Source organism: Micropterus salmoides, unplaced genomic scaffold (genome assembly GCF_014851395.1).
Source record: "Micropterus salmoides isolate LMB-PRFRI ecotype aquatic unplaced genomic scaffold, ASM1485139v1 Ms_hic_scaffold_21, whole genome shotgun sequence".
Lineage (NCBI taxonomy): Eukaryota > Metazoa > Chordata > Actinopteri > Centrarchiformes > Centrarchidae > Micropterus > Micropterus salmoides.
The window spans coordinates 1,417,780-1,553,562 of NW_024041262.1; the positions used below are offsets into that span (position 1 = coordinate 1,417,780).

At 41.0% G+C, this 135,783-nt stretch overlaps 4 protein-coding genes across 6 annotated transcripts; 2 read left to right on the top strand and 2 right to left on the bottom strand.

Moving 5' to 3' along the window:
- The first annotated feature begins 30,998 nt into the window (after window positions 1-30,998).
- On the top strand, window positions 30,999-42,416 carry zgc:171971 (uncharacterized protein LOC569690 homolog). Its single transcript, XM_038735827.1, has 8 exons — window positions 30,999-31,970; window positions 32,438-32,484; window positions 32,587-32,741; window positions 32,847-32,971; window positions 33,940-34,051; window positions 35,283-35,566; window positions 39,612-39,764; window positions 41,265-42,416. Exons 1-8 carry the CDS (start codon window positions 31,779-31,781, stop codon window positions 41,403-41,405), a joined length of 1,209 nt encoding a protein of 402 aa, XP_038591755.1. The 5' UTR covers window positions 30,999-31,778; the 3' UTR covers window positions 41,406-42,416.
- Window positions 42,417-46,165: 3,749 nt separating this feature from the next.
- Window positions 46,166-54,438, bottom strand: tfam (transcription factor A, mitochondrial). The gene is made up of 7 exons (XM_038735968.1): window positions 54,166-54,438; window positions 53,145-53,287; window positions 52,833-52,903; window positions 50,697-50,846; window positions 50,365-50,460; window positions 47,986-48,042; window positions 46,166-47,874 (listed from the first exon to the last, which is right to left on the bottom strand). The coding sequence occupies exons 1-7, from the start codon at window positions 54,249-54,251 to the stop codon at window positions 47,608-47,610; spliced, it is 870 nt and encodes a 289-aa protein (XP_038591896.1). The 5' UTR covers window positions 54,252-54,438; the 3' UTR covers window positions 46,166-47,607.
- Window positions 54,439-63,789: 9,351 nt separating this feature from the next.
- On the bottom strand, window positions 63,790-77,795 carry ube2d1b (ubiquitin-conjugating enzyme E2D 1b). 2 transcript variants are annotated; one of them, XM_038735828.1, is made up of 7 exons: window positions 77,608-77,795; window positions 76,029-76,092; window positions 74,065-74,096; window positions 71,122-71,199; window positions 68,716-68,821; window positions 65,097-65,190; window positions 63,790-64,944 (listed from the first exon to the last, which is right to left on the bottom strand). In XM_038735828.1, the coding sequence occupies exons 1-7, from the start codon at window positions 77,629-77,631 to the stop codon at window positions 64,899-64,901; spliced, it is 444 nt and encodes a 147-aa protein (XP_038591756.1). In that variant the 5' UTR covers window positions 77,632-77,795; the 3' UTR covers window positions 63,790-64,898. The 2 variants fall into 2 exon arrangements, with proteins under 2 accessions (XP_038591756.1, XP_038591757.1); XM_038735829.1 differs by lacking the exons at window positions 74,065-74,096; window positions 77,608-77,795.
- Window positions 77,796-83,195: 5,400 nt separating this feature from the next.
- Window positions 83,196-119,399, top strand: ipmkb (inositol polyphosphate multikinase b). 2 transcript variants are annotated; one of them, XM_038735201.1, is made up of 7 exons: window positions 83,196-84,155; window positions 84,279-84,501; window positions 94,093-94,178; window positions 96,293-96,389; window positions 97,221-97,393; window positions 110,352-110,433; window positions 111,698-119,399. In XM_038735201.1, the coding sequence occupies exons 2-7, from the start codon at window positions 84,288-84,290 to the stop codon at window positions 112,507-112,509; spliced, it is 1,464 nt and encodes a 487-aa protein (XP_038591129.1). In that variant the 5' UTR covers window positions 83,196-84,155; window positions 84,279-84,287; the 3' UTR covers window positions 112,510-119,399. The 2 variants fall into 2 exon arrangements, with proteins under 2 accessions (XP_038591129.1, XP_038591128.1); XM_038735200.1 differs by having other exon boundaries at window positions 83,196-84,501.
- Window positions 119,400-135,783: the final 16,384 nt, after the last annotated feature.

Sequence of the window (135,783 nt, forward strand, 5' to 3'; positions counted from 1 at the left end):
ACCAGACACAACAACGCAAATCGACACAGAATAAAGTGCAACAGATGTGGAGGTTATGGGCACATATCACGACTGTGTCCCACCCATGAGTTCAGCCAACAAGAAGAACAAAGTACAGAGGAATCCTGGTCACACACATCACCTGGAGCCTCACTGTCCAGTCTCCAGGGTTTCCAGTCAGCAAAAGACATAGGATGAAGTGGAGGCAGGTCAGAGCAGTGAGCAGCATATTCACAAGTACACCACTGATGAGAGGGATAAACCAGTATTTACTGGTTTCTCCCTAAAGACCCTAGTCTGATTTCAGGAGAAGAAGGCCCATTGATCAAATCCAAGTATTCCATAATGCTCCTAGAACATATATTTTTCATTCCTGTCACATTTTGAAATAGCCATCAAACCTATTTACAACCTATTTTTGTTTGTTTATGTTTTCTTAGTGATGGTGATTTCTGTACCCTAACCAGGGACAGGGGTTGCAAATTAGCTTCAGCTAGAAACCCTATATGAAACACATTTGTCCAAGATATTTTAACCTGTTACAATGTGTCTCTACTGCATTGTCCCTGACAAATAAACAATAAAATAAAATATTTGTCACCAGTCTTTATATACATAACAGGCACAGTTCTAGCACCCTGAGCCGTCATACATCTCACTTGGACATTCATTGGCCACCCATGAACCCCAACAGTCTTTGTATTATTTACTGTACTTGTATGCACTTTTGAAACCAGAGGGACACTGAAGTCACAGCTGGTGAAGCTTTTGTAGCAATTGATGAACTATAAACAAAGAACGTTATTAGAATCTACAGTGGGCCATGCCGCAAGAACTCATGTCACTCAAGTCACCATACCTGATACCTTTCATATTCCCGCAGCAACATCCACTCAATTCCAGGATCAGGCTCCATCCCCCAGCCGCATACCAGCCCACCTGAGGGTCCCACTCGGTTTCTGCACCTAGAGAGCAAGAGAAGCAAGATCAACTGAAGTGCTGACGTAAACTGGCAGGTATGAGAGCCTGACATAACAATCCGAACTAACCAACACATATATGGGCTTCTCAGTCTCGAGATCTTCAACGTCCGAGGCGGCAGAAGGCAGCCGCAAGATCCTATTGAACCCATTTGACTACAAGGGCATGGTGTCCCTCCCTGTGGGGGAGGGTACGCATTGTGGTCCAAACAACTGTAAGTTTAAAGGATCAGTGATAAGGCAAACCCAGGCCACACATCCTCAGTTTCAGATCCCAGAGGCTGTTATGGGTACAGGAGGTAGAGGCCAGATCCCTACGGCCCCCAAACCAACGCGCCCCGGAAAGTTCCTCCACCCGGGCAGGTAGTGGGTACCTGTTAGCACTGTCATAAACCGCCAGACATCAAGTCTCACCTCCACTGATCTGATCATAAACCGGTCAAATGTCTTGGTGAAGTCTATAAAGTTGACCGCAAGTGTCTTTTTCTCTCTTTTGCTCATCTTGATCATGCCTTCTAACAGCATGAGGTTTTCTGAGCAGCCTGGGGATTCTATGAAATCTTTTTGGCGTTGGTGAGGCCAACAGTCGTCGTTGAGTGTCCTGCACAACACACCGGAGATGGCCCTGATAATGGCAGAACCGATGGAGATTGGTCTCCACTGGCTTATGTCTTTAAGTTTGGCTTTCTCAGAGGTTTTGGAAATAAGTTTGGTGGCACTGCCCTTGAGACAGTCAGGTGTCCTGCCACTGAGTAACATGGCATTAAAGGCATTGGCAAGCTGGAGTCCTTGGGGGTCCCAATGCAGAAGCTGATGCCGGGTAATCCCAAGAACCAGGTCGGGTCGAGCCTCTCCTGATATGGCATATAGCAGCTATGACTTCTTCTGGGGAGATCGGGCAACAGAAGTCCGCTTTGGAGGTTGAGGCAAACTGACCCATATCATTAAACAAGAAGTCTATGCCTCCCCACACAGTCTCATATGTCTGTTTAATTTCTTGGGGCTCACATTGAACCTTGGCGTTACCATCAATAATTAGTTGCGCTGCCTCAGCCGGGCTGCTCTTACACAATGTCTGCAGTTATTTGAACTGGGGTCTTTTACAGAGCTTGCTAGTGACTAGTTTTGGGTTCCTTCTAAGAGAGGCCATGGCCCTAAACCTGGCTAACCTTGATCCCCTAAGGAATCAGATTATCTTTCTGAAGTATTGACCAATAGCTGCAGGGTCACTTGTTGTAGGGGAAATACAATGCACTGATGGCCCCTAAGCTGGTACTTAACCCCTTCAACATCAGGCTGTAGAGGAAGGGGGGAGCGTAGTTTATCTACTATAGCCCTAGTGGAAAAGTCTGAGCTATCAGCTTGACTCCAAACCTGGTGGACACCATTACTTCCACCAGAAACATCATGGTAAGCCGTTGCATTCTTGGCCCGCATATGTTGCGAGAGCCCTTTCGGTATTAACAGAGGCTTTCAGAGCACCACATTTGGGGAATTGACATTGGACTCTTCTCAGCGTAATGTGGGTATTCACACATTTCTTGCATAGGAAGGACATCTTGCACGGTTGTCCCAGTTATATATATATATAAGGGTTATGCCTGGCTTGACTAGTATGTTGGGAAAGAGAACTTTCCTGGCCTTTCCAGTTTTGGTAGGTCGTAATCGGGTGGAAGTAACATCCTCACTAGCCCTGCCTTCTTGGCCATAGAAGCAAACCTGGCCGTAAGAACTGTCCACCTGAACACCTGCGCTAGGCTGGCCAGCAGGACCCTCCAATGGCGGGTCACGGATGCCAGTCGGTCAGTGTGCGGCTCTTTGACTCAGTGGAGAACACAGTTGGGTGGAAGAGGCATTGAGTGTCACGCAACAGGTCTTGGGGGTGCGGGGGGGCTTTTCTTCAGAGTTTTCAAAAACTGGGTATCCAAAATCGTGCCGATGGTAGCTCTATAGATTCGGCATTATTCATTCATTTAAAAAACTTAGTCAAAAATCGCCCTGGTAATCCCTGGTAGACCACTTGGTGGCTCTGGTACACCTCCTCGTGGCCCTGGTACTCTGCCTGTCGTTCAGGACTCAGTGACGGATGACTCTCAGGGTCAGATAAACTAGTGCCCAGGAATCCCTGTCAACCCTGTAGCTCACTCTCTAGAGGTGGAGATCAATACGGTTGCGGGGGGCCCATATACTCCTCGCCCTGGGAAGAGCCACCCTGTGTAACCTAACCACCCAGGACTAGACCCGAAGATACCCTGAGGAGCGCCCACAGAGATGCCCACAGAGGAGCGCCTTTCTTCGGTCACTATCCATGCGCCTTCATCCTCTTCTGGAGGCGTGGACATATTTTTCATAATTTCTTTGCGCCCCTTGGTAGTCTGCAGGACAACTAGGGCAGAGAGGGGAGGTCTGTGGGCAGGTTGCTCACAGCAACGCCTGTCCTTGGGCCTGGAGGTGTGGACTTACCATATTTTTCAGGGGTTGATTTACGCCCCCGGTACTCTGAAGGAGAACCAGGGGTATTGGTGGGGCCAGTGCCCATGCACAATGCCCATGCACAAAAGCTTTAATCAAGGAATAACTTTCAATAGATCACAGCGAGGGAGGTGCTCTGCTACGTATGAAATCCTGACCCAGAATCAGGTCATCTGCAAGTGATTTAGCACCAGGTTCTCCACAAACACGCATTGCAAGGTAGGAGAGGGGCGACCATCATCCGGCCGCACCCAAGCCCTGTCACGAACAGCTCTACTTACGCTTGGTGAATTCTGCTTCACAGTGATAGGAAGAGCTGACAATGAAGGATCAAAAAGCGATATCACTATGAATGCTTGGTTGACACAAGCCAGTGATCCCTGTGGTAACTTTTCTGACACCTCCTGCTTAAAACCCAAAAAGTCAGAAGGATTGTGAGGACCCGCTTTCACGGTCTGTATTCATACTGAAAACCAAGATGAAGCGAGCTTTTGCCTTTCTGCTTCACAGGAGGTTTCTGTCCTCTCTGAGCTCACCTTAGGACACCTGCGTTACCGTTTGACAGATGTACCGCTCCAGTCAGAACCCAGGATATCGATATGCGTCACCGGTGGCCCCAGAGACAGCTGGCGTCCCTAACTCGGATTCGACCTTGGTTCGGGGCTGGCCTTAAAGGGCACAAGCCAGAAGCCCCGTGACCACAAGAGCACTCCATGTAGCTGGTCCGTAAGACCCCCAACGCACCAAGCTTCATACTCCTTCATGCACTACCTCATTTGCTTTCCTCACATTGGTCTTGTTGTCCAAGACCTCGTGCCTTGTTGTCCTTCAGAGTGACTCCAGTCAGCTTCTCCAAGCATTTTTCCGGGTATATCCTTGTTACAACTTAGTTAAGGCCTTGATGGTTTCTAAGCAGTAGCTAGCTAACTAGCCCTTCCGGTCTGTACAGGATGTCTCACACAGAAGGTACCCTTAAGCGTCAAATAACTACGTTTTGTCACTTTTTCTGAAAGCACTGGTAGTGGACGCCCTAAGAGAAAACGGGCTGTTTTTCCCCCTGAGTTAAAGTATGTTGAATGAAGATGTTTTTGGTGTTGATGATGACTTCAAGACAGGGATATGTTCGAGTTTGTGTAAAGAGGTGTTGTTGTTTTGGTTGCAGGCTCCATTTATTTGGTTTATTTCATCTAATAATACACTTGGTATTTAATTTTCTAAGCGTTCAAGTTCAACTAGAGCTTGGTTTATGGCATGCAACGGGTCTAAGACCTGATTGGAGGAGGTCTGGTTTTCAATTACACTGTTTTCAATTACACCATTTTGAAATTTTGACTCACCTGAAAATTTTGATCTACCCAATCTGATAATCTTAGCCTAAGCCCTATTGGTTTGTTCTCATCCATAACCCATAAAAAATCAGAACACAGTTAAACCTAAAAATCCTATAAACCCTTAAAATATCAACATCACGAATGAATCACAGTTTTATCTGACTTATGCAAAGTGACAAATCAACACTAAAAACAATTACTAAAATTTAGCCGCAAGCAGATCCAAGCAAGTCGTGAAAAACATTTGATATTTTCACATGAGAAGAACAGATGAAGACGAATTAAGAGATCAAATTGATGAAAGAATTTGGACTTTGAGATAATTGGGGAAACGCAAACTTGATTTTTACAGCATCACCTTGAGATCAGAGTGTCATTATACTGTATGTACCTGACTACTGGGTGAAATGTTCAACCCGCCTGCAACGTTTTGTGTTTCCAAGTTTTAAAGTTTAAGCTGCACAAACACTTTTAAGCAGAGAAAAATAAGAAGGAAGTGTCACAGGATCCAAATAAAATAGAGAACTTAGAGAACACCTATTGTCAGCAAGTCTAACTTGTTCACCTGGAACTTCAGATCTCCAGAGTAGTCTTTCCATACACCTTCTCATAAGTTGAGGTAGTGACGTCACATGTGCCAGACCCGGATAGTTTTGTCAGTTTAAACTTAAAACGCAAGATTTTGGTGAGAAAATTCTGTAAGAAATCACACATCATTCTTCTGTTTTTGGGTGTGTTGTCAATTATTTTGATGGCATTTGATCCAAAACTGAGCAAAAAAGAAAATGTGCATACTGTACAAGTATGCAAGTATACAAGATACTGAAGACTCACCGTTTGACCGATTTAAATGATGTGATAGATGACAAATGTGGTTCCTGACTATTTCTATCTAATGTGAAATCTATAGTACAGTTCCAGTCCCCTGCTATTATAAAATGCTCCCTGCTATCTTGATTTCCTAGTATGAACACCCGTTCTGTGCTGTGATTCGGTGAATAGATGCTAAGAAAACAAAATATTTCCGGCATAGCGCCAACCTCAGCACCGATCCGCCAGTGCGGTCTGCTCAGCGCCGAGCCCAGCACTCACTGTCTCCCCGCAATCATGTTGCCTATACGGGCAGGCGTGGTGTTTGTGCCCCACGTCTCCACATTCAAAACATTTTAAACTCCCCGAGCTGCCATAAACCATATCTGTACTTCCTTGTACTTTGCTTTGCGTCAGTGAGTTCTTCTTCTTAGGACTGGACATGTTTTAATTTGTCACTTTTACAGCCCAGCCCGATGTTTTTAGTGGTGCTTGCTATCTTGCAGAATCGTGTAAGTTCCTTCACAAAGGCTTCATTTGGAACGTACGGGGAAACACCTTATATTTCCACCTGTGTGGAGGGGACAGCTAGGGAGGAGACCTAAACAAACATGAAGTTCAAAATAACACCATTCTCTAAGATGACCGACAAAACGTTCCTGCTTTAAAAAACTACTACTGCCTTATTCATACATGAGGAAATTGCAATGTGTTCATGGCCAACTTGCTCTCTTACGGCAAGGAGTACTACCTCACTCCATGTTGGGGGCAAAAATAAGGCAATACAGTGAATATTACATTACATTTATTTAGCTTTTATCTAATTCATGCATCAAATTGCTGAACTGCTTTAAGTGCTACAATAAGAAGGAAACAAAAAGAAATAGAGAAGTTTTTTTTAGGGCTGCAGCTAACGATGAATTTGGTACTCGAAGCTTCTATAGATTATTTCAACGATTAATCGATGCGTCGTTTAAGAAGTACTTTTGCTTCGCGGTGGCGCCTCCCCAGTAACGGACTCAGCTGTGCATGATAGATATTTATTGGTCCTTTCGGAAATTCCTAGTGTGTCATACAGCAAACATCAGACGTACATTAACAGACCAACAACATCAACAGACCAACAACCAGACAGCTGCTTTACAAACACAAACATCACCCGAGTGCTATACAAGTTAAACTAAAGGCTCGTGCAGACTACACAACTTTCAGCGTCAGCTGACCGCTGTGCTGTTCACACTACACAACTTGCCGTCTTGTGACGGGAGTCTTGAAGTCGTTGTGGCGTTCACACTATGTGACTGATCGGTAACAGGGGGTCACACACTACACGAGCTGACACGATGCTGGTCTCCAAACCACGTTTTGTTAAGAAAACACACGTGAAATTTGAAACGGGAAATGAGCGATCCTGCACACAAAACATGTTTGTTATTATGAACATAGCAATTATAAAGATAAAGAATCTGGGTGAAAGAATGGATTAGCACATGCAGTTAGCAGGGATTGTCTGAGCTACAGAGAGAGCTGGAGGTGAGTTAAAAGGTGCAGCTCCCCGACACCCAGTTTACTCAAGACTGTGAGGTTACAACAAAAGGGCCAAAAAAGAGAACAACAAACGCACATGTGTACATTTTCAGCTGAGGACGGCGGCTTACTTTGGCTAGCATTCAACTAGCCTTTCTGATCAGGTGCCGTCGTGCTGTTGCCGAGGCAACATAAGTTTCGTGTTACGGTGGATGGACTGTAACATTACAGAGTTGTTGTTTTCTTTAGCTTGAAATAATCCCATACTTTGGACACTTTCTTCTTCATCCCTCGCTATTTTCTCTCTCTTCCTCCACTTTGCAAACAGCACCATCATAATCACGTTGTGTTCACAGTGTGCGACAGTAATAAATGTCCGTGCAAAACAGTGTTAGTTATAAGGATAAAACAAAGAATGCAAAGAATTTGCATCGATGATTAATTGAGCTTTAGGTGGTGAGCAGACAGCCACTGAGAGATTCAATTAATTCAATTCAATTTTATTTATATAGCGCCAAATCACAACAGTTATCTCACAGCGCTTTTCATAAAAGAGCAGGTCTAGACCATACTCTGTGATGTTATTTACAGAAGCCCAACAGTTCCCACCAAGAGCAAGCACTAGGCGACAGAGGCAAGGAAAAACTTCCTTTTAAGAGGCAGAAACCTCGAGCAGAACCATGGCTCAGGGTGGGCAGCCATCTGCCTCGACCGGTTGGGGGTGAAGGAGAGAGAGAGAGAGGGCAAGAGAGGAACAGAGAGAGAGGGATGGAAGGAGAGAGAGGGGAGGGAGGCAGCCTACACAATATACACACAGAGGTACAGACAGTAAAGGTGATGTTGCTATAGACTAAATGAAAAATGGAACAGATAAATACAGTAATGCCTGTGATAATAATTGTAATGTTAATGATTATAATAACAATAATAACAATAGGACTAGTAACAATAGTTGTTGTAGCAGAGGGTGTCGAGCAGGAACACGGGGGCAGCAGGTGACCCGCAGCCACAGATCCAGACTCCACAGCTCCAGAGCCACAAAACCTGCAGGAAGTGATAGGAGGAGAGAGGAGAGGGACGAGAAAGCACAAGACTACCGGAAAGGGGAGAAGTTGTGTTAGTAACATGCAATAATGGGATGAGGTTGCATACAGAGGGAGAGAAAGTAGAGGAGAGAGGAGCTAAGCTAGGCCTACTCTTAAATGTGGAGATGGTGTCTGCCTCCTGAACCCAAACTGGAACCTGGTTCCACAGGAGAGGAGCTTGATAGCTGAACGCTCTGGCTCCTAGTCTACTTTTGGAGACTCTAGGAACTATAAGTAACCCTGCATTCTGGGAGCGCAGTGCTCTGGTGGGGTAGTAAGGTACTATGAGCTCTTTAAGATAAGATGGTGCCTGACCATTAAGAGCTTTGTAGGTAAGAAGAATGATTTTAAATTCTATTCTGGATTTTACTGGAAGCCAATGCAAAGAAGCTAAAACAGGAGAAATATGATCTCTTTTCCTGGTTCCTGTCAGAACACGTGCTGCAGCATTCTGAATCAGCTGAAGAGTCTTAATGGACTTTTTCGAGCAGCCTGATAATAAGGAATTGCAGTAATCCAGCCTAGAAGTAACAGATGCATGAACTAGTTTTTCTGCATCATTTTTAGACAGGATATTCCTGATTTTCGCAATATTACGTAGGTGAAAAAGGCGGTCCTTGAAATTTGCTTAATGTGAGACTTAAACGACATGTCCTGATCAAAGATAACTCCAAGATTCCTCACAGTGGTGCTGGAGGCCAGGGCGATGCCATCAAGGGAAACTATATCTTTAGATAATGCATCACGGAGGTGCTTGGGCCCCAGATCAATAACTTCAGTTTTATCTGAGTTTAACATTAGAAAATTACAGATCATCCAGGTTTTAACATCCTGAAGGCACATTTGAAGTTTAGCTAACTGATGAGTTTCATTTGGTTTGATCGATAGATATAACTGAGTATCATCTGCATAACAATGAAAGCTTATGGAATATTTCCTGATAATATTGCCTAAAGGAAGCATATATAAAGTGAAGAGGATTGGTCTGAGGTCAGATCCTTGAGGAACTCCATGACTAACTTTGGCGTGCATGAAGGACTCATCGTTAACTCATCGTAAATCGATCTGATAAGTAGAACTTAAACCAGCTTAGAGCGGTTCCTTTAATGCGAATGAAATGTTCCAGTCTCTGCAATAGGATCTGATGGTCAATGGTATCAAATGCAGCACTAAGATCTAATAAAACCAGAGACAAGTCCTTTGTCTGATGCAATAAGGAGGTCGTTAGTAATTTTCACCAGTGCTGTCTCTGTGCTATGATGAGCTCTGAATCCTGACTGAAAATCCTCAAATAAACTATTGCTCTGTAGAATGTCACACAGCTGTTTAGCAACTGCTTTCTCCAGGACCTTAGAGAGAAATGGAAGGTTAGATACAGGTCTATAGTTGGCTAAAACATCCGGATCAAGTTTGGGCTTTTTCAGAAGAGGTTTAATTACAGCTACTATAAAGTACTGTGGTACATAGCCTGTTGATAGCGATAGATTGATCATATATAGTATAGAAGTGCTGACTAAGGTTAAAACATCTTTAAGCAACCTAGTCGAGATGGGGTCTAAGAGGCAGGTTGATGGTTAGTTAGGTTGGAAGTTAGTTGGTAAAGGTTGAGGGAGGCAAAACAGTCTAAACATATATCTGGTTCTACAGCTGTTTCTAAGGTTCCTGAGTTTAGAGATAAGTTGGTGCCAGTTAAGGGCAGGTCTTGGTGAATTTTGTTTCTAATAGTTAGAATTTTATCATTAAAGAAGTTCATGAAGTCGTAACTACTGAGAGCTATGGGAATACTTGGCTCAATAGAGCTGTGACTCTCTGTCAGCCTGGCTACAGTGCTGAAAAGAATCCTGGGGTTGTTCCTATTTTCCTCTATTAATGACGTGTGTGTGGTTAAAACAGTGAGTCGGTTCATGAACACTCTGAGAGAAGCCAATGGAATCTAACAGAGAGATAAACGCAGTACTGAAGCTGTCATTCTCAACGTCCACATGAATATTAAAATCCCCTACAATAATAACTTTGTCTGTTTTAAGGACTAAAGTTGACAAAAACTCTGCAAATTCAGATAAGAATAAGAAGTAACTTCTGAAATGGAGGAGCAGAGAAGTGTGTTAGACTTGTTCCTATTTTCCTCTATTAATGACGAGTAGTACGCTGCTCTGGCATTACGGAGGACCTTCCTATAAGTTTTAAGATTATCTTGCCAAATTAAACAAGAATTTTTCCAGTTTGGTGGAACGCCAATTCCTCTCAAGTTTCCACGATATTTGCTTTAATTTGCGAGTTTCAGTATTATACCATGGAGCTAACCGTCTTTGTTTTATTATTGTCTTTTTTAGAGGGGCTACAGAGTCAAGTGTCATTTGCAGCGAGCCTGCAGCACTATCAACAAGATGATCGATTTGGGAGGGACTGAAATTAGCATAGGAGTCCTCCATTACTTTGTGACTTGATAATGAATTTAGAGCTGATGGAATCGCATCCTTAAATTTAGCGACAGCACTATCAGACATCTTGTATAGAAATTTTTTCCCAATGGCGTGTAGTTCAGCAATACAAACTCAAAAGTTAGATGTCAGCCAGACACACAGAGATTTGTGCTGCCACCTGGGTTTCATACCGAGGAAAATTATTAGTTGTGTGTCATCTGCAAAGATGTGAAAGGAAAAGCCATGAGTGAATAACAGAGCATGTTGTAAAGAGAGAAGATGAGGGGACCCAGAACAGAAGTGAGGCAACAATATTCAGAAACAGTTTCTCTCCAAGTTACCCTGTAAGTGCGGCCCTTGAGGTAGGATGTAAACAGGGAGAGTGCAGACCCTGGAGGGTGAAGAGGAGGATCTGGTGGTTCCCTATGCAAGTTGCTACTTAAAAAGGTCCAGCATAGGACAGAGTAACGGTGAGTGAGCGGGAGCATTTATGTGGTGTCAGAATAATCAGAATCTTTTTTTCCCCTTTAATCTTAATTACAAAAAGAGAAATAAAGTTTACATGGGACAAAAAGACATATACAGAACTTTAATTCATGCAAAATCATGTACTGCATATACATATTTTGCTAAAATGTAACACTGCAAAAAGTGAGCTCTCAAAAACAAGGGAAAAAAACATTAAAATGGGGGAAACATTACTTAAAATAAGCAAAATTATCTACATAACAAGTATATTTCACTTGCTACTTAAGGACAAAAAAACTTGAAACAAGTGAAATTCTCTTACATAAAAGCCGCTTGGTAAGAATAAATATCTTGTCAGACAAAAAACAAGTATGTTTTGCCTTCAATTAAGATAATTAATCTTACTTAGATTTTAGTTTTTGCAGTGTAGTTTGCTGTCCATTTAGAGTGAACTAGATGTCTGCATGTTGTATATATGCTCTGATAATGCTAATCCAACAAATCTTTGTAGTAGCGTCCATGCTGATTCCACATTCCGAATTAAGAGCACATGAACACACACTGAAGTTGTAAGAAATGGGAAATGGGATCATCTGAGGAGCATGTGAATGCACCGTGAACCTTTGGTTGCAATTCGCAACCTTCATCACTAGATGCTACTAAAACTTACACACTGAACCTTTTAAGCTCTGCTGATCAAGCCTGCTAATGGACAGCAATCAGTCCATTTCAACCAGTCTATTATTAATCGAAGCACCTACAGGATTTTTCTTTTCTATTACTGTAACCAACAGACAGCCAGCCTTCCTCTCCCTCGCTCTCGTTCTTCCTCTTGCTCTGGCACACATACACACACAAAGCTGTCAGCCTAGTCCCCCACCCTCAAACTGCAGTGTGTGGGTTAGCTGTTGCTTGTAAATTAAATTAGACTTAACCATGCGTTGGCCCCTCATCAGTTTGCCCGGGCTGGCTTGGCTGCTCCCTCCTGATTCATGGACAGACACCTTTACAGGCCCTACAGAGCTTCCACACTATGACTGAGGACTATCAATCTCAAACACACAAGTTCACACACCAAATCCCTTTTTCACACACAGTGTCATGCAAATAGCTACCCTCCATTTTACAACACAGCTGCTGCTAGTTATCTGCAGCTCCTACCTAGCTATTAACAGTTATTATTTCTGCAAATTGGGAGCAGATATAATTAATAATTAGTTATTGGTTAAGTAAAATGCCAAAGTATCTACACTAATGGTCAGTGGTTTTGGTCTTCTTCAATTCTAGCTGTTTATATTTACCTTTGATCCCCTGTGATAGCTGTGTACATAAACCAATAAATACAAAATTTCCTCTCACCATTAATGAGCAGTAGCAGGTAACACATAACACAAGGGAAAATTATACTGATGATCTGTACAATCTTCTTCACACTTTAGACAAATGTGTTATATTAATATAAAAAATATATTGAAGTCAAACAACATTTAAATGCATACGTAGCGCAATCCCTATAATTTCAAGTCTTCTTCAACACAACATGATGTTTATTTAGTAAAGTATGGCCCCATTTAGAGGAAAATAGACAAAGGTATGCTATAGGGTGTGGCTACCTTGTGATTGACAAGTCGCTAACACTGCAACCTGTCAATCAGAAAAGAGGTGAATTATATCCACTGCACTTTGTACATTTGACCAGCGCTGTAGAAAAAAGAGTATGTAACAGCGCTATATTTCACTAGCTGTTTCAGTTCATGAAAGTTACATTCTGGTCCTAAAAGGCTCTTCATTTTTATCCAATAAGTACATTTTATCTTTTTTGCTAGCCAAAATTAGCATCCCAATTAATTACTATAATAGTTAATGTGAATTAAGGATGCACCTCACTAACCAAGCTAGCTAGCTAGGACCCTCTCATCCAAATATAGTACATTTTGGTTCCAAAGAACCAAAATTCCAAACTCAAGGCTTCAAAATGGAAGTCCACAAACCAGTGGGTGACGACAGAGTGAACATGTCCAATTCTTACACCCCCAACTGGTCAAGGCAGATGGCTGCCCACCCTGAGCCATGGTTCCGCTCAAGGTTTCTGCCTCTTAAAAGGAAGTTTTTCTTTGCCTCTGTCGCCTAGTGCTTGCTCTTGGTGGGAATTGCTGGGGTTCTGTAAATAACATCACAAAGTACAGTCTAGACCTGCTCTTTTATGAAAAGCGCTCCGAGATAACTGTTGTTGTGATTTTTATATATGTGTGTATATATATATATATATATATATATATATACATAAATAACACTATAAATGAAATTGAATTGAATTGAATTATTTTATACAGTCTATGGGCTGGTGTGAGAGGTGTCCCTGACAATGCTGCATGTCCTCTGTGGAAATGCTGAACACACTGAACAGCCTCAGAGGTGGGGAGTGGAGAACTGCTGATGTGTTGGGCAGGTGAAAGATTTCAGTCAAGACCTCAGTCAGCAGTCCAGCACAGGTGTGGCCCCGATGGCATCCCTGGATGCTGCTATTTAGTCAATTCTGTGTTTTTTGTGTATTAACATGCCAGGGGGTTTTCAACTGTTTATAATATAGCTTGTTGAAATCTATATTATAAAGAATAACACTAGAAAGAAAGTAAAATAAAATAAATATGTATTAAATTAAAGTTCATTTGCAGAATTCAATCACGCAATGTCCATAAGTCTCAGATATGAGGTGATGGAGGTCAGGTCAGTTCTATTTTCTTAAAGGCTTTATGGATTGGACCAATAAGCAACAACCTTTTTTGACATAGTTCTAGAATTCTGCAGGTGAATCCAATGCATAAATCCTAGTTTATAACCAGGCTTGTTGGTAAAGTTAATACTTTTAGTAAGCATTTACTTTAGAAATTGTTTCCATATTACTGATTAATTTATTCAGCACAGTGGTAAAACATTGTGTATGTTGTCATTCCACCAGTAGGACTCAGTTCTGGATTGATCTCTTCGGTGACCTGAGAGAGAGTGCAGCCTTTTCCATGAGCGCAAGTGTCTTGGTAAGGTATATGGTTATGTCTTTTTGGGTGTCTTGTAGATAGAGGTTGACGAGGATAGACAACTCTGGAAAACCCACACTCCGACCTGGGGCCTGTATCACGAACCAAGTTCAACATACAGAACAGCCTATCTTTTTGTTATCTGGCTTTACTAACCCTAACAATGGGGATCAGGATAAGGTCCCACAAAGGTGGTAATTTATTCGGTAAGTCAATCCAGGATTTCCCAATCCAGATATGAGCGCATTCACATAAACTAACTTAATAAAGCTACGTAAAATGTGCTCAAATAGTGGTAAAAAGACTGAATCTCAACATTTAGGCTCCTGAAAACTCACCTCATTACCTGTGCCCACATCGCAAAAGGTGGGGCAGTACATGACCAGTCTCTGTAATACAAGATAGCTACTAACCTCAAATAAACACATTCATATTAAACTTAATTTCAATAAGCCTACCTAACTATATTCTCATAATATTCAGATTCACATAAGAAAAATTAAACCCATTTCTCCACATCACCGCAGCAAACAGAAAAGCAGCCTATAAAACAGTCTGTGGGATCTCCTACAGATGGTGATGTCATTTTACAAGAGAGCTGATTGGTCAGCAGGTGGCTGGCCATTTTTATAGAGTTGATCTCTTATCTGGAACATAATAGCCGTTTAGCATTAGTTACCATGGCGATCTAAGAAGTGAACCACCATCGTGGTGCTGAAAACCCAGGGTTAACTATGAAGTTATCCGGATAAGCTCAAATCCTGCTTTGTGGTACAGGTCCCTGTTCATCAATCTTGTTGTCCTTCTGGTAAGCCAGAAGACATGTACCACCTGTCTCACAGGTTCCTGGTGAATCCATGCAATGTGTGACCATGTTAAGTGAATATCAGTGAGTGAGTATTGTCACTTTTCAGTTTAATAATGTGTGTGATTGCCTAAAGCAGAACAAATTGTATATTGGAATGACTGAGTAATTTCTTGTGGGTCTGCAATGGAGCTTTACTCATGCCATTTGTACTGTATCTTGTAATGTACCCAGTATGTAGTAGTAGTAGTATGTGGGTTTTTTTCAGTGTTAGAGGCCTCTTGTTTTTGCTTATCTGAGTAAAGGAGAATCCAGTGGAAGAATCAAATCTGGATGTATAATGGAAGACTGGCTGTTCTGTTGCCGAAACTGTCCCTGTCTGGCTTGTGCTTGCATGCATGTGTTTCTCTCTTTCAAATCGAAGTAACAAAAAAAACAACAACCTGCATACCGCATGGCAAAGGCTTAGTTAATCTCTAAATACTCTACTTTCAACTTATCTTTCACATAATATACACAGTAAATACAATTTACAGCATAACATAAAGCTGCAACACACCATTGTTGTTACGGGGTGTGGTGTGTGGACAGAGAGGACCCAAACGCAACACTCAGAGGGAAGGAGGTTTTATTGAGGGTTCACGGAGGGGGCTAGGGAAGAGGTGAGGGAGGAGAGGTGGACGCCAGGGGATGCGGGCACGGAGGACCGAGGAGCAGGCGAGGAGCAGGGAGGATGCCGTGGAGGAAGCCCGAGAAGTGAGGACCGGAGGATGAGCCCAGCCGACTGAACAGACGACGAGGGTGAGTGAACCTGGGAGGGAAAACAGACAGAAAGACAGGGTTAGTGACTGGAGCGACAGAATGCAGGGAAAATGAGAAAAAAACAAGGAACATGAGAGCCTGGACGTAGAGGTGACACCGGGTAAGGAGCAACGACGATCAAGCGAGGATGGTGTGGAGAACCAGGGTTGAAATACAGGCAGTCATGAGGTGATTACTGGCAGGTGTGGCAGGCTGACGAGGTGGCTGATGAGATGCAGGTGCAGGTAGTTGGCTGGGCTCAGGAGCAGAGGGAGAGAGAGAGCACACAGGGGAGAAAACACATGGAGGCAGGCAGGGAACAGAAAACCAAGGAAAAAACTGAAAAACTGAAAAAAAGGAGAAAAAAACAGGACACTCACCGTCAGCCGGGCTGCCACCACAACAAATGTCACACTGTTACATTAAAAGATTGGGTTTTTTTATTCTTTCTCGTATAAAGTAAAAATAGACAGTAAAATCAGTGTTGTGAGTTAACTCTCCCCTCTCCTCACGTAGCAATGTGCTAACGGTAGAAAGCTAACACCATTACTTAGCTAGCAAACAACACAGAAATAATTCACTGGGGAATCTTCAAAACAACAAAAAACGATCCTCCCAGTGAATTGGCTAACTCAAAGTCTGTTAATCTCTGCACAACAAATTAACTCTTCATGTTCTGATTTTGGGGATCAGTAAATAATATTTTGTGAAAGTAATTGATAACTGGGTAGATGACTGTTCCTTAGCAGAAAACTGTATTTTTTTATATTATAGTTAGTTTATTTAAATTAAGTCATCAGAACATCGAGCAGCTTCATGCATTTAGAAGTAATAATTTATTTGTTTTCTAGATTTGTTTACACCAGTGTTTGTACGCACAGTTAAAGCTCTGCGGATAACTCAAACTCTTACGTTGTGAAGAAGAATATACCATACGTGTGTGCTGATAAAAACTTTTGTTTCTTAAGGAATATGTCACTTTTCAAACTAAAGCTGTGACATTGTTCCTCAGAATTGTATCATTGTGTCAGTATTACTATCAAAAACTATTAACCTGAATGTGCCTTATTAACCAGTTACGATCCCAGCAACGCACCAAACGCAAAAAGAAATATTGTAATGGTAGAGTTTGACTCAAAATGTACTCGCAATCCATTCAAATGGACAATTTGAAAGTGAGAAACCACCTAATAATGACAATAAATAAAACTTAAACCATGCTTTTAAACATTTAACTCATATCAGTGTTTTAAAACACACTACACTTGTATGATGGTACGTTATTGATAAAAAACAATGGGTCAGTCTAGATTAGATTGTTCTGAATACAGATTTAGAATCAAAACAGTATTTCTAATAGTATTTTAATTATGAATTGAATTTAAGTAAAAGCTACAAATATTTCACATGACATTTTGACTTAAGTACAAGTAATATAACATCTTGTGTTTATTTTGAACCATTACCAATACATTAAAATGTGCTTTCACTTGCTAAAAAAAGGGTGTGTGGCCCTACTCCAGTGATCTTTGGATAATGTGAAACACTGTGATTTGCTCTACCTCTACTCAAGGTTTAAAATAAATAAGTATTTTATTTTAAAGGGCTCAACTAGTCTTTGCAACAAGGAAAATAAGTAGGCTACCTAACTGAATTGTGTGTAAAATTAGCGAGTTAAAAGAGTTGTAAAGAGCTTACTGCATAGCTGGCGCTATGCCACAACATTTCCTCAAAACTCAATAAACATGCAGGCAATGTAGCACCACACACACAACTAGCAGCATTAGCTTCGTCCTGCTACCTTACTGGAGATAGATGGAGGAGGACAATGGGACTTTAAGTGATAAGTGTACATTAATGTACTGTCTGCGCTGTGCTTTACTGTAATGTCAACCATAAGCGGGTGTAGTGGTAACCATAAGTGTAGGCTGGTGCATAAACAGATAAAGAATGACAATACAGTAAACATTGTAAACACATTTTATGATAGTAATGTTTTCATGGGAATTGTTTACAAATACAGTATAATAAGCCCTTAAAATGTCCTGTCTGTACATGTACAACTATATTATAGTGTATTATAAACCATTTATTAAGTGTTTATAAAATGCTTAGAAATGGTAAATAGGAGGGAAGCTAAAGTAGGGTGTGACCAGAAATGAACATATTTACTGGAAGGCAGGGGCATCCACAGAACTTTCAATAAACATTAGTTCATTTCCTATTTTCCAGCACTTGCCATAAAAAGATGCCTAAAAGTTCATAAAAGATAAACTAAAACTAAATTAGCAGCTAAAGAATGATATTATAATTGTTGCAGCTGTCATCAGTGTTGTTCATATTATTATATATTATATTATAACTGCAACCCTGACCAGACCTGGTTCAGCAGTTTAGTAAGGTGCTTTTCTTTGAGTGTATGTAATGAAGACATCATTCCTTGTGAAAGCCCAAGAAAGATCTAAAAAGAACTTTTAATTAATACTAATATTTCAAAATGTGCTAACTGTTAACAGAATAGACAGAATATGTTATACCTCTGGATGGAAAGATGACTTGGTAGATGAAATACCACTGAATGTCATTATCTATTACTTTCTCATCCTTCAGTGTCCTCATGACGAGATAGCAGCCTGTCTGAAGCATGCTGGAGTGCTTTCCTGCGAGTCTGAAGAGGATCTTTTAGACAGAATGGGATTAGGGGTCGACACAAGCCCAGACCCACTAACTTTGTCGCCCTTCCTTTCCAGGTTGGGCACACGGTCTTGGAGGGGGGAGGGGGAAGCCTTGGACAAACTCACCCAGGCAAAGGGGGGATACATCCTAACAGAAAGAGACATTAATATGGTCACCTTACACCCAGGACACTGTTTGTGTTGTAACTCAGTCACAGCAGAATTCAGTTGGACAGGGCCAGCCAAGGAAAACCCCAAAGTGGTACCTAGTGGCATGTGTTTAATAAAAACACCTCTCTGGGTTCCAGGTTACAGAGAAATGAATAGGATCCTCCTATCCCCCAATTGTTCCATTAGTATGGGACCAAGAGTAACGATAGGGCTGTTCATACCGCACAGGCCAAAACTCAGGGCCTGTGTATTTGGGATGTTGAGCGTCTCCACAGGGTAGAGTCATACCACCCTGACCCCATCTGATCAATTAAATCCATTGTTATGAATAGAGGGACAGGCCTGCTAACCAGAGATGGGGACTCGAGTTTGAGACTCGGACTCAAGTCCGACTTCAGTCGCACACACAGTGACTTCAGACTCGACTTGAGACTCATCCTCAATAGATTTCAGACTTGACTCAGACTCGAGGTGCGGAGCTCGTGAACAATGTTTATTTTTAGGAAACCATCTAATGTGCTTGCCGTTATTCCCCTCCCTGCATTACCTATAACCTGCCTACGTAACACGTGTATCAGCTGGGCACGGCCACATGTGAGAAAGGACAACAAACACCAGCATTCATCATTAACTTTGGCTTTAAAACTTCATACAACAAGGCCCAAACAAAGAAGTGCTGAACACAAAATAGGTTAGTAACCTGAGGTTAGTAACATGTTTAGCTCAGCATTGGCCATCTAACGTTAGCTTGCTTCTTGCTTTAGCTACGACCTACGAGAGGTTAACTCCGACTGTTGTTCGTTATGAAAAGATGAATGAGCGTTTGTTTACTTGCCAAACTTGTGGTGGTCGATTAACATAATCATTTATGTCCCTCTGGCTGCAAACAGGTTTATTTATCATCACAGTTTTATTTAGTTAAGGTTACACTGGGAAGCCGTCATTAATTGCATTGCACATTACATAGTAGTGCTCTGTAAGTGAAAAACAGGTTACAGTTACAATATTCCTTATAGCTATGCAGTTTTATAAGCAGCCTGGATTTAACGCAGGTGATACAACATTCGTAATAACCACGAGAGACTTGAGACTTGTCTTGGACTCTAGCTCAAAGACTTGTGAGCATCTCTGCTGCTAACAAATGATCATGGGATGATTCAATTGCAATTCAATTCAGTTTTATTTATATGGCGTGAATTCATAACAGAAGTTATCTTATTGCACTTTTCATATAGAGCAGGTCTAGATAATACTCTTTGTAATATTATTAATGGAGACCCAACAATTCCCACCATGAGCAAGCACTTGACAAAAATTCCCTTTTAACAGGCAGAAACTTTGAGGAGACTCGGGTTGGGAGAGAGAAGCAGCTCAACGCAATATTCACACAAAACAGCAAAACAACAATAAAGGTGGTAGTGGTACAGGCAGTAGGTTATAAAGGGAGCACAAACAGCTTACACTATGAAAAGTTTGATGAGTGCGTAGACCCTTAGCAGCAGCATACCCCACCTTCCCGTCCTCTTGCCCCAGGAAAAACCATATGGCAGAATTATTGCTGTTGCTCCCCAGCAAGGTAAGATCAATGCTATTCCCAAAAGTACATAGAAATCCAAATGGCCTGGCTTTCTCCAGCCAGAGCATGATTACAGCCCTCTATCATTCAAATGATAGAAAGACAGAAAAATTATTTCTCAGGGACCTCACATACCCCACTATGAATAAAGATCATCTTTCAGAAAAAACAGGATTGTTCAGGGGGCCAGCCACAAAGGCAAGACCTCTCTGGAGGCGGGTGACAAAGGCTCTGGAGGTCTGCGATGAAGGCAAGACAGCTTTGAGGGTCCATGAGGAGACCATATATTTGGAACCAGGAGCTGGTGACAGCTGGGCCACCAATTGGGAACCAGAAACAGGTAGCAGCAGGGCCACCGACGTGGCATTGGGCAGCGGAGGTTCTGGGGTGCTGAGAGGAGAGGTATTTCAAAATAAAACTGGTAATAACTTAAACAAACATGACACTATCCTTTTTTAATGTTTATATGGAGATGTTTTTTTTTCTTTGACATAATGTAGAACTCCTAATGTGAGGTTTTAATGAACCAGGTAGCTTTTTTTATCCTCCTACAACATGCAAATGTAGTTGAGGACACTCCTCTCCATGATAAAGCACAGCTTTGTCTTATGCTCTATTTAAGGTCTGTTGAGCTGTTTTGTCCTTCAGTACCCTGAAGAAGACTGTCATATCAAAAAGTTGGTAAATTATTTTTTAAAATGTAGCATTGTGGCTATGTGTGCTACTTTAACTCTTTGCATATGTGTGTGTGTGTGTGTGTGTGTGTGTGTGTGTGTGTGTAAATGAGTGCTGGAGTGGATGTAGATGAGTTTTCTCAGTGCTGTAGGGGAATGGGCTGCGGTTGGCTGGCCTGACTGCAGACTGCTCTATGGAAAAGAATGACTTTTTAAATTACCCATACATCACTGTCACTGCAGTACAGACTAGGGCGACCGTACTGCAATCGCATGCACACACAGACACACACACACCCCTTCTCTCTCAAACTCAATCCAATGTTTACTGACATGGAAACAGCTTTGCAATGCCAACCTGAACACACTCTTGTATGTACATGTAGAAAGGCAAAATATAGAAACATGGAGATTCTAATACTGAAGCAAGCTCTGTGAAAAGATGTAAGTGATAGATTTATGAACTAAATACACATAAACACATGCATGTCCATGCCATAAGAGTTTAACTGCAGATCCATCAGCCGCTGCCTTTCTCCCCACTGCTCTCTTTTCCTTTCTTCTCAGCATTCTCTTCCTCTTCCTCCTCCTCCTTTTCGTCTAACAAGCTGGATCTTAATTGCAGGTAACGAAACTGCTTATGGCTTACAAAGCAAGAAAAGTGCTAGCACCATATGTGTCTGCAGTAAAACACTGAGGCATTACACCACTAAAGGCTAGCAGGGGTTACAGATGGTCGGCTTTCAGATGGATATCGCTTCCTTATCTCTCAGGTTCCCTCTCTCACTCAACTCAACATAATTACAATCTCAGGAGATGTGGAACATACTCCAAAAGCCCACTCTGTGAGCATGTAGACACATACATTAACTGCACATTGTGCAGTTAATGTATGTGAGCAGATTTGAGTAGTGTTAAGTGATTCTTACAGTTGATATGTGGCAGAGGGTGACAGAGGGCTGGGAAATGTTAGAGGAGCAAAGCAGTGTTGCTACAGAGGCATTGGCTGTGATGATGTTACATAACCTTCTAATGTGATTTTCAGATGTTGATAGGTCCTGTAAATTTTATGGAAAATGACATAGAATCCCTGTTTAGCAACTTTTTTTTCTCTTCTCTATCCGTAAATGAACTGCAGGTAAGTTTTGAGGAATATTTTGACTGTTAGGAGTTTGGGAGCCTCTTTAATGTGGGATTGTAGTGACTTCCAGAGAGAGGGAGCAACTGAAAAGGCCCTGTCACCCCAAATTTCAAGCTGGGGATCTTTTCTGGAACTGAGGCACAGTAGTGGAGACAATAAAAGACTAGGGCTGTCCCCGACTAAGGATTTACATAGTCGAATCAGAATCGTCAAGTCTTGCCTATAGTCGAATCATGTGTTTTTGTGAGCGGCGATTGCAAGCCGAAGCTAAACTGAGGCTTATTGTTGACCATTTTCCCTCTCTCTCTGTCTCTCTCTGTCTCTTGCCTGCCATTCACCGGTCTTTTGCCGTGCTGCCGACAACTGCATGCACGTCGCGGTTCCTTGCGGGTCTATTTCAAGTAGCGGCTGTTTAAAAACGATGTAATATTCTTTGTGTGGTTCATCAACGGTGATAAATTACCCGAAAGTCCCACGAGGTGTGGACAACTCAGCACGACAGTGGTGAAGCTGTGGCTCTGTCTCTTCAGCAAGTATTTCTCTTCTGCCACTGCACACATACACGCTACGCCTACAGATGTGCACTGACGACCCAGGGTTAGGGTTACAATGTTGGATCCATTCATGCACTTTAAAAACATTTATTGGAATGTTTTTTTCTTTTTACATGTTTATTTACAGCATTAAACGTTGAAATGCATATTGTAACAGGCTGTATATTAACTTAATGGGAGAAAACTGGTAGATCTATCTATCTATCAGACGTTGAGCACCCCCATATCACCAAAATGGAATGATCCTTGTCTATGAAGATTCTCAGTCATCCAGGTCATAGTTATTCAACGAAGGTTAAAATCAAGGGCAACTGGACTTGGTTGAAGATACTGGAAGACGTTTCGTCCCTCATCCAAAGGACTTCTTCACTTCTGACTAACTGGCAGGGAAACTCAGCTATTTAACCTCAGTGGGGTCGTTATCCCGGGTCATCGATACCGCTGGTTCGTTAGTGTTCCTTATGGATGTAATGATCCTTGTTTCGCTGCGAAGCTTCGACTGTGAGATTGACAGTCGAATCAGGCTCCACCCATCGAAGCATTGAATCTTCGACTATTTGGGGTCAGCCCTATAAAAGACATTAGAAATGAAGTCACTGAGGGTCTGAAAAACATAGGCAGCGGACCAAACCAAACCAAAAAGGACATAGTCTTTCAAAACTTAAAACAACGCATTGGACTACAGTGGTTATATTTAATTGTTTTGATCAAAGTTATTGCTAGGGACAATTGAGTAGTCATTGGATGCCCTTGCCTTACAGTTGTTAATTGGTGTGAAATCTGTTGGAGAGGCATGATCTGAAGTAGGGGAAGCTGTACCAGCAAGGCCAAACATTTCTTATGTATATTCTTATGAAACTCATAGAACACTTGACCTTTGGCATCATTATTAGGCTTGTGGCAAAAGGAGGATTCCAATAAGGCCTCTGCTAGGTTTTCATAAAACCCTGTATTTTTAAAAAGTACAAATGATCTGCACACAATCCAGGTTTAGAGGTGTTTGCCTTTGGGATGTGCCTAAAATAAGAAAATTGCCCCTTTAAACTTGTGCACATCCAGTCACTGACCAGTGACCATGTCAGTCTCTGGCCATCAAACCTGAATCTACTAACATTTCATGCATATGGATGGAATTGTTTCCTGTTGTATGAACGCCATCTGTGATCTCTTCTCATAGATTAAACATCACGCTTCAACCCGGCTCGCCTCAGGGCCGAGGCAGGGGAGAAATGGTATGCAACCTCTGTCAGGTTCTACAGGGATACATTTCCAAAGATTAATGAAGAACCCCTCAGGTGCTTACATTTTATGAGCATGTACTGAGATGGGATGCGGTACTTCAAACTAGGGTTGAGCAGATATCAGCTTTTATTAAAAATGTGGTTTGCTCACTGTTGCCTGATGTGGATATGCTGTCCTTTGATTGATACAAACTCAGTATTGAAACTTTTAACCTGGTTATATTCTTCCAGTTTGATCAGATTCTGTGAGTATGCAGCATGATGGTCATGATGATGATTTTTTTTTTCATTAAAGGAGTCTGTGATATTCTGCATTTTTCTTCTTCTTGTCAACAAATCCCACAATTATTGTGAACCTACTAAACAACTGAAAAAATATTAAATTATGGATACACAAACCTTGTCTATAGATATATTTAATATACTAATATTTAACCAACGAATAAAAACCCACAGTCTAGTTCAAAATGCTTTTTAGTGCTTGGTTGTACAGAAACAGAGGATAAACCTATTTATTTTGAGTACAAATATAATGTGAGTATAATAACTATGATACATGGCGGTCAGAGGAGAAAGGGAGGCAGGAAGAGACATTTTATTCAATGCAATGTTACTATTATTATTATTCATATTTCTTTCTGCTTCATTTAGTTATTTATTTTTTCTTGCTGTTGCTTTTCTTTTTCTCGTTAACACCCCCCCCCCACCACCTTTTTCTTTCCTTATGTTGAAAGCATTTAATCTCTATACTTCCCAACTCAGTTTCCCCCACACCACCTCCCATTTTCTACCTCTTTAACATACACACACACACACACACCACACAAACTGCCTTTAAAAAATTTTAATATCCAAAATACTGTTATGTCCAACTGTACACAGTTGTTTCTTGTTTCTGTTGTTGTGTATTTTCACCAAATACTGTTGTGTCTGTTATGTATTTCACCGGTTACGTGTTGCGTCATCGAATTAAAAAAAAAAAAATTAATAAATAAAGTACATTTTTAATAAAATGCTCTGAAGACTATTCGATTCTACATAATCCAAAGGAGATTCTCTGCATTTATTTTATGTCTTAAATTCAGAATCATCACTTAAACAGATTACTACCTCCTTGCACACAAAGATTTGTCCATACATTTGCATAAAAAGTTTTCTTATGCACAGACACAGGCACAACCTGCCTCATGTTAACTTTTCTCATTAAAATAAGTTAATAGAGAAAATATGGCAAATTGATCTGTCACTGCTTTCTTTCTCAAGGAAATCATAGATTATTTTTCCTTCATTTCCATACATGTGAAGACACATCTAGATTAGATTGTGATCATTTCTATTCACCCTCCTATGAGTGACAGTGGTAAATGTATTCCTTGTCTGAGAGGCAATGAGAGAGAACCAGAGAGGACTTGTGGTTGGAGGTCAGATGGAATAGACTAAATACTTTACTTACTGGGCTTGAACCTTGCTGGTTCATGGAGTGGGGTCGCCACCTGTTGGTCTTTTAAAAGTATTGTTAGTCTGACTTCTTCCTGATGGATTCCCAGTTTGTTGTCATGGTGGAGGATCTGGTTCTTGGTTTGACATTGTTACATGGTTTTTCAAAAGTCATGGGTGAGAGGTTGGCTTTACAGGATTTAGTAGAACAGTTGAATTGACTCTGTAGTCTTATACAGTGGTGTGGTAACAGGTAAGGTGGTGAGCGGGATCTTATTGATAAATTATGATTTTCATCCATCAGATCACTTTCTGGCACATCAAGGCCAATGATTTCAGCTGGAGATCATTTATTCAGCCTTGCAAGTAAATGGCCAGTTCGCCCCTTACAGCAAAGATATGACTTCTCACTGTCAAAGTCACTTGTGTTAGCCTGGTGTAATACAGTTTTTCGCAACTGCTAAAACACTAAACCCAGTTCTCTGAACCAAATGCTCAGTGGCCTAAATCCATTTGTCGAATCAGTCACTCTTTTGGCAAAACCTTAAACAAGTTCAGGTAGTTAAGACTCTGTTTGCAAATCTCATCCACTCTTTGCAAAACTCTAAATATATTCTCACTCACTAAAACACATTTTGCACTGTGATGCACTGTGTTGCAAAATGGTAAATACATGCGGCAAAAGTTAAACACAACTTCAACCCATGGTTAGGGTTAGGGTTACATCTTTTACACACAACAACTCATAATGCTGCACACTTGTTTCTTATGATGTGATCAAACCAGTCTCTGGCCAGCGAAGTGGCAATGTCACACTTTGACCAAGCTATAAGTCAGGGACAGGTTCTGGACTGTCATTCAACCTTGGGGCCATATCACACTGAAGATTGTCTTACTTTTCTGGGTGGTCTTTGAAATTTTGTGTTTGAGCATGAGCAGCAGGATCATCAGCCGGCAGTACATCCTGTCTATGGGACAATGTCAGCTTTCACTGTGGTGTCCCGCTAAGCAAGTGGTTCAACATCAACCAGCAACCAGTGATTGACAAATGTTTACCTTCAGCCATACAGCCCTTACTTCAATCCAATAGAAGAATTTCTCTCTGCCTGGTGGTGGAATGTCTATGACGGAAATTCATTTACCAGGGGAAATCTCTTACAGGCAATGGAAATGGCCTGTGGTGAGGAGTGTTGTTACAGCAAGGCTGCATCCAGCACACCTGAGGGTTTTTACCCCCGTTGCCTGGCAAGGGAAAAGGTTGCATGGACGAAGTCCTCTGGCCGGACCCAGCACAAAGACGTGATCCTGAGGCAGAATGAATCTCTCTCGGACTTTGATTTTGCTGTTGCACAACATTTTTGAGTGTAATGTGCTTTTCATTTAGTTTTCTTTGTTCTTTGGGCTTATAGTACTGTGTTTTATGCAAGTGCTGAATATACAGGTATTCAATACTGTATTACTTGCAGTATACTATATATTTACTAAGTTGTGATTATTATACTTTTTAAAATTGGAAAATATGTTTCCTATTTGGAAAAAAACATTTTCTTTAACTACATGTCCTGGACGCTGTGTTCTCAATGTTCTGATGTAGCGTCGAAAGAATGCTCTGTAGTGTTTTACATAATGACTGGCTGTGTTTATGTTCTGAAAGAAGTGTTCGATTATGAGCATAGATCACATGATTTTGAGGCGATTGTTTGATTTTGCCAGAAGAGTCTTGGGTTTTGTGAATGTAGTTTAAAGATTAGGTTTTGTATTTAAAGTTTCGAGAAAATGTGGCTTAGCAATTGTGAAAAACTGTAATCACAATGTAGCAAGTAGCGTCTTAGGCAAGGCAAGTTTATTTGTATAGCACATTTCAACAATAAGGCAATTCAAAGTGCTTTACATTACACATAAAAGTAACATAGGGAAAGTCTTAGGGCTCAACTTAATCAAGGATGTCCAAAACCTAATCTAAATTGATGTTGATAAAAATTTTAAATTTTATGCAACTTTGTCTGAGTCCCAGTACTGTATTGTCCCATCAGTCACAATTTTGACTGGAAGCTATTTCTTTATGCTACTGGCACCATAAACAGCATTTTACTATTTCAGAAATAATATATCATTACTAGAACATATCAACATTGTATTTACCAAATGTCTTTGTTATATCTAACAAATAACATAGGTGATTAACCTTCTGTGGTCATTTAATCCCACACAAAGTTATGTTTTATCACAAAGAGAGAAACAGAAATTGTGAGGTTGTTGGTAGAGATCAAACAGTAAAGTTTTCCTGCAGGGCCACTAGACAGGTACATTTGGCCATGGTATTACATTCTTCTTGTTGCACTGTTTAGAGATGATTATTTTAAATTTTTAAGACTTTCCTCTTTAATAAAGCTTTTAGTTAGGGCTCCCATGATGCACTGAGCTCCTTTCTCATCCCTCTCCTCTCTCCTCCTATCACTTTCTGCAGGTGTTTCTGGCTCTGAAGCTGTGGAGTCTGGATCTGTGGTTGCGAGTCACCTGCTGCCCTCGTGTTCCTGCTCAACACCCTCTGCTACAACTATTATTACTAGTCATTATCATCATTAATATTACTATCATTATTAGAACCATTTTTCATGTTCTGTCTGTACCACTACTACCGTTACTGTTTATGTATTTCTGTGTGGATATTGTGTTGGCTGCATCCCCCCTGTGGGTCGAGGCAGTTAGTTGCCCTGAGTCATGGTTCTGCTCGAGATTTCTACCTGTTAAAACAGAGTTTTCCTTTCCCGTGCAAGTATAAATGCAAGTCAAGGTCTCTGTGTGTTTGTATAAAACGTTACCCTATACAGAATAATTTAAAAGTATAATATAAAACAGGATTAGACTGTAGTGCAGTGTTTGAGGCTAACATAAGCTCCACTGCTTTTCCCCCACTGACTCGTCCTCCTCCCTGCAGATAGAGATTTTTCACCTGGACATGAAGCATTATTTCGTGTCACAGCTTTGAGTTAGCACACACTGTAGGTTGCCACACTTTGACTGAGATAACAGAAAGATTAGCCATACAACACAAGATGACCCTACAGAAAATTAGAGGTAACTGTGCATCTAGATATGAGATCCCAATTTTCATGATGATAGCCTTTACCTGACCATGAGCACCTCATTGTACAGGGTCTATCACATTATCATGCAGACATAATGTCATTTCCTATGATTAAAATTTTGTCTCTACATTCTGGATGGAAGATGTTTTTGCACCCTGAAGCAAATCCAATAATCCTCCTATCTCTACTAACATTTGTGATAAGAACATCATCTTCTTCTTCTTTGTTGGTGTCTGTCCTGTGAGTGTCCCTGTTTGTGTCAGTCAGTCAGTTAGTCAGCGGGATTTTATACATATATGAGGTTCAGAATTATTAATAAATGAATAACATACCATACAGATCAATATTTTACTTTTCTGATATATTGTTGTGCCTTCATCCTAACAAAAGGTGGGGACAAGCGCTATACAGTTTTCTGACCAGTCAGTCCCCATCCTGTTATCTCTCTCACTCTTCCTCCCTGGAGACCTCTCTGCAGTCTTTTCACTCTTAACTCAGTTAAAAAACAGTCTGCTGGTAAATAAGCAAATGAGCATTTGGATTGTGTTTTTGTACTTTTTTTTACTTAGTTCAAGTCATCTTCTTACTGCAACTGCACCACAGATATAGCTGGATAAGAGTTAATGTACATTTACTTCATTAGAATTTATATATGTGCTGATGTTGCAGAACAGTGCTAGCTGACCATGTAGAGTTTGAATAGCGCAGCTGTCAGTTTGGATTAAAAGTCACAAGTTTTATGGACTGAAAAAGACAATTATATGCCTATTTGCACATTAGTTAATTTTGAATTCAGCTTCAAACAATAATTAAATGGATCACAGCTATAGCAAATATTTTTTGTGTAACATGAACTGAATTTATACTCCAGTTACAATTTTTCTCAATTGCTTAAACACTATAACCAGGCCTTTGAACTAAAATTTCAAAACAATAAAAAAAAATTTCTAAAATAACACCCATTTCTCTAAACTCTGCACACAAACCCCTTCATTTCTCATTGCCTACACCATGTGGTCATTGAGAAAGCACTAACATTAAATATTGTTCACTCAATCAGCACAGGTCGAGCTCAAATAGCAGCACCAGCTACCCAGGTGGAGACACAAACAGTCAAAATTGATAACACACCAATCAGAACCTAGAATAGACAGATAAAAAGGGCCAGAGTCAGTTCATTCAGTTTTGGATCAATGGATCCAGAGAAATCTGAAGGAAGAGGTAGAGGACACCAGAAGAGGAGGAGGATGGAGGACGAGCAGGAGTAGGGAGAATGAGGAGGAGGAGGACAAGAGTCTCTGGCCTGTCCCAGACCAAAGACAGGATGCTGGGGCAGAATCATTAGTTGTTTGCTGTGTTGTACTGTACAGCACACTAAGGAATGAAAAATGCGCAAATGTTTACATTTGTTATTTCTTTTGTTGTGTTCATCATGTGAAAAGGTTTTTGAGGAGAACCACAAGCAACATTACTAATAACCAGTTGTTATTAGTAATGTATTCTGTAGTATTGTTTTGAATTTATCTCACCAGAGTGTCAGACTGTGTTGTAGTGTGTGTGTGTGTGTGTGTGTGTGTGTGTGTGTGTGTGTGTGTGTGTGTGTGTGTGTGTGTGTGTGTGTGTATGTGTGTGTTTGAGGGCAAAGTTTGGTTTTTCAGCAAGATTGAATGGTTTTGAGAGGAGAGCTTCATTTTGACCTGAAAATAGGATGTTTGGGGAATTGGGTGAGAAGTTGTGGATTTGTGTTTAGAGCTTCAAGAAAACATGTCTGAGCAATCAAGAAAACTGTAATAACAGAGAGCCTTATGACTAGGTGGGAGAACATGCAGGCAGTAGAGAAACAGAGCTGCTGAACCATCATCACTAAAGTGCTAATTGATGGATGGATGCATTCACTGTAAAGTACTTTAATGGTTCTGTCCTTTGACTGACTGTGATCATCGGGTGTAACAGAGTCAAATATGTTATTATAATTACACAATATTCTATGTAAATAGTTATCACCTGACGTGTTAGATCTCCTTTGTCAATATATGAGGAATGTTTGTGATTTATTTTCTGTCCCGCGTACGCTAATATTCCCTTGTCATTTAACTTGTGTAGGGGCTGAAGTTGTAACATGACAATGGAGGGGAGGATTGTGTATTAACGTGTTGACAGAGAGAAAATAAACGACCTCCAAAGATATCATGGTCTGCTCCTCCACTTCATAACACAACGCACGAAAAACTTGAAACCAGCTAGCAAGCTACCAACTTATAAATGTATGTCACTGAGTTGGAATGAAAAGTGGTGTTGAAAAGATTGTTTTAATAAACAGACATGTATAGTGAGACAACTTAAACAAAGTGGATTTAAGTAGCACTTAAAACATGCTTCATTTGTTTGAAATAGCACAGGCTACAACAGCCAAAAAATAAAATATGGTTAAAATGGTGAAGAAAAGTAAATGGAGCGAAAAAGGTAACACAGCCCTCTGATAGTGTGCCAAGTAACAAGTAACTCCAGGTGTCAGATAAATGTTGGTATAAAAACACCTCCATGAAATGTAGTGGAGTATACGCACCAAATACCTCAAAATTGTACTTAAGTACAGTAAGTAAAAGTAATAAGTTCCACCTATGGGGTTTGCCAAATTCCTTAAAGTGTCTCTGGTTTTGCTGTGAGTTTCTTCGACCACCTCGCCACAGGCTCATACACCAGATTAACACTGCCCTCTTGTGGTTCCACCTGTGCAGGACCGTTTAGGAACAACAATAACAGCACAGTAGGAAGGAAACTAGATCAACATGAACTCGACACGTAAAATAGTCAGCAAAACGGAACTACTGGAATAATATCACTGGTTTAATATGTTGATCGTTTTCACTCAGCACTGAACGTTTTCTACAACCACCGCCAGGACACTCGGCTGGGTAACCACCACGAAGATGTGTTAAAGATGGACAGTTCTTTGTGTGCAGCCTTCAGGAAGGATAACGTTAACGTTATTGTGTAAGGCAGCGAGGTCGAATAACGTACAACTCCTAAAAACTAACGGTATTTCGGTTTGCCAAAACAGAAGCGTTCTGTCCTCGAGTGTGCAGTTTTGCTTTCTGGCGCAGCTTGTTCAGAGTAACGTTACGCGGGTGCGAACAAAATGGAGGGTAATAAGCTGTTAAATTGCCTGGTGTAACGTTACATGGACCTGTGCTTAGCTTAAAATGCTTGTTCGCCATGGTTTTAAAGGTGAATGAACTGTTTTCATGCTATTTTGCTTGCCAAAAGCCGTGAAGGGAATTAAGTGAGCTCACTCGTAAAAACAAAACAAAACAAAAAAAACGGATTTGTAACGTTAACGTTACTTCCAAAATTTCCAAAGTGTGTCGCAAACTGACGGTATTGATTATGTGCACAATAAAAACAGGGTGTTCTGTCATGTGAAACGCTTCACCTGCAGTTTTGTACCAGTAAAATATTAAAAGGACGACCAGACACCACAAAATGACAGACTCTGGGGATGCAGCAAGTGTTCCCGGCTCCTCCGGCCGGAGCAGCGGGGCTGGGCTGAGTGTCACTGCGGGCAGAGGACTACCAGGCCGGGTCAGGAGTCTGTCCTCCTCTGCTCCACCTGGAAGACTGACGTCCCTGAGAACAAGGGACCTCACACTGGGGGGAGCCCTCAAAAAAACAAAGGTATTAATGACACATCAAAGGGGTGGAATAGTTTTTTTTTCTGTACAATATGAAAGCACAGACAGACTGGACATTATGCACAAAACAATGCCTACAAGTAACGTTACACAATTCAATTAGTAATTTCTTACTGGATTAAAATGATAACATGACACTCAGGGTGTGAGAACACCTTCCTTTCACAGAGGGCCACTTCAGGGTTGCAGTAGGAAACTCATTTTGTTTGATGGCTGCTTTAATGCAGTTGATTAATAATGGCTCACAATTTTTCTCACAATTCTGCTGGTTGGAAAGAAAAATCACATGATCACTAAGATAAGGGACACAGTCTTGTAATAGTGAATCTGGCAGCTAGAAAATTATTTCTAGCACATTAAATGTATTTGCAGCATCTATGTTTTGAATCCCAGGAGATACTTTGTATTAACAATGTTTTTATTTTTTGTTTGTTCTTTTGTTTCCCAAAGAAAACCTTTGAGCCAAATGTCCACGCTGTGAGGAAAAGCAAAGATGAGTGAGTGACCGTCCAGTCTCCTGTTAATGAAGTTTTAAGCTTTGCATATTATGTGCTGTCTGTATGTGTTTAATGATTATAAACATCAGACATCTTCCCCAGGTTAAAGGAAAAGGTCCATGTGTCTCCAAAAAAGGAGAGAAGAGAGAGGGATGAGAGGAGGAGAGAGAACAGAGGGAGGAGGAGAGAGAGGCCTCAGACCATCCAGTCTCACTCCATCTTTGAACAGGGTCCTGCTGACACTGTACGCAAAACAGGTGGACAACTCCTCTTTTCTGTCCTTTCATTTTCAGTGGAACTTCAGCGTGAACACCAGAGGTTCAGTTACAGATGTATTCCCTGTCTCACGTCTCTCTGTTCAGGCTGGCGTGGCACTACAGACCTGCATGACTCCACCACCTCTCCTGTCTGTAAACTGGTGAAGAAAGAGATGAAAGAGTCAGAGGAGGATGAAGATGAGATACTCAGTAAACTACAGAGGGATAATGTGAGTACTTCCTGCAAGCTGCTGCACCTTAAAGGATTTCACCTTTGCTACTGTGCTTCCAGTGTAGTTGATCGGGAACAAAACCCACAGTCCTGCATATTTACATTGGAAGTACATTAGAAAGTGATCTGTTACAACCAGTATGAACAAGTGGAGCAATCAGAAACTATTTCAATGTTCATATGGGCACCTGGGACAGAACCCATTCTTTAAAGCTGCATTTATTTTTTTGGGCCACTTGGGGGCAGCACAACAATAAAAGCACATCATTTGAAATATGGCTTCCTGAAGCTTTTGTGGCTATTGTGTTATCACTCTCTGGATATTTACATGTGCAGCAGACACAGAGCAACATTATCATTCATTGGTAGCCGTGCTCACCTGCAGTGCGACATTCACTCCTCTTTTAGCTCTGATATGGTCTCCTGCAACTCCTGAGAAAAAAAACTCTGCTTCAGAGAAACACCTTTCACAGCGTACAGAGTCGAAGTTGATCCATTGTTAATGTGAAAATATAAACATTACTTAAGCTCCTATTTAACATCCTATGACTTAACATCCTATTTCTGTACCAAAGCAGAGTTCCAAAACTAAAACTTGTTTATTTCATAAGGCCCCTCATATCTTGAGAATTTACTGTTATATCAATATGTATATATTCATTTAGAGTTTTCCCCTGTCTTTAATATCAGAGTTTAATATTTTAATCTGGCAAGGCATATTGCACATTTAACATTTAAGAAGTTTAGTGTGGCTGCCAGCAGAAAGCTGCTGGTTTCCAGCAGTGCAGTCTCAGCTCATTCCTCTCCACTAGAATTAAAACATTCTGTGGTTTTGCAGAGTGTTTAGCTGCAAAGCATTAGTTTGTAATGAGTCAATGAGGTTTAATTAATTTTATTATCCATTATAGTAATAATCACCCTCATCTCCTCATTGTTCATTGCTAATATTATATGTTGCACCTACAGTTCATAGATGATCCAGGTCTGAGGAATGATGCCAAGCTGAAACCCATCCAGCTGCCTCTGAGTCAGTCCAGCAGCTTCACCAAGAGTCAGACTCTTACAACCACCACAGCATGTGAGAAAACCCCCTCTGACTACTGCTGCTATCTCACCACTAACAATCTCACATTACAGGCCTGTTGACAAAAAGCTAATTCAGTCAGGACACACGTGGAGGTTTATACCATTTATTGCAGCAATAGGCGGTTTAGTTTGGCGATGTGGCATTGCTCATGTGACGCAAGCTTGACACAGACTCCCAGCCCAGCCCCAAGATACACAACATTTAATGAACTCACATTAAAGAAATAAACATAATTCACAGATGCTTAAATGCTGAAAAAGGAGGAGGCTAGAGAGGTGGTAAAATAAATGACTTCTGTGCATGCCTGAACCAGAGCGGAGTGGACTCAAAGCTGCTTAAGATCGCTTAAAAATAGATAAAAAGCTGCCCGTCTATTTTAATTTTAACGAAATCCCTAGCCTGGCATCGAAAAGAACAGGCAAAACCACATTTTCCAAATAGAAATTATTTATTTGAAGTTACACTTAGGCCTATGTCGTGGGGAAGAAATTAAAATATATAGGCTACAAAATACAAACTATTCAGTCATCAAACTAGTAGGCCGAGCCTATATTATAAGCGGTGGCAGTACAGCGACACGGTGCGTCAGCTGACATACTTGGTTTAGTAAGTACACTTTTAACCAGCTGCCCAACTTTCAGAAACAGGTGGTTAACATAGTCATGCTCATTAACGGTGTCTTTCTACATGTGAGCTGAAGCATGTGAACGGCGAACCGCTGATGTAAATTTGACACAGTAAAATGCTAGTTCCTACATTGGTGGTTATCCCTAAATATTTAATTATTTTATATTTGTTAAAACCTTCTTACTATGATGACCTTTTTTCCCAACATCTTCTTGTAGTACACCGCATGTTTTTGAGAAATGGATTTTTGGATTCCAAAATGAAGCTGTCAAATCTGACAGCAACAATGTCGGCGCATTTTTTTCTTATCGTCATCTGTAAGGGTTACAGGAATAGGAGGAAATAATGTGGGTGTGTGAGATGCATTCTAGGTCGGGCTCGGGCATGCTTTGAGCTCAGGGTGTGAGCAGTACCGGAGCGAAGTTGGTGCGGGTTGGAGCAGGAGATATAGAGACAATCTAACTTTTTGAAAATATCTGCTTTAAGCTCCATCCAAAATCCTCCTGCTCGCACTCCCCCACGCTCTGTGTCTGTGCATGATCAGTAAGTATTGTGTTGCAGTCCTTTCCTGTGTTTGTGGTTGTCATGTTGGCAGGTCCTGAGAAAGCCCCTCTGTTCAGACCGTCCTGTGGAGCTCAGAGTAAAGCAGGCCACTGTAGGACAGAGCTACCCAAACCAGAGCAGCCATCTCTGGTAGAACTGCTGCAGGACCTCCGCCTGTCTGGCAGAGAGGAGCTCTTCTTCATGCAGTTGCCTGACTGTATGCCGAGCAGAGCGTCTGCACAGAAGGTCAACACTGCTCTAGAATCTAAAGCAGAGAAACCTTCCAAGAAGGAAGGAAAGCCTGAAGCCAAGAGGCCTGCACATCTACAAGAACAGGTGAGGTAACAGAATAAACCCTAAAACTGTGATGTTGCCATGGCAACGTGAATGCAGTTTTTGCTTTTCAGCATGATGTGTAGTGCGCTGCATCTAATACACTCGGGATTGCAACATGTTTCAAGGTATCCACAGTAGCTGCAAGTTGAAGCCTTGCTGTGCCCTTTATCTGTTAGTGTCTTTTTATTTGTGCACATATGAAACACATTACAGGTTCTTACTTTGGCTCCACACTTTTCTTCTTTGTGTAAGTACTGACCCTCTTGGGAAGCCTTTTTTCACTGTTTCTTGTGAATTCCTGCACTATATGTCAGTCCTCATGATTTTTACTTAATGCACTTGTGCATCTGTTCATGCAGATTTATCTGGTGTTACTTGATCAGGTTTCAGCTGGTGCAGAAACCTGAGTGTGACAGTAGAAATAACAACTTACATCCTGTTCACTTTATACCCATTTATTTTCCCTCTGCTTTGACACCAAACAATTTTGGCTTCTTGAATGTGCGATCTTTCTGTAACAAGTAGAGATGCATCGATTGCAATTTTGGCCAATTCCAATCTTCCAAGTCTGACCTACTGATTCTGATTTTCTTTTTTTCTAAGAACTATAATATATATATATATATTTTATTTATTTTTTATTTTTTTATTAGTTTCTCCCAGACTGTAGCAGGTTACATGACCTTCTCTCACTTAGACACCTCTCAAAATTAGAATAAAAAAAAATTAGAATTGGTCCAGGTTACAGTATGTTGTATACATTTGAAAATATTTGCTCTGTTGACTTTCTTCATCAGCAGTTTTATAGAGTTGCCTAAAATTGCCTAATTGAATTGAATTCCGTTTTCACAGCAGCAGGTGAGCCGTGTGGAAGACGCTTGTTGTTGATCACCTACTGTGTCGAATCTTCTAACGTAACACCAGAGACGCCTCTCCCTGTGTTTCTCTGCAAAATGCTGAAATGGTTGATATACCTGGGCGGCTCGCCCAAGTAAAGTCTGTGTAGGAAACACAGCTTATTTTGGCCTTAGAGGTACAGTGAGGGAAAATAAGTATTTGAACACCCTGCTATTTTGCAAGTTCTCCCACTAAGAAATCATGGAGGGGTCTGAAATTGTCATCGTAGGTGCATGTCCACTGTGAGAGACATAATCTAAAAAAAATATATCCAGAAATCACAATGTATGATTTTTTAACTATTTATTTGTATGATACAGCTGCAAATAAGTATTTGAACACCTGAGAAAATCAATGTTAATATTTGGCACAGTAGCCTTTGTTTGCAATTACAGAGGTCAAATGTTTCCTGTAGTTTTTCACCAGGTTTGCACACACTGCAGGAGGGATTTTGGCCCACTCCTCCACACAGATCTTCTCTAGATCAGTCAGGTTTCTGGCCTGTCGCTGAGAAACACGGAGTTTGAGCTCCCTCCAAAGATTCTCTATTGGGTTTAGGTCTGGAGACTGGCTAGGCCACGCCAGAACCTTGATATGCTTCTTACAGAGCCACTCCTTGGTTATCCTGGCTGTGTGCTTCGGGTCATTGTCACGTTGGAAGACCCAGCCTCGACCCATCTTCAATGCTCTAACTGAGGGAAGGAGGTTGTTCCCCAAAATCTCGCAATACATGGCCCTGGTCATCCTCTCCTTAATACAGTGCAGTCGCCCTGTCCCATGTGCAGAAAAACACCCCCAAAGCATGATGCTACCACCCCCATGCTTCACAGTAGGGATGGTGTTCTTGGGATGGTACTCATCATTCTTCTTCCTCCAAACACGGTTAGTGGAATTAAGACCAAAAAGTTCTATTTTGGTCTCATCTGACCACATGACTTTCTCCCATGACTCCTCTGGATCATCCAAATGGTCATTGGCAAACTTAAGACGGGCCTGGACATGTGCTGGTTTAAGCAGGGGAACCTTCCGTGCCATGCATGATTTCAAACCATGACGTCTTAGTGTATTACCAACAGTAACCTTGGAAATGGTGGTCCCAGCTCTGTTCAGGTCATTGACCAGCTCCTCCCGTGTAGTTCTGGGCTGATTTCTCACCTTTCTTAGGATCATTGAGACCCCACGAGGTGAGATCTTGCATGGAGCCCTAGTCCGAGGGAGATGGACAGTCATGTTTAGCTTCTTCCATTTTCTAATGATTGCTCCAACAGTGGACCTTTTTTCACCAAGCTGCTTGGCAATTTCCCCGTAGCCCTTTCCAGCCCAGTGGAGGTGTACAATTTTGTCTCTAGTGTCTTTGGACAGCTCTTTGGTCTTGGCCATGTTAGTAGTTGGATTCTTACTGATTGTATGGGGTGGACAGGTGTCTTTCTGCAGCTAACGACCTCAAACAGGTGCATCTAATGTAGGATAATAAATGGAGTGGAGGTGGACATTTTGAAGGCAGAATTCTAGCTGATAGACAGGTGTTCAAATACTTATTTGCAGCTGTATCATACAAATAAATAGTTAAAAAATCATACATTGTGATTTCTGGATTTTTTTTGAGATTATGTCTCTCACAGTGGACATGCACCTACGATGACAATTTCAGACCCCTCCATGATTTCTAAGTGGGAGAACTTGCAAAATAGCAGGGTGTTCAAATACTTATTTTCCTCACTGTAATTTGCTTGATATGCCTATAACTGACCAAGTTCCATTAGAACTCCCTACTTCTAGTTCCTACACTGCAAATTCATTTCATGACCAGTGCCTATGCATACGTGACCAAACGGCACCTTTTAAAACTAGGAAACAAAAATCAAATGACCTCCCCTGGCTGAACGATCACGCTCAAACCCTTAAAAGATTCTGTCGGAAATCTGAATGACAGTGGAAGGTCACCAAATCTAAAATAATACGTAACACCCTGACAAACCAAATATTTATTTATCACAAAGCAGTTAATAATGCACAATCGGCTGACTTTTCTGAACAGATGTCTATCTAGAGATAAGGTAATTGATTCTGCCTCTTTCCCTGAACATGATGTTGATCCGAATGTCTTGCTCATTTTGTAAATAAGGTCCCAGCCTGACACCTACATTCTTTCCACTCCCCCTGTTGATTCTGCTTCTTTTACCCAGTTTCAGCCCATTACAGTTTGACTGTTAGAGAGTACAGTCTCACATATGAGTTCCTCCTCCTGCATCGTAGATATTATCTAAGGTATTTTCCACTGTTAGCCCTGTTATCTCACACATTTTCAACAATTCTTTGGCCTCTGCTTCTTTTCCTGACGGCATGCCATTGTTCACCCATTGCTAAAGAAACCTAATCTGGACCCGCGGTCCTCTAGTATTTATAGATCTACAAATTGTCTTTTTATCTAAGGTTCTGGAGAAAGTAATCACATTTCAACAGATTTTATGAATAATACTAGTGTTTTTAACTGTTTACAGCCTTGTTTTACCGCCACAGCTCTTGGTAAGGTTACTGAGCAACTGCGGACTGCAGACAGAGGCCTTTGATACAGTTGATCATGTTATCCTCTTACATTGCTGGGAGACTTTGGGTGGGAATCGAGGGCTCTTAGCTTTTTACTCTCATATCTCTACAACAGAACCTTTTCTGTCACCCTGGGTGGCTCTACTTCCTCGATAGTTTACTTCGATACTACGATAGCCTCCGTTCTTGGCCCCCAATCTGTTCTCTTTATATATGCTGCCTCTTGGCCAGGTTATTCAAAATCATGATTTGCATTACTATTTATATGTCCAAGCCTGAGGGACTGTGCCGTTGATACCTGCGTGCAGGTTTAGTTGTTGTTATCATTATTATTATTATTATTATTATTATTATTATTATAATTACACAGAGTACCAGACTAGAGCCCTATATGTTCACAAAGTTTGACTAGGGCTTTTAGAATAGTTTATTTTAGTTTATTTTCAGGCTGTTTCTACTTTTCTACATTTGAACCAGAAAAATACCTTTTTCATATTTAGAGTAGTTCATTGTTGCAGTGTATTAGCTGCTGGCATTTTCAATCCCAAACTGTCACATTTAGCCAGGTATTAACAGGGTGTGTATCACTGCCTCTCCTCAGGAGCCTGCGGTGAAGGACGGCTGTCCTGTGCTGTCACAATTCCCAGAAGGCTTTTTGGGTAAACTGCAGATCAGGAAGTCCGGAAAGGTGGAGCTGAAGCTGGGTGACATTGTCATGGACGTCTCTGAGGGAGCTGCATTCTCCTTCTTGCAGGTAGTGTGTGTGTGTGTGTCTGTGTCATATTATAACATACTTGTATTGTAACAGGCAGAGTAAGCAGTTAAGCAGTTAAGCAGCCAAAGTCCCTTACTGTGAGTCACAGGGTGCTCTTAATGTTTTTCTGTCAGCATGTCAGGTCACTTGCTTGTATAAAAGAGCAAACTTCAGGCAGTCACTCACAGAGTGGCAGGAGTACGTGGAGTTTGAATAAAAAGCCTTTATTAGTTACATAACTAGTTCATGAAATTGACCTCGGCCGGTTTTCATCAGTCATTCAGTGGTAAATGTAAATGCTCCATATTTGTATAGCACCTTTCTAGTCTTTTTGACCACTCAAAGCGCTTTTACCATTCACACACTGAGCCTAAGCGTTCAAACAGAAACTAACATTCACACAGTGGAATAGCTGCCAGGGGCAATTCAACTGGACACATCCATCGACTAGAGGAGGCAGGGATTGAACCGCTGACCTTCCGCCTAACGGACAACCCGTTCTACCTGCTGAGCCATAGCCGCCCCAGCAGGTGGGACATAATGAGTGTCATTCAGAGATTACTCCCCCAAAAAACAGAGAAATAAAAAAAAAAACTGGTTATTGAATGAAATTAATTTCTGTATTGAAATATCAAATCACTAAAAACTGGCAGCAGGACAAGAGAGGAAATTTTTGCTCAAATTATTATCCACATCCATAATCCAGCAAGTGCATTACTTTTAAGATGAACTCGTGTTCGTTACTTTTTCAAATGATAAATGCTGCAGTGGATTCATTCATCACTAACTCACCAATCTACTACAGGGAAATCAGTACTTTCTATGAAATGTTTTTATTTTGGATTGATAAAAATAACACAATTTGCAAAGCCCACACACCCGAAAGCAAACAGACAACACACACACAATAATAGACACAAAAAATAAAAACAAAATAAAACCCAACTAAATAATAATAGAAATACTAATACTTAAACAATTCCAACTAGACCTGGCCTTAATTTACACCATGTCTTAGAATCATTTACCTCCTCTTGCCTTCTTGCAGTTATGCCCTCTAGAATAAATCAGTGCCCCCAAGCAAACAAAGCGTTTCTTTTGTCTTCACATTAAAAAGAACAGAAAACAGTTTTAGCCAATAACCGCTTCTTCAGTCACCAGATTGCTTGGGGGCACTGGACACATATAACATAAGGACAAAGTCTAAATAAATGAGTCACATCCTCCTCATCCTCATTCCACTGAGGATACATTACAGCCCCCATCTGAACAGATCTGTCCTTCTATCAGATACACAACGAAAAATCAAGCTATACACCTGTCTCCAAGGAAGTGGTATATCAAACATATATATCTTCCCAGTGGAGTTGCAATTCTTTTAAAAATAAATGATTGTTATTATTAGTACCACTGTTAATAATACTGAGTCAGTATGTGATTAGAAAAACAAACCACTGTCAATATTAATATAGAAGCCGTCTCTCTCTCTTCCTTCTGCAGCAACTGGTGTCTGTGCGTCTGTCCGACGGTCGGACTGGAGACATAATGGTGTTAGGGAATGTGCACCACAAACTGGTCTTATCTCCGGACTTCCAGACTTTACTGACACAAGCTGCAACAGAGCAGCAGCAAGGACCCTGATCATCAGCTGCACAGAGAGCCAGCAGAGCTGAACTGGAATATGGAATACGTTCCAGTTTCCGTTCTGTAGGATTGTGTTTTTTCGTTACCACACACACACACACACACACACACACACACACACACACACACACACACACACACACACACACACACACACACACACACACACACACACACACACACACACACATCACTGTGTAGGGGAAATGGCTATTCTCCAGACCTCCGATTTGATGCTTCTAAGGCAGCTTTTATATATTTTTAAAATTCTGTGAAAGCAATCTGTCAAAGTCGAAATGATTTTGTTTTGTGAGGAGACATGTTGTTGTGTGGTAAATTTATGCTATCAGACTCAATATACATATATTATTAAATATAACAAGTATATTGTAACCTGAGCACGGACTACCCATTTACTGATGGTGACTTCTCACTGAGAAGAGAACGCTCTGTATATTTTCACTGTTGTTATTAGATGTTTGTGAACCAGCATGTTTTTCTGCCACCTGGACATCATTGACAATTTTTCAAGTGAATTAGACTCTTACACATCAGCTTCAGAGCAACAACAGTTGCCCCGTCCTCACTAAAAATCCAGATGTGGCTGACCCCTAGTGGTTGAATATGTTACAGTAAGGCAGAGGGTTGGTATGGAAAGATCAAGATTCAAGGCTATTCATGGCTCCAAATCATATTCCATGCTGTTGGCTGCCTCAGGTCCTCAGACACGGACCTGCTGTTTGGAGTGACCTGCTTTGGGGAGCTCATGCACACTTTGTCATCATCTTCCATTAAATCACTTTGACTAGTACAATAATTATAATTTTGATGTCTGTTATGCTGGTATGTTTTAGACATTGTACATTGTAAGTTTGTTTATCTGACGTCTGTTTTACAGTTTTTTAATGCCTTTATTTGATTTCTGAATCCTTTATTGTTTATATGCAAAGCACTTTTTAAGATTGGTTATGAGAGATGCTATACTAATAAACTTTGTTATATAAAGGTGCTGGTCATATAATTAGAATATCACCAAAAAGTTGATTTATTTCAGTAATTCCATTCAAAAAGTGAAACTTGTATAATGTATACATTCATTCCACACAGACTGATATATTTCAAGTGTTCATTCCTTTTTATTTTGATGATTATAACTGACAACTAATAAAAAACCCAAAATCAGAATCTCAGAAAATTAGAATATTGTGAAAAGGTTCAATATTGAAGACACCTGGTGCCACACTCTAATCAGCTAATTAACTGGAAACACCTGCAAAGGCCTTTAAATGGTCTCTCAGTCTAGTTCTGTAGGCTACACAATCATGGGGAAGACTGCTGACTTGACTGCTGTCCAAAAGACGACCATTGACACCTTGCACAAGGAGGGCAAGACACAAAAGGTCATTGCTAAAGAGGCTGGCTGTTCACAGAGCTCTGTGTCCAAGCACATTAATAGAGAGGCGAAGGGAAGGAAAAGATGTGGTAGAAAAAAGTGTATGAGCAATAGGGATAACTGCACCCTGGAGAGGATTGTGAAACAAATCCCATTCAAAAATGTGGGGGAGATTCACAAAGAGTGGACTGCAGCTGGAGTCAGTGCTTCAAGAACCACCACGCACAGACGTATGCAAGACATGGGTTTCAGCTGTCACATTCCTTGCGTCAAGCCACTCTTGAACAAGACAGCGTCAGAAGCGTCTCGCCTGGGCTAAAGACAAAAAGGACTGGACTGCTGCTGAGTGGTCCAAAGCTATGTTCTCTGATGAAAGTTAATCTTGCATTTCCTTTGGAAATCAAGGTCCCAGAGTCTGGAGGAAGAGAGGAGAGGCACAGAATCCACGTTGCTTGAAGTCCAGAGTAAAGTTTCCACAGTCAGTGATGGTTTGGGGTGCCATGTCATCTGCTGGTGTTGGTCCACTGTGTTTTCTGAGGTCCAAGGTCAACGCAGCCGTCTACCAGGAAGTTTTAGAGCACTTCATGCTTCCTGCTACTGACCAACTTTATGGATTTCATTTTCAGAAACAATTCAAAGCCCTTCGGTCAGTCGTCATGTTGCAGCCTAATGCTCTAATCGTTTAAATGAGACTGTTTTCCTCATCAGTCTACGCTCAAAACCCAAAAACGACAAAGCGAAAACGTTTTTGAAATTTATCAAAAAGAAATTGAAATATCGCATCATTCAGACCCTAACTTAGCTGAAGCACATTTGGCAGCGAGTCTGGAGTTTTCTTGGCTATGATTGGATTTGAGGATTTTGTTCCATTCCTCTGTGCAGATCCTCTCAAGCTCTTTCAGGTTGGATGTGGACTGTCGGTGGACAGCCATTTTCTGGTCTCAGCAGAGATGTTTGATTGGGTTGAAGTGTGGGCTCTGGCTGGTCCACTCAAGGACACCGAACCTTTTCATTCATATCTGTACTTTGCTCCGTTCAGCTTTCTCTAAACCCTGACCAGTCCCCCAGTCCTATTTTGTAGCCTTTCCCAGATCTGTGCCTCGACAGAATCTCTGTCTCTGACCTCAGCAGGCAGTTTCTTTGACCTCTTTGACCAGTTATGTATGGAAGCGCATTGCATTCACCAAAGAAAAAAAAAATTGGAAGATCAGGATCTCGTAAAAGATGAAAAGATGTCGTAATTACGAGAAAAGATGTCATAATAACGAGATAAGATCTCGTAATTAGAGATGACTGGAAAGGTGCCATTTATTACTGAGTTCAGTAAAGTTGGAAATAGATTCACAGATTTGAGCTGCCGGGATCAATAATCTGTAAGCAAAATGTGTTTAAAACACAAACGACGCCTCTTTATTATCGTAGTTAAGTAGACAACGAGCTACAAGTACATTTTCACATAAATGAGTCTTCCTAGGAGCAGAACAAATGACATTGGTCTCTATGTGCAGCCGGCTGTGAGACGAGTGCGCAGGGACCGTCTACACCGAAAACACATTCTGCAGAGATATTCAATAACTTCACACTTACACAATATAGTGCCCCCAAAACCACCTTACACATTAATGATATACTGCTGGTTATACTACAATACTTTGTTTAGGGTAAAAAAGACTTTTGCATAGCTAATATTAGGTAGGTCTATTTTCAATATTCAATAACTTCACTGTTAAAGGCTGTAGTGTCTCAAAAATCACACCAGGTATCAGTGATGTCATGCTGATGATACTACAACACTTAGTTTGTAGAAATATAGTTTTGCATAATTTTGGGAACTTTACTGAACTCAGTAATAAATGGCACCTTTCCAGTCATCTCTAATTACGAGATCTTTTCTCATAATTACGAGATCCGGATTCCTGATCTCGTAATTATGACATCTTATCTCGTAATTATGACATCTTTTCTTGTAATTATGACATCTTTTCTCGTAATTACGACATCCTGATCTCGTAATTATGAGATAAGGCTTCCAAATTTTTTTTCTTTGGTGAAAAAAATGTTATAGTAGTTATGAGACCCCAAAACTAAAATTACCATAACATATTAGGTTCATACACCCATCTTATTACTTCCTGGTGTTGTAATTGACAGCATCCTCACCTGGAAGAGCCACATCACATCTGTCATGCAGTCCAGCTTTTTTCAACTTTCTAAAATTGAAAAAAGCAAGAAATCATCTCATATATTAGGCCATTTCTTTTACACGATCCCCAAACTGGAACAACCTTCCAGATGTTAGTAAGGTTAAGTCTATGTCTTCATTTGAATCTCTTCATAAAATGCACTTTTATTGTCTAGCTTTCCTGTGATCCCTCTTGCATCCCTTCCTGCCCCATCATGTTATGTTACTGTTTTTTAATGCTTTATTTAATTGTTTTATTGATGGTGCTATAGTTCTTATTGTTTTTCTCTTAACATTTGAATGTTTCCTGGTTGTTGCCCTGTAAAGAGACTTGTAAACCTTGTTTTGGAAAGGTGCTGCATAAATAAAGTTTATTATAATTGTTGTCAGAATTACTCTCAGAATTCTGACTTTGAACTAAGTTTAACAACTCTGACACAAACACCAAACAAGGGAAAACATATCTTGAAGCCTGTTGCACAACGTTGCATGGTTTCCAAGAAACATGTCATTCAATCTGGAAACTGTAGCAAACTGGTGCAAAACATTTTGAGGGTAAATGTGCCCCTAACCAACAGAGACAACAAGTACAGGTGCAATATCGTGAAAAAATCTCTATTTTTTGTAATTTCAGTCAAAAAGTGAAATTTATATATTCTAGATTCATTACATATAAAGTGAAATATTTCAGGTTTTTTGTTTGGATTTTTGACTTCCATAAACTGTAAACCGTAATCATCAAGATTAAAACAAAAAAAGCCTGAAATATTTCACTTTATATGTAATGAATCTAGAATATTTAAAAGTTTTTGACTTAAATTAATGAAGAAAATGAACTTTTCCACAATATTCTATTTTTTTGAGATGCACCAATACAAACCAATCAGAGGCAGAGTTGTGGAACATCTATTGGGTGGGAATACCCCTAATCCTCTTCCGTAGAATACTTATATTTTTAATGTTTGCTAAAGTTCCTAAAAATCCATCACTTCGTCATTTATGATATTGTATGTAGAAAAATGTTTAGATATGCTTCCAACTACATTATAGTATCTTCTAAAGCATTTATGAAATGTTTCTATTCATATATTTCAGAAAAAGGTTTCCTCTGTACGTGTATTCCTCACACTGTGGCTTTCATGTGTCATTCATTTTGGCACCATAAAAAAGGTAATTTTGTAGAAAGGTGTATGTATAATGTTTATTAGTAAATACACAACACAAAGAAAACAAGCTGTGTGAAAATGGTAGCACTAAATACATTCTACAAGCAAAACAAACTATCAGTACTGAAATGTCTTAATCATTAACAGGGGTGTGACTTTACAAACATGAAGACCAGACAGAATCTGGATTTTCCTTAAACATAATGGAAAGTTGCTTTTGTGACACATGACCGACTTTATACAGTTGGAAGTCAGGACAAACGAGTATTCTTCAGTTAGCATCTGAAGGGAACGGCCCTTTATTTTTTTTTTTTTTAAAAAGAGCAAATTTTCTTGTCAAGCATAACAGTACAAAAAACATCTCATCGGAAGCTTGACTGGAACAATGCATCATTTTGTGTTTAAAAAACAAAATGTCAGTCACTTACTTAAAAGAGAGCAGGTTTTCAGTTTGACTCTGCGACTACAAGCTTATGCCTCATTGATATGAGCGATGAGACTAATAATTCAGTCAGGTTGCATTCATGGCAACTGGTACTCTGATCTTTAGAGGAAGTGCTGTCTACTGGCCCTTTCCTCAGAGTACAACTTACTGAGAAATGGCCAACAAGCAGCACTGTGAAGTGCACTTCCACAGGCGGCATACTCTCAGTACAAGATCAGGCTGCTGGGTTTTTTTCTTAACCGTCATCAAAATCCATGAAAATACCAAAACTAACAATGTATTCGTTCAGTTCTCAGTACCTTCTGAATTCCCTGCTCTGTCTGTGGTACTTCACATGATAGAGCTCCATTGTTGTCCAAAAACATTTATGTCTTCAGAAGGAACCAATGGACTTGGGGCTGAGAGCCACAGGCTGGAAGTCAGAATGTAGTGAGACACACGAACACATTGTTGGTTTTGAACATTTCATGGATTTGTTGACAAGATAAATACAGAACACCTGACTTACTTATACTCTGAAATAGCAAATACAGAGTGTCTGTTCTTGGGACGGCATCAATAGTACTAGTAGCCTGTGGTTACACTCAGAAAAGTAGAAACAGTATCTGTGCCTCCTATATTCACTTTAACGCTTCACTTAAATGTCTAAGCTTCAGAAACATTACATTAACATTTCACAAAGTAACTCACCTTCTGGAACAATCCTACACATCATTTGTAGGGATTCAACCAACCAATCACAGGCAGGATGACAAACCTCACGCTGTGTGCTTTCAGGGTGTATTTGGGGTCGTATTCACTGAACAGAGGCATTATTGGGGTGCTGGAAAAGTATCTTGATCTGTCTGAATGCTGTAAAATGCTTCGCCCGGTTGAACATAAGCATTCATGTCAACTGGGAACTTTAGGACTTTCAAGTTAGAGGAAAAAACCGAGCAGAGCACAGTTCTGGGTCAGCAGAATGTGTCATGAAACCCCCCCCCCCACACACACACTCATTAGCTAAACACGCCTTAAGTCTTCTTTGTAGTCCGGACAGTTTTTGCAGCACCACTTTTGGTTGTCTTTTTGGTTGTTTTTGACTTTGCTGTGGCAGAGGCCTTCTTCACTGCTGTAGCCCTCTTTGTTCCTTTCTTGGCTGTTTTGGCAAGTTTTTTCTTGGTAGACAGTGTCTGCTCTCGGATCAGGTCTTCTCGTCCAATCTCCACCATGTGCTCCTCCCAGGACTTCATCTCATTCTTGTAGCGAATTTTGTCATCCTCGGCCAGCTGTGTGTAGACCTGAGACGTAGCAAACAGAGATCTGAATACTGAACAACACTGAACTTGTTGACACACATGAAGACCTTCCAACGACAAGAAAAAAGGATATGGAAAGATCGTGTGGCCAACCTGTTTCTGATGACTGAACAGATTCTTCCAGTCCTCCAACAATGACTTCATCTTTGCCTGAATGAACGTCAACAAAAACATTATGTCAATTTTGCAGAGCTGTGGATATTTCAGATGCAACAAGACACTTAGCTCACAAGGTCAAGATGAGACAAGATTTAAAAACTATTTTTAAGAAATCTTTGAATCTGAATTATATGAAAATTTTGGGCATTAAAACACTTTAGATCCCGCATTCTGGTGAATTTTTCTGCACAGATTTCTGGCGGAAATTTATTTATTTTTTTTTATGTAGAGGGAAACACAAAATTCAGTTGGCAGGTGAGCTGTCTGTGGATTGCCCCTTCCTCTTGCACAATCTCAATAAAAACATCATCATGTGCTGGAGGCATATTTACATTTGTGAAAATGTTCATTAATATGTATTGTCCCTTTTTGTTTTTCAAAAAAAAAATAAAAATAAAAGAATTGATGAAAATTGATCAAAACTACTGCATTCAAGTTCATTCTGATAAGTTAGTCTATCGGTTCTTCACACAACGCTGTCAGTGTCACCCACCTTCAAATAAGTTATTGGCGAGCATGAAAGGAGCCTAGCTAATAAGGATCGCTCTGTTAACACAGCTGGGCTGTCACAATTAGCATGCTGTACATAGCGACTAGTCAATATCAACTGTTCGTGCAATACTTAGATTTGTGGAAATAACATCTTTAAATGTGCATGTCCCACCTTTTCACCTCAAGGAGTGTTTAATTTAAATTCAATTAGAAACTCTTGGACTTGATTAGCTCTGTTTCAGTCTGTTTTTTGCTCATGTTTAAAACTTTCTGCACATTCAGAATCTCTCCCACATGTCCACATTCCTCATAATATTATGAAACTAACATCATTTAATGAGAATTAACAATATTTTGAAGTCTAGCTGCCTAATACTCGCAGTGCATTATGTTATTGCTCTGCTGATGTGGTATCCCCTTCAGACCACCAGACAGACAGATTTTCAGTTTGGGACTGTATGTTAGGTGGAAAACTAAAGTAATTCAGTCCCTCCAGGATTTTGCGATGTCACGATCACAACTATTAACACAAACTAAACAAATCCCTGTGAATTCAAGGTGACTTGCAATTCTGACCAATCAGCAACTTTTCTGCAAATTTGTCCTATTATCAGCATTTCTTGCAAAATGTTGTCATGCGTCAGCCAGCTCTCCTCCTTGTTTACAAGTCGCAGCAGACGTGTGATTCCAAAGTCTCACATTTGCTGACAAAAAAATAAATAAATAAATAAAAAGGGTGTGAAAAACAGGATCTAGATCTTCTTTAACAAAGCGGTGGTCAACTGTTTTGCAAAAAGTGCAGTTTTGTGGTCGATCATACAGGAAATCTTCAATAAATTGCAGTTCACAGTCCCAAGCAAGTTTGCGCCTCAGTTTTTAGCCTTTTTGGTTTTCCATTGAGGAAAACTTATACCTGCTACTTTTCTTTGTATCACCTCCGTCAAGGTTCCAAGCGAACTGAGGCAATATCAAAAGGTGACGGTCAGAGAGAATCATCACTATTCACTACTTCATCATTGTGCGCCATACAGGGGCCAGTTTTTTTTTATTTTACAATTTTTGTATGCCATTTCATCACTAAATTCCAATTCTGAGGCAAAAAAATTTACTTTGTAGATTTAGAATATTTACGAAAATGCTGGCGGGGGAAGCTAGCTAGCAAGCCGCCCAGCGAGCTCACACAGACCACTGCAGCCAGCGCAGCAGTCGACTCCAGCAACAACTGCAGAGGAAACCACAGCTGTAAGATTTTCATACTGCTATTCTTGTCTTTATGTTCTAGTAATGCTGAAACAGCGGGCCAAAAATGAGTTGAGTACAGTCGAGGCGAGTTTAGCTGGTACCAGCAATGGAAAAACACACTTAGTTACCACTTGTCACAATTGTCTGGACTCAGCGCGAGAGTGGAATCACTTGATCACGGTGTACGCTGCTTTCGCATCAAAGGAGAAGTTCTTTCGCTCTGCAAAGTGATCAGTTTGTGTTTTTTAGCGCGTTAAAAATGTCAACTGCGTGAGTCTCACGAGACAGCCTGACCTGACAAGAAATATTGTCATGTTTTAATCTCATGGTACGAGATTTCATCACACCCCTAATGGATATTCGCTTTTGCAACAGCATCATTTAATCATTTGTATTCCAGTTTATCAACTGTTTAAAGTAACCATCAGATCATGGGAGACGTCAGAGCCCAGAGGGAGAGTCTCTAACCCCCTCACTAACAACCACCTGTGAGGATTCAGCTTCATCCCCCAGCCCGGTCAACCTCATCTCGGCACAGAAAATCAGGAAACATTTAGTATCAGTGCTGTGGTTACTGACCTGTGTAGTGGTTCCTCTGGCCTCCTCAAAGTGCTCCGACATGAAAATGTTAAACGCAGTGCGAGGACGTTTGGGCTTTCCCAGGTTGGTTAACTCCTGGAACGAACACACACACACACACTTCTTAAATTCATGTTTCACTCCCATCATAAGCCCTAAATTCAAACCTCCAGTTGCGTGTACGCTGCAGTATTCGCTCCTGACATACTGTTTGCTACAGTTGGGGGCTGGTGTGAAAATACTGTCAAGTAAAGTCAAACATCTAGACAGTTCAGATATCAAGCCTAAGATGTATTTCTAAGAGCTCCCTGAACTTTTCCTGTCTCTCTTACCCTCTTTTTGCGGATGGCCTTCCTCTTTGCCATCCTCTGTCTCTTCTCCAGGGTTTGTTGTTGGACCTGTGCTGGGGTCAGCTGAGCCTGATAGCGCTGGAGCTCCACCTTAAACTGCTCTCTGGCCCGCAGAGAAGCTTCCTGAAATGGCTACAAAAGAGAGAGAAACCGACAAAAACTGTCATCACAACAACAGACTGCCAAACCCATAAGTGAAAAGACAACAAGGCAACAGAAGAAGTGTATGTGTTTTACACTTAATCAGGATGTCAGAGATTATTTGCCATTTGCAGCCACTGGCTTACCCTACAATGTATGCAAGGATAGGCTTCTGCTGATCTGATCATATATCATGTATTGAAAGGGTAATGGGCGATTGTTTTTTCCTACACCGACATTACGGCAATTTTTCTTCTAGCTTACTATCAGAACTAAGACGTTATAAAAATCATCTACTGTGCATTTGAAGATGTTTGCATAAGGTTTGTGCGTAGCGAGTGTGTGGTTGAGTGAGTGAGAGAGAGCGTGCGGCAGGAAGTGACTGAATGTGAGAGGAGCACAGGAAAAGGTTAGCAGTAAGCTGGTAGTAAAGGTAGTGTCAGTGTAGCTTACAGTGTGTCAGTGAATGAATGTGCTTCCCTAATGTGGTCTGCAAGCTGAACAGGAAAGGCTAACAATAAGCCTGCTCCCCAAAACTTTGCTCTGCATAAGTGTAGTTACCGTTATGGTTATGATTTGGATTGTGATTGTAAAGATATTAATGGTAAACAGAACATGATGCTGTGACATTATGACACGTGAACTTTTGAAAGAGTCCTTCACTGGCACATCTTTTACACATCTTGCAGACATGTTGTCTAATATCCTTAGGCTCACCTTCAGCATCTGCGTAAAACCCATAATATCTCCAAAAACTAAAAAGTTGTCAGCCATGCTGGCATTACACTGGTGTGCTGTGATGTAACCCCCCCATCTCACCCAGCGATCAGATCACATATCGGCATCTCAAGTAACCACGATTGGACGATAGAAACTAGGGCTGCACGATTTGGAGACAAAGTCATTGCGATAAAATGGAATAAACTACGAGTCTACTCGCTTGATTATTATTAGAAAAAGGCACAACATACTGATTTTGAAATGTTTATTTCTCAGCACAAACACAGTTAAAGGAACATAAGAAATGAAGGTTTTTTTCTCCACCAGTCCAAAAATACTGATTTTACCACATTCTAAACAGCGGGGGAACTAGTATAAATGAGTAGTATATTATAACATTAATAAAAAGTATAATGTTCACTTAATCGTATACTGTTAGTGTTAAAATATTATTTCCTATCATCATTATAATTCCATATAAATAGTATACTATTTTACCACTAGTTGAATATTAAATCTAGTTACCACAGTTTTATTTATTATATATATATATATATTTATTATAATTTATTAATACTACGTACTACCTTGTCACTAATCATATTGTTAAAAATTTAAAGATTTGCTGTAGCACGTCAAACGTTTTTTAATGTCCGCCCCATCCAGGCTGGCATTGATCGGTTGACAAAAAGTGACACTGACAAGCACATTGGCTTTATGAAAAACGTTAATAGCCAGCGAGCCAAACCCAAACCTTCCTATCTTCTCCCTGTTTTCTTCTGTCTAACTGCTTTAGCTGCCAATGACGCATCTCTGTCACAAAGCGACTGGCCCACCGGTGCTTTTTTTCTCCCGGTGCTCCGGTGGCCAGTCTTACTATGTTTTGAACGATTAGCGTCAGGATGAGGAGGGTAGTTACGGTAGGTTGTTGTCTTTAACGTTACTCACACACTGCTCATAAATTATTTTTCTGGTTTGCAGGTATCTGGTTTTAGGGGAACATGCGAGAGCCCCGCGTGGGCGGCGATAAGAATCAGACGGCAGTGCACACAGAGACTAGTGTGTCACACACACAGCACACTTTTTTTGTGTAATTAAATTGCACCCTTTTTGCAGTTATGTAATCACACAGGATGACGTTGCAGTTGTAATTGCGATTAGATTAATCGGGAACAGTTACCCTACTCAAGGCACAATTAAAAACTTGAATCAAAAGCATACAGTTTAACCTGTTTAATAAGTACAGGACTGAAATACCTGTTTCTGTTCTGGGCTCATCGTTCTCCACTGCTGGGCGATCTTCCTGATGACATCCACAGACTTTATTTCTGAAGGCAACAATTATAAGATGATCATTAACAACAGAGTTGTAGCATTGTAGCAAGAATGCTTGATTCAGTAGAAAAATCTGTTCTAGCCATTAACTGTGAAATTACATTTAAATGGTATCTTGATACGCTTCATTCACACTGCTCATGGTTAAGTACAACAAGCTGTTACTGACATATCAGTCCGTATGAAATCAATAACTTAAGCTGCCTTCTAAAGTATCACATGCTGCAGATTTACCTGGGTTTTGTCTGGTCATGATTGGCTGCTGTTGCAGAACATATCTCATGTATCCGTTCAGAGGTCTTCTTGGAGGGCCACTGGCCTGAGAGGTCAAATATTTCACTGGGTTGAGGTACACAGCTGGTAGGACACTGGTACACCTACAGCATGCGTACACACACAAACATGATATTATATAGAGATAGAACAGTTTTCATTCCTTTTAATGGAGAGACCTTCACAAAAAGTTGGCAATTTTGTGATGCCTGCTTAAGAATAACAGACCACACTAGTTTGAACATCTCTAGAGCTAAAACTATTAATCTTTAAGTTTGAGTGTCTTTGGGTTTCTGCTTTTTGGTCAAACAAAACATCTTAAGAGGTCCCCTTGGCCATTTTGTACTATTTCTTGACATTTCATAAACTATACAATATTTTAATAAAAGAATAAGGAGAAAATAACAATAGTTAGTTGCAGGACTAAACATATTTTTTACTAATTAATTCAGCATATACCCCACCCAAAAAAGCAGCACTTCTTTGTTGCTCATGAAATCCACTGTGGAGATGTTATATTGGTTTAATTCATGTAAAGTTCAGGATTATCGGGCTGTTAGGGCATACTCTCAGTCAGTGCTCAGTCAAAGTCTATTACAAAAAGAGCAGACAGCACTAAACTACAAGAGGCTAGAAACGGCTGCCTGCTAATAGAAATGATTATTCCATCTCTAGCCATAATCTAACACGTGCATTACGCGTAAACACCCTGTATTTCCTGTTAACGTTAGATATAAATAACGTTACCCTAAAGTTCCTCACCACTCAAAGCCTGCCAACTTAAATGTCAATTTTTATTTAAAATAACGCGTCAAAAAGTGTCTGACTTTACTGGTTATTCAATAACAATATTAGTTACGCTAACGATACCTTTTTCAAACAAATTTTACATTAAAAAAAGCTAGCTTGCTAGCTATACCACAATTTCAGCTAGCTTAGCTAATACAGTAAAGTAACTTCAGGTTAAGTTGGCTAATGTTACCTTGCCAGACTGCTTGTGCAGGAGAAGATGCTGAAGGACTTAGCCAACAGGCTAACACTGGCAGTCATTATGCTGAACGGAGCCATGTCGGTGTAAATAAACGCTGAAGGCCGTTAAGCGGAATAATTAAATCTAAACGTATTGTCCCACAAAACGTGTAGTTATATGCATGCATCAGATGTTTTTCATCTAAAGTAGGCCTCTTCCCCTGCTGCTTGTTGACATGCAGACTCTTCGAAACGCGCCTTCAGTTCCTCCGGGTGGATTGTGGGAAAAGGTCACACAGAAGTACTATGCCGCGTTCGATACCGGTCGGAACTGGGCCAACTACCTAATAAGCCTAAAATATTTCTACATCAATGTAAATGCAGAACAGGATTTACTTTATGATCGTATGTATTATTTTAATTTAAATACATGCAAATATACTTGTTGCTTTTTAGTTTATGGTTTACCATTTACAATGTGTGCATCCATGGGCGCTGACATTGTTTTGTGACGTAATTCAGCTACTACTCGTGAAGTCGGGGTACATATTTTTTCTCCGAGTTCAAAAGTAGGAAATCCGACTTCAGGTGGCGTTCCAGGGTAGTTTTTCTAGTTGGAGGTCGAAATTTTCCCAGTTCCGAGTTGCCTGGAACGCAGCATTAGCACACCGCCTCCCCCCACCGTTTTGCGCCAAGTCCCGCCCTACTGTGCTGTGATTGGCTAGTAATCGCTATTTCGACGCGTTGTGATTGGATGCTAGCTGTGAGCACAGGATGATAATAGATCTGTGCTTTGGTGCGTTTCAGTTTTTCTCAATCGCTCTGGCACAATCTTCCAATGACTGTTAAACTATATAACTATTTATATAAATATTAGGTCAGTAGTTACATGACTACAGTCAATTATGATTGTTTTGGCACAAAATGCACTGAGTAAGCCTTGTAGATCAAAATACTTTGCATTTGTTTGCTATTGAATCATATTTCTCTCAAATGCAATTAGTCCATACACATGTTCATTGTGTATATCCCTAGATGCTAATTAGGGCGATCAACAATCACAATAACATATCACATTTATTTAAGATACGTAATACTTATGTGATGCTGTAAAAGATGTCAGATGGACAGACTTAGACTAGATGGGGAACAATTCAATTTCCTCACAATTTGGAGCAACCAAATGCAACTGCTGTTCAATTTAGCTGACAGGTAAAACTCATAACCAATCAGTTCTCAAACACATTTATAATGCAAGGGTAAGACTCAATGTTACAGCTTTGGAATATGGAGCATCCAGGAGACAGACAGGGGCAAGAGTCTGTCCGTGCAAGAGGAAGGGGCTTTAGGGTGCCGGGTGATATGGTGAGGGGGAGAGGAAGAGGGAGAGGGGGCACAGAGGACGAGGAAGAGCCAGAGAAAGGCAAAAACACAGAGAAATCTCAAATGAGATACAGGCAACAATTATATACCATGTACTCAACCTTCACCTAAGTATAACAGACACTGGTCGGAGAGTGCAGCCTAATCTGGGCCGGTCCACAGTGTCGTCAAATAAATGTTTTGTTTAAAGTATAGTGTGTGACATGGCTGACGTCAGTACTATTCAGCTGCCTAAATATACAATGTTAGCAATTGCACAATATTACATAGTGGGTAACTATCACACATTCAGAGTACACTGTCATTTGAAAACATGTCTTTGAATTTTGTCTTGGTCAAAGCAATGATAAAGGAACCTTTTCTTTTGACTACAATGATTTATTCACATTTGAAACATAGATTTATTCTTTTGTGCCATGTGGTGTGAGGATTGTACTTTTAGATTTTAAGTTAGTTTCAGTAAATTTGCTAAATTGAGAAAAAACGTAAGAAAAGACAAATGTTATTTTAACTGAAATGCTTTAATTTGAAGTAATTTTGTCTATTTTGTTATACATTTATCTAACCCTTTGTTTTTCCTTGATGGAAACACATGGTTCAAGATTGAGTGTAATATGTTCATTAGATAAAGTTATGATTATGAATGAAATTATGATTTTCTGAAAAGCAAATTGCCTGAAGCTGATTGAGTTGCATCCCTTCTGCAGATATAAGGATTTAAAATATATTCACATTGGTATTATTGTTACATTGTCGTCAATGTTAGTAGTGTCACTAATGCTGCCAGCAAAAAATTTGAATAATTCGGCAGAAAATCCCCTCAGGAATAATAATAATTATAATATAATACTTATTTAGGAATATTCATAGATCTGATCCTCAGATTGTATCTGCAATTGAACCTGGTGACTGTCCAGTAGGTAGATTTGCTTCTCTTTCCATCCGTGCAAGAACAATAGGGCGGTTTGTGCCTTGTTCCAACAATATATATTATCTATAGGCTTACCTCCAATTAAATGCTACAAAGACCAAGGATATGATAATTTATTTTAGAATGAAATCATCCAAACCACCATCTCAGATCTTAATTAAAGGAACTGGTATTGAATTTGTAGAACAGAAATATCTAGGAACAATCATCGATAGTGACCTGAAATTTGATACTAGGTCCGATGCAATTTGTAAGAAGGGTCAGAACCGTTTGTATTTCCTCAGGAAGTTAAATGTTTTTGATGTAGACAGGACAATTATGTGTTTGTGTAGTCTTTTATTGAATCTGTTCTTGCTTTTTATATGATTGCATTGTTTGGTAACCTAAACATTAGAGACAAAAACTAATGGAGGGCTAATGAAAAACAACACTGTGACCATTATTTCATTATTTATGTTTCTGTAGGCTAAATTCCATATACACAAATGCAGATTTACAAACAAATAACCTCTGTTTATAATCCTTGAAAAGAAATTGAACTTTATTTTAGAATGATCCTTCCCTGCAACAAAAAGAAAAACATTCATTATCTTGAAGCAGGAGACGTTTGAAGCTAAACGCTCTATGTTAAAATAATTTGAGCAGGTGTTTTTTTTTTTTTTTTTACTGTAAGGAGATTCTCATGTCATCAACACATTGAGATGTTACATTAGAGCGGATAGTGTTTCCATTGGAATCTGTAGCCAGCAGAGGGGGTCATTGTCATGCGGTTACTGTTACAAAACACAGGGTCAGTGGCCATGGAGCAGTTGCCTGGTCTGTAATCCAGGCTTCCTTATATGAAAAATGGATGACCAAAAATAGCAACAACACTATAAAAGGTCATTTAAGAGGCAACAACTCATAGCAGACAGTAAATTAACTTTCAGCAATATCATATTCATTCAACATCATATACATACAAATCAGATCAACACCACAGAATGGCAGTAGATTTAGAATCAGAAGGAGCTTTATTGCCAAGTAGTGTTTTACACATACAATTAATTTGCTGTGGTGATAAGGTGCTACACGCAGACAAACATACAGTCAACATAAATAAATGTAGAAATATATAAATATGTAATGGAAGAACAACGTTGCAGATATATACATATGCATTATTCTGGGTCTGTGCCGTGCAGAAGTAACACAATGGAAGAGAATATTGTGTACATATAAATATATAAACTGACAACATAAAAATATACAACAACAAAGATCAACAATCAACAACAAATATGTGTGACATGCCAGGTCTGTGCACGACACTAGATGAAACAGTATTTACATGTGCAGAGACATTTGTATCATTTGCAAGTGGAGAGTGTCAGTGGGGGACCTGGGCCTTGTTAATGAGGCTATTTGCAGACGGGAAGAAACTGTTTGTGGTGAGAGGTTTTGGTCCTGATTGTCGCGGTGGCAGCCCGGCTGTCGGTGAGTGTCCTGTTTCTCCTTTCCCTCACATCCTGGTTTCTCCTGTGCCTCCTCTCTCTCTCTGTGTGTGTGTGTGTGTGTGTGTGTGTGTGTGTGCGTGCTCTCTCCCTCCCTGCTCCGGAGCCCGGTTGGCTACTCACACCTGCACCTCGTTTACCTCCATCCCCGGCCACCGCACCTGCCAGCCATCAGCCTCATCACAGCCAGTATTTCAACCCCGGCTTTCCACTCCATCCTCGCTCGATCGTCGCAGCTCTTGACCTGGTGTCGCCGCTTCGTTCTGGCTTTATTTCTTATACTCCTTTTGCCTCTTGTCCTCTTGCCTACTAACCCTGTCTCTCTGTTTTTCCCCGCCAGGTTCACTCACCTCTGCCTCCCAGCTCGGCCAGCCGGGCTCGCTCGCCTGCCTCCTCCTCTCGCCGCCTCCACGACACCCCCCCGGCTTCTCCTCTCGCACCCCGCCTGGACCCCCGTCTCCGTGTCCTCACCTACCCGTCTGCCAGCCTCCCCCTAGCCTCCAGCCTTGTGCCCTCCGTTCCTCCAGCTTCTCGGTTCCCCGAGTCCTCGTCTGCCTCTCCCCCTCCTTCCACCTGCCCTCGCCTCGAGCCTGTTTTTTCCCCAATAAACCTCTTTTTCACCCTCAGCGTTGCGTTTGGGTCCGTTCTGTCTCCCACCGTTACACTGATGGACCGCAGCCTCCTGCCAGAGGGGAGAGTCTGAAACAGTTTGTGTCCGGGGTGGGAGGGGTCAGCTGCAATCTTTCCTGCTCACCTCAGAGTCCATACGGCGTACAGGTCCAGAAGAGAAGGAAGATTGCAGCCAATCACCTTCTCTGCAGAGCGAATGATGCGCTGCAGCCTGCCCTTGTCCCTGGCAGTGGCAGCAGCGTACCAGATGGTGATGGAGGAGGTGAGGATGGACTCAATGATGGCGATGTAGAAGTGCACCATCATTGTCTTTGGCAGGCTGAACTTCTTCAGCTGCCGCAGGAAGTACATCCTCTGCTAGGCCTTCTTGGTGAGGGAGGTGATGTTCAGCTCCCACTTGAGGTACAGTTTGGATGTCACAAGTAGGAATAAAACTTGCGGTGTGGTATGTGTCATCCTCAAGCTCAGGTCCTCTACCAGAGGCCTGGGAGTTTGAGGGTTCTGCGCAGTATCTTAGCTGTTCCTAGGACTGCACTCTTCTAGACAGAGACCTCTGATATTTTACCTGGAATCTGCTGTATCCACTCTCCCAGTTTGGGGGTCACAGCCCCCAGTGCGCCGATCACCACTGGCACCACTGTTGATCTTATTCATTTATTCATCTCTGATGCTTTTATCTAAAGCGATGCCGCATGGTCGCATGCCTCTGGAGCAAAGAGGGGTTAAGTGCCTTGCTCAGGGACACATTGGTGGATGGGTCACAGTGGGGGATTGAACCTGGGTCTCTTACACCAAAGGCATAGTCTTATCCACATCTTTTCTAGATCCTCTTTCAGCCCTTGGTATTTCTCAAGCTTCTCGTGTTCCTTCTTCTTGATGTTGCTGTCGCTTGGGATTGCCACATCTATCACTGCAGCCTTCTTCTGCTGTTTGTCAAACAACATGATGTCTGGTTGGTTAGCCATCACCAGTTTGTCAGTCTGGATCTTGAAGTCCCACAGGATCTTAGCTCGGTCATTCTCAATTACCTTAGGACGTGTCTTCCAGTTTGACCTTGGGACTTCCAGCCCATACTCATGGCAGATGTTCCTGTACACTATGCCAGCTACCTGGTTATGGCCTTCCATGTACGCACTTCCTGCTTGCATCTTACACCCTGCTTTTGTCTCAGGGGCATCCTTGCACCTGGGGTCCTGCCTGGGGTCCTGCCTGGTGTGGTAGACCCCAGCCTCTATTGATCTTGTACTGAGTGCCTGTTCTTGTGCCGCCATGATTAGTGCTTCTGTGCTGTCCTTTAGTTCAGCCTTTTCCAGCCACTGGTAGGATTTCTTGATATCAGTCATTTCTTCTATTTGTCTGTGGTACATGCCGTACAGCGGCTTGTCTTTCCATGAAGGTTCTTCGTCTTCCTTGTCCTCACCTTTGGGTTTCTGCTGCCTGAGGTATTCACTAAGCCCTTCATCTTTGGGGGCCATCTTCCTGATGTCCTCCTGGATCTTTGTCGTTTCATCCTGGACAGTGGTCTTGACACTCACTTGCCTCGGCCTCCCTCGCTACGCTTGGTGTCTCTGTAGGTATTTGGCTATGGCGGACTTACTTGCTGCCTCTAAATGGTTCCGTTAGCCTGCGGCACCCCAAGGTATTTGTAGCTGTCCTGAACATCTGCAATGTGGACTTCTAGTAGTTCAACCCCCTCGGTTCTGATCATTTTCCCTCTTTTTGAAACCATGCGACCACACTTGTCCAGTCCGAACGACATTCCAATGTCGTTGCTGTAGATCCTGGTAGTGTGGATCAGTGAGTCGATGTCTCGCTCATTTCTTGCATACAGCTTGAGGTCATCCATGTAGAGGAGGTGACTGATGGTTGTTCCACTTCGGAACCGGTATCCGTAGCCAGTCTTTGTGATGATCTGGGGTTCAGGCCTATGCAGAACAGCAGCGGGGATAGTGCATTGCCTTGGTATATGCCACACTTGATGGTGACTTGTGCAATTGGCTTTGAGTTGGCTTCCAGACTTGTCTTCCACAGCCCCGTTGAGTTCTTGATGAAAGCTATTAGTGTCCTGTTGATCTTGTACATTTCCAAGCATTCCAGTATCCATGTATGTGGCATTGAGTCATAGGCTTTCTTGTAGTCAATCCAGGTGGTGCACAGGTTGGTCTGCCTGGTCTTGCAGTCTCGAGTGACTGCTCTATCAACCAGTAGCTGGTGCTTTGCTCCCCTAATGTTACTGCCCATTCCCTTCTGGGCCCTGTCCATGTATTGAGCCATGTGCCTACTCATCTTAGCCGCTATGATGCCTGACAGGAGATTCCATGTTGTGCAGAGACAGGCTATTGGCAGGTAGTTGGATGGGATTGTTCCCTACTGGGGATCCTTCATGATCAGGACTGTCCCATCCATCCGCAGTTGGTTCATTTGTGCTGCCAGGCGTTCATGGAGTGCAGTTAGTTTCTTCAGCCAATAGGTGTGGATCGTGTCAGGGCCTGTTGCTGTCCAGCTCTTCATACCTGCCACTCTTTCTTGGATGTCTGCCGTTGTAATGGTTACTGGATCTTGTTCTGGCAGATTGCTGTGATCTGTTCTTAGATCCACTAGCCACTGAGCATTGGTGTTGTGGGATGCCTCTTTCTCCCATATGTTCTTCTGGTACTGTTCAGTCTCAGCCCTGGGTGGATCTGATCTTGTGTTGTTATCCTGCCACTGAGAGTAGAATTTGAATGGTGCGGTGGAGAACATCCAGTTTATTCTCCTGGTTTCTGCTTCTTCCTTGTATCTCTTTAGGCGGGTAGCCAGAGCGGTAAGTCTTTGTTTGGCAGTCTCCAGAGCCTCAGGTATCGACAGCTTGTTGTATTTCTTAGGTAGCCCTTTCCTTGCACCTTTCTGTAGCTCTGACAGCTGACTAACCTCTCTTCGTGTTGCCTTGATCTTGGCCTCTAGCCTTCTCCTCCATGGGGGGTAATGCTCTTTGTGGCTTGTGGTGTTCATCTTATAGCCAAGCATCTCTAGGATCACTGTTGCTGTGGCGTACATCCGCTCATTGGTCTCGGTTATGGCTTTAGTAGGGATAGTATGTAGTGCTGCATTCACATCTTCTAGCAGACTTTCAGAGGGTACTTTGTCACTTAGCCTTGGCAATCTTGGTCGTTGTACCTGGGGGTCCAGCTTGGTTATGATCTTCAATCGTAGGTCAGTTGCCCTTATGTTGAGTGATTCTGTGCCGTAAGGGCTTGTTGTTATTGGGGCTTGGGACCCAATCTCTGAGTGTGGGGATGATTATGATCACATATCCCCTGCTGACCTGTCGTCCTGGCTTGTTGTACTTCGTCAATGTGTAGTTGTAATAGCAGTTGCCGTTTGTGGATGTTACAACACTGAGCTAGGAGTTGTTTCTTTGTCAGTGTTGATGATGGGTTTCGAAGCATCTATATATCCCATAGTGTCTGCATATAACCTCTCACGGGATTGCTTGTATAGAAGCATTGCATCAAATCCATATTTTCTGCTCTAGTCCATGAATGTCTTGTTCCAGTAGCCCATTTATCATCAGGTTGACCTGGTTCCCTAGCACCTGACGTGGACTTGTTGACAAGGGTGACGTCCGAGCCGATATGGCTCTTGTATTTGCGGTTTCACTCATGCCTGAGGTAGGCTTGTAGCATTAACAACCTTGCCTAAGGGTCCACCTGGATACTCCCGCCCTGACCGAGAATCGAACCCAGGATCACCTGTACCAAAGTCAGTGGCATATATATATATAAACACCTCTGGTTAGGTGCTGATGCAGAACCTGGCTGTCCTAGTTTAAAAACTTTTCAGTCTTTTAAAACAAGTTAGTTGAAAGATGGTTGGCAGGATGATACTGTGTACATTTTTCTGTGGTCTTATGGTGTATATCTCAACAAGGGATGGTAGCTCCTTACCTACGATTTTTGATGCAGTGCGAACCTTTTCGTCCAGTCATTTCAGGTCTCCAGTCTTACTGAGGTACTTCCATACCAAAGTTACTCCAAAGGTGAGGATTGTAACAGTGGAGAGTGAGTGCCCCTTTGGGGCACCAGTGGCAATAACCAAAGACTTATAAACTCTGAACACTTGCCTCCTTCCCTCCAAAAAGTCCACTGACACAAATGTTTCGACTCCCAGTTGGAGAAGGTTATCATAAAGCCTGGATAGTAGAATCAAATTAAATGTGTCTAATCAACAAACAGAACCTTTGCAAGTGGCAGGTTCCTCAAGGCGCTGAATGACTGAGCACAAACATAATGGCGCTGCATCATCAACAGACCTACAGTATTTGCCCTAAAGGCAAACTTACACGGTTCAAGAGCTACCCTAGACAAGTGACTGCAACAGATGCGCAAATTGAAAATCATTATCACAGATATTAAGGCGACAGGTGTATAATTATATAGGCAGTTTGGGTTAGATTGTTTTAGGCATAGGAACAATAACAGCAGACTTAAAACATGCTGGGACCCTTCGCTCTAAGAGTGATTGGTTAGAATATGTGCAAGCCCATCTCCACACCATTTCAGGGTGGCCGCTGACCTTAAGTCAGGGCCTGCAGCCTTCCTGTTGTTTTGTCTACACTGGAGGTTTTTCACCTCATGTTCAGTAAGTAAAAGAGGATACACAGCAGGGTCTGATGAGGAAGTGGCAAGGTTGGAATCATAATCTGTGATATGGCAGGTGGCAGCCAGTTATGTAAGTAATAAAGTGTTTGACTGTTATCACATTGTGTTTTTATAAGCTGCCTGCTCTGGTAACCTAGTCTACACCTTTTGTTCTTGTTCTAACAGAGCCTATACTGTGAAGCATGCTCACATACTCTATTTTCCCTGTAGTTTGAGCAAAAGCTTTGCCTGAAAAGCAAAGCAGGCAACTACCCCAGTCGAGAGGATAAGTATTCATTATTACTTAATTTAACATATTAAATGACGACCTTATTGTCCTCCTAAGTTTCTCTATAAGGGATTTTAATCCTTTGTTCACAACAGTTATCATTCCTTATGTGTTGCTAATGCTAGCTACCATAGTAAGCATGATAGTAAGTACCATAGCTACTTAGTAATCACAACTGAATTAGACTATGATCACTAAATTAGACAACAGGACACAATTACATAAACATGCAAATTGCCTTCCACACATCAACGTTAAGCTCTGTGATAAAAACTGAGCTGGACCATGAAGCCATGATAAAAACCGTACCATTCTTTAATTCAGTACAAAAAGTGCCACACTCAGGCCTCATAGACACAAGAGACTGTACACAGGAACAGAAACTTGGGTTTTCACCCTTTCTATAGTACAGATAGGTATACAGCAGACTGTGGGTCCAACAGAAGAACATACTGAACCCTTATACAGGTTTCATTGGGCTAGAAATCTGATCTTGTTGCCTGTGTAAATCTACCAAAAAGCCAACATCACAGCTAGTCTCAGGGGAAACCCAGTACATTGTTTTAATGGCAAATTTACATTGAGATGACTCCAATTTAAATGAAACAGAATAAAACAATATAGTTCCAAAGGATTTTTAATACTATACAATGAATAATAATAATAATAATAATAATAATGACAGACATCAGAAGAGCACAGTAATACATGACTTGACTTTTTTTACTACCATTTTCAGGGCAACTGCAACAGTACATTGTTTCATTCAACTTCATCTGCTATAAGATGCAAAATAAGTCAACAAAAACCTCCACCACCCACTATCATCCCTAAAGGGAATATTATGATGTTGTCAGTTGTCTTATGTTTTACAGATATGTGTCAGAATGAGGAACTTCCATATTTGGCATTCACCCTTCCACATTTCAATGGTTCAGTGTGTTTCTTTCTGGCTGAACTTGGGATTTTCCAGTTATGGAGCGCTTTGTCTAACATGTGCTATTCTGCTGCACTATTTCTCAGCTCCTCTGAAAAAGGCTGGATGCTGAATGGCATGTGGTAGGATTTATGTCCTTAGATCCACCAGTTTTACTTAAAAAATTAAGAATGCAGTAATGTAATTTGTAATAAACATGTATGTTATAAATAAAATGTCCTTGATGCAAAAACAACATGCCAAACTTTAAAATGTCAGTGTCCGTTAAAAGGACCAAATCTTTCTCATTTACACAAAGAAAAAAACGGTTGTGGTCTCAGATTAACAATTATGATGATGACAGTTCAGTTTGATGGAAGTTACCCAAGATTACTTTATGATTCCATACTGTAATTTACAGTAAAAGGGAAGAAAAGAGAAAATTTCTCAGGACATTTTTTTTTATATCTTTGATGTTTTTTCCTCTACATGGCATACTTTTGGGTCCATTCTTTTGCTACTCTGTTGTATCTGAGAAGAGAAAAGAAGAGAGTGAAGTGAGTGAAGTTAGTGGATGATAACCACTGACAAAATCAGGTAAACGCATGTCCACTGATGATGATGATAACAATAGTGGACAATGCACCACACATAATGCACCACCTGAGCCTGTGTATACTTACTTCTCTTTGTCGTTCTTGTAGATGTGTGCTATGTCTGGAACTAACGGGTCGTCTGGGTTTGGATCACAAAGCAACGAACATATGGATAATAAAACTGGAATGAAGAATGAAAAAGATGTCATTAGTTAACATGATGAATGGTGTTTAAAATGAGTCTACTCCTGATAGATCCCTACATGCAGTCACCAGGGTTAGGGGTGGCAGCTTCACCAGGAGTGACCCTGTCAGCACAGACTGGGAGTTGGGAGGGAAGGGTATGCTTAAAGGGGACCGATTATGCTCATTTTCAGCTCTATATTTTTATTCTGGGACTCCACTAGAGCAGCTTAGGCTGATTTACAATTCAAAAAAAGCCTTATCTATCTTCTACTAGCCCTTTATGCATCCCCTCAGTTCATCCTCTGTCTGAAACAAGATACCAACGATGGTCGTTCAGTCTTGGCCACAGGTAGTCTTAACGACTGTAACGACTGTCGTTACAGCAACCTGGAACACTAACGAACCAGCAGTATCGATGACCCTGGCAAACGACCCCACTGAGGTTAAATAGCTGAGTTTCCCTGCCAGTCAGTCAGAACTGAAGAAGTCCTTTGGATGATGGACGAAACATCTTCCAGTATCTTCAACCAAGTCCAGTTGCCCTTGACTTTAACCTTCGTTGGAGAACCCGGTACTGTGAGCCTGCATCGCCTCATACTTGTGCTGGTGTGCTCGACAGCAAAAGACAGCTACAGTAACTTAGCAATAGGGCTTTGCAATATTAAGATATATATCCTTTGACAGTACACAAATGTCTATCGTTTACAATTATGCTCTATCGTTTATTTTGTTGTGTCACAAATTCCACACTTCACCATAATATTTCCGCGAGGGGACAGCGTGACAGACTATTTCACTGAATTTACAAAAAAATTTGTATATTGGGATATGTACCGTTATTGGGATATGAAATGATCCATATCGGGATATGAAATTTCAGAGCAGCACAGCAGCTCCAGACAGCGACACAATTCTCCTGCTGCTATTGCTAACATCACAACAACAGCGTGTCTTAGTGAACTAGAAGCTGAATGTTCGCGGGCAAGTCATTAAATGTTACCTGACACACATCATGGCTGGAACGGCTGGGGTAGTGTTGCGTGGTTCATCCATACAACAGACTTCTCCCTTTGGTATGAGCCTCATTTGTCATGAGTCATCCTGTTCAGTATTATCCAGTTATGAGAAACGTCACTCTCCTCCACGTTTGTTTATTCTTAATGCAAATTTCTTCCCTGCAACACCAGCAAGTGTGGAAGAACGGACCGCAGTTACTTTCAAGTTGGATATTAGTTTTACGTTGAATAGTCGTCAGATGTCTGTCAAATGTCCAATGTAAAAATAACTTCACCGCGGTGCAAAGCGTTGTCCCCTCGTAAAGTGTTGAATTTGCGACACAATGAAATAAACGATAACATAATTTTGAACGACAGACGTTCAAAATATCGTCAAATGATATATTTCGTCATATCGCACAGCCCTAATCAATACTCTTACTAGTTATTTTACATTCACTAAAGTTTTTGTAAATGATCTTTTTTTTAAAGAATACATTCAGAACATGATTAGAATATTATATTTTAAATTTAACTAAAGGTTTGGTTTACAACAGCAATGTCCTTATATAAACTCACTGGAAATAAATCTAAAGTGTCTGATATTCCTGACATCAAAATACTAGGTCAAGTTCAGAAAGAATGAAGTAGTCAGACATCAGGCCTTCCTCCTGTCCTCCTCTCACTGCTATGGGAATACTAAGCTAAACAGCTAGACTACATACAGACCGCTTTTGTTTTAGCATGTTCATGAACACGTTGCTATTAGCTTAACAAGTGCACTGGTTTTAACAACAACTGCGGACAAAACAGCTGGAAATATTACCAGTGTTTCCCATACAGTGATTTATTTGTGGCATCCTGCCACAATATCAACATTGACTGCCACATATTGATTTAAAATGGGTAAAATCTTATTTCTTTGTAGAGAGGCACATTAGCACATGGATTCACTCAGCCCCTCCTTGCCCCGCTTTCAGACTAGCCCCTCCTCTCTGTGCACACTCTCAGCTGGGCTGTCGGGGTTAGCATTCTGCACAAAGCAGCTAATCAATATCAACTGCTTGTGCAAGTAGATAATGTTAATTATTTAACTCCAGCGCTGAATGTTTGCTACCGCAATCCAGATGAAAAGACTCAAAAGGGCTCGTCCCGAGGAGGTGCAGACAGTCTGAACCTGAGGTATTAGTAAAACAGTGTACCTATACACTTCCGAAAAAACACATGGGAAAGCTGAGCAGTCCAATCAGTGTGATTAACTATCCAATAAATTTGTTTGGAATATTTCCAGGTTTCAATCAGTGCTGCTGTGGCAGCTGAAGCAGCAAGAGAGGGCCAGAAAGGGATAGCTGTAGCTAATGAAGAGAGAGATGTTGGAGAGGAGAAGGACAGCAGCCAACATGCTGCCGTAGATGAGCAGCTAGGGCAGAAGCAACAGGTGAGACTGTAGCAGGGCAGGTCAGGAAAACCTCTCTCTCAGGAAAAGGGATCTCATTTCTATTCTTCATTGTATTTACTTTGTTATTTGTTTGACATAATGTGAAGCCCCCCAACACCAGCTACCATCACAAATAGAACCTAATTCTGTGGGAAACACTGATCACCTTTTCTACTTTTTACTTGAGTAAAAGCCTACCTTCACCTGGTTTAAGGCCTCTCTTCTCCGCTGTATGTGTGAGAGAGTGTGTGTGTGTGTGTGTGTGTGTGTGTGTAGGAGCTGAGCCCTGCCCTTGGTCAAACACGCAGAGGAGAGGAAAGAGAAGCTACCACAGCCATAAAGTATTTCTTTAAAGATCAGCATGATTCACATGGGTCACATTTTCAGGTTATAAAATCTGGAATTGTGGATTAATACAGAATAACTCCATTCCTGTGATTTTGTAGATGAAACACCAGGGGCCTGTATCACGAAGCACGATTTGAGCTTATCCAGGTAACTATCTATTTTAGGTAGTATAGCCTAAGCCAGAGACTGGTCATGTTCCGTCCCACCTTTTGCGATGTGGGCGCAGGTAATGAGGTGAGTTTTCAGTAGCATAAATGTTGAGATTCAGTCTTTCAACCACTATCTGAGCACATTTTATGAGTGTTCGTTTCATTAATTTAGAACAATGTTTGGAACACTTTTGAGTGTGTTAAATAAACTGTGGTGTTACAGTTTGCTCGTTTGTAAAATATGACGCTCTGCTGCCAGTAGACTTGTTCATGTCTGCGATTGGTCATCTGCTGCTAACACTGCCTCTTGTATGTGAACACGCTCACGACTGGATTGGGAAACCCTGGGTTGAGTTATCGAGTTGATATCCAGCTTCGTGGTACCGCTTATCCCAATTGCGATTATTAGGGTTAGTTAAGCCAGATAAGTGAAAGATATCCTGGGTATGTTGAACTCGCTTCGTGGTACAGGCCGGATTATGCTGAATGTCAAAGTTTAAGTATATTCAAAAGCAAAAGCATATTCCTAACTTTGAAATGGCAACAGTTAAAAGATCAAAATAATGACATAGTGGAGCGGTTGTAGTTACCTTTAGACACTGTTAGTGCTGGAGACCACTGTGACCGTAGAATGTCCAAACAGATACTCCCATTGCTGTTTATATTTGGGTGATAGATCTTTGTAGTAAATGCTACCTGTAATAAAAACACATTTTATTCACACAGGTCTGTAAAGCAGAGAACATGCCCTTCCACAGCTACTCTACTAGTGTTTGCATTGTAGCAAGACGTTCAGGCTAAAATGCGGCTACCGGGCTGGTTACAGCAGTCTCAGTCCACTTAAGTATAGTATCTTGCTTAGTGTTTTTATTCCCAACCTTTTCTCTTGTGGTAATCTGTCATGGTACCACAAAGAAATGAAACTTGGTTGCAGAAACTGTTCTGAACACAAACTAGACTAACCCTGCCCGGTCAGAATGACATCAAGTTCAGCGTTACACTAAAACTTTTTTTCATGTAGTTTGAATGAAATATGAAACACTTAATAGCCTTGAGTATGTTATCTTCACCTGTGCTGTCTGCTCTGTGTGTGTGGAGGAGCTGCCTCTGACACAGAGAGCAGACAGGAGCACAGAGAACGCATGGTCAGCAAAAATGGTCAATGGTCGGTCATCAGGGTTTTTCCCGCATAGAGAAATTTTTGGCACCCCCCAAAGAGGTTTTAGTGAGTGCCAAAGGAAAATCACCAGCGCCAAAATGATCACAATTGAAGAAGTGTTTCAAATATTCTCCTAATGTGTTTTATAGTCATTAAACAAACAGCTTTTGAGCAAGCAGAACATAAACTTAAATACAACATCTTGACTTCCAGCAGTCACCTGTCCTCTCATCCACAGTCGCTATTTGGTTTATTTCTTTACACATGCAGCTGGCGCTGGATTTATAAATCAGCTGCTGCGTTGGTTTGACTGCGCCTGAACGCTAATGACTTCCTGTATTTCTCACAATATAAAAGCCATTTGTGCTTGAAATGTGCCAGTATTCACCCGTACTGTCACTTTTAAATTTTACTCTTTGGTGTACCAGCAGTGGGACTCTCCTCTGCCCTCTTCAGATCAGGTTTTCTGGGCACTAAGTGACGCTCACCTGTTCCTGTTCTCTCCTGCCTGCTAATCTCCGCAGGGAGATCGGGAGCCTTTCATGCAGCCGTGTGCGGTAGTTGCTCGTCAAAGTCACTGGTCATGACCTGACCAATTACATACAGCCTGAAGTAGGCGGGACATTAAAAAAGGCTGAGGCACTACAGCAAACTTTAGAAATGTTGAACTTCTTGTTCTGTATGGACAGCTTTTACTATTGACAAGTTAGTACTTTGCATAAATAAATCAGAGACTGACCATGTGGAGCATTTGTCTTGCACAATAACCCAATGACCAAAAACAACCCACAAAATAACTGCTGTTTTGTCCAACTTGAATTAATATTAGGCTACTAACAGTAAGCTACAGTAGCCTGTATGATTTTCTGAAATTATAATGAATACACAAACATTAGCACTAATCAAACCTTAACCACAGTGGTGTAGGCTAATGTAAGAAAATGGTTTCATTTGTGAAAAAAATAATAAACTATAAACTATCTGAAGGCAGATTAACCAAATCAAGTGTAACCTGTGTATGTGTGTGTGTGTATATATAAAGTAAAGTATGATGTTAGTATAATTTTATATATATATATATATATATATATATATATAAAAATATACTAACATCATACTTTACTTTTATAACTTTACTCCTCCAGGCTGTGGATATAGTTTGCTTATCAAATGGTCAGAAATAGCAAAAATACATAGATTTCGGTCATAAGGTAACTCATTGCCTTTACTGCACGCATATTACTGTTGCGCGAAGTCACCCCCCCCAAGGACCATTCTGACCCAGGAAAAACCCTGGTCATGTCCATTTATCATAGGATAAGTTGATAATGTAATTACCGTGACAGGCCTTGAGAGCGCAATGCAACATTATCACCACTGGAAAAACAGGTGGTGTCCTAAATCCATTCTAAATCTATACAGTATGTACTACATTCTAATCATCATAGTGTCCCGTTTTAGCTGTGTTGACTGCACATGATAAATTTGTGTGATGTTGGATGTCAATCAAACTGCAACTTTGAAAAGCTACTGCCAATTAAACTTCGCAAACAGACATTTAATACTTCTGTTTTGATTTGGACCAAAACCCTCAATTTTTATTTCTTCCAGCTGTGAGCAGCTATCCATAGTGTGCATACTCAAAGCCTCCTAACTGTGCATTCAGACCAAATGTGAATTTAACCCTCGCAACGCTTTCCTTGTGGGGGTTTTATCACTGGACAACTGCCAAGTGTTTGGTAACGCGAATAAACATAATCAAACTGATGCCGAAATAACTACAATATGACGCAGATTTAGACAGGACAAAGCTTCGAGTTACCAAACCAGCTCTTACCTTTGGTGGCTTGAATGGGTAGTCAGTGGGGAAGTGGATTGTGAGAAAGAAAACTCCTCCTTGGTAAGGACTGTCACCCTGACATAAAGACATGTGAGACACTGCTGTCAGTAAAACACTCCACACCAAATGCCTGACAACCAGCACACAGTCACCTTCAGTGAGAACAGGGACCTGTGTCAGGAAGTTACTTAAGCTGGCTCTTTGAGTTATCTGGATTCTGAAACCCTGGTGATTTTTGCTGTCACAAAGCTGGTTACCAACTAGCTGTATGAGTGTGTACACACTGAAGAAGTGAAGTAATTATAAGCCAATCAAACATACTGCTGACAGATCAAGAGCAGCCATTTAAAATGGGATTTTAAAGTGGTACTCCCCATGGGAAGACATGGCAGTAAGGGAAAATCTGCAGACTATAACACACAACTATAACGGATTAGTATGAACAAGTAATACTGAAAACAATACAAAGTCAGTGTCACAGGTTGTCATTTGTGTTTTGATTGGTTGCCATGCTTGAACAGAGCAGGTCTTATCTAACATGAGTGCTGACGAGTGCAACTCCTGCAGAAAGCCAGTTGAGCTGACTGGGGTTCAGGTAAGGCCTGCATCCTCTCTTGTTCTTGCCAATCAGTGTATGCTGTGGCATGTTAGTAGCTGGTACAGCCACAATGCTTAATGTTCATTAAACCCCCTAGACCTAACAACAAATCATTTTACCAGTACTACTTGTGCCGTGACAATAGTGACAATAAGTAAGTTTGGAATTATCATATTGGAAGGCTGTTGATTAGATGGCCTTCATCATAATGAATATAGGTTACACTGGGTCTCCTTTACTAGAAAGTTTAATTAATGTGATCCGTTCTGTCTGACCAAAATCATGTTGTGAATTATGTTAAAAAAGAAAAAAGTAATGGAAAACTACAGTTTATAATAACATGTTATATTTTTGTTGCCCAGGCCATTTGTTGTAATTGTTAGGATAACATACTCAGGGAGTTAATTGATGAGATCTCAGAATGCAGCAGCATTACTAAAAATAGGTTCCAGGGGACAACCAACGTGAGCAGTTGATCATAGAGGTGGTGCTCAATTTTAGATTGACTTCCAAATACTGTCTGAAATGACTGCTCCTGAGCAGGACAGCATTTGCTAATCTGACTTTGTGATACAGCTTCCATTAAAATATGTTTCAATTTCTCAATGAACATCCGCAACAGTGTTTTGCCTTATACACGAGAGATTTGCTTTGACTAAAGATTGTTTCTAGTTCTGTATTATTAATTATCGATTATTAATTCTTCTTCTGTTGTGTTCCCTTACAACACTTGTGGATTCTAAGACAATGCCATCCCAATCTTTTTCACATTTATTGTGCGTCCGACATCTGAACATGTCCTTAGTATTGTATCTGGTCACAAATATTCCAGATTACAGTTTGCCCTTCTTTTTAAGTCTTGGCCTTGTTAGTTTATCCTCACTCAAATATAGGCAAGTACACTTTCAAGCTGCAAAAATTTGATTCCATGTCACACTTTGGCTCAGCAGAGTTACATTGTGTGACACAAAGTACTATGACGGGATGCAAGACTACTGAAAGGTAATACAAAAAGTAGTACAAACAAATCCCCTCTGTGGTCTTAAAGTCATATCTAAAACAATGGTAAACAATCTCAGTGTTTCCCCAAGGATTTTTTTCAGGGGGGTGGTAAACCCCCCGAAACTACTAGTGTCGTGGAGCGGGTGTGTTATGTGGTGTCCTCATAGACACAGTGCACAAATTTTTGCCTGTTGACGTTCAGCACATTCTCCGTTCCACTACGACATTTTTACCTCTAAAGTTACTACCTCCTGATGGAGCTTGCTACAGTTATACAATATTCACATATTGGGCGACGAGACCATGGATAGAGCCCTATGAAATACGTTTTAAGCTGTTGCCAGCTTAAAACCATTCAATTTTTTACCAATGTTTTTGGTTTCTTTGTTTTACAATTTAAGCACATTTAGTAATCTGAAAGAGTGTAATCATGTGGTGGATGAATAAAATTCAACAACAAATATTACATATTGATTCAATATCAATGAATTTAATGTATCATGCAAATATGCATATAGAAATATTCAAATGTATGTGCAATTATTTAAGGGGACAATTCACGATAAATGTATTACAACAGTAGGATATTAAATACTATAATGTACAGGTATTGTGAATTGTTCCATAAACTTGACAGCTTCCACATGCTGCTTTTTTTTATCTTGAATTCATCTCTTAAAAAGATCTTTAGTCAAAACAAAAGTACATAAAATGACAGAATAACAGAACTATAAACAAATAACAAAGGGGTATCATCTAACAAACAACAATGGCATTAAAGAAAAATATTTAAATCTTTACATATTTTAACTGTTTTGATTTCTTTAGTATTCCTTCAAATATAGTTTATAGTTTCAATATAATGTTTAATTTCTTCTTAAAATGTCTTAAAATGTGGTAATTGTGGTTTCTTCTTAGAAAATTTTTGAATGTAAAATTTTCCATAAAATAAAGAGGTTCAAAATATATATTCTTTTACAATCAAAATCAATCTTTTTTGTAATAAAATTAAAAAATTTCTTTTCTGTTTCTTTTCAGCAAAGTAATAGTTGAACCAGTGTCTTGAAATATTCTAAATCTATCAATAATTTGGTACAAACACAATCATAAAATAAATGAAAAATGGTTTCAGCCTTCACATGCTGCTGAACACACTGTAATAAGTGGGTCTGACGATGGTACTCTCACAAACGGAATATGTGACTCCACCCACACAGCCACAACAACGGTAGGGGAAACACTGAATCTTAAGTACCCATAGCTACTAAGAGACAATTTCTAATGTAGCACAAGCACAGGAGTCTTTGAGAGAGGACTGAAAGTGATGGCGTAATACTCACCGGACCCATTATGGTTGCCTGCCAATGAAACACTAGAAGCAATTAAGGGAGAAAGAAAGACAGAAGAATGTAAGCTGTACATCACAAACACAATAGCTGTGTTTACATGGACCCTAATGGTCCACTAATGAGGATTTGGAATCATAGCCCATTCTGAATATATCTCATGTAACCACCTCAATCCAATCCTTGAAGGAAGGAAGGAATTTTCAATGGGGTTGAGGTGGGTGATGTAAACCTTTGATATGTAAACCATTAATCTGATCCTTTCTCTGTGGCTGGAAAGAATCCATTGTTTCTGCACAGATTTGACCCACGTGGTGGTAACACTGGCTTCAAGTCAACGAGTTTCCAGGAGGGACAGACACATGGCAGAAGCAAAACAAAACAGGTCTGTGGCTGTGTGCTGCATTCACATGGATTCAGGCATGTTTTCTCCTTGTGTAGGGAGCTAACATCCAGATATAAATGCCATCACGGAGGACGGCAAAAACTTAAAATAATTTAACTTTAGAGGCCAATGCTGTCTACCGGTCTTCTCTAGAAGCCTCACATCATTTTACCATCCTCCTCTCCCTTTTGCCGTCTGCCTGATTCCATGTGAATGCAGTAGGCAGAAACGCATTCTCTCTTCTTCTTCCGTTTCTGGCAGATTAGACACTTTGCAGCAGGTGGAACCACTTCGTGCATGTAAAAAAAAATTATATTCTGATTAAATGCTTTGAAGCATGTAAATGCACATCTTATAGAATAATTTTATTTAGGCTGCATGTAAACAGTTATGGTCTCTAATCAGACCAATTTCAAGTATTGTTCATGTGACTGCAGCTAATGTTCATCAGCCATTATCCATCAGTTACAACACACTATGTCCAGAGGATTCAGGAATGTTTTTGTTGTTGCATAACACTGAAATTCAACCGTGGCGTTCTGTCAGGAGATGCAGTGACTTAGACTAACATTGAGAAAAGCATAAATCCGGTAATACAGACGGGGACACGGTGGATATTTTACAAGCATGGACCATGTAAAGCAAGGCTTAATATTAATTAATATTAATGAATAGTACATTCAGTGAAGGTTAATACCTCAGCAGTGTATTTAGGGTTCTATGTGTCATTTAATGTTTTTATAGAAGTAGTAACATACAACAGGCAATCCACTGCAAAAGTTACTGATTCAGGCAGTTACGAGGGTGATTCAGTATAGTCAGTTTGGTTCACAGATTCACTGACGGCCATTAATTCGTACATGTACTGAACTCCTCTAGAGGTGTGCATGGGGCACTAGCATGGTGACATTTTATGCCTTTCCAAAACCAAAAACACTACAAAATGTAAAACTTAAAAATTCCAAACTCTGTACATGTTGCACAAAACATCAAAGTTTGACAGGTGGCAAACAGAAACTAAGTAGGCAAAGCTTAGTGAATTGTCATTATGATGATGGATTAACACAGCAGCACCTGCAAGCAGAGAACTTTATAGTGTACCGTCAGTCCCAATAAACATATTCCTGTTACATAAGTCGAAAATATTTAACCAAGCTGCATTTATGGGCCCAATTTCCCAACAATGGCTTGGGGAATATCTGTAACATTCGACATTTGAACTGCACTCAAAGTAGTTGCCGACAAAGCTTTTTGGTGACTCAGTTAACTGAATCCACAACGCCCTGGATTGGAATCTGGACTGGAATTGTCCAAATCCTCTTTCTCCCCTAGCCATTACTGTCCCTCTTATCAGAAAAGACAAAAATATACATCTTGAAAATGTTCATGCCATTGTCTCTACTTCTAGAACAAAGTGTATTTGTACAGTTACCAATTTTGTTGGTTTTATATTAATCAGTGGAAACATTTTGTTTTGATAAAGACATTTGTGTCACATTTCTGTATTATTGCCACCTATGAACCATAAACTGTCACGTGAGAAAACTGACATGAAATGTGTGTGCGTACTCACAGTCATCCCCCACTGGTCCAGCAGAGCACTGTGCTGGAGGGTCTCTCTGCAGGTCCTGGAGCTCCTGCTCAACAGCGCAAAAATACTGCTGTTAGGTATTTAGTTGAACAGGTACTAATTTAATATACTGCTACTACTAGAGCAACAACTTGGGATCACAGTGACCTGTCTTTATGAGCTTGGTACAGTGACATCTATACAGTTTTGTTTCTGTATTTCATACAGACTTCACTTCATGTGTACCATGTGTGTTTTTCCAAGAAAGATATCTGGACAAACACATGGGGTACAGAAATTTGGCAAAAAAAAACAATCTTTACTCAAGATCAGGTAGCTTAGTCTGGTGCTCTATTCAGTGCTTTATTTAAAATTTCCACAAGTCACATTTGTCCATGACACCACCATTTGGGTTATTTTCTTCAATGTTAGAAAGCTTCTGCAAAAACAACAGAAAATATTATAGTAATTCTACACATTACTAGTAAATGAATGTTTATGTTAAAAGTTGGTGGCATGCAAAAACCAACAACAATAAAGTCGTATTTTGTGAAAAAGAAACAAAATTCTGTGCTGATGTTGCGATCAGAATAAGCCATACTTTACAAATATAAAAAATACAGCAGATACTAAAAGTCTGTAAATGTTAGTAATGTAAACAAAATATTTAACTTAAAAGGTGTGTGTTAATTTGTTAAGTCACTAATTAACAAACATCCGCAGCATCAAGGTAAAGGGGGCACAATGATTTGGGTGTGATGGGTAAAACATTGACTAGCTACATAGGGATCCTGCACGGTATCAGTTTTCAGTGCCACATCCCATCTTGTTGTTTCAAATGCAGTTAGCAAATAACTTGTCTCAAAAGGCTTTCCCTCAACCCTCCTCTACTGTCCTCAACGCACTTTTCTGTTGGAAAGGAGTGGCATGAAGAGCTCTTCTGTGAAAGCTCTACACATGTTAAAGCCTTCATAAATCATTATAACACCTACTTTCCAATGCAAATGGAATGGCATTCGTGAGAACCTGCGGTTATTTAGAACCGTGTGATGCTTCCCTGGTGTCTATCCATATTTATCATTGTATTAAGGCAGTTAGAGCACAAACATTTAGCAAAAAGCAGTGGGTAAGTGGGTAAGACACTTTGTGTTGTGAAGCACCTTTCCTGGTCACTACAGTAACATTATTTGTCCACCGCCAGGAGGACAACAGAACAAGTACAAGAGGGCTGCTGTCCGGTTACGTAGACAAGAGAACACACTGAGAGAGAGCTTCAAAACAGTGACAGATTGACATGGAGGCAGCCAGAGTAGTTACTAAGCTAACGTGGCTATTTGTTAGCGAGCTAACTAGCACTAAACTTTGAAGTTGCCATTGGCTGCTGTATCTATTCTGGGTGGTGTCAACAAACACATTATTTCCAAAAACGTTACAAAGTTTACCAGAAGTTGTTTTAATACAGGGACAGCGTTGGAATCTTTGTTGATAAACCTTTTTTTGTGAAAATGTATTCCAACGTTAGCCTCTGCTGGGCCAGTTAGCTACCATTAGCTGGCAACCATAGCTAGCTAGTCAAATTTACCTTTTGTATTCGTTTCAGTGCCATGTTGACTGGTGCAGTGCGCTCCTCAACTCACTTCGACTCGCTCTTTATTTGAATTTTAATATTATTGCTGGCGAAGTCAATGGCTGTTCTTTATTCCCTGAGTACTTCGACAGCCGGGTATGTGTTTGTGTTTTTATAAAACCTCTTTTGTTTCCGCCTTCTTCTATTTACGGTCGCTCTTCTGAAGTGGATCATGGGAAACGTAGTTCTGAATATTGCAATCGGGTGTAACGTGGAATACTTAAATGGGAATGACTCTACAATTCTTGCATTTGACATAGCTCTGTTTCTGAATAGTTTAAAGCACTCTAAAAACTAATTATGGGGACCTTTAGTCATTACTTATTGTTGTGAAATAAAAAATCAAGTTCTGAGATACTGTTAGACTTTTTACATGTAATTGTTATTTTACTGAGCTTGGATGACACACAAATTATGCCTATTGATTCAATATACTATCATGACTTGTCAGAGTTAAACATTTTCAGTTAATTAAAAAATAATTTAATTTTAAGTTCTTTTAACGTAAAATACAAATTGTTGACGTGTAAACGGCCCACAGTTTCCCTCTCTTGCATGTGCGGGCATTTCTCATTTCTCATTTATTTATTTAAGGACAGTGCACATTAATCAACATTTCTGTAAATGTGCCAGTGTTAGCCAGCAGGCTAATTTTCAACTGTAGTCCATTGGCAAGATGTTATACTAGGCACATGTTCAAGGCAGACCAGTGATCACAGGGCCACAGCGAGGTAAAGTTAGCTAGTAGCTGTAGCCTGTCACTGATTGAGTAGGCTGAAATGCAGGAGTAATAGGTAGCCAGGGAAAACATCTTGGCATATGTAATATGTGTAATATGGGATGACCCATTAGCCACTGCTCCGGATAGCATGTAGGCTAGCGACGTTTATAAAGTCAGTTAGCCAGTTATCTGGCTAATGTTAGCTAGACATGATTAGACTAACACATAACTTAACTCTTGCAGAGATCAACATAATTATTACATTCATGTTACTTAGAAATGTGTTTTATTGTGGCCAAAAAGCTTCTTCAACTAACTTAAAACATTATGTTGGATCAACATGACTACTTGCATTCATCTTGACAATTATTAAGTTCATGTTAATTAGAAATGCGTTGTATTGTGGCCTAAAAGGTAATTCACCATACTCAAAACATTGCTTTGAATTAATGTAATTCTGCCAGCAGTCTTAACTTAAAAATTCTAGTGGCAATCGTTAACAATTTTTTTTTTGTTGACCCAATGTTTTATTTTTTAGAGTGAGCCCATAGTAATATGTGGTAGTATATAGTAGCCTACAGGTGTGTCCATGACCACAATTTGCCATGATGACAAACACAGAGATTCACAAGATAAATTTTTATCACACGATACAACTTGATGTGGACAATACCTGATGAAATCTGAGCTGAGCGTTATTTTTGATTGATCAAAACTGTCTCTTTCCCAAATAACAGCATTAAATGGACAAATAACATATACAGTAGGCTGTACTTCATCACAGCAAACCCTTGTGCACATCAAGCAACCATGTTATGTATGTTTCTAGGCTGCTATTGGTTCATTAATTTCTTTATAATATTCTACTAATAGAAGACTTTTGATACTTGCTTGAGTTTTGTAAATCCATCACAGTTTACATCAAGTCTTTGTCAAAGTTACATTACACTGCTGCAGTTTAGTTGCAGATTGATTTGAAAAGTCTGCACTGATATACTGCGCAAAGGTTGTACAACTTCGCTAACTAAAAAATTAATGTAGATTCAGATTAGATCAGAATACAGATCATAATTCTATCAAGGTACATGGCAGATTTATTTAACATTATACAACACAGGTTGTATAATGAGTTGAAGTTGTAGTTCCCTTTATGCTACTCACAAAAAGCAAAAGTTATATACAAAGTAATGTACACTAGATGTGTGGATAAACAACAATGTGATGTCACATTCACCCATATTTATTCACTCATGGCAGATGCTGCCATGCCATGTGCCAACTGCACATCAGAATGGAACAAATCATTCATCCACACACAGATAATTTGGTGTTCAGTATCTTGCCAAAGGACACTTTCATATGCAGACTGGAGGAGGTGAGGATTAAACCTTATTAGTGGACGACTGGACTCCTGAGCCACAGCCACAACTTCAAGAGCACCTGAAGATTTTCTAGATTTACCACATGTAAAACTGATTGAGCTCTTTTTTTTTTGTAAAGCCCAGCACCTACAGATGTACAGATTCACTGTAAATGTAAGAAGGAAGTGGGTGTCTCACTCAATTTCAGCAAAGTGCTGATATTAAGTGCTGCTTGGTGGAACATATAAAGATGAATTTACCAGTTGCATTAATGATTTGTAAGAGATCTTGAAGCCCTTTATTCATCTAAATTTTGTTAATAAAAACAAAATGTTCCTACTGTATTTCCACACTATCGGATGAGATTCATACAACGTGTGTGTGTGTGTGTGTGCGCGCGCGCGCAGACAGAAATCATGTGCCAAATCAGAACAGTAATACTGCCGCTTGTACGTTATGTAAGAGGGATCTAAGCATAAACACTATCATTAAGTTGTTGTAAGCAAGAGAACGGACTGGACAGCACGTCGTTTCACTGTAAACAGATCTGTTGACTGATCCAAGTATTTGTGTTTATGGGGCTGTAGTGATAGCATGAACTTCCAAACAGATATGTGTAATTGTCAGCTCAATTAGGGACATGGACCTGTCTGGAGATTTTCTCATGGAGGATAATTTGATGTCAGACCCTCATATGCGTTCAAGTTCTTACTAAACTGTTGTGCAGTATTTAAAAAAACAGCGTTCCATTCTATCACACATATTTATCTGGGAGAAGAAAATATTATATTTCTATATATTTTCTCTCTCTCTCTCTCTCTATCTATATCTATCTATATCTATATCTATATATATCTATATATCTATATCTATATATCTATATATATCTATAGATATATAGATATATATATATCTATATATCTATATATCTATATATATATAGATATATAGATATAGATATATATAGAGAGATAAAAGGCTGCTAAAAGGCTCTTGAGAAGGCTCTTTTGGCTCCCTGTAAAATCCAGAACATAATTTAAAGTCCTTCTGCTCACCTACAAAGCTCTTAATGGTCAGGCACCATCTTATCTTAAAGAGCTCATAGTACCTTACTACCCCACCAGAGCACTGCGCTCCCAGAATGCAGGGTTACTTGTGGTTCCTAGAGTCTCCAAAAGTAGACTAGGAGCCAGAGCGTTCAGCTATCAAGCTCCTCTCCTGTGGAACCAGGTTCCAGTTTGGGTTCAGGAGGCAGACACCATCTCCACATCTAAGAGTAGGCTTAAGACTTTCCTCTTTGATAAAGCTTATAGTTAGGGCTGGCTCAGGTGAGTCCTGAACCATCCCTTAGTTATCCTGCTATAGGCCTAGACTTTCTAAAGCAGCCTAGAATCTGTATGCATTCTTGTCCCATTAATGCATGTTACTAACTTGACTTTTTCCCTCTCCCGTGGTTTTGAGCTTTCTCATCCCTCTCTCCTTCTGTCTCTGGATCCGTGGTCGTGGGCTTCCTGCTGCCCCCATGTTCCTTCTCAACACCCGCTGCTACAATTATTACTATTAGTCCTATTATTGCCATCATTATTAGTACCATTATTAATTTTCTGTCTTTACCACTACCACCTTTACTCTATATATCTGTGTGGATTTAGTCTTGTGCTGCTTCTCCCTCTCCCCTTCTCCTTGCCTGTATTGTCAAGCGCTTGCTCATGGTGGGAATTGCTGGATCTTTATTAATAATATTACAAAGAGCACAGTCTAGAGCTGCTCTATATGAAAAGTGCAATTAGATATCTTTTGTTATTAATTTGCACTATATAAATAAAATAGAAGTGAAGTGAGTTGAATCAGCACTGATTATCTGTGATTCCATAACTAGAATGTACGTTTAATAAAGTGGCTCCTAGTAAAATGAGACTTGTTCCTTCCATGATCCATCCATCCATCCATCCATCGTCTACAGCTTATCCTGTGTACAGGGTAGCAGGGGGGCTGGAGCCAATCCCAGCTGACATTGGGCAAAAGGCGGGGGAAACCCTGGACAGGTCGCCAGTCCAGCGCACATACACACAGACAAACAACCAGTCACACTCACATTCACACCTAAGGACAATTTACAGTCACCAACTGACCTAGCCTGCATGTCTTTGGAGGAAGCCGGAGCACCCGGAGACAACCCACGCAGACACGGGGAGAACATGCTCCCCTCCATAATACCCTTGGTTAAATGACACTATTCGTTGTTTCCCACGTAAATGTCAGAGGGTAGTGACTGTGGAAATCAACCAAGCACCATGTTCATTACCTTCAACTTCATGGAAATACAGAAATTACTTGTCAGTTGATGTTGTTGATTAATAATGTTATATTAATAATAATATATTAATATTACAGGTAGCCTAATCTGTGTATTCATTTAGTCACATAGTAAACATACTTGTCTATAGTGAGAGGGAACGAGGCACAATAGACTAACTTTACCAAGTGAACGAACCAACTGCCTTAACTTTAACCTCACATATTATGCTTTATATTCTCACCCACCATCTAATGGTTAAAAAATAGATCCGATGCAAATCTTATCCGACCCCTGCTGTGTATTATTTCTTCTTCTTCTTCTTCTAATGTACGATAGTACAAAATATAGACTTTTACAATCACTATCAATCATGTCGTAAAAAAAAAAAACAGTTGAACCAGTAAACGTCTTAAAGAAATATTAAATTAAACCGCAGCTGGAGGAAATACTGTACGTGAGAGTAACGTCATCACGTTTTATGCGCGGTGTCTTCTGGGACGAACCATATTTGGAAGTTTAACTTCCGTCACGTCTGCAGGCTGCAGCTTGATATACTTTCATTTTTGCCCACCCGTTTTGCGTCAAGTCCCGCCTTACTGTGCATTGATCATAGACTGTATTGGCTAGTTCTTCTTACTTACGACGTGATTGGATGCCAGCTGTGAGCGCCGCTGTGCCGTAGGATGATAGAGATCCGTGTTCCGGTTCTAGTTGGTGTTAGGAAATAGAAAATATCTGATTAGTTAATTTACCACTCTGATACTAATACTCCTGACGTTAATATGCAAAGCATTTTCCCTAGATAAAATAAGAAATGTTATTTTAACTAAAATTATGTATAATTTAGCCTATAATGTTACTCTATACAGTTCTCTAAACCTTTGTTTTTATCGATGGCAACACACTGATTAAAGTAATGAAAGTAAAAGTATGAATACACTACATTGCGTCGAGTTAACTGAGTTGCATCCCCTCTACTGATTTAATGTGTTAATTATATATATTAATGTTTGTATATTATTATTATATTATTACAGTATCGTAACTGGTGGTGCCAACGAAACCGGTGGAACGAGTATTGCATCACAAGGACGCGACGAAGAAACAAGCTAGCCAATCAGAGCACAGTAGGGCGGGACTTGGCGCAAAACGGGTAGTAGGAAGATATCGACGCTGTTCGTTGTGTAGACAGGCAGCTGCCTACAGTGACCTGGATATCGACCTCTTTTATTACCATGGATTTGAGGACGTTAGTGCATCATTTTTGCGCTCATTTTCAGCGGGTAAGCCTTCGTCTTGAAGGCAGTTGTAGGGCCAGCGTCACGTCCCTCTGGTCTGATGTATTGTGACGCGAGGAAGGGCTTGCCTGGAAGCCTAATGGACAGTATCAATAAGTTAGCAATCAAACCCTGGACTAAATAATGTTAGCCTCTTTCTGCAACTAAGGGACTGTCATTATCTCCGCTCGCTCCGTCTGTTAATTTGTTGACTGGAACTGGATATCACTGTGGAGTGTGTCGTAACAGCACCATTACTGGGGGACAGTATTTACTTATCTGAAGCGAGGAAGTGGACCTGCATCAGGGAAGCTGAACTTGTTAAAGACAAGACCGGAGGTTGGGTGATTCTACCTTCATAGTAAAGGCGCCAAATATATTCGTTTAATGAAGTTTGGGATCGGACAGAGTCGTAACGCTTGGATATAAACCACGGTCGACTTGTTATTAACGACAGATTTATCGGTCTTTATTTAATCATTACCGTGGTTCACTGCAGCGTTTGTAAGTCTCGATTCAATTTGGTTTTATTTTGGTAGCTACGAACGGAAATCGCTCTTGGTGCTGCTGTGGTTGACACTGGTTGGAGGAGGGATGTGGCCAGGATGTATTTATGCTGCTGTTCAAGAAATGAAAACCATTGAATTAGCTCTGCTTCGGGAGCCCTGCTTCTGCACCGGACACCGCGTGGGTAACGACAGTGTTGCTGTCTGTCACTGTGGTTGGTGGTCGAAAACAGCGAACACGACCGAAGCTGCTGGACTGGACTATTTGCATGAAGGCTTCTCAACCTCACGCCCAAACATTTTGTGTGCGGGGCAGTATTCTGTGCTTACGTAATAGAAGTATGTGAATCGATACAGTCACGTAGTTGACTTTTTATACTATATTTCCCTTTGACAAAGACGTATTTTTCGCCGTTTTAATTTTTTTTTTTTTTTTTTTTTTTACAAATGTCAACAACTCAGCGTCAAGTGATGATGGAGTCCTCACTAGCTCTCGGCAGACTGGAACGGACCCCCAGTTCAGCCGCTGTTGGGGTCAGCCTGACCCCGCGGCTCTCTGACGGGGCTCCCGCGAAAGAGAAGAGTGGACAGCGGCCACTGGCGCCACAAGGCCAGGCTCACCTAAACGGCTGCGTCCCACTCTCACATCAAGTGGCGGGCCACAAGTATGGTGTGGATAAAGTGGGTAAGTAAACTGAACAAGAGACCTTTTCTAAAGTTACTTTACCTGCAGTTAGAACTTCTGTCAATAACATGACTTCCTTTACTCGTGTTTTTTTTATTAAGACCAGGTCACTGAATGAACGAATGATGCTTGTCAGTTTTACCTTTTATGTGACTAATGCCATTATATGACTTTTTTGGGTGCAGTGGAAAAAGTTTTGTTTGCTGTATGATGGACCAAAGTGTGGAAGACAAAGTAGCAGTTCAGAACATGTTTTAGCTCTTGCTCTAGCAGGTAGGTTTATGTATTGTAGGAAACAGTAAATTGGGAGATTTTGTTATAGAAGTTTGGCATGGTATTTTTCTCATACATTGGGAGCAGCACCCTGCCACCCTGTATGCAGGATAAGGGGTTGACGATGGATGGATTGGGAGCAGCATGTATATGAGGTAGAATTCATGCACCTGTCTCACTACAAATTTACACCACTGCATTCCTACATGTGGGTCCCTGCAATAAATCAATTAAGCAGAGATGATTTGTGGATTAGTGACCGTGACATATCTGCTCCAGTCTTCATTGACACACTCATGCACACAGGACACCTGACATTATCAAAGCCTCCATTGTGTGTTATCAGGCGAGGTGTTGAGCATGATACAGTCAGCAGCTGGTGACCGGTACAGCACCATCTCAAATGGATGAGTCATTGCTGGTCAGTCACTTAAATGAGGAATTGCAACCTCCTGGAAGACGCATATTTATGTTGTGGGAAAGACAGGATGACCTTCCCAGGAATGGGCTGTGGCCTGCAGTGAGACAGGACAGACCTGTCCATCCATTTTAGCTGAAGTGCTCCTGTTGGATGTGAGCTATCTTAATGTAGTGTAGACTGTACTCTAGACTCATTTTTCTATGGTGTGATCCAACATTTACTTTCTGGTCCAAACATGCTGGGTGTAGACGTACCATAACATAACATTGTTATTATAAGCCTTAGGGCTGGGCGATAGGGCCAAAAATCTTACCATGATAAGAAACTTCATATCAGTTGATATAGATAATTATCATGATAAATGTCATATCAGTATGTCTTTAAAGTTTAATGGCTGATTTTTGCTCCTGGTGAAAGTTGGGGAAAAAACAACGTATTGTTAATTGTAGTTTTAGACTATTCTTTATGATCTTAACATGAGAAACACTTGCCAGACAGTGGATCACTTAAAAATCTGAGGTAGAACATTTAAAACTATTTTATGATTACAAAAATCTTTTTTTCAACAAATGTGCATGAGTAAAATTAAGTAAAATCTTGTCCTTTTCTTCAACAAAATAAACATCTAAATAAAAAAACACAAGTGCTAAATCATTTGTGATTAAAATAAATTCAATCAAACATTTATTATACTGTTATTGAGGAAAATTATATTGTGGTAATTATTATTATTGTATAATTGCCCAGCTCTAGTTGGCTTAAAAGTTCAGGTGTATTTGAAAGAATACATTTCCCTATTTATTTATTTATATATGGCCAGACAAAATGAGCAATTTGAAGACATCTGTTTGGCCTTCGGAGACTGCCATTGCCATTTTTCACAAATTGCTGACATTCATAGACCAAATTATTTATCGAGAACATAATGACAGATTAATCCATAATGAAAATAGTGGGAAGTTGCAGCAATCAAGGGAAAACTTGGTCCAGGCTAAGTGAACCCAGACCTGAGAGAAAGAGAGAGTGAAAACATCAAACAGACATTTTCAGCTATAGCCAAATGTGACTCAGATCAGTGTGAACAGTCCACATGGAATCTGATCTTTTCCAGTTTGGATTTGGGCTCCTTTCATATGTGGTTTAAATCAGATTTTTTGAAATCTGACCTCAGTCTGGACAGTGAAATTGGAATTCATGCGACTCTGATGTCGCTCGAGCGACCATCAACACAACTCTGAACCACTGGGAGCCACAGTGAACCCAAACATGGAAGACGGCAGCAATGGAGGTAGTCCGTGGAAGGCAGTGAGGTGTCAGACCTCAAGTATTTGGGGTCGTATCATAACCAGGTGTGTTTGAAAGCAAATCCAAACAAATGGATGAACAGGGTCACAGCCATGTTTACTCCTATACAACAGCATGCTGCGTGTGACGTCGTAGTGTTCTTATGTGTATGCGGGTCACCATCAGGCCGTGGCCAGTTAAGTCAGTTATTAAATAAAATTAGCCAGCTCCTGCAGCTTGGAGACTTGCAGTTTTTAAGTCACTGTAAACTGAATATATTTGGGTTTTGGACTGTTGGCCGGCCAAAACAAAACATGATCAGCTTGGGAATTATTCAATGTTCTAATATTCTAAAAACTAAATATTAATCAGTCAATAAAATAATGATTGATTCATCAATAATAATTATTATTATTTGTAGTCCTAAACAAAATTCAGATTTCGACCTGGTTAATTGTCAACTTTGATAAATGCTATTTTTTCATTCATTGTTATATTGCATTATATTTATTTGCCAGTGACAGCGCTTGGAACAAGACGGATGACACCTTCAAATGTCTTTGGAAGTAAAGCAGTTAATTTTGGCTGAACAGAAATTAAGCAATAAAACCAAGTTAGTGCTATGAAACCTGTTTGCACTCAACATAATAATGATTAAAAAGTCGGTTAATGGAATTGAGTGAATCAAATTTATAAGGCACAATAATGGAATCTAAATGTCTGTATTGTTGGGAAGGCATCTGTGTCTCTGACATATTGTATAGAATATGTCTGCTCTGTCTGTGGTGTCAACTCCCAACAAGAAGAAGAAAGAGGCGTTCAGTATAGCAGTGAGACACCACTCTGATACTAATACTCCTGACGTTAATATGCAAAGCATTTTCCCTAGATAAAATAATATATTTAACAGTAGAGAATGTGGAATGATCTTATCTTAGTCCCTCCTTGAGTTTGGTATTTGGACATTAACTCCTTAAGTCTCCACAGCAGTTGTGGAACAAGCACTGGAATCCTGTTCAGCTTGTACTTCTGCTCTCTCCTCCTGCCACTGTTAGTGATGGGCAGTTGGTCCTATGAAGGGTGGAGGTTTTCACTGACCACTGACTGAAACAGGTGGTTTCATTCATTATTTCTGTATCTCTTTTACAAGTGATCTGATTTAGTCTTTGGTTGGATTCTTCTGTGTCACATGGTTGCTGATCCATGTTTTAACTCTAGAAGTGATTAGAATTCTTCATATAATAATCATATAAATAGAAATGGACCTAACAAATCCCAGAAAGTTGAGTAAAATTCTCAGGGAATACATCCCGGTGATTTACCCCCTTCTATCCTTTAGTTCCACTCATCCAGAGAGAGGGAGGGAAATGTCACATTTTGTAAAAGGTTTTCACACTTCACATAGTTGCTGTGCACCTGTCGACATTGTGTTTGTCTAGTTTTCTAGCTCACAACTATGGTGATGGATGAGGACGAGGCTCCGGTTCATCCCTTTGTTCCTTGCATATCCCCCACCTGTGGTCAGTGCTGGTTGGACAGTTCGTGTGTGTGTGTGTGTGTGTGTGCGCGCGCGCGGTAGAGGCTGACATTTTTACGGGACTCCTGGAGTTCATAGGATTCCACAGTCTGTCTGTAACTGACTCCCATCTCTTCCGCGGGATGTTGCAGTACGTCTGCAAACACAAACCAGAGTAATGCACATGTAAATATCTGCCACGTTGTTCTTTCTCTGCAAATAGTTGGTAGTTTCCCTATTGTTTTATCATTCTTATATAACTTGCATTTGTTTATTACATATTTATATATTTCTACATTTATTTATGTCGACTGTGTGTCTGTCTACGTGTAGCACCTCATCACCAAAGCAAATTCCTTGTATGTGTAAAATACTACTTGGCAATAAAGCTCCTTCTGATTCTGATGGGAGTCAGTTTCACTATTCATCACAGGACTGGGTCGGGCCAGTCTTTGGCTGCCCATGACCCTGTTTCCAGTCCACTGCTTTTCCTTCCTTGGACCACTTATGATAGTTAGCCTACTGACCACTGCAGACCAGGAACACCTCAAGAGCTGCAGTTTTGGAAATGCTCTGACCAAGTCAAACCAACACAATTGGCCCTTGTCAAAGTTGCTCAATGCTTGCCCATTTTTCCTGCTTCTAAAACATCAACTTTGAGGACAAGATGTTCACTTCCTGCCTAATATAGGCTGGTGAGAGGTGCCATGGTAATGAGATAATCACTGTTCTTCACTTCACCTGTCAGTTGTCATAATGTTATGGCTAATCATTGTAGGCCTATTGTAAATATTCTGTATTAATAATAATGCTATTTTCTGTTTTATTTTTTTTTAAATTGGGAACATGAGTCATTCTTTTGGGATTAGGATGGGACAATAATATTTCTGTGGGATGGGACAGAAGTGAAAATCCACTCCTGTGTCGCCCTCTAGTATATGCGCATGTGTGTGCATATGTGTGGGTGTGTGTTTGTGTGTGGTTAGATCATATTTACAGCGTCTGATGCAAGACAGAAAGGCAAAGGTGAAAGTCCGGTTATGGTACTCCGCAGACCTCACCTGTCAGCTGCTCCCTGTTGATTCTAAATGTTACAGGCAGGGCAGGACTTTGTAAACTTATACCTGAAACCCTTTTTCAGTCAGGTCTGTTTTATAAAACACCTCCAAAGGATGGTTGGAGATCATGGTTTTAGGGGTAGAGAACCAGTAAAAACCCATAACTTCGGAATGGAGCTGCTGACTGCTGTTATTGATTAACCAGTGTGGAGATGGCGCTGGGCAATAAAATAATCACTATAATTATTGCGATATAATTCTCCTCAATAACAATATAACAGATGTTCAGTAAGTGTTTGGTTTAATTCACTTCACCAACAAATTAGCATTTAATTATTCTATTAAGATATTTATTTTGTTGAGCAAAAGGGACTAAAAAATTTTTACTTAATTTTACTCATGCATATTTGTTGAAAAAAGATATTATCTTAATTGTTTTGAATGTTCTACCTCAGATTTGTGAAGCAATCCACAAGTGTTTGTCATGTTCTGACCAGAATGAGTAGTTTAAAACCACAATTAATCATCTAGTGTCTAACCAATAAACTTGAAAGAAATAATGATTTAAAATTTCTTGTGATAATTATCGATACCAAATGATATAACGTTTTTGTTGTGAAAATATTTTTGGCCATGTCGCCCCGTCCTAGGTGGAGAAGCAACTGAATCAGCATTTACAGTAGATCGTCAGGCACTAAAACTACCTATAAAACCCCACAATGACGGCTTCTGGTTTGAGGGAGGTAAACATTAACACTGTCCTCTCTCAAACTATAGGCGGCTGATATTTTGAAACTGTCCATCTCTTTCCATGTGTTCCATATATGGGGCATAGTATACCAAAGCAATATAGTATATTACACAGTATACCCAACAAATAGCGGACGTCCCACTAAAAGGTTCTCTCCGTTAGGATAACACTATGCTCACCAAAGTAACTGCTTAGACCTGAGAAAACAGTGGCATCACAATAGCAGATCCATAGAGGCCACACCTCCTCAACTCTAGTGCATTAGCCTCTGCGTAGCCCCGTCACCTACGCCGTCGATTTGACGCAGAAGTATAAATTGCACTTAACACTGGAGCCCCCCAGGGCTGTATGCTCAGCAGAGGTGGGGGACTCAAGTCACAAGACTTGACTCATGTCAGGCTCGAGTCTGAAGAGAATTTGAAGACTTGAGACTTGCTTGACTAAAACAGATAAAAGACTCAACTTGACTTTGACTTGGTATTTATGACTTGAGACAGATGACTTCAAAAAGGATTTTTTCATTAAATATTTGCTCATTCCAACGTTTGCTGCATAATCCCACAACCATGTGTGCGTTCACATTAGAGAGAAGACAGTTTTGGTTTTGTTATTTTCCAGTTTTATTTAAATGTTTTCCACCCTGATGTGTTCATTGCTCAATTTGCAATTTGACTGCATAAAGTGCATTCACACTGACAAGTATGGAAAAATGCAAAGCACCATGAGTACCCGGATTGTAAACTCATAACGGCCAAAAGCTTCTGTAATAAATCTTAGCTTCATTAATGTTGTAATACATTGTTTTAAACTATTTTAGAGAGCTGTTAATTCAGCTGTGTGCTCATTTTGTTTTGCTGCAGGTTGGTGCAGTTGTAACTTTGTTAATGTTACTGACTCGGGGTTCCTGCTACTATTTTTCTACCCCATTTCAATAATCACTGAAGATTATTGTAGGCTAAATAATAGAAACACCTTTTGTTTAAAGTTCAATATAGTTAGAACAGAGAACAGAAGCACTCAAGTTTCAACATTAACTGAATTCCTAAGAATTTCATATGACTTGACTGATTTTCATCAAGTTCATCACAGTAAATTGGGACTTGCTTGTGACTCAGACATGTGTGACTTACTCCCACGTCTGGTGCTCAGGCCCTTCCTGTTCATGCTGTACAGCCATGATTGCATCCCCTGACATGGAGAGAACTCTGTTGGGAAGTTTGTGGACGACACCGCTATCATCGGCCAGATTTCAAATTACGAGGAGACTTAATATCTGGAAATCAGCAGTCTTGCAGAGCGGTGCACAGAGGAGAACCTACTGATCAACGTCAGCAAAACCAAAGAGCTGATCATTGATTTTTGGAAAAAAGGAGGTGAAGACACCATTTCATGTCTACATCAGTGGAGCTGAGGTGGAGCAGGTGAATAGTTTTAGGTTCCTGAGAATCAATATCTAAACCCCAAATCCTCCCAAAGAGGGGCAGAGGTTTTTCTCTTGTTCACATGTCCTGTAGCGTTACCCCATCACTCGCAGTCACAGATGAGTCGCTGCTTTTGGTGAGCGTAGTGAGTGTGTGGCAGAGCGAGAGAGCGGCAGGTGAATGCAGCGGAGCAGAAGGAACGGTGAGGAGAGAGGTTTAGCAGTAAATGTACGGGGTAGGTTAAAGTCAGAGAATAATGGCTGCAGCTACAGCCTGTGTGTGTGTGAGTGAGAAGGGGTTGTTGCCTTGTAGATGATATCAGGCAGTTTCACACGCCATCGCCCGCCTACGTTAGCTCAATGCAGCATTTCTGTATCATTTTAACAGAAAGAGCAGCGTTCGTATTTTTGACAGTGTTGAAAGTCTGGATTTCTAAATACCCTGGTATACTGCGATACCACCTAAGGATATATATATATTTGCTAATATGCTGCTTTCCCTATGCAGGTTATTTTTAGATGTGTATGGATGTTTTGTGTATTGTTTAGTATTTGCATGTGTGTGTTCTCCAAAGCGCTGTCTGTAATCAGCGGTGGTCAGCATTTGATGATGTAACAAGGCACTTATCTTTTCTTCTCTGCATCTTTCTTCTACTCTGGAAATAGGCTGGCAAAGGGAGCCACATTTATGGGTAACTTTAGGTGATTTTACTACTAGAATGTAACTTAGTGCCAACACAAATTTAATACAACACGAAACCATGAACCAAGAACAAATTTGTTGTAAATTTTTATTGACTTACTGTAATTTTCAGATAAAGGACAGTATTCTTATATTGTTCAGCTAAGCGCTGGATCTCAAATAATAGCATGTGGTGTGGCCTGTACAAACAAATAATGGCTTGTGTTTACAATAAAGTCACATCAGCAGATTTGGGCTGTGTTTGTCGGGCGTGTCAGAATCTCTCCTAAGGTAACATGACCAAAACCATATTAATTCAGTAACAAATGTCACTTAGCTGTTTTTAGTGATTCTAGTTAGCCCTATTCAAGCACACATTGTACAATGCCTATAACAGCTCTGCGTAGCATTTTCCGCCATGACTTTGTACTGAATGATGTGAAAGTAAATTTACTGTGTGAATTATTTTTGCTGTGGTGTGAAAACATTTTATTCTGCCAAAATTGTCAGTTGGGACTTACCCAAGTCTTCATTGTTGAAAAGCTGAATTGTTCCTCTTGCCCAAAAGCATAAGGTTGTAAGGAACTTGTTGATGGAACTGTTATATCCTACACAAGAGCAGTAACAACAATGATTACAATGTTGCCAAAGTCATATATCTTAATAAGCTCATTGTCAGTATACTTTCCCTAAACATCTCTCATCCCACCATGCCTATGCCTAATGTTTCTCTCCTGGTAAGGTTGTGTTCAGACTAGTGAATCTGCCAGTTATTTACTTTATTAATTGTTTGTGTAATGTCTATGAATTAATGGCAGACTAGAGTCCAAAAGCACGTCTGCATGAGAGCGATTTATCAAAAAGAAGTTAAGTTCACTTGGTCAAGCAACACAAACAAACAAATCTAACGAGGGGCAGGGAAGGGAATCCTAAACTTCAATAGTCAGGCAAAGTTCTGGCAAACAGGATACAAAAGGCAAAGCACACTAGACTGAGAGAATGGGATGCAGGTGATGAGGTGGTCGGGGAAGCTCAGGTGCGATGAAGGGCAGAACTGGGTAATTGAAGGGCAGGAGAGAGTGGCTGGATCTGCAATGACAGGAGAAACAGAGAGAGACAGGAGAGACATTGTTGTTTGGATGGACCCCTGTTTCCCAGAGTCCAGCATGACGTCTTAATGTCTTATCTGGTCCAACCAAGATATTCAGTTTAACCTAATGTTAAGACAAGAAAAAGCAGCAAATTCTCACATTTGAGAAGCTGAAACCATCAAATCTTTTTTTCTTGAAAAAATTGATTATCAAATATCCATCAATTGACTAATCGATTAATTGACTCATTGTTGCTGCTCTTGTTCAGACAGCCCCCTCATTCATTTCAGAGGAGCTCTCCTAAATGCTGGCAGAGAGAGGAATCCTTTGCTAGGTAAAGAATGTTGATTAATGCTAATTCTAGTCCTAAAAGTAGAACGAAATAAGGTGTGACTGAGAATTTTTGGTCAGGCAGGACTATGACCCACACGGGTTAAATACATGCCCTGGGTCCTACATTTATTTCTCATATCAGATACTTTTTCCCTGTCTACATGCTCATGAATCAGATGGAGTTTGTGAACAAAGGCTCATGTTTGCCAGGCTGTGTAAACGTAGCGTGAGTGTAGGGTGATGATGGTAGAGTTAAGTTTGTCCTATCTATATTAAGGGCAAAGTCCCTCATGCTGTTCTCTCTGTTTCTCGCTCATTAATTTCCTCTCAGTAACACATTTCTTAATTTTATCTTCACTGTATGCACAGATTCTATTTGTTGTGCTATCATGTTCTTCCACTTAGTGCTTCTGTCCTCCCTCTGTCTTCATCTCTCTTCACTTGTATTTTATTGTTGCTGTCTAAGGTGTGTGTGGGTGTGTGTGTGTGTTGTTTTGATATATAATATTTAATATTAACCTAAGGTTGTGAACTCAGTGAACTGTTAATGGTTAAGTGAACAATGTTTTCACTTTACAGCGATTTACTTCTGAATGAACTGTTTTATCATTGGACTGTACTTCAGTACTGTACCACTGAGATACTAAAACATACACAACATCCTAAAACAACATCCTTTTTCAGCTGGTACTTATTATTATTTAATGCTTAAATAACCAAAAACTTTTCATTGATTCTTCGTCCCATATGTGTTTGGTGCAGGTATTTTGCAGCATCCAGATGGAACAGTGCTGAAGCAGCTTCAGCCTCCACCCAGAGGTCCACGAGAGATGCAGTTTTACAGCATGGTAATGCGTCATAACCTTTATACTATGTTTATAGTGTTATTTATTAGTTTTCTTATTTATTTTAAATAAACTTTTCAAAATGTGATATTAAAAAATAAAAGCATGCAAGAAGCGAGGTGAAAATCAGATCATAAGAATCCAATTTGTTGAACAAACCAAGTTTCACTATTTCTTCAGTGCAAACATGAACATGACACATGAGCATGAAATGTCAGAAAAGAACATGAAGAAAAAGAACAAGTGTGTGAGGTGTGAAAAAGTAAGCCTTTGAAAAATCTGTGAAAACAATTAGCCTGAAATATAATCTAATACTCCACTTTGCATTTGTTACCATTGCTTTGATTATATAGCCAATTTATAAGATTTAGTTGATATTAAGGCTTCAGTTAATAATTTTTTTCATTATTGAATTATTTGTTAACTTAGATAAAGTCATTTTTTGTAAAATGTCAAAACATAGTGAAAAGTGACATCTTCAAAGATATTCACTTTACAATGATATAAAACAGAGAGAACACATTTGGTTTGATGAATGACTTATCAGTCAATATAGATAGAAGACATTCCAAATGGAACGACTTCCCCACTTGGGAAATGGGACCATCCGAGGAGCATGTAAATGCAGCTGAATTTTATCAGCAAATGTGAATTAATCTGCTGCTGAAAATAGTCCCCAACAAAAGCACTATTTCCTCCTGTTATATAGAGACAGGTCTCTATAGCTAGCTTTTCCCTTCATGACAACTGTGCAGGGGGGGATTTTAAATAACCGACCTGTTTAAATTATATTTTGACCCATTTGGTCCGACTCAGCGCCACCTCTTTTTATTTTTGGATTAGAGTCAGGGACTATATTGCATTAGGGAGTTTCTTGCACTCGAGCACAGGCCTTTCTCTGGGGCTATTTGGCTTCTCAGGCTTCAGCATGATACTCAGCTACTAGTTCTTGCCAAGCCTAATGTTTTGTGATTACGCTTGTAGTATTGCTTACTCTCTTCATACAGAACACTTACAATCTCATGATACTTGGAGAAGAGATCTCCCCTATGGTCCACATTCTCAGGTTAACATTACTACACAAAATTGCGTCTCTAGGTAGATGCATAAAAGATGACAAAGTTTCTGTCTGAGATGTCCTCATTCATATCCTTAATGACAAATACACTAGAAGACGTATTCTCTTGAATAATGGAAATAATGAAAACAAGCCTTTTAAGATATTCGTCCTAATGCTAACGGCACTCATAGGGCGTATACACATTTAGGATTATAAATTCCTTTTGATTGCGAGTAAACTGTATTGCAATACAGTAGTCAACACCAAGCCTGAGCACATTTATTAATGGGTCAGGCTTCTTATTCCATAAAGTAGCCACACCCACTGGTATCCTGCCTCTGACCATGACAAGGTCAGCTGTAGACTCCCCAGACCCATGAATTTTATCACTGAGAGTTTAGTTTTTCCATGTCTTGCTTTGCTTAAAGTGTCTCTTGCAGACATAGTATGTCACAGTTCTCTAAAAGGTTGTCAACAACTTTGCGAAAAGCTTTATCCTCTGTGCTCTGAACCATACGCAGGCCACGACAGTTGTTTAACAAACCTGAATAGTCAGTTAGCAAGACTAGTATGTGCCCATAGCACCAGCAGTCACACTCATTTCCTCGAAGCAAGTAGTGTTAAGATGTTGATCTACTGGTCGTACATGCTGTCGTATTACCAGACTGCAGAGCAGCTTCTTCTGCCAGGCTGTCAGATGCCTAAATTCATCCTAAGCACTGCACCATGTAGAATAGTTTTATTTCTATGATTTATTCACTCACCTAGATATCATTTTTGTATATAACGTTTGTTTTTGTGAGTAGTATAAAGGGAACTACAACTTCATCTTGTTAAACAACCCTGTGCTGTAAAATGCCTAGAGGGTTAGCTCAGAATATGTACATGACCTACGACCCTAAATAAAGTCCCTCAGTTGCGGAATGAAGTGCTAGAAGAGATCAGGGAAACTACACATTGTACTACTACTTCATCGGAAAATACAGCTCTACACTAAACATGCAGTATTAATTTGTAACATTTATAGTATAGTGATTTGTGTGCATTTATGTCCTAGGTGTATACAGCAGACTGCTGTGATCCATGCCTTCTGGAGCTCCAGAACCATCTGCCAAAGTACTACGGCACCTGGTCCTCTCCTGACAGTCACAATGGTAAGAGTCTGAACCGTGCATTCATCTCTCTTTCTCATGTGTAATGCAGGTTAGGTGAGATGGCTGATGGTGGATTTTGTAAGCCGATACTGATCCAATAACCAATGTTATCGGCCAACAGTTTTGTTTTTTATAAACGTATACCAAAAACTAACGGTCTTGATTTTTTTACTTTTTAGCAATGCATTTTACAGTTGGAAACTAAACGTCAGTGTTCTGTGGTGGATAAACCAGATAGGAGTGTCAGAACCCAGTTTGGCAACTCTGTCCTGCCATTTCTTGTTATATACAGATAAATCTACAGTAAGCTAATATCTGCCAATATATTGATTTAGCTCTGATGGTAATCCCTCTGACCCAGTGTGTGCTGTAATAAGTCCAGCCCACTGCAGCTCTCAGTGGGACAAATGGGTAAAAGCCACATCAGTTTAACAGAAAAAAATATTGGAAAGATTGGAGAGAAAAAGTTTTGGCAATGCAATCCAAATACCATTAGCTACTGCTATTTCTTCTAAATGATTCTTCTTATTCTCTAAATATTATATATTTTGTATGTGATATGAGGAGGTTTTTACTGCAGGTTTAAACCCTCCTAAATCACACTAAATATTTCTCTTGTCAGACATCTGATGTCGAAAGAAAAAAAAGACATACTGACATGTAGCCAAGGTCATGGAACAACCTCCATCATGTCACAATCATGTTATAACTAATACTGACTGTGTGATTGTAGGATTTTTTTTAATAAAAAGCCAACATCAGTCTCATATGAACAAGCTAGTAATAACCCATACCGTCATCATCATTCTTACATCTGTGTCACTACCTCAGATCTGTACCTGAAGCTGGAGGATGTGACTCGACGCTTTGTCAAGCCGTGCATCATGGATGTGAAGCTCGGCCAGCGGAGCTACGATCCATTCGCCTCCCTGGAGAAACGGGAACAGCAGATCAGAAAATATCCACTGATGGAGGAGATAGGCTTCCTGGTCCTTGGCATGAGGGTGAGTTTGACCTTTAGTGCTGTGCTGTCTTTAATCTATCAGTTTTATGATTTCAAAACTCAGAGTGGGGTTTAGAGCATATATTTCTTTTCTTTTAGTTTAAAACTGGTGTACTTAAAACTGAGAAAAGGCCTCCAATGACCTGATCAGGACAACTAGTAAATGTACATTTAAGTTGATCACTGCCTCCTTTTGCATTAATAATTTAAATAGGCCTGTATTTTAAGGCTGTGGTAAGGTTTTCTCAGGTGGCGTTAAACTGCAACCTCAGTAAACCTTTTGGGATGTCATTACTGAAATAGTGAATATTCTGTGGAGGGTCACATTCAACTCTTTAATTTTTATGATCTTGGAGATCTCAAACCAATTGCACTGCATCTGCTGAGATGAACTTCACTCAAAGAATACACCTCGAAGGCAGACCCAGCCACTAAATACATGCAAGTGTAAATTTAATGAAAAGGCACAGATATGTCCTGTGCTTTTTCAAGCCTCAAGGTGACTTTCCATCTGTAATAACATTCTTTTTGTAACATTACAATAAATAAGAAATTCTGCCAAGCAATAGAGAACCACTGTGAGTGGTGATACAGGGTTTCTGTATTACCAGAAAACCTTAAGCTATCTGCAAACTATACTAAAACAGCTTCTGGGCATTCCCAGCCAGTCAGAGAATAAAAAACAGTGAGATCCATAGAATGGATTTAATCAAACAAAACCTGGTGAGACAACCATAAAATCAGAAAAGCAAAATACACAGAATAAATAGACCAAAAGGAGCAACATAGGTAAATATATACAACACACAAATCTTTATGTTAAAGTTGTACATTAAAGCACAGTTTTCACAGCCTTCTTATTTTTGGAAAACCTAATTGAATCAAAATTACTCACAGGTCAATTTTAAAAGCAAGCAGGAGGGGCCTAGGTTTACTGCATTTACATTCATGTATGTCAAATTTGGCAGTTACAAACACCTTTATAAAGAAAAAGGAAAGTCATGGGAAACTAAATATACTAAATAGACCAAGACCAAAACAGACCCACAGGTGTTTGGGATCTGGACTCACCGAAGGAGCAGTCTGTATTGCCGTCCCTTTTTTGAATGACAACAAACCATACCCTAGTTTTACAAAGTGTTAAATTTATAGGTATAATCTCCAATTCATGTCATAGTGGTCCCTCCCAATGGACACATGTTAGCTAGCTCCTGCTAATTCATGAGTCAAAGCTTTCAAACAGATCCCCACTAATCAACTCTTATGTCCAGTAGCCTGCTTCCATACTGTAACTAACTGATATCAAGATAGTACGCATGACTATTATACATTTTGTTCAAATAGCCCACCCCTATTAACATGATAACAGAAGAGCAACCTGAAATTGGTCAAAGTTTAACTCGTGATCTCTGAAATATGTGCAGGTTGTTAACTGAACTAAACAGCACACTATTCACCTTCTCTTGTGTTTGAGTACTGGAGAAACCCTGAGCTCAGGCTGTGTTGCGATAAACACACATGTGATTGTCTCGATAGTTTGTCCACATGGGTGAAACAGACAAATGACAGGAAAGAAAGAGAGAACTTCTTATCTGTTGGAAAGGAAGAGAGTCAAATAGCGAAACCTTTATCGCTTTGATCAGTTTCCATTGCAACCTGCTGTCATTATCATCTTTAAGTGTCCTGGTTTGGGGTTTCCTGCTTTCAGCAACAAATAAACAAAAACACCCAAAGAGCTGAATGAACTGTTTTCTGTCTATATTTAACATTTCTATGAAGTTATTGGTATGTTCATACTGATATGGAACACTGATGCTGATGAAGTTTTAGTACTGTTACCAGAATGGTACTTTCTTAATACCTTACTCTGCTAAGGATTAACACATTTTTTCAACAAAGCTTTTTAATTAATAAAATATAGCAAGTCAGACTTCTCATACGCCACATGCATGTTTTTTTCATTTGTTATTTTAATTTGTATTCATTTTCTAATTTTTTCAATCAATCGATTTTGACACATTTATTGTGTTTCAACAAAGCCTACCAATATAATCAGCTATTACATATTCTGATATATTTAAACAAACAGACTAACAAAATTACTAAGGGCCAGTTACTAACATCCCGAATAAAGAGAACTAAATTGCGTGTGCATTCTAAAATATTGCACGTGCAATTGTAGAACCTGTTATGGGTGATTTACTAAGAATTATTGCATAGATGGCAACAGGAGCAAACACAATGGAGGTGGCCGTATTTAAATGAGGGTGCGTGTTTTAATGGTTTCCGCCGTGGAAAATTGGGAGGGAAAGCAGCCACCGCATAAAAACCTTGGTTTGTTTCATTCAGTGCGTCCTGAGTATGTGGTAATCGGATGTACCTGCCCATCCTGCCTGAGATCGCACTAAGTACTTGGGACAGCACACCTGAAAAACCCCAGCAGAAACAGCTACAGTATGCTGGAATGACCCAGACGTGAGGAAATGCCAGCAGATCGTGCTTCATCCAGCCAGAGGGAACGATCGCCGACCGTCCGCAGCGTGCCCGGTCGCTCCGAGATCTCCTGGCCCTGTACGCCCCAACGCCCCATTCCCTCTCTGATACCTGCAATGGGTTGTGTCGCTATAACGACCGGCCCGATGTGAACAGTTGGTGATCGTTCCCTCTGGCTGGATGAATTTTACGAGTGATCCATGCACTACTGCAGCTGGGGGCTCTCTGCAGCGCCACGCAACTTTCTAAATTCTTCCATCTCACGGAGAAAAGAAGTCAGGTCAAAACCAAATTTGCTTTTTTTTTTTTGCATGAATGTTAGTATAACAGTATTGCCAAAGCTAAAGGAAAATACAAAAACAAACAGGGTTAATAAAAGAAAAAAATTTTATTTATAGGCTATGTATTGGATAAAGAATAATATTATCTATTATTTTTAATTTCTCTACATCTTCTTTCATTACGGCTGTGTCTCCTTCTCGCTCCGATAACAGCAGCCATCTCTGCAACACTTGGCGGTTTGCACCTTCCTTTCAAACGTATTAAATACAGATGCTGTTGCTCTCACATGAAATTGCTCAAGTTTGCACACGTTTTTGCTCACGCAAACCTTTAGGAAATCTGGCGCTAAATGAGGATGTTAACAAATTTTGTGCTGTGTGAAGCCACTAGAGGCAAAGTTGTGATCTGTGATTTTGGGATATCTAAATTAAACTACTGGCCATACCAAATTAAAATGAGTTTTGAAGATTGTCTGATTGGCAGAAATGGATCTGTGAAAAACATTTCCCCCCTTTAAACGTTTGATTATACATGCCTTGTTAGTTTACTAGTCTCTTCACCTGCATGTTTTGTAGCCAGGACTGACAATATTAAATTTTATTCATTTATTTAAATTGAGATTTTATTTGTTATCAATGCTTTTTAAGTATTTGTCTAGTTGTGTTTAAAGAATTTGTTGATTTCCAGAGGAAAGCTCCATTTAAACCCAAGTATATTTTTATTGTAAACCGTGTTCTTCTGAGAAAAAGACAAATTTAGGCTAGCATCTTATAAGAATGAACTGATATGAAGTTTACTACTTAAACACTGCTCTCTATTTTATCTGTAATTAATCCAAAATTTAACAATTTATCTTGTCCTTCAGCATTGTCCTGCTATATTTACACCGATCAACCATAACATTATGACCACCTGCCTTAAATTGTGTAGGACCCCATTTTCCTGCCCAAACAGCTGTTATCTGTCGAGACATGGACTACCACTAGACCTCTGAAGATGTCCTGCGGTATCTGGCACTAAGACGTTAGCAACAGATCCTTTAGGCACTGTAAAACCTAGTTCACACTACACGATTTTAAACCCAATTTGCCCATCGGTGAGCTCAGCGACCGTCGGGCTGTGATCAGGGGTAAATCAGCGATCGATCGGCGGTCGCCAGTTGTTATGTGTGAACTACTCAACAATGCATCAAAATGGCTTCCCAACACATTTCTGACACATCCAGCCAATGAGAGCAGGCAGCTGGCAGAGCGGGCAGCTACTCTTTCACTGCAAAACACTTTTTACTCACCTCCAGCTCTCTCTGTAGCTCAGACGATCCCTGCTACTTGCATGTGATGATCTATTCTTTCACCCATATTGTGTCTTTATAATTTTTTTCCCTTTATAATAAAAAACAACAGGTGTTTCGTGTGTAGTGTCGCGTCCTTTCCCGATTCACATTTCAGACTACGCAACTTGCTGAACAGCACGGAGATCAGCTGACAATGAAAATTAAAAAGCAAACTGAGCTTTTGAATTTGAAAAGGCATGGTTTTAGAAAATAAATAATAATAAATCATTTCATAGGCCTGTTGTCAAAGTCATTCATCAAACCCAGTGGGTTCAACAGTTCAGTCCTGGAGGTCCATTCTACTAAAGCTGTAAATATCCAACCTGAAAGGCCAGATAGTGTTTGGCCAATCTGATCCTCAGTGTGAATGCCGATGGGACATCAGCTTTATGGCTACATGTCCCTACCCTTTGTATAATAGTCATAAATGTACTGTACACTTGTGGACTTTAGCTAAGTGCTCTGACATGTACAGGAGGAGAAGTTAATGTTTGATCTTAGCCAGTCATCATCATGGGCCAGGAAATCTTCATGGACACACTCTAATCCTTCCACTCGTGTTTTCCTCTGCAGTGCCATAGCGCAGCCATGCGTCATGCTGTATTTATATGTTTACAGCAGTCATACAGACTATGCTTCATGCACCATGAGGACTGATGATGAGGATAGAGAGTAGCGATTGTGTGAGAGCTGTCTCTGGCTTTATTTCCAGGCATTTTTAATTTACACAGTCCATCTGTACAGGTGGTGAAGATATTCCGGGTTAGTCGAGGTGAGAAGGCAGATCTGTTTGTGCGCCACCATGGCGTCTCAGTGCGCTCTCTGCTCCTGACAGCCCAGTCTGTTCACTGCAGCAATTTTACACACAAAAATCAAACTGAAAACTAAAAGGTGATATGCACAGAGGAGATGATTAAAAACTACTGAGCTCTCTTCTGCAATTCTTTAATGCTCTTTGATGTTATCGCGGGTTTTTACAATGATAATTCCATCAATTAGCCAAGCTAAATTCTGAAAAGGACTCCAAAGCTAAATTCACGTCTAATATCGGGGCAAGGCGATCCTGCATCCTGCCACCTGACATTATCTTGGCTTTTGGCTGGCATAAGAGGCCAGAGGCAGAGGCCTACAGAGGCTGACCATAAGTGTCCGTGGCTACACTCTGGCCCTCTCTGCTGCGCTCCGGGGGGGCTGATGAAATATTTAGCGGAGATTAATTTAAGATTTGGCTTATTTTGGTTCTTTTACAATTGAAAGGTGCAGTATGGAATAGTTATGGCTCACTAGCGGCAGCACAAATAACACTGCTGGTTTGAATGTTTAAATGTTGAAGTGATAACATGTGATATGAAGCAAAATTAAATATGTGAGAGCCGTCATAATCTATTCCTCTCGCATATAATTTTATTTTTATATTAAACCACTACATACATGATGTAATGAACTTTTATTGTGTATTCACGGACATAATTTTTTGATTGACTACTTCATTGACATATGAACAGTAACAGGAGTGGAAATGCTAATTTGAAACATTTGGTGAGTTTTGGCACTTTGGAGGATAAACCCTTTGTTAACTAACTTACTTAGGTTAGCTAACTAAGTTACAACTAAGTTAGCTAACTTAAACAGACATACAAACCGACCATCAGACAGACGGACACACATACACAGAGAGATATACCTAATTAAAATATATGATAAATTGGTTAGCTAGCTCTCAATGACGTTTCAGTGTGATGCTTTGATGAGGTGTGACAGTGCGCTTGGAGGATGACGTATGACTCTAATATAGGCATACGTGACCACCCCGTTTTAGCAACTAAGCAACGTTTGCAACTTTGAGCACACAATTAAGCTATTTGTAAAAATATTTGCCGTATGGTGTGGTTAATAAACATTGTAAGGAAAATATGAAAAATCGTAGATATGTCAAAATACACCGGAGGAGGGCTTTAAGCCCTTTAAGAAGCCCCACAGACAGTGACAGCGGTAACATATCCTCATTGACCTTTTTTTTCTTTGTTGGTAAATTATCTGCTCTCCGAGCTCATGCATGTTCCTGTCGTGCCCATGTAGTAGTTTCACCAGTGCACACAGTCAATAGGTTGTCAAATCTCCAGACACGTTTCAACATGAAACCTTTTTTAAATGATACATTGTGTGATTACTAATCGACAGAAAACAATTACATCTCTACACCTGTATGTAGTGGTGTAGATGTATAAGTTGTGAATGCTCAAGGAAGGTCAAAGTGTCTCAAAATTGTACTTATGTACATGTTTGGACTCTAGTAGATTTAATAAATCAGAGTTAGGTAAGACTAGGCCCAGAGGTGGGTTGAATGGAGGTGAAGAGGTTAAAGGCAGACAGAGTGAAATCAGTAGTTGGAATCTTTTGTACCTTAGAACAGGATATTTTGAACAAAATGTGTCTGGCACTGAGATGGGAATATTCCCATACAATCTCTGTCATGTGTTTGTTTAGATAGAGAGGAGACTAATTAGTGTTAATGATCTTCCTGATGAAGGAATGATAGTGGGCAAGGAGGAACGAGATTGAAAGGAAAAGATAAAGTGTAGTGCTGATGAGAAAACCTTTCAGCAGAGACTCTATTCTCCAGTGTGGCTTAATTAATTCTGGTTAGCGTGGCTAAAAGGATACTCTTCATTCTCATCGGGCTAATTTGGTTCTTTGGACACACTTTGTTCATCCTGGATGACATTACTTATGGACATTATCTTGAACAACAAAATGTGTTAATATGATTGGCTGACTGCTGTGATTGCAGTTACATGAGGTTTGTTGGGAACCCTCCCAGCATGCAACAGGTCATTCTCATCTAAAATCATTATATTATTATAAGAAATGAGAGCGATCTGATAAAGGGTTCATGTATGCCCTAAAATGTCTTGGTCATGATCCAGCTAACTGTTAATAAGCTGCCCTAGATTTCCACATGAATGTTAAGCTTGAAAGAACCAGAAATCCATAGCGCCAAATCACAACAGTTATCTCCCAGCGCTTTTCATAAAAGAGCAGACTAGCAGTCTAGACCGTACTCTGTGATGTTATTTACAGAAGCCCAGCAATTCCCACCAAGAGCAAGCACTAGGCGACAGAGGCAGAAACCTCGAGCAGAACCATGGCTCAGGGTGGGCGGCCATCTGCCTCGACCGGTTGGGGGTGGGGGGGAAGAGAGGAACAGAGAGAGAGAGGAGAGGGGGCAGAGAGAGAGGGATGGAAGGCAGCCTACACAGGATACACACAGAGGTACAGACAGTAAAGGGGATGTTGCTATAGACTAAATGAAAAATGGTACAGATATTTATAGTAGTGTTAATGATAATAATAATAATAATAATTCTTATTTGTAGAGCACTTTTCAAAAACAAGTTACAAAGTGCTTTAACAAGTGTAAAGAATAATACAAAAAAACAAGAGCATGAAAAATTAATATAAAATTAGTGAAATACAATAAAATAAAAGGGATAAAATAAAGTCAAATAAGATCGGGAAAGGCTCTCCTATAAAAGTACGTTTTAAGAAGGGACTTAAAAGAGTTCACTGACTCAGCCGACCTGATTTCCTCAGGCAGGCTGTTCCAGAGCCTCGGGGCCCTGACAGCAAACGCTCTGTCCCCTTTAGTTTTCAGTCGAGACTCTGGAACAGACAACAGACCTCTGCCCGAGGATCTCAAGGTACGCGCTCGTGCGTATGGGACTAAAAGGTCAGAAATATAACAAGGCGAGAGGCCATGAAGAGCTTTAAAAGTGATCAATAGAATTTCAAGTCAATTCTAAAACATACTGGGAGCCAGTGTAATGAAGCTAAAATAGGAGTAATGTGGACATATTTCTTTGTTCTGGTTAAAAGCCTGGCAGCTGAGTTCTGGACAGTCTGGAGTCGATCAATAGATTTTTGGGTTAAACAGGTGAAAAGGCTGTTGCAATAATCCAGGCGTGATGAGATGAAGGCGTGTAAAATGGTCTCGGTGTCCTTAAAAGTTAACATAGATCGAATTTTTGCTATATTTCTAAGTTGATAAAAACATGATTGAACAAGCTTTGTGGTGTGCTGCTCGAAATTTAAATTACTATCAAACCAAACACCAAGGTTCTTTGCCACAGGCTTAATGTGATTTACTAGGGAACCAGCAGATGGCAGTATTTGATTTGCCATCTGCTGAGACCCGATGACCAGGATTTCTGTTTTGTCTGAGTTCAGCTGGAGGAAATTATTTGACATCCATTTTTTAACTTCACAAAGGCAGTTGTTAAGTGAACTCGGCATTCCAGGGTCTGTGGATCTGACGGGCAAGTATATTTGTGTGTCATCAGCATAAATATGAAAAGAAATGCCATGTTTATGGATAATATGTCCAAGGGGAAGCAGATACAAGGAAAACAAAATGGGTCCTAAGACCGACCCCTGAGGCACACCATATTTAACTGGACAGAATGAGGAGACATAGTTGTTTACAGACACACAAAACTTCCTATTTGACAGGTAGGATGAAAACCATTCTAGGGCAGTACCAGAGATCCCCACCCAGTGCCTCAGTCTGTCTAACATGATGTTGTGATCAATGGTGTCAAAAGCAGCGCTAAGGTCCAGGAGTACCAGGACTGAGCACATGCCTTCATCAGCAGACATTAAAAGGTCATTGGTGACTTTAAGCAGGGCAGTCTCAGTGCTGTGGTACGTCCTAAAACCAGACTGAAACTTTTCAAATATTTTGTTATTTTCCAGTACAGTGAGCAGCTGTTTGGACACAATTCTTTCTAGAATCTTTGCAATAAAAGGCAGTTTTGAAATTGGTCTAAAATTATGTGGGAGGGAGGGATCTAAACCAAGTTTCTTTAAAAGTGGGTTCACGCAAGCCGTTTTAAAGTAATCAGGGACACAACCAGTAGATAGGGAGCTGTTGAAAACAGAGATCAAATGGGGCCCAGCAGAATCTATTACTTTCAGTAAAAATTTTGTAGGTATTACATCAAGTGGGCTGGAGGACACTCTCATTTGTGATACTGTTTTTAAAAGCTCAGACAATAAAAAAAAAAAAAATAAAAAAAAATAAAAGCTCAGACAAGTCGATGGGATAAAACTGGTTAAAACTCTCTTGTTGCTGGTGAGGAACCTCTGAGTAAGAGGCCACGGGGGTAATGGAGGCTCTGATTGACACCACCTTATTGGTAAAATAAGATAAAAACAATTCACAGTCATCGTTACTTCCAGCTGAGGCACAAGGAGGGGTTGGGTTTACCAGCCGATTCACAGTCTTAAACAGAAACCTGGGATTGTGTTTATGTGTAGTAATGAGTTCAGAAAAATAGTGTGTTCTCGCATCCTTAACCATGTTATTGTAGTTAATTAATAAATCCTTCAGACTGAGGTAATGGACTTGGAGACTGGATTTTTTCCATCTGCGCTCTGCTTTCCTGCATTCCCTTTTGAGGCTGCGAATGCTGTCATTTATCCAGGGTTGCTTACTAGCTTTAGACGTAGGCCTAACCTTTAGAGGAGCAGTAATATTTAGTGACGACAAGCAGATATGATTGAAGTGATCGACCAGATTGTTGGTGTTGGAATCAGACAGGTGTTGGCTTTGGCTCTGAAAGAATGTGCAAAACTTTGAAACACTTTGTTCATTAAAGATGCGAGAACACACGGAGCTTGGTGAGGCTGCATGAGTAACAGGCGAATCACAGCTAAAAACAATACATCTGTGGTCAGATATGGTCATGTCCACTAATTCCACAGAGGAAATGCTGACACCCAGGGTAAAAACCAAGTCCAGTGTATGACCACGGTTATGTGTTTGTCCTTTGACATGTTGTTTGAAGTTAAAAGAAGTGGCCATATTTAAAAAGTTAGTTGCATTAACATTGTTGGGGTCATCAACATGAATATTAAAATCACCACAAAGAACAATTCTGTCATAATTTAAAACCAGAGTAGATAAAAATTCAGGAAGCTCTGATAAAAATCCTCCAGGCGGTTTTGGGGGGCGATAAATTATTACAAATATGATAGGTTGCCGCCCTCCAACTTTAAGAGTGAGAACTTCAAATGAGTTAAATTCATCACAGCGTACTTGATGACATTTAAAATTTTCCCTATACACGCTCAGTAGCCCACCACCACGACCACTGACCCTCGGTTGACTAAAACAATCATATTTAGGCGGACACAGTTCAGCTAGCTGGCTATAGTCATTCATTTGCAACCAGGATTCAGTTAAAAACATAAAATCTAGATTTGCAGACAAGATAAAATCATTTAAGATAAAAGTCTTACTTGAAAGTGATCTCACATTGAAGAGAGCCATTTTAAATGAGTTTGTTCTGGGTGCTGGAGTTGGTGCAGTTGTCCTAATCCTTAAGAGATTACTAATATTTCTGTGTGGGATGTTCACATTTCGGTTTACTGGTCTATGCGTGATGATGACAGGAATAGAAGTCTGTGGAACAGCGCTGGTAGCAGACGGCTTTACATGCCAGCAGGTGGAGACAGTTGTTTGTGGCAGTGAGGAAGAGATGTGTTCAGTGAGCGGTGGTGTGTCCAGGTGTGCTGCATGAAATAATAATCGTAATGTTAATTATTATAATAACAATAATAACAATAGGACTAGTAACAATAGTTGTAGCAGAGGATGTCGAGCAGGAACACAGGGGCAGCAGGTGACTCGCAACCACAGATCCAGACTCCACAGCTCCAGAGCCAGAAACACCTTCAGGAAGTGATGGAGGAGAAAGGAGAGGGACGAGAAAGCACAAGACTACCGGAAAGGGGTGTAGTCGAGTTAGTAACAGGCAATAATGGGATGAAGTTGCATACAGAGGGAGAGAAAGTAGAGGAGAGTGGAGCTCAGTGCATCATGGGAAATCCCCCGGCAGTCTAGGCCTATAGCAGCATAACTAAGGGATGGTTCAGGACTCACCTGAGCCAGCGCTAACTATAAGCTTTATCAAAGAGGAAAGTCTTAAGCCTACTCTTAAATGTGGAGATGGTGTCTGCCTCCTGAACCCAAACTGGAACCTGGTTCCACAGGAGAGGAGCTTGATAGCTGAACGCTCTGGATCCCATTCTACTTTTGGAGACTCTAGGAACCACAAGTAACCCTGCATTCTGGGAGTGCAGTGCTCTGGTGGGGTAGTAAGGTACAATGAGCTCTTTAAGATAAGATGGTGCCTGACCATTAAGAGCTTTGTAGGTAAGAAGAATGATTTTAAATTCTATTCTGGATTTTACAGGAAGCCAATGCAGAGAAGCTAAGACAGGAGAAATATGATCTCTTTTCCTGTTCCTGTCAGAACACGTGCTGCAGCATTCTGTATCAGCTGAAGAGTCTTAATGGACTTTTTCGAGCAGCCTGATAATAGGGAATTGCAGTAATCCAGCCTAGAAGTAACAAATGCAAGGACTAGTTTTTCTGCATCATTTTTAGACAGGATGTTCCTGGTTTTCGCAATATTACGTAGGTGAAAAAAGGCGGTCCTTGAAATTTTACTTAAACGACATGTCCTGATCAAAGATAACTCCAAGATTCCTCACAGTGGTGCTGGAGGCCAGGGCGATGCCATCAAGGGAAACTATATCTTTAGATAATGAGAGTTTAACATTAGAAAATTACAGGTCATCCAGGTTTTAACATCCTGAAGACACATTTGAAGTTTAACTAACTGATTAGTTTCATCTAGTTTGATCGATAGATATAACTTAGTATCATCTGCATAACAATGAAAGCTTATGGAATATTTCCTGATAATATTGCCTAAAGGAAGCATATATAAAGTGAAGAGGATTGGTCCGAGCACAGATCCTTGTGGAACTCCATGACTAACTTTGGCGTGCATGGAGGACTCATCGTTAACATGTACAAACTTAAACCAGCTTAGAGCGGTTCCTTTAATGAAAATGAAGTGGTCCACTTTAAAGTACTGTGGTACATAGCCTGTTGATAAAGATAGATTGATCATATCTAGTATAGAAGTGCTGACTAAGGGTAAAGCATCTTTAAGCAGCCTAGTCGGGATGTGGTCTAAGAGGCAGGTTGATGGTTTAGATTAAGAAATTATTGAAGTTAGTTGGTAAAGATTGAGGGAAGCAAAGCAGTCTAAACATATATCTGGTTTTACAGCTGTTTCTAAGGTTCCTGAGTTTGGAGATAAGTCGGTGCCAGTTGAGGGTTATAGTTATAATTTTATCATTAAAGAAGCTCATGAAGTCGTAACTACTGAGAGCTATGGGAATACTTGGCTCAATAGAGCTGTGACTCTCTGTCAGCCTGGCTACAGTGCTGAAAAGAAACATGGGGTTGTTCCTATTTTCCTCTATTAATGACGAGTAGTACGCTGCTCTGGCATTACGGAGGGCCTTCCTATAAGTTTTAAGACTATCTTGCCAAATTAAAGGAGAATTTTCCAGTTTGGTGGAACGCCAATTCCTCTCAAGTTTCCGCGATATTTGCTTTAATTTGTGAGTTTCAGTATTATACCATAACCGTATTTGTTTTAGTATTTTCTTTTTTAGAGGGGCTACAGAGTCGAGTGTCATTCGCAGCGAGCCTGCAGCACTATCAACAAGATGATCGATTTGGGAGGGACTGAAATTAGCATAGGAGTCCTCCGTTACTTTGTGATTTGATAATGAATTTAGAGCTGATGGAATCGCATCCTTAAATTTAGCTACAGCATTATCAGACAGACATCTTGGATAGATATTTTTGCCCAGTGGCGTGTAGTTCAGCAATACAAACTCAAAAGTTATAAACACATACTTTGTGTTTTAGAGACAAGGACCAACACAAATACTACAAACACACTCAACATAAAATCCTGTATTTCAGGTGTATAAGGTGTGCAGTGACACGTTTGACTCCTACGACCAGCACTACGGGAGGGGACTGGCCAAGGACACCGTTAAAGATGGTATGTGTGTATGTGTGTGTTTCATGTTTTTATATCCCGTTGGGAACTTCAACCTGATTGCACACTAATGGGGACAAATATATAGTTTTACCAAAGGTTTTCACTAACACATTTTGTGACTTAATACCACTGACACTAGCCATGTTTCCATCCAATTGTCATGTGAATTTTAAGCATACTTTTGAAATGTTGCAAAAAAGAAAAAAAAAAGTAAATGCAAAATATGTACGTTTCCATCAGCTGGTCTGGAGCAAATAAACCAGGCTACAGCAAGTGTAGTTACGTCAGTAGTTGACGTTACACATGGCTGGAATAAATAAGATGTATGGGTTCCAAACCAGAAACAAAACCAGTTGCATGAACCTGATGACTATTGATCTTGAAAATATTGGTATTGATATTGATATTGAAAATGGAGCGAGGTCCTAAGGAATGTGTTTCAAGCGAGCAAGTTGCTGCCAGCCATGTCTCCGCACGTAATGGGAATATCTGGTGTTTCGCCGAGTTTTGCATGCCTCCCGAGAATTGCATGAACCTCCAAATACTGCTTTTAAACACTATAATATCCTTTGTGGGGTTCATCAATGGTTATAAATGATTCAAAGTATTTATTCTGTGAACGTTTAGAGTTGTTAATATTTTATTACACTCAGTAGTCGTAGCATTCATTGAGATTCAGCAAAAAGATGCGGTGATAACCCCGTTCGATCAGCGTGCAGAGCAAAGTATCTGAAAAGGACCTTTAAGAGGTGAATGCATAATTCGGCAGAACAGGTGATTAAGGCCACCTGCCGAGATTTGCATCCACCTCTTTTCTCAGCAAAATGAGCGTTACTAGCCGCGAGGTGCATGAAATTCTCGGCAGGCATGCCAAACTCTGCACAACCGGGCAAGACAGCAGAAACAGCTGATCAGAGTTAAAAGTTCGCTACATCAGAACTTATTTGAAAAATGTGTTACCATCTCCCATTTAGCGCATTTACTCTTTTTCGACAAAGGCAAAACCACCTCAAGTGAGCGTAAAAACTTTCATGTGAAATTAAGGAAATTTTTTCCAAATTTTGCCGTTTCCATCAACCTTTTCTAATGCAATACTTCAAAATGCGCATTAAAAAATGTTGATGGAAATACGGCTAGTGAAGTGTTGAAGGAACCTTTCAGAATAACTCCAAGTGATCACATGCTTATTAACATGTGTGCTGACAGAGGAACAGCCAATCGGACACAAGCATTTATGCCTCTTCTCTCCGCTCCTCTCCACCAGGCCTGGCTAAATTCTTCCATAATGGTGTTAGTCTGAGGAAGGATGCTGTGTCAGCCAGCATCCGCAGAGTGCAGCGTATCCTCCACTGGTTTGAGTCCCAGCGCCAGCTGGCCTTCTACGCCAGCTCCCTTCTCTTCGTCTACGAGGGCCTCCCCTCCTCTTCCTCCCCATCCTCCCTTTCTTCCCTTCTTAGTACCCCTTCAATCAGCCCAATGGCAGGGAAGACTGCCACATTATTATCTGCAAGTGATAGTGGTTGGGGTGGGGAGGGAAAACCAAGACAGGAAGTGGTGGGGCAGGAAGTGGCTGAGTACAACAACAACAACATTCAGGTGTGTGCACCCTGGGACTACAGCCTGGCCACCATTTACACCAACCAAACGAAAGGCGGCCAACACCACAGTGCCAAGGGTCATCTCCATGCCAACAGTGGAGACAGTGATGCTGTGGGGATGACAGTGAGTTCAGTTTCTAGAGATAACATCTCAGCGATGTGTGAAGAAGACAACTCCGCATGGAAACGGACAGGCGAGGCGCGACAACCACCGAATGCAAACGGAAACAAATCACAACTGGAAGGGAAGGGTGAGGATGCAGAGAGGGAGGACAGCTGCAGGAGAAAGAGAGAGGAGGAGGAGTTGAAAGGATGGGGGGGCGACGCAACAGAGGGGAGTGGAGGAGAGGCGGAGGTGGAGGTCAGGATGATCGACTTTGCCCACGTTTTCCCGAGCGAGAGCCACGATCACGGCTACATCTACGGCCTCAAACACCTGCTGAAGGTGCTGGAGCAGATCTTCTGTGATGCTGCCTAGAGCCCTCACTCCTCCCTGCCTTCTCTTTACCTCCAGGCCTGCTCAATGAACCACTGTCTCCATGTCAACCCTCAAAAGACAGCAACCTTCAGAGGACAGAGGGACGAATCAAAGAAGTGAATATGAAAACAGAAATATCGTCATCTCATCTGTCTGTGGTCGTCCATCCGTCGAGTGTGTGTGTGTGTGAGTGTGTGAGAGAGCTAAGTGGAGGTAGTAAAGGCCGACTGCTGTGCTTTCCCTGTGATCAGCAGCACAGCATGCACTAATCAATCCATGAAGGCATTACGACCCTGTACTTAAACACAACATTGTCAGCTGCATGGTTTACTGATGCTCAGATACACTCCATTCAATTTGAAATCTTTTATACCATGGGCACTGAAATTAGCTGGCAGACATTTGTCAAAATTGTATCAGAACACCTCAAATTAGGGGTGGGCAGGGCCATATCTAAATACATACCGAGAGATGATATGAATTAGTCAGCCATACCTCTTATACTGTAAAAGCTGTCCCTTTAATATCTCTGGTTGAATTCGACCAGTGTGGGAAATGCTGCAAATCAGTGAGCAGCACTGAGTTTTGCATCAATGTGATGAAACACCAGATTCTTCAGTTAATCAATTCACTTATTTTATTATCCAAATTATTATTATTATGCAAAAAGCAAATGTTCCCATTTATTCTCTATTCTAACAGTTTCTCAATTTCAAGGAAATGTACTATTTAAAGATAGAAATCTATATTGCAGTATAGTTATTTTTACTGTGATAGAAGATTTTATCCATATCATCCACCTCATCTTAAGGTCCACTCACTGCTGAAAGTTCAAAGTGAAGAAAGTTTAGTTCGTGTTTTAATTAAGATGTGTAGCATTTGACTATGCAGTGTACCAGGAAACTACCTAAACTTAGAAATAGCAATTATATTTTGCTGCAGCACTCAAAACATTTTTCTTTTAGCCACATTTTGGGAAATTAGCTAACAAATTCCCAAAATGGTTACCTGGATTTGGTTCCTTTAGGTTTACAGTATACTGTCAAATTACAAACAAACCAGAGCTGGGAAACAGAAGTCCATTCATCTCCACCGAAACCACCAAGTGAAAAACTAAATGTGGGTTCAGAATGGCCTCTTGAGGGTCAAACTGACAGATATGTCAATGATAAGAGTGTTAGCATCGGGGAAAATAAGAAGTCTGGAGAATGTTGAGGTTTAAGCCGGGTCATCATTTTGTGTTTTTGTTCTAACCACTGTCTCCAGGTATCTAACTCAGGTAAATTTACTGTAAAAAAAAAAAGAAAGAAAAGAGAAAAAGCTTAATATTACTACTTTGATCCTGTCAGCAAGATGAACCTCATGCTGTCTGGCTGGTAAGTTGTTTTATATAGTCTTACTCAATGTTTATCATGTATCGTGATTGAACTTATCTCATCAATGTTGACCTTCGCGTCATGTTTTTGACCGCTTAACCTTACAATGATCTTACACGTTGTATTCTGTTTTACCATGGCTGTTTGAATTGTTGTACATGTTGGGCTGCCACATCAGCTCTCCTTTCTCTTATTATTATTCCGGTTATTTGGTGTCCCCCTCCATCTGCTCTAGTTTTAGGAATGGGATTGTGTTCATACCTTGTACTGCCAAGTTTTTATAAAACTACTTAAATCAAAAGGTAACATTGCTTACGAGTGGGTTGGACATCAGTGCTATTACTCTGGCATTAAACATTAGTTATTCCTTGATTTTAAGTTATATGCAAGAATAGGAAAATCTACCATTTCTCTCACATATTCTGGTGAGATGATTGTTTGAAAAGGTTTTTTTGTTTGAGAGAAGCAACACAATGTGCTGTGATTGGTTAACATGATATTACCTAATATATGACTTCCATGAGGATTTTAAGATTGTAGTAAAATGATTTTTGAAACTTGCTGCTTTAATGGGAGTCGACTGACAGACTCATGGTAAAGAGAGAAAGACAGCGATTGAATGGAGGGGGAGGGGGGTAGTTGTTGTTAGTAAAACAGAAGTAAGCAGGTCCTTTTTACACTACAGCTAAACTGGTTCATGTTGCTTGATTAACTCTGATTTAGTAGGGTTGACTAATGTGGGTTTTAGGCAGATATTCTGTATACATTGAATGATGCTAATTTTTTTTCATGCCAGGTATGTAAAAGGTTTAGTGAAACTGGATGAAGACCAAAGACCAGTGACGTTCATTTAGTTGTCATGATTTATGGAAGCCCCAAGCAGCCTTGGTTGCTGCCATTTTTCCGTCTTGTCTTCAGATCACAAAGTGTTTTCTTACAATCATTCCTTCATTATCATAAGGTGTAGTTACTTGGTTTTTCTGGAGCTGTCTGCCACATATCATGGCCTTTATTAATAGGTTGTGTTTAATCCATAGTTGAAGGTCACAAGATGTGGCTGACAGCTCTGGACAGTGGACCTTGTTTTTGTCAAACTGCTTTTTCCATTTTCTAGGTTGAAACTTCAAGCTCAAGTTCTGTTAAGTTGTGCTTGGATTGTCTGATTTGTAGTAATTTGTTTCATTTCAGGTCAATTCAACACCTATTTAATTTCTCTTATTTCAGACAGGGGGATTTAAATAGTCCAAATGTGTAATATGCACCACTGAAGCACAATCTAAACTGAAAGTTATCGACTTAAGCTTTCACAGCAGGTTTTACAGACAGCACTAAATATGTGAAGTTAATTTAGATCCTCCAGTCTGATCTGCAGTCAGTCCTATATATTAGTCTAACCCTATGTTCTCCTAATGTTCCATCTCACTGCTCTGTTTTTACACACTAGGGCAAATAAGTATATATAATTTTAATTCTTTGATGACTCAGTGGGTCAGCTATGTGTTTAAATTGTTTTCACTTAATCATCCTTAAATGCTCAGCAGTTATTTTGTGCCACTGTCTGGTGTTAAGGTTTCTGGACTGGTTGTCTGGCTGCAGCTGCTTTAAAATGTGAGGGTAAATCTCATTTCTCCAGTACACCACAAACCTACTTGTATTTTAACCAATAATATGCAGAGGCCTCTTCAGTTTATGTAGCTTGTGATGTAATTATATGAATATTATGAAAATTCTGATCTTTTGTAAATTAACTTGATTATGATTTTAATCTGAACCAAAAGAGACAGCGAACTATTAGTATACAATATTTTCTCTAACGTTTCTTTTTAATAAACTTGATCATTTGTTCAAAATAATTATTATGAAAGTTCAGGAGTCCTTTAAATGATGTTTACAGGAGTTAGAGAATGGTTTTCCTATCACTATTTTCTGTTGCTGTCTCCATGTCATCTCTGTGTTTTGAATATTGATTATTGATCATTCCGGCAGCTTTGTGAATCTCCTCTCTGTATTTCTAGCCTGTTGTGTAATTGGTAACTAACATAAACCATATCTTGCATTTGTATTCTGGGCATTGTTGATGACATTGTTTTAATGATTGACTGACTCATTGTGATGCAACTTTAACTCTCTTCAATCAGTGAGAAAAAACTGTTATTAAAATTTTTATTTCAGTGTGGGTGGGCAGCACATCCACTATGTCCCTTACATTACACTGAATGTATGAACCAGCATTTTGTCCATTCAAATGTTTCCTTCTTAAGGACTGTGTTTATTCCCTTTGTTACGCATCATTTTTCTCTAGACACTATGTTTGGCTTTTCCAGACTCCTCTCAGGCAGACATTAGCTTCCAATCCACATTATGTCTGCAATTAACTGCTTAACAGTCCGTTTTAAATGCAGACTGATTTGGAGAAGTCTGAAGCACTGAATTACCACACAACAGTAACAATACAAAGTAAAGTAAGTTTTGTTCATAATGGAGCCTGGAGTGTGCCATTGGAATAATTGTAGGCTTCTACAGTGTAATACATATAATTATATCAGTTGGCAAGATAATCAATTAAAATTACATTTGCATTTAAATCTATAATATAAAAGTGAAAGTAAATGGTCTGTACTTGTTTAGCCCCTTTCTTTACATGTCACTTTCACCCATTCAAACACATTCATACACGTAAGCCAGACGTTGCCGTGCATGGTGCCAACTGCTAATCAGAAAGGAACTAATCATTCACATTTACAGTTTTCATTTCATTTTTTGACACTTAAAAATGAAACAAAACCCCAAAATACAGTGATGAAATGAAAATTGTAAATGGAAACAAATGTATTGCAGAGTGGAATATGGTAGGCAGACACAAAAGTAAATGAAAAAAATCAAATTTAAAGATAAAACAAGTGTTTTGTTAAAATTCAGTCATGCATCATATGAATCCAGAATAAGGAAATAAAATTATTAATTCTAGGTCTGCACAATTAATCAAAATATTATCGAAATGCAATATTAAAATTGCAGAAGCCACTGTTTTGGGCTAAATGTATAAAGAAGTAGCATTATGATGAAGTGCTGTAGGGCTGCAGAGATTTTTATCATATAATGCAGCCCAAACTGGCAATTATAATTATTATTATTTTTTAAATCAGTTTTTTAATGCATCATTTAAATGCAAATCAATTTAAAATACCCCTTTGTAAAGTATATATTTTTTTATTGATGGATTAAACACTGTAAAGGTCTATAAGTATTCAAAGGCTCATTGTGGCGAATGTGTTTCAAGTCTACAGTTGATTTTCATACCACAGTGAAGTGGATAGACACCATTTGCTGCCTAAAAGGTGGAAGATGAAGACAAACGAGTTCTAAAAATATATGCAATTGGTAGTAAATGGCTTCATGCATGCATAAATACAAATTTATTTAAGGTTATTTGGACCTATGTTGACCTCTAGCTGCAGCCTGTTGGAATTACAGCAACACAGTGTCAGAATGGACCACACTGACTGGGTCAGAGTGATTCATGAAAATGCAACCTGATTGTGCAGTATGAGGGCAGCTGTGGTCAGCCACACTGTGTTTTAGGTGCATCACTTTTTTTCTGGCTTTAAACTGCTGATAATTACGATGCAAAATGTCAGATTGACAAAGCCAGTGATGAGGTGAAACGGTCAAAGTGAATCTGTGTTAGATCTGGCTGTATGTTGCTCTCTTTATATGTTCTGTTCATTTGTTTACATTTCAGATGCTCACCTCATTACCAGGACAGGTTAGAGGCCAGAACATGATTTCTATCATTTAACTCCAGCACCAACTGGAGTTCTTTATTTGTCTATAATGCACTGCAGACAAATGAAATAGCCAATTTATGACATGTCCTCTGAACTGTACACTGCACTCAACAAATAGTCTTCTTTTTGCAGCTTTCCTATGATTAGATCATTTTGGCAGTATCAGTTCAACTCAAATCATGTAATCAGTCCTATAAATGATCAGTTCATTAAATGTCCAGCTGATTCACTTAATTCATCACATGAAGTGTTGGTTGTTCAGAAACATTGTTAGCTTACTTGTATATTTTACTTATTTCTTTTAACATTCTCCAGAAAGTCTTTTTATCGTTTGAAAAAGTTTCATGATGGAGGGTGTCGTGCATTTCCATACATGTGTCATGACATTTACATTTATTCATTTAGCTGATGCTTTTATCCAAAGCGACTTACAATTGCTATACATGTCAGAGGTCGCATGCCTCTGGAGCAACGAGGGGTTAAGTGTCTTACTCAGGGACACACTGGTGGATGGGTCACAGTGGGGGATTAAACCCGGGTTTCTCATATTAAAGGCATAGTCCCATCCATCACGAGAAATCAAACTTTGTTTCACTAATGACAAAATGAATACAATTAAGTTTTGACAATATAAATAGGTTACTCTTAAGTTTACAGAATTTGGACAAATTCAAAGAGAAATCCAAAGAAAAAGCTAAATGTTTAAGAAAACATTGATGTTTGATGTGATCACTTTCTCACTATTGACACTCCACTAAGAATAGACACAAGAGCAACTGCTGTAAATGCTGCAGCAAATTTCAAAGTAACTGCTAGTGAATTTTTTAGCACATTGAAGCAAGCGGCTCCCTGGGTGACAAATCTCTAACTTGGTTGGATGCTTTGATAATTGGACAGCAGTAATCAGAGTAAATTGTTAAACTAGCAGTGTGCTTCCTTAATGTGGTCCAGAAAGAAAAAAGTGAAGAGGTGTATTGTCGTCTCGGCCCATCAGAAACCTTTGCTTTCAGTTTGCGTGTTTGAAGAACCATCTCAACAGTTAAAAGAAGCTCAAACAGTGAATATCTTTCACTACATTTATCAAACTTTTACTGCTACTTTAGCTGCATTCACCAGTTCAAAGCTGACATGAAATGCATCCAGTATCTATACTGTCTTTCCCTTTTGACACAAATTAAGCATTATTGAAAGAAAAAGACTTCATTCACACATTTTACTAAATAGCATTCCCTAACTACATGAAAAAATGTCTGGTTCTGATTGGCTGTGATAATCCAACTCACTTTTCTTCTGGGTGACAACTTTTGAGTCTTCGTGTGATGCCTAATGGAAACTTCAGGTGAGAATGTGCAGAGCGCTAAACAGTGTGCATGCTTGTGGCATGATATTGTTGGGGTGCCATCTTACAAACAAATAACAAAACAAAACCTGTTGAAGGTTTGAATGTGTGCCAGGTCCAGTTCAGCTTCACTTCTACCAGTGTTGGATCTCTGTGAGTCGTCTGCTAACAGAAAGATGTCCGAGTGAAGTCAACACATGGTGAGGAACTGAACCTGGTCTGCGCTTATGAGCCCTGTAATGGAGCTCCTCATTGTGGTTTATGAAGAGGGTTTGAATTTTGATCTATTGGATTTAACATGTGTTATTAATGAGCCTGAAGCAGAACAGAAAATACCCTCGGTGTACATAGAGAGAGGAACTCAAACAATAAAGTCCCTCTAAACTATCCTGATAACTTGTTATTTTTTTCAATAATAAAAATATTAATCAAACTGTTTGATGAGCTGCTTCTTTCTGGAGACCTTTTGAGAAAATAAGACACCCTTTTCACACTAACACTGTGATGAATTATGGAATTATTATTTTATACAATTAAACAATAATAAAATATAAATAAGGTAGGAAAGTCCTCGGAAATGGTTAAAGATGGCAAACAGAGCCAGTATTACAGGGTTCATCAACAAAATGGAGCAAGACAACCTTTTTGATGATATTGGCCAGGGCTGACTGGACCACCCTGATGTCTGAGCTTGGGAGAGGCGGCAGAGGTGTGGTGGAGGCACTTTAAAATATCAGAGGAATTGGTAAACGTTTCTCAGATAAAAGTTGCCAGTTGGTATCATCTTCCCCATGGACCTGAGGTAGTCAACCCATCTGTAAAAGCACAAGGTTGCACTTCACAGTGCTTGAGTCATAACAAGAACTCAATATATAACAAATAAAGTCACACTTGCTTTTTGTTTTTGTCCACATAGTCCAAAAACCTCCACGAGGGGAGCTGCTCGTAAAGAACACAAAGAACTTAATTCAGCTTATTTTTGAAAATGTGTTTTCCATCTGCTTCTATTCTCCAGAAAGAAACTGTCTAAACATGGAATTAGAACCTTAGATTACTCAAATGCTTTTTTGGGCTGGGGAAGATCAGGTTCCTAATTCCAGGGTCCTGCCGCTCCACTGGAACTGTTTCCTTATAACTTCTATGTTTCTATGTGGTCAGAGCCTGCAGCTGGCACGCTGGTCATGGGCTGTGGGCCCTTATCCTCTTCTTCCTCCTCCTTCTTATTCACAACTACAATGAACAGAGGAACACAGGCTTCCATGCAGGGAAGGACAATCAAAAGCTTAATCCAAAATCGGAAACATTCCAACAGCAGAGAATACAGGTGGGTCATGTGACGTGGTCAATGGTCTGTATTTGTACAGCAGCTTTTTGTGACTACTCAAAGCACTTCACTGCATCACATTCACCTTCGACCAGAAGATCGAATCACCGACCTTCTGGTTAGTGGACGTTCTATCTCCTGAGCCACAGCTGCCACCATGAATAGAAACAGTGCACGACACAACATGACACAACAATAATCCGACAAAGACTGAACTGATCAGAGGGTATAGGGAGAGACGCCAGGCGCCTGTACCACGGAGCAGGATTTATTTATCCAGATAACTTCAGAGTTAACCCGGGTTTTTAGTACCACGACGGTGGTTCACTTCGTACTGGAGTAGAGCGCCATGGTAAGTTGAGTGCTGAACGGCTAACCTGCTCCAGAGCATGTTATGTTCCCCTTCGAGGGAACTCGAACTGCGTCGGTGACGACACTATGGGAACGCCCCTGGGCGTGGCAGGGGGTATATAAGCACGCCGGCACATAGGACACATAAGCCCTTTCTATGAAGCAAGGCACTCCAGGCGGGGTGAGGTGTGGTGGACCGACGCAGTGTCTCGTTCCCCTTATCAGGGAACAAGGGTTACATACGTAACCCGAGACGTTTCTCAAAGTGTGAGGGGTGGCCCAGCCAGCCGCATCACACAAATCCTGGAGTGACGACCCTGCGAGGAGGGCCCTAGAAGCCGCCATGCCTCGAGTAGAGTGCGCCCTTACAGCCATAGGTGAAGGCAAACTGCGCACCTGATAGGCCAGGGAAATCTGAACGATCCAGTTGCTGATGGTGTGTTTAGAAGCGGGGAGCCCAGCCTTGGGGGACCCGAAACACACCAGCAACTGGTCTGCTTTCCTCCACCGGGAAGACCTCAGAGTGTAAATACTCAGTGCTCTGACAGGGCAGAGCAGATGAAGCCTCCCGTCCTCCGCCGTCACATGAGGTGGGGGATGAAATGCCTGCAGCACCGTGGACCCTGCTAGTCTGGCCGGAACCTTAGGGACATAACCTGGACAAGGGTGCAGGATGGCCCTGACCCTCCCCGGGGCAAACTCCAGGCATCGGGGAGACACCGAAAGTGCCTGGAGATCCCCCACCCTCCTCAGAGAAGTGATAGCGAGGAGAAAGGTCATCTTAAGGTTCAGGTGCTTGGCCTCAGCCGACTCCAGGGGTTCGAAGGGGGCCTCAGCCAGCGCTTCGAGAACCACTGCCAGGTCCCAGGTGGGAACCCTGGAACGAGTCACGGGTCTCATCCTCCGGGCTCCACGGAGGAAGCGCACGACCAGCGGAAGCCTCCCCAACGGCCCATCACTCAGAGGGGCGTGGAATGCTGCAATGGCAGCCACATATACTTTGAGCGTGGACGGGGAGAGGCCAGCGGAGAAACGGTGCTGGAGGAACTCCAGTATCACAATTACCGAGCAGGTAACTGGGTCCACCGCCCGTTCTCTGCACCAGGTGGTGAACACATTCCACTTTAGGCCGTACATCCTTCTCGTGGACGGGGCTCTGGAGCTGAGCAGCGTTTCGACTGCTCCTGTCGTCAGACCCGCCTCTAAGAACTGCGCCCCCTCAGGGGCCAGACCCATAGCTGCCACAGGGCGGGGTGCGGGTGAAAGATCCGGCCCTCCGCCTGGGACAGCAGGTCTCTCCTTAGAGGGACCTGCCAGGGCGGGCCCTCGAGGAGCGATATTAAATCCGAGAACCATACTCGTGCCGGCCAAAACGGGGCTACTAGTAGTAGGCTGACGCCGTCCTGGCAGACCCGCTCCAGAACCCCCGGGAGCAGACCGACTGGGGGAAACGCATACAGACGCGGCCTCTGCCACGTCTGTACCATGGCATCCAGCCCTAGCGGGGCTGGGGGTGATAGGGAGAACCACAGGGGACAGTGTGCCGTCTCTCGGGACGCAAACAAGTCCACGTCTATGGGGCCGAACTCTTCGCATAATAACTCCACCACCTCGGGGTGGAGTCTCCATTCCCCAGGCCTCAACCCCTGTCTCGACAGCAGTCCTGCTCCTTGATTCTGGGTCCCAGGGATGTACATCGCTCTGAGGGACAGCAGTCTCTCCTGGGACCACAGGAGGATCCGATGTGCCAGTTTGCATAATGGGCGCGAGCGCAGACCCCCCTGGTGATTCAAATAGGCCACCACCTTGGGACAGGAACCAAGGCTTCCTCCATACAGACAGGGAACGAAGGCATCCGCTCGTAACCCGTATCAGACGGAGCGGATTTCCCCCTCGGGGAGAATCCCTTGGATTTTAGCCAACACTGCAGGGCTCTCATGTGCAGTAGTCCGGAAGGTATTATACTGGACGCTGCTGCCAGAAGACCCAACACCCTCTGAAAGTGTTTTACAGTGATGGCGCGGCCTAACTGCACTCTGGTTACTGAGGATAAAATGGACTCGATGCGTGCGGGAGACAGGTGGGCCCGCATCGTTGTTGAGTCCCACACCACCCCTAGGAACGCAGTCCATTGGGCGGGTGTCAGCACGCTCTTCTTCGCGTTGAGCTGCAGCCCCAAACGCTGAAGGTGGGCGAGGACGACATCTCGATGCCGAACCGCTAACTCTCGAGACTGGGCCAGGACGAGCCAGTCGTTGATGTAGTTCAGTATGCGGATGCCCTGGAGCCTCAACGGAGCCATCGCGGTCCTGGAGTGTGACCGGTGGGGGAGATATCGCTCAAATGCCTCTCCCTGAGTTTTGGCGTGCTGGAACCTGTTGACGACAGCATCCACTGCTTCGCCAAACAGGCCAGAAGGCAAGAGGGGCGCATCAAGATGAAAAGCCCTCTCCTTCCAGAAACCGCTCATCTAGTTTACTGCAATGTGCAGCCTGGCCACAGCCCGCAACTTCCACTTCCAACAACTCCTCGTATCCTGGCAAGGGCTGATGACGTTCCATTTCCTCTATGCTAAGCACATCTAGCTCCTCAGAGCCAGATCGTGTCAGCCTTTCCGGACTCACCCCTCGAGTGGGAGAAACAGAGAAACGGGCCCCCAATCGGGGACGAGGGGAGGAGGATTCCGCGGATGAGGACCGGAAAAAGGCCTCAGTCATTCTGGCACCCTCGGCGATCTCACGTTGTGATCCCCAGGATCGGAGCTGCCGCGACGCCTCAGCGACCGCGGGGCCTGTGCCACGAGGGGAGCGCATCCGACCATCCTCTAGGAAAAGAGCTGCTCGAGACCTCAGCACCCTCAGGGGCAGGGCCTCACAATGCTCGCAGGCAGCCCCCTCGAAAGCCGCCTGAGCATGCGACATCCCCAGGCATGAGACGCACATCCCATGGGTATCACCTTCTGTGATGAAACGCTCACAAGGGAAGACACACTGTCGGAATCACTTTGAGATGATCTGCTGCTTCGTCTCGATGTCAGGTAGGAAAATGGAGCTTCCAAACATAGCCAGAGTGCTTGCTGAATAGAAAGAAGCTAATGTGTCCTATGTGCCGGCGTGCTTATATACCCCCTCCGGTTACGCCGTCACACACTACCATTCTAGTAACACCAATAGGATTGGAGTAGTTTCATTCATAGTTCAGCCTTCTCGGGGAACAAGGGTTACATACGTAACCCGAGACGTTCCAGATAAGAGATAACTCTATAAAAGCACTGCCTATTGGCCAATCAGCTATCTAGGAAAATGACATTCACACATCCATCCGTAGGAGTACCCACAGACTGTTTTTATAGGCTGCTTTAATGTGTGCTGCGGTAATGTGGAAAAACTTTTGTATAGCGATATCCTACAGAGACACAGAAAAATGTGACAGTAAGCATCAGAGAGGCACATTTTACAAGACAACAGCAAATAATATTAGACAAATAGACATAATCTAAGTAACACAGCTGCAGCTGACAATGGCAGTGTGGTGTTTAATGTCTTTCAGAAGCTTTCAAAGTAAAAGCTCTCAATTCAACTCAAAATAAATAGTGGTGCAAAAAACTCTCCCGCTTTTATTTTGTAGGCACAATTTGCTTTCATGACTGAGATCTATTTCAGCACCTATTGAACAAGTGCGGGAGGGGCAAGGAAGAGTGAGCGTGAGTGACTGACAGGGAGGAAAGAGTTGTGCAGATGAAGTAAAGTCAGAAGTCACGTTCACACTGAACGGTGGAACTTTTACTCGACATTCTGTGCTGGGCTTATGTTTGCAGGTTCTTAAGGAGCAGAAGAATTCGGCAAGGAACCTTACTGTTTCACTGGGTATGTAATGTTAATGCAAGCTAATTAGTTACTAGTAGCATAATAAGCTATATACATTCATTAGAAGAATGAATGGACAATCACTAATTAATTAACAAAGTTAATCAAGTGGAATTATACATTTTCAAGTCATGTTCTAGTCATATATCAAAGTGGTGTTTGATTATTTAATTTGGAAGCCATTTACCATATTTGGGGTTTTATATTGTCATATAAAGGGGCATTATGGAGTTTTCAGCGTCCACTAGCGTGCGGTTTTAAGATTGCAATCTGGTTTGTGCTCGTAGGCATCCTCGCTTGAACTCCGGCATGCCGGCTGTGGCTTTTCACATGGACATGTTCAGGCTCTGTTACTTCAGCGCAGGGCCGTGCAGAGACCTTTGGAGGGGCAGGTGCTCAACGTATAAAAGGGGCACATGGAACAAGGCTTTACAAAGTGCTGTTTTCAAAAAAATCAATACAGCAATATATCTTAAAGTATTCCTTGCCGATATGCGTATAGATAAGGATGCCTCTGTATCAATACAGCAGCAAATGCTGTGAAGCAGTTTTGAACAAGAAATTTAGTACCGAGAAGACATTTTAAGTTAAAAAGTTAAAGAATATTATTTTTGCATCTATTAATAATAACTATGGGATTAGAAACTGAAGTGTCTGAAGTTGTCCAAACCTTAAGGTTTTTCCTTCTCTTTTATACAGAATAATAAAGAACAACTGCTATTAGTGATAAGTATCTTATTGTGAGATTGTAGGAAATGTTCAGGTCTAGCTTTAAAACATTGTTGGCTGACATAACTTACGGTGAACAGTTGCTGTTGGGGGATGTTGCTGCTGCGGTTGTTGCCTTTGAGGTTGTTGGTGACACTGTTGGAGGTGATCTGAGACAAAAGATATTCAGACACATCATCACATAGTAGTATTAATCTTACCAATAAGTGGAGGAGGAGTTGTTTTAGGGAATTATAACAGCAATTTCATGTCGGCCATGTCCCTAAAAATGTCTATGACATCATTGTCATTTATTGGAATGTCGGAGGTCAACAAGCTCAATTTACATCAGTAATGCAAGCAGCAGAAGGTCGGACTATTGCTCCTCTTTGCAAAGACTGCGGAGTTTGGTTTTCTCCAGCTTCAGTTTTGAGAAGGAACACTCCACAGTTGCTGTGGGAGTGTTCCATATGTCTTCAGCAGCTCAGTCATGTTGGGGAAAACTAGATGTGCATTATTTTCCTTGATCACTGAAAGAATACTGTAGATGACACATTGACTGGTCCACCACCAGTATACCAGCATGAGTATGGAAGACCTTCAGTTCTGTCTGCAATTTGTCTTCCTCTTCAATGTTGTAGAACTAGCACAGTTTCTTCACATCTTGGACTGCTGCTGTTGGAATGCTTGCTGTTTTTCAGTTCTCAGGCAATGGAAGGCATGCAAGATTTCCCATATGGAGTTATCTCTACCTTTAAAGCTTATCTGATGCTCTTGTATCATTGTGTCCACAAAAACGTAATACACTTTAACAAGTTAGTATGGGACAGCATGGTCAGTTGTAGCTGATGTGGCAGCAAACTTGAACTTCTCTGGCACTTTCCTTCTCCTAGCTTGTCCAGGGACCTCAGATGGAGGGTCTAGGCCGACTAATGCAGCCTTCTTTGTAGCCTGTTGATAAATGTTGTTGGGCCTCACATCCATGACAACAAAAATGGGCCTTCAGGTCACTGAGGAGCCTGTCTGTAAGTCCATAGACAGAGCACAAGCAGAGAACAAAGACTGGGCTGCAGGCCTGTTGGAGTCCCAAAAGCCTGAGTTGGAGTTTTCTCAAACAAACAACTGTAAAACAGGCACCAAAGCGCGTTTCACACCAAGGTGCGAAATAGTGACTCAGACCTAAAAGCATAGCCACTATTGGCGGCGCTTGTAATCTTGCATGTCGCCCTGGTCATTTAATTCAGACCTACCTGTGAACTCTTAACTTTTAAAACCAAACCAAAGGCTTGTAGTGGCTGAAGCTTTCAGGGGGCGGAGTAATCCCAGGAAGTACAGCCATTTTGTCAACAGAGGTACAAAACCGAACACCTCCAAACCCTCGTCACCATTCCCAGTTCTTCATGGGACTGTAAGGAGGTATTCTCTTTCTTTCGTGGTCATGTGGGTGGTCAGATCCACTCCCCCCTCTCTTAGTCTCTCCCCCTCCTTTGTCTCTCACTCACACTCTCTCACACACACACACACACACACACACTCACACACACACACACACACACACACACACACACACACACACACACACACACACACACACACACACACACACACACACACACACACTTTCTGGATTGTTGTATGTTTTTGTATGACTTGTTTATTGGCTTTATTTCATTTTGATTTACTTGCTAAAGTTATTGATCATTGATCTATGCTTGAGTTGAATAAATCCTATTATAATTTTAAGAAGTCGTTGCCTGTGATTATTTGTGTATAATGTTGTAGTAAGAGTTGGTTACCATGGCCAGTGTACGGACTCACCCTTCTCTGTTTGCCATCTATAGGTGGACAAAACCTCTTTTAGACTGATCATACTTGGCTCATATTTGGTTATTGGTCCCTGATTCCAGGATGGTGCCCCTGAAATATTGGACAGGTGATCTCCAGACACAAGAAGAACTCAGAATTAATGCCTTTTAAGAAGGATCACCGCGTCACCAGCAGAGGAGTCTGGGGGATCTTGCTGTGTCATTCCTTCAAGGAAATGCATGACAGCTGGGAGGACCTTCACCAGACTTTTCAGTGCACTTTCTCTGCAGGCCCACTGTGTGTCTGACAGCTTCTTCAGCTCCAGTGGACGCTGATCTACTGTATGTGTTTCCTTTTCTGCACTTCAATAAATGCAGAGTGCCGTTTTGATGAGTTGGCCATAAAAGTGTAACGTTTTTCAACTAGATTGAAAAAGCTGACAAAACAGATGCTTCACTTTTCCTTAAGCTGGTGTTGGTAGAAAGTGCAGTGTGCCTGACAGTGCACATACAAGGCCTTTGGATTTTGCCTTATGATTCTGGATGGGCCCTGATTCTGGACTGCAGTACCTTACAGGGCCCACTCATGTTTGCAGCCCCATCATAGCCTTAAACCCGAATATTTTCTATTTTAAGGTAAATTTCTGTAAGTAGAGCCATCGCAAGACTTTCAAGAGCATCTCCGCTTGTTGAATGCACATTGCACACCTGAATGAATCGTATTGAAAAGATTTTGCTCTCTTGAATTTCTTTAATAACACGTTTTACAGAAAGACATGCCCTGCCTTGTCAGGAAAAGAGTAATGGCAATCAAACGAGACAAAATTTCTCTATTCCTCTCCCCCTCTCGCAGCTTGCAACTCAAGGTCACCCACTTCAAAAGCTGCCTCCAGTGATTTTTTCTTGAATGAGTTCCACCTCACCATACCACACATGTGAGCCTCTGAGGCACTGTGTTCTTTAGTTTTTCCCAAAGCCTTTCTCCAGCAATTTAACCCAATGGTTTTCCAGTTTTTGTGACTCTTGTATTTTTCATCATTTAAGAAAAGACGATCAGTGCTAGGTGAATATTCTAGCCATGGGTTATTCTCATACCACTTCTTCTGAAATGACCGTCCCTCTACATTCTTTGGAAATGACAGTACTGGTTATCACATATTTGGATAAAGGCCTCATCATACTTTGAATTGTAGGACGTGGGCAGGATCAGTTGGGTGTTGTAGTCCAATTAGGTTTCTGCCTTCTGTCTCCTTTTCCTGGCTTGATTCCTGCACTCTTTCTGTTGCTTGTGCCTCAATATTTCCCTCTTTCTCTCCACCCTCTGTCTCCATCTCCCCATCTGATATATCACTTTCTACTCGCTGTCTATCTAGGAACAATAGTTAAAGTGATCTACTGCCTTTTGCTGCCTCAAGCAGCTTCTTCTTTTTTTGTTTGATTCTCCTTTCCTTCCACTGCAGAACACACACAGACACAAAACCCTGTTTACCGATGTTACAGTTATTTTTAAGGCACACTATGTTTTTTGAATAAATAGGCTGTACTACTGTAATAATAATAGTTTGAATAGTTTTTAGTCAAATCACATAAAAGGACCAGACCCCTTGACGCCTGTGAAACTTATTTTCCTCAAACAGCAAGTACAAAAGGAACAGGGCACCATTAAATATTGGGGATATTAGTCAGAGTATTAATCAGAATATGCTACCCCTGAAATTATGTTATAAATTAATCAAAAAAAAAGAAGATGTCATAGCACTGTGAGAGTTATAACTTTATGGGATTGGAAAAGGGAACACATAAGGTAATATTTTTCGATAGGGCAGCATATATCGTCAGAACACTGGCTAACCACTGTTAGCCGTCAACTTACATTACTTCTACTGGCTACACACAGCAATATAAACAACTGTGCCTGCTGTCTTCATGTCATTCTTTTAAAATGCATCTCACAACCCACAACAAGCAAACGGCTGCAAATGTCAATTACCGGCGGTAACGAGGTGTCCTGATTTCTGGATGAGGTCATCAGGTGAAAGGTCATTATAGTGGCGATCGTACCACAAAAAAAGCCACTTGCGGGAATTTGAAGTCGTCTCCAACGTGTAATGGTGCAAAAAATCAGGTCTGCCATGGCATGCGGTTAACACTTTATTTTAGAATAATAATAATAATAATAATCCTTATTTGTAGAGCACTTTTCAAAAACAAGTTACAAAGTGCTTTAACAAGTGTAAAGAATAATACAAAAAACAAGAGCATGAAAAATTAATATAAAATTAGTGAAATACAATAAAATAAAAGGTATAAAATAAAGTCAAATAAGATCGGGAAAGGCTCTCCTATAAAAGTACGTTTTAAGAAGGGACTTAAAAGAGTTCACTGACTCAGCCAACCTGATTTCCTCGGGCAGGCTGTTCCAGAGCCTCGGGGCCCTGACAGCAAACGCTCTGTCCCCTTTAGTTTTCAGTCGAGACTCTGGAACAGACAACAGACCTCTGCCCGAGGATCTCAAGGTACGTGCTGGTGTGTATGGGACTAAAAGTTCAGAAATATAACAAGGTAAGAGGCCATGAAGAGCTTTAAAAGTGATCAATAGAATTTTAAAGTCAATTCTAAAACATACTGGGAGCCAGTGTAATGAAGCTAAAATAGGAGTAATGTGGACATATTTCTTTGTTCTGGTTAAAAGCCTGGCAGCTGAGTTCTGGACAGTCTGGAGTCGATCAATAGATTTTTGGGTTAAACAGGTGAAAAGGCTGTTGCAATAATCCAGGCGTGATGAGATGAAGGCGTGTAAAATGGTCTCGGTGTCCTTAAAAGTTAACATAGATCGAATTTTTGCTATATTTCTAAGTTGATAAAAACATGATTGAACAAGCTTTGTGGTGTGCTGCTCGAAATTTAAATTACTATCAAACCAAACACCAAGGTTCTTTGCCACAGGCTTAATGTGATTTACTAGGGAACCAGCAGATGGCAGTATTTGATTTGCCATCTGCTGAGACCCGATGACCAGGATTTCTGTTTTGTCTGAGTTCAGCTGGAGGAAATTATTTGACATCCATTTTTTAACTTCACAAAGGCAGTTGTTAAGTGAACTCAGCATTCCAGGGTCTGTGGATCTGACGGGCAAGTATATTTGTGTGTCATCAGCATAAATATGAAAAGAAATGCCATGTTTATGGATAATATGTCCAAGGGGAAGCAGATACAAGGAAAACAAAATGGGTCCTAAGACCGACCCCTGAGGCACACCATATTTAACTGGACAGAATGAGGAGACATAGTTGTTTACAGACACACAAAACTTCCTATTTGACAGGTAGGATGAAAACCATTCTAGGGCAGTACCAGAGATCCCCACCCAGTGCCTCAGTCTGTCCAACATGATGTTGTGATCAATGGTGTCAAAAGCAGCGCTAAGGTCCAGGAGTACAAGGACTGAGCACATACCTTCATCAGCAGACATTAAAAGGTCATTGGTGACTTTAAGCAAGGCAGTCTCAGTGCTGTGGTACTTCCTAAAACCAGACTGAAACTTTTCAAATAATTTGTTAATTGTTTATTTTCCAGTACAGTGAGCAGCTGTTTGGACACAATTCTTTCTAGAATCTTTGCAATAAAAGGCAGTTTTGAAATTGGTCTAAAATTATGTGGGAGGGACGGATCTAAACCAGGTTTCTTTAAAAGCGGGTTCACGCAAGCCGTTTTAAAATAATCAGGGACACAACCAGTAGATAGGGAGCTGTTGAAAACAGAGATCAAATGGGGCCCAACAGAATCTATTACTTCCAGTAAAATTTTGTAGGTATTACATCAAGTGGGCTGGAGGACACTCTCATTTGTGATACTGTTTTTAAAAGCTCAGACAAGTCGATGGGATAAAACTGGTTAAAACTCTCTTGTTGCTGGTGAGGAACCTCTGAGTAAGAGGCAGTGGGGGTAATAGAGGCTCTGATTGACACCACCTTATTGGTAAAATAAGATAAAAACAATTCACAGTCATCATTACTTCCAGCTGAGGCACAAGGAGGGGTTGGGTTTACCAGCTGATCCACAGTCTTAAACAGAAACCTGGGATTGTGTTTATGTGTAGTAATGAGTTCAGAAAAATAGTGTGTTCTCGCATCCTTAACCATGTTATTGTAGTTAATTAATAAATCCTTCAGACTGAGGTAATGGACTTGGAGACTGGATTTTTTCCATCTGCGCTCTGCTTTCCTGCATTCCCTTTTGATGCTGCGAATGCTGTCATTTATCCAGGGTTGCTTACTAGCTTTAGACGTAGGCCTAACCTTTAGAGGAGCAGTAATATTTAGTGACGACAAGCAGATATGATTGAAGTGATCGACCAGATTGTTGGTGTTGGAATCAGACAGGTGTTGGCTTTGGCTCTGAAAGAATGCGCAAAACTTTGAAACACTTTGTTTATTAAAGATACGAGAACACACAGAGCTTGGTGAGGCGGCATGAGTAACAGGCGAATCACAGCTAAAAACAATACATCTGTGGTCAGATATGGTCATGTCCACCAATTCCACAGAGGAAATGCTGACACCCAGGGTAAAAACCAAGTCCAGTGTATGACCACGGTTATGTGTTTGCCCTTTGACATGTTGTTTGAAGTTAAAAGAAGTGGCCATATTTAAAAAGTCAGTTGCATTAACATTGCAGAAAAAACTACTTAAAAAACACTGCTGCTTGTAGGTATGCTAAAAACAGTAAACACGATGCTAACAAATCTTTGTGACTGGTCTCTCCAGAATTTTGCATTTGATCTGGACTTTAACAGACCGCACAAGTCCTTGTGAGTCAGGAAAGGTCTGCATTACCTTCCCCAACAACCAGGATCCGCAAGGAGCAGTAGAGTCCGCCACAATGACTGTGTCCAGTGATGACGCTTCTCTTGCTCTTGGACCACCGTTGTCGTTGTCTATTACCATTGCCTGTAATAGAGGTAAATACTCCCGAATCCATCTGTGCCAGAAGAGATCCGATAAGAACAGAACTTGCCTCCAACGTCGTTTTGTGTACAAATCACTCTTCTCGAAAAGCCCAGGTGGTAGTGTAGGTTTGCCTTTCAACAAGAGGATGTGATTTGGGGTCAAGGGTTCCAGATCGTTAGGATCATTTGATACTTTTGTGATGGGTCATTCAGAAGAGTTTATAACCCCTCATTATCCACACTTTGCTGATGAAGGACTGAGTTCAGCACCTGTCTGACCATGCAAATGATTCGTTCCCATGTTCCACCATGATGTGATGCAGCAGGAGTGTTGACGCTCCATGACTGAAGTAATGCATTTTGAGTTTTTTGGTGATTCAGAGCAGACAGAGCCTCTCTCAGCTCACGTTCTGTTCCTACGAAGTTAGTTCCGTTGTCTGCTCTGATGTGAGATACCTGGCCTCTTCTGGATATAAATCTGCACAGTGCAATGATGCAAGAACTGATCTATCTAATGGATATGCCATTTCCAAATGCACTGCCCTGCTGGCCATACAGGTGAAGATAACACCATAGTGTTTTCACCTCAAAAGGCATTTGTGAATGGTGGGAGGTCAGGTTGGAGTCTTTATTTCGGCAAATCTGCCATCTTTTGTTCACCCAGCTTTCCCCTAAAACAAGAAAATCTTTCTAGCAGCAGCATTTGCGTTGGTGATCCAATACTGCTCACGAAGTCTAGAAAGCCGGTGATTTCTTCCACAGTGTCCTTACTGCTCATGAATGTGGAATGTAATGAGAGTGGACACATGCTGGTCTTTAGCCAAAATGACTGGATGTTACATGCCTTCAGGCATTGCTGCTTTACTGAGCCTGCCACCAACTCTCAAGAGCCCTTTTCCCAACACTGGATCAAGTTTGTAAATGTGGCTGCTTTTCTTCACTCTAGATGTTCCCCCTTTCAAAACAGTCATTTCATCATTAAACTTGTCCAGTTGACAGTATCGAATGATGGCACTTTCAGCAGTTTCAAGATCTTCAGGGGTCATGGTTTGACCGGCCAATGTGGTTCTGAATCTTTGCATCTCCTTTTCCACTTTGTTTGTTTGTTGAATTATGTCCACTGCTGGACACAGAAGCTTGTATTTCTTTTCTCTTCTGACTCAACAGCAGCAACATCTTTCTCACCTGTAGAAAGCAAGCGACTAAGGTCTTTAGCCTTTTCCATGAAGAGAAATAAGTTATCAACTGGTTTGTTGCATTCTGTGTATGTGTTGACAGTGTTTATTGCATTTAGGGCATCTTTAATGATTACAGCATTAACTGTAGCCTCTCCTTTGACCTCTGGGTCATCACTGCTGATAGAGACAGAATCCACAATGTTAACAGCCCATTCAGCTTCATTCTGGAGAAGAAAAACTGGGCCATGGATCAATCTGCTGCTTTTCTTTTTTTTTCTTTTTTTTAAACCTGTCCTGCCCAGCAGCCTGGTATAGAATATAATGACCTGGATACCATATTGTGCCAGACAGATTTTACTTTAACAAGAGAGTATTAATATACTCCTTTGTCTATTTTATTATTTATTTAATTATGTATTGATTTGTCACCGGGCCGGACAGGGGTGCAGACACGGGGATAGGGGGGGCACAAACAGGCAGCACAGAGAAAGGACAAGACCTGCAAGAGAAGGGGGATGGAAGGTGAGGACAACAGGGAATAGCAGAGGTAAACACCAATTGCAGAAAGCAACGAAACCTGCAATAGAACAGAGAGGGGGGGCTTGGGGAGGAGAAAAACAACAACAAACAAACACAAACAAAAACAAACAATAAAAATAATAATAATAGTAAAAGACAACCAGCCGAACAGCAGCTATAAACAGCTGACATAGTAAGACAACTAAGAGAAAAATGAAAACAAGAAACAGTCCAGCACACTAAATAAGCAACACAGCACAGCCACGAGAGCTGGAATAATAACAATTAATTTAAATAAGTAACTGAAAGAAAAGCATCAGGAATAATTCTACCAGGGACAACCTAAATTTGTTTGTGTCTATGTGTGAGACTGTGTGTCTGTGTGCGTGTGGGTGAATGTGTCTGTATGTGTGTGTGTACATGTGTGTGCGCAGAAGCTTGTTAAAGAATGTAGTTGTTGGTGAGAGTCCGATGCCACGACTGTGCCACACCTACCCCAGCAACAGGCAGGCAAGAACCCCAGTAGCCAATAGGGGTGGGAGAAAGAAAAGCAGCAAACAACCGAAACGCCCAAACGCCATGCAATCATCAACACCAATGCACAAGTGACGAGCCCAACGCGCACACTGCGCGAGCACGGCAACACCCAAAGCCCAGCAGCCCCCTGCGAATCCTGCGTGCGAGGTCGGGCAAACGAGAGAGAGCAAGCGGAATAACACGACAGCGAAAGCCAGCGGAGAGAAACACCAGCAGCAAGTCCCAGCCCGGCAGCAAACGCGCCGCGCAGGTCAACGTGCACCCGCCAATAAAAGTCCGCCATCCCCCCAACCGCCGGAAAAAACTAAGGCCGCTGGCACCAGCCGACATCCCCCCATGCCCAGCACGCCCCCCCGGCCGACATGTAACACCAGCTAAACCAGCAACGAGGCAAAATCAACCAGCTCAGCTGCATGCCACCACCAACCCACCCACCCGTCAAGGGCCGAGAACTCCAGGCACAAGCCCAGAACAAACCGGAGCACAGCCCTGCCCCGCACCCACACTGCACATCCTGAAAACTAACTATATACCTCAGTATCCAGAGAGGTCCAACGACTGGCCGACAGAGAAATGGGGAAGCACGGATCTGAGGCCAACAAAGCAAAACAGGGACGCAAACTGGTCCCTCCAAGCCAACGAGGAAATGCCTCCCCCGGACTCCAATGCACAAACTAAACGCCCAGCAGCCATTCAGAGACCCTGACCCGGGAAAAAGCACAATGCATCAAGATGCGTCGACAATCGCCCTACAATCCCACCGCAGCCCTCCAAACCGCAACCGGATCCACCCGCGCAGCGCCCAGAGACCCCCCACCCCTAGAAGCCAGGGCACCCCGCGACCCCCCAAAGCGCAAAGGACCCCAGACCGCATGTCCCTGGGGAAGCTGTACCCCGCCCCAAGGAAGAACAGCAGAAAGCCATGCCAGGAAGCTCCCCACTGACAGGGAGCAATAAGGCGGGAGAACCAGGCCAAAGGTCCCCCAGCCCAGCCAGAGGCATCCCTCCCCAGAGTGCAGGCAGTGCCAGCAGCCCCCGAGGCCAATCTCATCCCTGGACGGGGGCCCAGCCCCCCCAAGCAGGAGCACCAAGACCTACCCCAACAACACCGGCCATGCGCCCCAGAGACTCCCGAATGCCCCCACTGTGAGAGAGCTGGCAGGGGGAAGCAGCAGGAGCCCCACCCCCGCCGAAGAGGGCCCAGGCGAGGAGAGAAGACAACGAGCCCCCAGGCCCAAGGACACACCACCCGTCCAGAAATGAGCAAAAGCCACAAGCCCGAGTCCCCAGATCCCTAGATCAAGAGCGGGCCCCCACGCCAGGGGAGCCCCGACCCCCCCTGCCCACCCCAGATCAGGCAAGGCCGTCACCAACCCCACAGCCCCCCGACACCCGGGGCTCCAGGGGCAGGACACAAGGTCAATGAGAATCTCCCCCACTCCTTCAACCCCTCTGCCTGCCTCTGTAAATGTATTGTTTTGTGTTGGATGCATGTCATGGATTGTGAAGTGTTGTATGGTGGAGTAAAGATAAGG

Excerpts from the sequence above, each read along its gene's own strand:
- tfam (XM_038735968.1), bottom strand. The coding sequence starts at position 54,251 with ATGGCTCCGTTCAGCATAATGACTGCCAGTGTTAGCCTGTTGGCTAAG. Across the intron at positions 50,461-50,696 it reads AGGCCATCCGCAAAAAGAGG|GAGTTAACCAACCTGGGAAA; the intron begins GTAAGAGAGACA and ends TGTTCGTTCCAG. Across the intron at positions 47,875-47,985 it reads TGTTCAGTCATCAGAAACAG|GTCTACACACAGCTGGCCGA; the intron begins GTTGGCCACACG and ends GCTACGTCTCAG.
- ipmkb (XM_038735200.1), top strand. The coding sequence starts at position 84,264 with ATGTCAACAACTCAGCGTCAAGTGATGATGGAGTCCTCACTAGCTCTC. Across the intron at positions 84,502-94,092 it reads GTATGGTGTGGATAAAGTGG|GTATTTTGCAGCATCCAGAT; the intron begins GTAAGTAAACTG and ends TGTTTGGTGCAG. Across the intron at positions 110,434-111,697 it reads CAAGGACACCGTTAAAGATG|GCCTGGCTAAATTCTTCCAT; the intron begins GTATGTGTGTAT and ends CCTCTCCACCAG.
- ube2d1b (XM_038735828.1), bottom strand. The coding sequence starts at position 77,631 with ATGGCACTGAAACGAATACAAAAG. Across the intron at positions 74,097-76,028 it reads TGGACCAGTGGGGGATGACT|TGTTTCATTGGCAGGCAACC; the intron begins GTGAGTACGCAC and ends AATTGCTTCTAG. Across the intron at positions 65,191-68,715 it reads AGCACTAACAGTGTCTAAAG|TTTTATTATCCATATGTTCG; the intron begins GTAACTACAACC and ends TCTTCATTCCAG.
- zgc:171971 (XM_038735827.1), top strand. The coding sequence starts at position 31,779 with ATGACAGACTCTGGGGATGCAGCAAGTGTTCCCGGCTCCTCCGGCCGG. Across the intron at positions 32,742-32,846 it reads TGACACTGTACGCAAAACAG|GCTGGCGTGGCACTACAGAC; the intron begins GTGGACAACTCC and ends CTCTCTGTTCAG. Across the intron at positions 32,972-33,939 it reads GTAAACTACAGAGGGATAAT|TTCATAGATGATCCAGGTCT; the intron begins GTGAGTACTTCC and ends TTGCACCTACAG.